Consider the following 144179-nt stretch of genomic DNA (forward strand, 5'->3'; position numbering starts at 1 on the left):
CTTATTTTTATTTATTTATTAGCAAACCAAATCTTGGAAAAACACCCAAATCACCCTTTATCTCTGTAGTTTTGTTTATTAATCAACTCCCCTGTGCACCCTGGAAGCCTGTGCCACATCCGGCGCATGTGGCAGCTCCAGGACCCGTGGCTGTGTACCCAGGGATGATAACTCAACAGCAAACCTCTGCACCCTGCATTTCCTAGAACCGTGGGATGCAGTCTCCATGTATTGGGATTCCTTTTCTCAATTCCTCTTCAGTTTCTAGTAAGTCATTAGGTCACCTTCTCTCTGTACTTCTGGGAGCCCTGCACAGATCACAGGCTGTGTCCCCACAGGCATCTCCTCTCCCCACCTGCAGTCAGCCTCAGACCTGCAGACGGGGTGCCTTTGCCACCTTTCTGGATAGTTTTCATTGACATCAGAAAATTGGAGAAACTAGAACAATACTGACATCTATAGAATGTGAAATATAATTTGGAATGTAAACTTGAAAATTAACCTTGGAAATAAAATCATTCACCACGTTGTAACGTGTTCAGAGGAGAAATGTGTGGAACCTGTACTCTGGCTGAGCCCAGCTTAGGGTCCTGCAGGGGGTGACCTTGGGTTTTTGTTTCTTTTCTTTCCTTCTTTCTTTCTTTTTTCTCTCTTTCTTTTCTTATTTCTTTGTCTCTTTCTTTCTTTTCCTTTCTTTCAGTCTTTCTCTGTCTCTCCCTCTCCCTCTCTCCGTTTTTCTGTTTCCCCCCCGCCCCCCACTGTCTAACAGACCAAAATGTGGCTTCATCTCAGGCCCAGCCTGTTTTTTCTTATTCCATCGCATTGTCCTCCAGGTTTTCCCCAGAGGTTGAGGGAGGTGGGGGAGTCAGTGGTCGTGTGTGAACCACGCTCGTTCTTAACTGCAGTTCTGCGGACAGAACCCACCCCAACCGTTCCCCAGACCCTGCAATTTTCTTTCCAGGTTCCTCACTCGTTCCCTTTTCCTCTCACACAGCTCATGCCAACCCCTCCTGACTTTCCTGTGATTCCCACAGCTTCACCATTTTCCCAGGTCCTCAAACCCAAATGCTCCAAAACCATGTTGGCCCTGCTGTCTTCCGGCCTTTCTCAAATATGCTCACAGCACATGTGGCCTGAAGTGGATCTGCTATCACACTGCACGTCTCCTACATCTGTGAGGCCTGATGGGCTTCATGCATGGTTTTGATGTGTTCTGCTTTGCCAAGAATAGTCAAGGAAAAAAAAAAAAGGAGGGAAAGAAGGAAGGAAGGAAGGAAGGAAGGAAGGAAGGAAGGAAGGAAGGAAGGAAGGAAGGAAGGAAGGAGGGAGGGAGGGAGGGAGGGAAGGAAGAAAGAATACAGTCTGGCAGTTCCTTACAAAACTAAACAGACAATCCAGCAATTACATGTTTTGGCATTTACCAAAATGAACTGAACATTTATGTCCACACGAAACCCGCATACAAGCGTTTATAGTAGCTTTACCTGTAATTGCCCAAACCTGGAATTAACCAAGATAACCTTCAGGAGGCGACTGGATAAAAATTGTGGATAAATAACTTCAGTGAGTAGATAAATAAACTATGATTCATCCAGACAAGAGAACATACTTCAGTGTCAAAAAAAACAAAAACAAAAACAAAAACAAAAACAAAAACTGAGCAATGGAAAGACACGGAGGAACCTTAAATGCATGTTTCTGGGTAAGAGCTGCCAATCTGAATAGGCCGCCTCTGCATGACTCCAACTCTATGACATTCTGGAAATGGTCAAACTATGGAGACGGGAAAAAGATCAGTGGTTAGGAGGGGTTGGGAGGAGGGAGGGAGCAGGTGGAGCAGGGAGGACTTTTAGGGCAGTGGTGCTCCTCCGTGTGATGTTATGATGGTGGATATGCAGCATCGCACGTTTGTCCAAACCCACGGGAAGTACACCACCAAGACGGAGGCCTGATGAAAGCGACGGGTTACGCAGGGGGACGATGAGTGTCCGTGTACGTTTGCTGATTTTAGCAAATGCAGGGCAATAAGTCAAGAAGTGAATTACAGGAGAAATTGGGGCTGGGTGGAGTATTGGAACTCCATTCAATTTTCTGTAAACCTAAAACTGATTTAAAAAAGTTGTCTATCCATTTAAAATGTAATACTATAGAAACAGCATGAAGTTTTTTGAGTATAGACAATGGTTGCCCTCATAGCGTCATTTACTGGTCAGCATTTTATTTTTCATGTTATCTCTTTATTTATTTTGGGGGAGAAACGTTGTAAATCCCAGAAGGCCCTGTGGTGCCCGGAGAAGAGCTGCTGAGCGGCGGTTCCCCACGTGCTGCAGTCACTTTTCAGAGACAAGTCTTGGTCTTTGTGCTGAAGGGAGGAAATGCTGGCGATGGGAGGCGGAGCCCACCCGCTCCTCAGCCAGGCCGGCAGGGACAGGCAGGCAGCGGTGGAAGTCGCTGAGCAGGAAGCGGCCCGGGATGTAAGGCAGAAGCCGCAGGGACACCGGCTGGGCCTCCATTGAGAGCTGGGGAATGAGGAGCCGGTCTCCCTGGCCCCTGAGACCCCGGCCGAGTCGGGGCTCCTATCTAAGGACAGAGCTGCTGTGCACCCGCTCCCTGAAGTGCTCCTACTCCCTGCTGTGCACCCACTCCCTGAAGTGCTCCTGCTCCCAGCTGTGCACCTGCTCCCTGAAGTGCTCCCGCTCCCTGCTGTGCACCTGGAGCTGCCGAGGCTGGGCCCGGGATGGTGCAGGTCAGCCTTGGGTGTAGAGTGCAGCCTCGCCCCCGTTTCCCGTGGACGTTTCCAGCCGCCAGAGTCTTCTGAGCCCACAGATAAGGTCAGGCGAAGGAGGGCATGCCCCTTCAGCTTACGACTTCTACTCTTTACTTGAAAGTAATTCCTGAGGCCAGCAGCGCATCAAGGGCCAGTGTGGGGCTCTTCATCCTTTCTCCTCGTGTGTCTGAGCCTCCCAGTGTCCAGCAGCCAGAGGCTGTGAACTCCTACAACCTGCAGCATTTTGTGAGGCTCATCCTGATTACAGCACACCCCCCACAGGGCAGCCTCTCAGTCCCTCCATTCTCATCCTGTTACTTCACTGGATAGGTCTTCTTTAAAAAGCATTCGTGGGCTGGGCACGGGGGCTTATGCTTGTAATCCCAGCACTTTGGGAGGCCAAGACGGTGGATCACCTGAGGTCAAGAATTCAAGACCAGCCTGGCACACATGGTGGAACCCAGACTCTACTAAAAATGCTAAAAAATTAGTTGGGTGTGACGGCAGGTGCCTGTAATCCCAGTTCCTTGGGAGGCTGAGGCAGTAGAATCGCTAAAACCCAGGAGGTGGAGGTTGTAGTGAACCGAGATCGCGCCACTGCACTGCAGCCAGGGCAACAGAGTAAGATTCTGTCTCATAGAAAAAAAAAAAAAAAAAAAAAAAGAAGCATTCCTGAAACTAGAACCACTTAAACATGGAATGCACTTCTTAACTCACATCATCATTTCTGTGGGTGGAGGTGCAGCATGGGTGTTTTCTAATGTAACGGAAAAATGAAATCAGCGATGTCTCCAGGCACCTACATGTGTGCGGGTGTGTGCACACGTGAGAGTACACTGCTGCATGTATCGTGTGGGCATGTGCATGTGTGAGCATACGTGCCCACCTGAGAGTGCACATGTAAACCTGCCCTGTGCACGTTGTGGTGTGACATGTGAGCATGTCTCTGTGTGTTCACATGTGTGCACATGTGTCTGTGTGTGTTCACATGTGTGCACGTGTCTGTGTGTGTTCACATGTGTGCACATGTGTCTCTGTGTGTTCACATGTGCGCACATGTGTCTGTGTGTTCACATGTGCGCACGTGTCTGTGTGTGTTCACATGTGCGCACATGTGTCTGTGTGTGTTCACATGTGCGCACGTGTCTGTGTGTGTTCACATGTGTGCACATGTGTCTGTGTGTTCACATGTGTGCACATGTGTCTGTGTGTGTTCACATGTGTGCACATGTGTCTGTGTGTGTTCACATGTGTATGTGTCTAGGTTTGTTTCTGGACAGTAAAAACTGACTTTACAACTGGTTGGGATGTGGTTAACCTCGTTGAAATGAACACAGGAAACCGAAGCACTGTGCTTCCCGGCTCATTCCCTTTAGCTCCGGGCGACATTCCTCAATCAAAAATATTAGACTTCTCTTTCTGAATAAGTGACAGAAATTTTCCCCGAGCAGCCAAACAGGGGCCTCTGGCACGGTGCTGTGGTGCCCTCTGGAGGGTTAGTGGGGAAAGACGCCTTCCTCAGACAACGCGGAATGAACTGGAGCCAAAGGAGTTGAGCTGCCCCAGACCCTGATGTTCCCCTGTCATAGCTCAGGAAACCGACCTGCGCAGGATCCACGACTCTGGCCCCACGTCGGGCCGGGCTTCTCTTTCACGCGGCAGCTACGTGTCACATTTCCTTTTCTCCTTTCCGGTCCCGGAGTGAGCAGCAAGGACGCATTCTGTATGCTCCACGCCATTCTGGGGATCAGGTCAGCAGCACCGCGTCGCCAGCCCCACCAAAGCTGTTAACAGACGTGCAGTTTAGGGAATCTAACGCATATCTTTTGTTCCTTACAGTGATCTTATAAATAACAATGTCGAGTATGCCTATATACCTTTCCTGAAGGGAAACTGAAATTCAAGGCCATCATCACCACGTCCAGTTAGAACCGAAGCTCTTAAAAAATCGATCATGTTCCGTGGTCATCACAAGAAGTGTCTTCACGCAGAATCTATCGTCAGACACGTCAGTGCCTCTCAAGAGTTCTCGTGAACAAATTTTTTACAATGACCATGTATTAATGTGCAGAATTCCACACCAGCTTGCAGCTCTTACCCTGGAAGACCCACTAATTGCACACATATTTCAATGTTCTGTCGACATAAAGGTGAAGCCCTGTAGGAGGGGGGTTGTAAACCTGCAGGACGATGGTGAAGACTCGGGAGGGAAATACATGAGAAAGTGCTGGGTGCCTTTGAAGCAGCCAGGAAACCCGCATCCACCTAGGCCGCACCTGCACTCCTAGGCTCCGCGCTGCTTCAGGCCGCGCCTGCGCTCCTACTCTCCACTGCTTCCGGCCGCGCCGGCACTCCCAGTCTCCACTGCTTCCGGCCGCGCCGGCACTCCTAGTCTTCACTGCTTCCGGCCGCGCCTGCTCTCCTAGTCTCCACTGCTTCCGGCCGCGCCGGCACTCCTAGTCTCCACTGCTTCCGGCCGCGCCGGCACTCCTAGGCTCCGCGCTGCTTGCGGTCTCTGGTTCTGCTCAGGACCGTGATTCCAGGGCGAAGCCTCTGACTCACCCACGAGCCCCGTGTGCGGCCTAGGGTTGGTGGCAGATGCAAACCCATCCCAGCCCAACCCGAGGTCATCAGTTACAAAGGACAGTGGCAGGGGAGACAAGGCCCCACAAATGTCCACTCAGTACTTTTCAGGACTTACATGCTTCTAATATGTGCCAGGTATGCTTTGAGACATTCTTGGATGGACTTTCTTGTGTTGTCAATACATAAGCTGTCTGAAATTTATTATTTGATTTGTCACATCAGTAACTTACAGAGAAGAATTTAAAGAGCAAAAAAGCCAACACGAGTAACTTTATTTATAAAGGTGTCACATTTCTTAGCAAGTAAATCCATTCCTAGGAAAACCATGGCTTCTGGCTTCAAATTCACAGTTTCTAAGGTCCCCCTTTTTTTACCTGGATGCTTCAGCAAAAGGATATTCAGTTTGGAGGCTAGAGAAGAGGCAGTGATGCTGTCTGGGTATTTCACAGGCATTTGTGTAATAAATGAAATGAACTTGGAAAGCATTTAAACACCAGCCACTCATCAGTGTGAGCTAAGTAACAGGTAAAATCATAAGGATAGTGCAGCGTGTTTGTCGTTGTAACTCGTTTAAACTGACTTCACTGTTGCGGGGTCTTCATGGTTCTTCTCTGAAAGTCACTTGTCAGCTTGGGAAGAGGTAGAACCTCAGCTCTTCATAGTTCCTGATGATACATAAAGCAAAAAACTTTTCGACTTTCTAAAACCTTTTCAACACAAGCTAAAGCCAAACTACAGACTAGCAAAAAAAAAAAAAAAAAAAAAAGAAGTATATGAACAGATTATTTACTAAAAAATCATTTGAAAAGTGTTAAACCTCACAGGTAACCACAGAAGTGCAAGTTAAAACAGATAAAACTTTCACCTATTACTCAGAAAAGTTTCTTTTTTATGTTGTTACTTAGTGCAGACAAGGATTTCAGGAAATATATACAACCAGTATTGGCATATGCTTTCTGAAACTTGATTTAGCAACATTTACCAACTGTCACATAAAAGTCATAGATGTTGATTAGACTTCACTTGTAAGAATTTATTCCAAGTCAATAGTGGAAATGTGGGCATGTGAGGCTGGAGATTTCTGTGTTGCTGACGTCAGGAAAACAATCAGAAAAATGCTGCATCTCTAGTATCAGTAACTGGTTAAGTAAATTTAGCCTATACCCCTACAATTTGTTTACTATGCAGGCACTGAAAATAATGTTATATAGTGAAATAGCGTCATGATAAAAGGGACTACATTACTTTATAGAAGATAGATTTACAGAAAAAAAGGGGCAATGAATTGACATTTAACAATTTTCTCCTGTTACAAAGACATCCAATGTTATATATGTTATATAAGATATAACCAAACATGGGTGAGGCAGAGGAATGAGCAGCACATGGAGGGCCGGGCTGTGAGTGAGCCGGGCTTAGGGATCCATAAACCCAGAGATGCAGACGCCCATCTCAGTCAGATGGAGCATCACCCCCACATACAACAGAACTCATGGAGGCAGATGCCCCACTCGCTCAGATGGATTATTAACCCCACCCACAACAAAACCCAGATATGCAGATGCCCAGCTCAGTCAGATGAAGCATTAACCCCACGTACAACAGAACCCAGAGATGCAGAAGCTCAGCTCACTCAGACGGAGCATCAACCCTACACACAACAGGACCCACGGAGGCTGACATCCAGCTCACTCAGATGGAGCAGGAGCTGTTGAAGGCTGTTTTGGCCCAGGACTGGAACAAAAGGCGGTGGCCCTGAGGCTTACAGAGCAGACCCTATGGCCACATGCTTGGCCTTAGGCCTCAGCTTGGCTGCCTGAAGGCTGCAGGGAGGTCCTTCTCTGTCATCGAGTTCCTTTCAGGGCCTGTGCCAGGGTCTGTGCCAGTCAGTGCCCACCCTGGCATAGGTGTTGTGCAATTTCTAATGACAACATGATTCGGAGACTATAAGAGCTGCAGCTTCCCCCAAAGTGAGGAAAAATCTAACTGTACAGGCTGCTGTGAAACTGGAACATCAGAGGAAGAGGAGCTAGAAAGCTGACCGGGCCGATGAGGATGCTTGCTATCAATTGTTCCAGCCCCACTCGAAACAAGCTGCCACCAAGGTGTGGCACCCACAGCCTGCCTGGGTCTTGCCGCCCCATCCTGCTGTCCCCATACAGTGACCAGGGCTTGGAGACATCTTTGCACCGTCCCGGGACTGGGCAGCGCCACCCCCTGGGTCCTCTTCTCTGCCCTGGCTCGCTCCCTTCCTGCCTCCGAGAACCCTGCATGTGGAGTCCAGCCCCGTCCTCCCCAGGTCACGACTTGCTGGTGTGGACGACCTCTCAGGCTCACCTGCCTCCTACCAAGCACACGATCCCCTCCCTGCGAGCCCTCCCTTCCCTGATCCCTCAAAGGGAAACAAACAGCAATCTTCTTCCCTCCGCAGACGAGGGCTCAGGGAAGCTCCATGCCTTGTCTCCTCACCAAGGGCGAGATCGTGGACACAGAGCCCTGACCACCCCCTCCACCTCCCTCTGGCCCAGCCTGTTGGTCCCTCCTACCTTCCGTGTCCATTCTCCACATGGCAGCCGGAGCCACGAGCTGAAAGCACACGCGTTCCTGGCCTGTCTCCTGGGCGGACCCTGGACGATGCCCATGCTGCTCAGGAGCTGGAGCCTCTGCAGGGCTGGGGCCTGTGCGGTACCCTGCCACCATCTCTCTGCACTCATGTCCTGCTGGGCTTGCCGGGTGTCCTTCTGTCCTGAACAGGCCACAGGGTCCCAGCTGAGGGCCTGTCCAGTGGCTGTTTCCCTGCCTGGCAGACCCCGATCCCTGCAGGGTTCCCTCTTCCTCTCATTTGCCTCAAATGCAAGTGCCCGTCAGCTGTGAAAGGGTCCCCGCTGCTGTGCCATGATCTTCCAGCAAGCACTGCCCTGGCACCACTCAGATAACTTAGATGCTCAGTAACTTCCTGTCCCTATGTGGCTCCTTGTTGGGACGAGAACCCAGGGCTCCACGCCTACACACCCACAAATGCGGCACACAGGTCCAGGAGGCTTCCCCCTTGGACCCAGGTCCTGCGTGTGGTCCCACGGCTGCTGGGAGGATTGTGTGCAGCCGTGGGGGCCACTGGAGAGGATGCCAGGCAACCTGTGCCTGGTCTCTCCTGGGCTCCATTCCCTGTGCCGATCTTAATCTGTAGCTTTTCACAGGGGTAACCATAGCCCTGACTGTGAGAGCTGCTGAGTCTGGGAGTCCCTCCAGGACACAGGGTGGTCCTGGGGACCCCTGACTTTCTTCACATTCTTGAAATCAGAATGCATTTTATAATAACCATTCTTTCAGTATGAGAGCGTGTAGATAAAACCTATGATGCAGATAACTTCTTTACTCTTTAGATGAGAATGTCTATTAGCATGGCTAGTCACTGGTTCTCATGGCTTCAGCAGAGGGGAAGGCTGCACTGAAAACGTGTTCTGGTTAACGTGGTCAAAGAAGAAGGGTGCTCCACCGAAGTCCAGACAAGGAAGCCTGAAGTTCTTTTCCAGAGAAAAGATGCTTGGACCTGACCGGTCCATCTCTGATGGCAATTCTCGTCTGTCTTTAAGCATCCCACTCAGCACCACTGTAGCTCCTTACCCTGCATTCCACCCCCGGCCCCCACCCCCCCTTTTAACATTTATTATTTTGTAAAGGGAGAGAACATGTTAACATTTCCTTGTACTTTATTTCTCACAGAAGCTAGCCATTCAGGCTGCATATTGCTTTCTGATTTGATATGCAGTATCTGTGCAAGGGGACTTTCTTCTACTGACAATGACACAATTGCATGTTTGTTGAAACTCAGCACCAGATGCTGCAGCAAAGGGACCTGCCAGACAAAGGTGGAGCTAAGTTCCAGGTGCTCCTGTTTCCAGTTACAGTAAGAAGCAAAATAAATACCATTTTTTTTGGGGGGGGGAAGAAAGCATACTACATATTATTAAAGATATATTTTATTGCATAGCTATCGATAAACGTAAGGTGTCACAGGTTTGGAATGTGAAAAATATATTTTTATCACAAACCTCCTTTCCTGTACTTTATCAGTAAAAACATTTGTTCTACTTAAACAGATGAAGCCCTCCAGTGAGTCAGCCACGTTTATGGAGCCTGAACTCAGTGTGCTCTGTGCAACCCCCAGGGCTTTCAAGTGGGATTACACCTGTGCTTTCATAAATTACTCAACTGCTGATCATTTTGGCTTCTACGACTTTCCCTAACATGAGGACAACATATCAAGACAATTGTTAACAATGCACTTTAAGGCACTGAATAGAAACTTACTACACAGTTAAAAATAAAATGAAGGTTGTTTTTATAAAAACAAAATATAACTGTTCCAAAACACAGACACACACACACACACATACTGAGTGAAAACCAAAGAACACAGGTCATGGTTTCACACTGACATGTCATCAGCGTCAAATTCATGCAAAGCGAGCAATATTGTTATACTACTTTATTGCAGGCAAACTGAGATCCAATCACATGGCCCCGTATGAAGTCCAAATAACATACAGATGGTGTATTAGTCTGTTTTCACACTGCTATAAAGATACTACCTGAGACCTGGTAATTTATAAAGAAGAGGTTTAACTGACTCAGTTCCACATGGCTGGGGAGGCCTCAGGAAACTTACAGTCATGGCAGAGGGAGAAGCAAGCACCTTCTTCACAAGGCGGCAGGAGAGACAGTGACAGCAGGGGAACCTGCCATGTTTAAAACCATCAGATCTTGTGAGAACTCCCTCTCTATCATGAGAACAGCATGGGGGAAACCACTCCCATGATCCAATCACCTCCCATCAGGTCCCTCCCTTGACACATGGGGATTACAATTTGAGATGAGATTTGGATGGGCACACAAGAGCCAAACAGAGGGTGAAAATGTTATACTAAAAATGCATAGTCTCTAGAAACTCCCTGGTTTCTTTTCTGTCAGCAAAGTCAAATATCTACACAGTGGCCCTGGACAATGCCGGCGGGGAGGACACATCACCTTAATCATCTTTCTGTCCCACCTCTCAGCCACAAAGGCCTGAGAGGGGCACGAACTTGGCTGGTCACCTCCACACCTCAACATTCTCTTCCCAGGCTTGTCTACTCAAAGATAACTGTGCCAATTACATTTTGAATCAGTAACTTTCAGAAATGCACAATTAGGTATGCTATCAGATACAATGCACAGTGAGTATTCCCTTATTGAACACCTATTTTTAAATATCTAGGTCTCCAACCACCTTTCATTCTTAAACCACAGGTCCAGATTTGTTAGGAACCAAGAACCACTGGGCAGGAGCTATTTCACAAAGTGCATATTGCAGAGTGACAGTATGCCTGTCCTAACAGAACTGGGAGCATTGTGTTCTCAAGCACCTAAATCAACAGAACATCAGGACATTACAGAAGACACGCTTCTCCATGGAGTGCTGACTTCAGGGCTTCCCTTCTGTCTTCAGTAAAGCAGCCCATAACTTTGTTAGAGAGGGCCTAGCCCTCTTGAGAATTGGTTCATCAAACTGAGATACAACGTATTTTCCAAGGGCTTCCTTCCAAGGTCTCTCCGCCCCACCGCTGCTGACATTTCATGTCAAGTCATTGTCTGTGGTGCAGCTGACCCAGGCACACAGGATTTTCTGCATCACCCCTGGGATCCACAGGAGAAGCCAGCACCACCACCCCCTCCAATGACAACCAACTGTCTCCAAATTTTGCCCCATTTCCTGGAAGGTGAAAACACCCTCACTGCGAACCATGGCATGTGCTAGAAAACACAGCACGAGGAGGTGGGCACGGCGCCCATGCACAGGACTGCAAGCCGCGGTACACGCTAGAAAACACAGCACGAGAAGGCGGGCACGGCGCCCATGCACAGGACTGCGAGCCGCGGCACACACTAGAAAACACAGCACGAGGAGGCGGGCACGGCGCCCATGCACAGGGTAGCACTGTTTATTTTTGAATTTCGTATTTTATATTTATAATTAGTACTAGTTACACATATGACATGGACTTCTTCAAATCAAACTCCCAGTTATGAAGCTCTGCAGACCATTCCCACAGCCTGACTACAAAGATCAGGCGCCTGAAGACGCATGTCCTGATGGATACATTCAGTGCTGGCTGAAAAGCCGACTTCAGTGTGTGCCTACCACTGTGGATATTTAAATAAAACAACAGTTTTTCAAACCACGGAGTCAGCTGGAAGGATGCCCACCCATGTGCACTGTAGCACTGGGAGCAGCCAGGGTGGATGGGAAGGACGCAAACTCCAAGCAGCTGCTGCCCCTCAGTCTTCTTTCCTTCTCCTTTTCTTCTCCTTTCTTCTCTCTTGTACATTCTTCAGGTCAGTCATCACATTCAGAGTCTTCCATACCCACATAATCTAAACACAAGTGTTTGAAACAGTTTACATTTGAAAAACAGACACAGGAAGAACGACAACTGCATGTGTCATCTACATACCACAATGATCATGGCATTCACCAGCAGCGGGGCTGAAAACACTATAGAAATGAACATCCCCCTGGAGTCGAAATACTGGTATTTTGAAAATAATCTGTTTAAAAAACAAAAACAAAAAATTACTAGGCAATACAGCCAAAAAGTTCTAGTGACACTGTTTATTTAACTAAGACTCTGGAGAGAGCTGATGTGGACTGAGATGGGGGCAACCCCCTCACTGGACCCACCCTTGGGAGCAGCCGTCATCTCCACTGCACTGTCCCCAATGCTCATTATGAAGAAAACACACTGGGTCACAGGACAGGGAGACACCACCCAGCAGCACGGGGAAGACCCCGAGGCCTCCCACAGCAGGGAGACACCACCCCGTAGCCCCTCTGGGTCAGCGGCACATCTGACCTCAGCTGGAAGACACTGATGACTTGAAATCCTTAAAACCTACAGAGTAAACGTCGACAATCCCCGTAATGAGAAAGAGACAGCAGCTGCATCTGCTCCACTGCTGCACTGGGAAGGAGTGGTGCCGGACCCTTCCATCCCTTTGGTTCTCACAGCAGTCCTCTTCTGTCAGTGCCAGTGCCTCTTTAGCAGAAGAGACTGAGGAAGGTGGAAGATCTCCACCTGCACAAGGCACAGCGCCAGGGAGGGCAGAGGATCTGCACATGGGTGTTGATGATTCTCGCAGCAGCCAGCACGGAAATGCCGTGAACAAAGCTAGTAATGGTGGGCAGTGGGTCAGCGCCTCGTGACCACAGGGTTCCCGCCTTGCTGGTGCTTATGCTCTAGCCCATGGGAGGCCCCAAAGTAAGAGGCAGCCAGTCTGAGCATGTGGCGAGTGCTGCTCTAGAGAAACGTGAAGCCTGTCGGGGGTGAGGGGGCCTCATGGACTCATAGGCACAGCCATGAGCGGCTGGGACAGAGCTGGCAGGAGGCCGCAGGGCATCACTGCAGGACTCTGTGTTTACTCTAGGTGACCTGAGGACACTCTGGAATGTTCTGAGGGGCAGTGCTTGGCTCTGAGGCCCACACTTCCCCAAGACACCCAAGAGGCTGGGCAGTAGGGGGATGGCGTAGGGACTGCTGCATGTCAGCAGCAGGTCAGCGAGGGTGGGGTGAAGGGCATGGGCCACACTGGGCTCGTGGTGACCTTAAAGGTGGAGGGATGGAGCTTCCTGAAAAATGCCCTATTACGTCTCTGGTCTAAGAAGCTGGAGGGAGAAGCCGCCCCTGTAAACAGAGGGGAGCACAGCAGTTGTCCTGAAGTGTGAATTTTGAGATGTTTGTTAGACGTCCTGGTGCCCAGTCCAACAGGTGGGACAGGCAGGAAACCCAGCACTTTTGAAACCAGGAGATCGCAGAGAAGCACTAAGACAGGAGGCTGCAGCCAGAGGGAAGGGAGGGGCCAGGAAGGTGCTGCAGGCTGCAGCTGGGTGTGGGAGGGCTTCAGAGAGGACGAGGACACTGTGCTGGCCTCTGGACAAGGTCAGGGTAACCAGGGACTGAGCACCACTCCTGGGACTGAACCACGTGGAGGCTCTGCGTCCAGGAGGAGAGGCGGGGTCCCCAGGGAGCCGCTTATGGCTAAGGAGGGGCAGGGGGGAGGGAGGAGAGAGACAGCGCGTGTGGCTGCAGGAATACGGTCCTGGAGGGAAAGGCTGGGCAGGCAGGAGCAGGGCAGGAGGAGGCCCAGTCAGGGGAGGGTTCGGAAACCCGGGCAGGGTCTAAGCAAAGGATTGCAGGGAGTGCTCAGCAACCCTTCGGTGAGGGCCCAGGATCAGCGTTCAGGGCTTATGGGCCACGAGGCCACAGTCTCAGCTACTTCCTGCTCAGAGTCTGGCCGTTTTACTTTTTTTCTGTTTTATATTTTAAAATGTAAAAACCATTTTTAGCTCACAGGTCACTCAAAAACAGTCAGTGAGGCCAGGTGGGTCTCATCTGACAGAGGCTGTGTGGTTCACCCTGGGCAGGTGCTGGGTTCTGAGTCCCCCTGGGAGGAAACCAGGGGTAGAGGAGGAGGCAGAGGATGCCAGCGGTGCCCCCGACATCAGGACGCGGGGCTGGGGGTGAGGCAGGCAGGTGCCTCAGACCACCCAGAAGCCCCCTACTCAGGTCCAGACTCGCCATGGAGCAGCCACCCTGCAGTCCAAGGGGGAGGGCACGGCTGAGGCCAGCACGGACCACGTTCTCTAAAACGCTGCAGTTTCTATTCTGCAGCTCAAATTCCCACAGTCATTTCTCTGGCTCTGCCATCAGCGGCCTCAGCCAGCACTGTCCAACAGTGCCGTACTCAGAGAGGGCCGCTCTGGCGCTGGGAAAGCATTTACAGAGTCGCCCTGGAGCCCACAACTCTGGACGCATGGGCACGGGTGTGCGCGGCTGCCGTGTTAGGATTCACTGTCTCCTCCGAGAGACCCACCGGCTGTGGGGGCGTTCCCAGGGACACCCCTGCATGGACCGGGTCACAGGCCCAGGGATGGGCTCACCTCCAGTTCATTGCAGCCGCCTCATTGATGTATTCAGCACAGTAGACTAAGATTACTGAAAAAAGGTGCAAGTCATGTTAGAATTTGGATGACCCGTTGTTACTCGTTATAAAGTTATACATTATTTACAGGAGAACACTGAATAGAAATGTCACTTTAATTTTAAACATAAGGTCACGTAAACATCCTAACACTGTCAACTTGTGGGACTCACCCATTTAGCATAAAGAAAACCAAGGCCAACAGTGCTCCAGTTCTCCAGTGCTCTATGGTCTCAGTCAGAGCCCGAGCTCAGGTCAGTACCTGCAGAGCCACTGCAGGAGCTGCCCGAGGCCCCAGGCTTCACCCAGGCATGGCTGGGCCTCACACATTTCCCCAGGGACAGCAGCCACAGATCAGCCTCACAGCACACAGCAGCAGGAGCTGACAGCCATGAGACCCAGAGCTGACAACCAAGGGCTTTTCATGCTCACACCTCCCGGACTGCCCTCGGGACACTGCGACTGAGATGACCACAGGAGGGGAGCAAACAGCTTTGGGGTGGTGGAGGCAAAGGCACAGGAGGGAGGGCAGGGGCCGGCGGGGGCGAGGCGAGGCGAGGCCTCTGTGCTCCCAGGAGCACAGACTTTAGGGACTGGCCCTGGGTCTCCAGCTAACTCATGGGTAATGCCGGGACTCAAACCCATGAGAGAGTGACCCATGCTACCATAAAATTAAATAAAATATAATTCAGCAGATTAAGAAAAATGTGATGCTTTAACTTCTAAGGTAAATCAAAATGTAAAAATCCTTTCATTCTTCTTGATTCACATCAGAAAGCAGATTAAACTAGGGGTTAGGGTGAGCAGTCCCTCCACGTCCTCCCTTCAGGAATGGACTCAATAAAGCAGAGGAAAAGGAGGCACAGGGAAAGAACCAGAGGGGAGTGGGGGGAGGAAGGGAAGGGGTGGGGGAGGAGGAGGAGGAAGGTCAGAGAGGGGCAGGAGGAGCAGGACAGCCAGACAGACGGGTAGGCTAACACAGGAGGTGGCGGGCACGGGTGTGGGGAGGAGGGTGTGGAGGGCTGAGGTTACAGGGGGAGGGTGGGGAGGGCGGTAGGCACAGGAGGAGGGCGGGCAGAGAGGGTGCCGCCAGGTGCTCCTCTCCAGCTTTTCCTGAAATGCACCCTGGAGCAGAGTCTGAATCTTGAATCTTGATGGTGCTAGTTATAAGCTGTGTAGCTGAGGGAGTCAGAACCTCTGTGTGCTTCATTTATAAAAATGGGCAAATAAAATCCAACTCTTAGGTTGGTTTGAGAAATGAATCACAGGAAATGTAACGGCAGGCAGCACAGTGTCTAGTATTACCCCGGTGTGAAAGCAGTCATCCTTCCCCTTATCCTAGAAAATATCACACCCTTGTGCAGTTCTCTAGCTGACAAAGCTGTTCAGATCCAGGAGCTCAGCTGGAGAAGCTGTCACCTTTCTTTGAGGTGCCTGCCTCAGGGCCTCTGCGTGGGGCATTCGCTCCCGCCCTCTGCCAGCATCTCAGTGCCTGGCTTCTGCCTATGCACCTTTTGCCCCTGGGTTCGCAGGGGACTGTGTGATTTAAATCAGGCAGCTCCTCCTGTTTCACCGTGTTTTTGGCTTTTCCATTACAACACTTGTCACTGTTGATAACAACACAGGTCTGTGATGAAGCACTGGTGCTGGTGTCCCCCAGGAATCTGTGGGAGGCAAAGGAGCCCTGTCCGCCTGGTCCACTCCAGCACTCCTCAGGGCACCCTCGATACAGAGCTTGCTCTGAGCACCTCACTTGTACAGGCCCCCGCTGCGATGCAAATACTCATCACTTCTCCAGTCTTTCTAAGATCATCTCTTCTTCGGATTTCCTGTTTGCACACAGCCAGCTAACTAAAGTTATCTAAAATTAGTTATTTTTAGCTACCAAGAACATCTTCCGTGTCTCCCCAATGTCCAGAGTCAAGAGGAGCCTGAGCCAGACCTCCAGGCCCTCCTCCCCTCTTCTACCCACAAGTGTTTGTAATGCTCAGCACCAGAAGTGCTTAGGTTCCGCAGAGCTGGCAGTTTCTCTGCCTCTGACCCACACCTTCCATCCATCTCAGTATCTGCACGTCAGGCTGCTGCCCTCCCAGGCCGTCACCTGCTCCCTCTCTTTTCTTATTAACATTTTACTCACTCTTCACACCCCGTGCCATGATTTCAGCTTTTCTGAATAATCTTTCTCAGTCATCCTGTGCAACTCCCTAACTTCTCTAAGTTCTGTAGCCCTTATCCTTGAAACCAAGTTGAGCAATGCCTTATTTTATGCACAGAACTTCTCTTTCCTGGTTTGCAATCTTCCTCCCATTCAAAGCAGTGCATAAGCAGAGCTGCCACCAAGGACACATCTTGTGTAAACAACAGCACTTCCGGAAACCCAGCTCTCCTGTGTGCAGCTGGTGCTCAGCACTTCCCTGGTAGGTAACAGGAACTCAACAGATTCCTTTCAACTCTAACATCCAAAAAGTACTTTCCTTCATAGCTTCCAAGAGAAAAATGGGAGTGCCCTAGGAGCAGGCGCCTGACAGAGGGTTGGGAGGTCTTATAAAAATATGTACATATTTTGAAGACACAGACCATACACAGTTTCATTTCACACAGTGATCTGAGTTGTGGAGTTTGTGTTGTTTTACTCACCTAGACACAGAAAGTGCCCAATCTGTAGTCTGTAGCTCCGGGAGGACAAGCAGGTGAGGAGCAGGCAGAGCGCATGGAAGGCAGCCAGCCCCATGAGCCAGGGCTCAGTCCAGTCCGTCTGCTGTAGGAACACACCAGCAGACACTCACTGACCTGCCCCACAGGGCCGGGCTCACAGCCCACCCACAGCCTTCTCCCAGGGCAGGGGGCAGGGGCCTCTCACTCCTGAGTCTTCCTGGGGCTACTCAGCAAGGTATCCGGAGAGCACTGCCAGGCCTCAGAGAAACATGGGGACAGGAAAGGGAGAAGGAACCAGGAGGATGCAAACAGGATTCTCCCCTCAGTGCAACTATAATTCATGGAATTCAAAGTTCAAGCACACAGAACTGAAGGCATCTCTGACGTGCCCCTTTTGTTGGTGGAACAGAATCATGTTTTTAAGCTGGGTATAATTAAAGGAACTACCATCCTTTATAACAATACTTGGTGATAATAATTGGTGACGACAAGGACATTAAGTGGATTGCTCAAAGAGATGAACTTGGCTCAACCCCAAAGGTAAAACACGAATCATCATTTCAGGCTCCTTAGTCAGCACTGAAGGCCTCCGGGAATCTGAGTCATCGCCACGGGCACAACTTGATTTTCTCCAAACTCTCTGCAATACACTGAACCCTCCAGACAGTACTGCACTCCGCCGCCTCCTGGACTCCCCGGGACCCTGCCGTACCTGGGGACAGTGTCTGGCTCAGGGACCTGAAGTAGCCAAGCTCAGATCCACTGCTGCCCAGTCCCCAACTGATGCTCAGACGCCAATCCCAGCAGTCCTCAACCCTTGCCATCCCCTCCTTGAGCACCTTCCTGCATGAGACAAGCCCTGCCCTCCAAGCTGCAGCCCCGCACAGCCCTCCAGGACTCCTGTAAGTGTCACTGCTCTCTGCTGGGGGCCGCAGCAGCCTCTCCAGAGCCGCGCCATGAGATAAGGACACAAGTGCATCTGCTCGCATCAATTCACCAACCAGACGACCAGAGGCAGGGAGGTGAGGGGAGCACGGCTTTCTGCCCAGACCCCATCGAGTGCCCATGCCACCCCTGGGCGGCCACTCGGGGCGCGGGCTCCCCTGGGACCTGCCAGACCAACCGGGCAAAGCGCAGGCCCCGCCCACACAGGGGCAGGGTTCCTCCGTGCCACGCCCACACGCTCAGGCTCCACCACGCACGCCCAGTCACATTGCCAGGATCCGCCCACATGGCCCAAGCCCCGCCCGCAAGACGCTGACTCACGGGCATGCACCTCCCACACGAACAAAGCCCTGCCCCTCGCGACCCGCCCACAAAACTCAGCCACGCCCTCACGGTGCGGGACGCGCGCCCAGCCCAAGCCCCGCCCGCACGGCCCAGGACCCCGCTCACTGCGCACGCTCCGCCCCAAGGCCCCGCCCCGCCCCGCCCCGCCCAGCGGCCCAGGACCCCGCCTAGCACTCGCGCCCCAACGCCCGGCCCCGGCCCCTTCCCACAGGTCCCAGGACCCCGCCCAGGGCGCGCTACACCGCCCCGCCCCGAGCCACTCCCACAGGTCCCAGGACCCCGCCCAGCGCGCGCGCTCCGCCGCCAGGCCCCGCCCACGGTCGGCGCCTTCTTGGCCACAGGCTAGGTTCTCCGTGGGGCAGACCCAACGCCTCTCCGCCGTCCTCCCCCGAACTGGTGGTTACGCAGGCCGCGAGTTACCATGAGCACGGCTGGGATGCTGACGGGGAAAGAGGTGACGGAGAACGGGGACGGCATGGTGCCGAGAAGGCCGCCCTCACAGCAACCGCCGAACCCGGCCTGGCCGCAATCCACGGAGGAGGGCGCCAAATCTTCTCTCGTGAGATCTGCGCTTCTCACGAAACCTGCGCTTCCTTCTCGCGGTAATTTCGTGGCGTTTGCTAGCTCCAGATATCGCGATAGTTCCAGGTGTTCGTTGTAGTATGGACAAATTACTGTCGTGCGGTGGCAGTTGTGCTCGCTCCGCCGGGAGGCCCAGGGCGTCTTTAGTGCTTTAACAGAGGAGCAGGCGGAGGCGGGTGGGGCTTGGAAGGCTTGTTTCAAAGGATCGGGGCGCTGTGCCGTCACGCCAGCCTCTGTCCCACCTGGGACTCCCTAGAAGGGTCAGTGAGGACGGTGTCCGCCCCAAGACCCCGCAGGAGCTGGGGACATTGCCCACTCCTTGGACCCTGCAGGACCTGGGAAGGTGTCTGCTCTTGGGATGCTCAGGGCAGTGCACTCTTGGTCTGGATCAGCTTAGGGTTATCTCTCTTCGCTTTGGAGATTTACCAGGTGTTTTTAGCTCCATTTCCTTGTTTAACGACAGATATAAAAATATAAAGTTAAGTTTCTTACAGCGAATTTCTTTTTTCCCTTTATTTTAACATTTATAACCCAACTTTGAGATTTTCAAATTAAACATTTTATTATTTTAACATCATGAATTATTAAGTGTATATGCTTTCATTGCATATGTTAGCTCTTGAACTAGTTTAATGTTTGTAAAAATAGTTCTAGTGGTGAACTTTTTTTTTTAATAGCTTTAACCCCTCCCAGATCTTTCTTAAAATCTTTCCACAGTGTAGTCATTTCTGCTCATGCTACTTAACATGCATTCTCTCATTTCAGCGTAGAAGAAGGTCATGGTTTCTTATGGGAAAACATTTCTTTCATTGATATTTTTCGGCATTCTTCCTATATTCAACTCCAGGAACATCCGTTAGGTGGATAGTGCATCTTCCTCTCTTTTGTGTTTCTCAACCTTCCTCTCAAAACATCACGTCTGTTGTTGCTGAGTTTCGGAAATCTCGGCCTTGGCCTTCCTTTTTTTTTTTTTTTTTTTTTGGTGTCTCGCTCTGTTGCCCAGGCTGGAGTGCAATGGTGCGATCTGGGCTCACTGCAACCTCCGCCTCCCGGGTTCAAGCGATTCTCCTGCCTCAGCCTCCCGAGTAGCTGGGATTACAGGCGTTCGCCACCTCGCCTGGCTAATTTTGTTTTTTTTTTTTTTGTACTTTTAGTAGAGACGGGGTTTCACCATGTTGGCCAGGCTAGTTTTGAACTCCTGACCTCAAGTAATTCACCCGCCTCAGCCACCCAAAGTGCTGGGATTACAGGCATGAGCCACGGCGCCCAGCCGGTGTGATAGTTTTCACCTGTGTCCATTTTCACTCCCCTGTGCTTGTTCAGCTATTTTCAACAGGACCTTTCAGTTACAGGGAGTAGATCTGTCCTCTTCAGTTCAGCCTGTTACTGTGTATCTCCCTGATGATATTTCGTTACTATGTGAAGCATCACTCTATTAATTTCCATGGGTTAGTTTCATCGTCAGTCCTGTCTGGTGCCTGCCTTTCTTTTGTGGGGTCTGTTTTCTTGTAATTTCGGGTCAGACTCTTCTAGCTGTTAATATTAACCACAGCCTATCTATGGTCACTGGGATTTTTTCTCCTCATCTTCCCCTCAGCCTCCCCTCCCAGATCTTTCACATGTGCGCCCTGGCACCCACGCTTCCAAAATTGTTAAAACTCTGCCCCTCAGCAGCTTCACTCTGTCCTAGGACATTCATCTTCCACATTTCTCCTGCCCCGCTGTTCTGAACAACGGTAGGCTGCCGGACATTTAGACGTGAAGCTCGTGAAATGTCGCCAATCTGAGATGTGCTTTAATTTCAAACATACACCATCTTTCAAAGACTTTGTACCAAAATGTAAAATATATTATCAACAATTGTATTATTTTGCTTACATGTTGAAATTAATATTTTGGACATACTGGACCAAATAAAATATATCAATAAAATTAATCTTTTTCTCTTTACTATTTTAATGTGGCCACTAGAACATGGCCTACTCTCTGTGTTGGTATGTGAATGCTGACCTGGACTCTATTCCATTTACCTGGAATTTTATGCTTTCAGAAAGGACTGAATAAATCCGTGACCAGAATAAAGAAGACTCAGTTTTATTTATTTCGTTGCCTTGCCTTGCCTTTTCCCTTCCCCTTCCTTCGCTTTCCTTTCCCTTTCCTTTCCTTTTTTTTTTTCTTTTTTCTTTTTTTTGCGTTTTGCTCTTGTTGCCTAGGCTGGAGTGCAATAGCAGGGTCTCGGCTCACTGCAACCTCTGCCTCCCGGATTCAAGCGATTCTCCCTGCCTCAGCCTCTCAAGTAGCTGGGATCACAGGCATGTGCCACCACACCGGGCTAATTTTGTATTTTTAGTCGACACGGGGTTTCACCATGTTGGCCAGGCTGGTCTCGAACTCCTGACCTCAGGTGATCTGCCTGTCTTAGCCTCCCAAAGTGCTGGGATTACAGGTGTGAGCCACCACGCCTGGCCCAATTTTGTTTATTTCTAAAATAGCTTCACAAGTTGATTCACTTATATTTAATCCACATACAATTGATTTTCAAGAGCTTTATTAATGGGTAAAATACATTTGTGAGCTGTAATGTATTCTACAAATTAAAGCCAGTACTTGATAGCTCTCTTGCTCTCTGTGTTGCTCAGGTCCCAGCAGGCAGCCGATTGTTTAGATGGAGAGACCACAGGGGAGAGCTGCCCATTGCTGTGGGGGCAATGAGGAGTTGTGGAGGAAAGGAGAGGCACCAAGACCAGGTCTGTGTCCTGTGACCCAGAGGCAGCCTTGGGAGGGGTGTCTGTCTAGGAAGAGCCCCCTCCTCAGGGAACTCTGAGGGGCACAGATATCCCACAGGCACCCTCAGAGCAGCTCCCTCGAGACCCCAGTGTCTGTATCTCCACCACCTCCCGTCAGCAACTCTTCCATCTTCATGCCGGCTCCTGAGCAGCCCTTCAGGGTCAGGGTCACAGGATCTCTGCCTGGGGACCCTTCCTGCATTCAGTGCAGAAGCAGGTGGTGCCCTCGACGTTCTGCTTCACATTGTGATGCTCATTCCGCGACCTTCAGGGTCAAGCTGACATGCGCCGTCAGCTGCCCAGGGTCTGTGTGGCCTCTACCCATCTGCACACCAGGTGTGGCACCTGCACCTGTCCTGCGAACCAGCTGCGTGACCTGCATGCGTCCACTGGTGCAGTTGGGAGGAAGGCCAGCGCCCAGGTGGGCACACAACACAGGCCCCGTCCCTAGCGTTGATAGTCGGTCAGGAAGTGTCCAGGCCATCACCTGGGCCCTTGAGCCCTCAGTCACTACCCAGAGTGAGTCAGGACCTGCTTCCCCAGGAAGAGGAGCCCGGAGCACCGGAGGCTTCGCCGGCTCTACCTGGGACTGCACACAACACCATGCAGAGACCCTGCAGGCCAGGGCCGCCATTGTCCTCCACAGTGAGGCTGTGGAATCAGGGCCCCCGTCCCAGGTGCCCAGGGCCATGAGGACCTGTATCTGTGCAGATGTCCCCCTGGAATCGGGGCCAGGTGGGCACCGCCACGAGTTCACCATGGCTTGTGTTTTCCACGTTGTGGAAGTCAAGTGTTGCATGGTCTGTGTTTTGGTGATGGTAGTCGGGGTCCTAGCTCCAGGGTCACTAATTTGGTCCTTCTACTGCAATAGCAAGTGCTTGGGGATTAGTGGTCCAGGACCAGGGGACACTGCAAGTGACCGGGAATGTCTGCTCTGGTATTGGGAGGAGCCACAGCCAGGCCGACATGGGCAGGATCCCCTGGACCTGGCCTCCATAACCCCATGCCAGTGGGGTGCCAGGTGCAGACCCCTGGGCTGGTGACAGCTCAGACAGTGCCAGGAAGCCCAGGAGGGTTGGACCCTGGGGGACGGCAGGGTGCATCTCAGGAAAGGTTTAAACACTGTAGCACACCCAAATAATTATGTGAGCCCAGAGGGTTCATTCCTGAAGACATCATGGTCAATAACATAGATCCCTGAGATCCCTGAGAGCCGGACTCTGGGCGAATCAGGCCATAGAAGTGCCCTGATCTCCACCACTGTGTTCTCCATTTATCCCCATTGAACTTGCCAAGCTCAGCAACAGCCTGCAGGACACTGACCTCACGGGTTGGGTCCAGGACCCCAGGGGGCTTCTATGCGGGTTCCTGGTTCCTGGTTCCTCCCTTTGTGCCTCTGGGTCCAGGACCCCCGGCGGCTTCTGTGGGGGTTCCTGGTTCCTCCCTCTGTGCCTCTGGGCTGCACCAGTTTGACCTTAACGTGTAATCTGGTTGCTCTGTCAGTTTATACAATGCGGTTTACAATAAAGCATTTGACAGTAATGCTTAATTTATCATTTCCAAAGCTCTTATTCCTTTCTGAACATTCTCAGGTGGTATCATTTCCTCTCAGACTAAAGTTAGCATCCCATGCAGTTCAGTTCTGTGGGGGATGAATCGGCTTCATATGAAAAATGGTCTTGTTTTGTCTTCATTTAAAAAGATAGTTGTGCTGTGAATTGTCGTTGAATACTGTTTTTCTTTCTTTTCTTTCAGCACGTGAGAGATATTCCACAGCCTTCTGTCTGCCATAGTTTGTTGTAGAAAAGCAGTGATGTTTCTAATCCTCATTTTCCCACGGATATTGTGTCATTTTTCTGTTTTCAGAATATTGTCTTTATCTTGGTTTCAGCAGTTTTACTACGATGTGCCTAGAATTAGTTTTCTTTGTATTCATGTTGCTTGTGTTGGATAAATTTCTTGATTGTGTGAATTTATATTGTTAAATTTTAGCATGATTTCTTCATTTTTTTTCTCTCATTCTTTTTTTTCCTTTATTAGATGAAGACTGAACATTAGACTTCCCACGATTGCAGAACTGACCTTCGCTGCAGCTGTAAAATCGCGGCAAGGCTGGATTCATCCCGGCAGTGGGTGCAGGCCCTAATTCCCGTCACTGAGCAGGGATAAGGCAGGAAGCTCTACCTCTGATTACAGTAAGGGAATTGTTCTGATTCTGAGTGTGTCTGTTCGCTAGAGTGGGCCGCACTTCCCTGGTTCTGCAATTGTGGATCATTTAGCATGACTTGTTGGGCATTGCAAATGTCATGTCGTGGAGAGTCTAGGCTCTGTTATTTTTTCCATTTGTGTGTGTGTGTGTGTGTGTGTGTGTGTGTGTGTGTGTGATGGGGCCATTAAGTTGGTTTGACGAACTGCAAACTATGCCTGTTGAACCGCAGCTGAATTCTCAGTTTGGTTCTTTTATCCTTGTGTTTCGTGGAGTTTGCGTCACACATTCAAGGTTCAGATGTCAACTGAGTTCTGGGCAGAAGTTATACACAGAATTTGGGGTTCTCTGTCTCTGATTCTCCCCTTCCTTCTCAAGTTTTAGCAGGCATGTTCCCAGTTTCTTCACGAGGGAAAGACCAAGGGTTTTCTGTTAGTGTTTTGGCAACTCTGCATTGCATGGCGTCAGACTCACCCCTAAGCTAAAAACCATAAAAACCCTCTTTCCCTTTGTTTCTTCCACACATCACACTCCCCTTCCATAATCCATGCTTTTCATCCCCATTCACTGCCTTTAGGGAGTTAATTTTATATTTGTTCTTTGTCTATAGATTTCCCTTGCAGGAGAGTGACATTAGACGGGCTGACTTGACCACCATGGGAAACAGATACCCAGAGATGGACACATTCCCTAAATGCTTCTATGCTGCCCTGTGGGAGAGGTTATTCTACTCACATGAGGAAACTGAGGCTCAGAAGTAGCATCCTTTGCCTGAAAGGACTAATAGCTCATGAGCGCTGGAAGCGTGGTTTGGTGTCTGACTTGGCCAATTCCAAAGCTGGTATGATTTTCACCAGCACTCAGATGCATTCTTCCCTGAAGTGACCCTCCCTACCCAAAAAAAAGCTATCCCTCCCTTTTCCTCTTAGAAAATTCTTTTGTATATTAGGAAATTATTAGGAAATAATCATTTCTCTCCAAAAGTAACACACTGAGGAGGCAATATCTGAGGGTTTTGCCCAAATATGGCCTTTCAACCTCTGAATTAATGCCTCCAGAAATTCCAGGATGTTTGTTCATAGCATTTTTATTCTAACCCTCCTTAATCAGTGAAACGGTTTGTCTGTGTCCCTACCCAAATCTCGAATTGTAGCTCCCATAATCCCCATGTGTCATGGGAGGGACCCCATAGGTGGTAATTTAATCAAGGGGCCAGTTACCCTCATGCTGTTCTCCTGATAGTGAGTTCTCATGAGATCTGATGGTTTTATAAGGGGCTTTTCCCACTTTTGCTGGGCACTTCTCCTTGCTGCTGCCATGTAAAGAAGGACGTGTTTGCTTCCCCTTCTGCCATGATTGTAAGTTTCCTGTGGCCTCCCCGTTCCTGAGGAACTGTGAGTCAATTAAAGCTCTTTTCTTTATAAATAACCACGTCTTGAGCAGTTCTTTATAGCAGCATGAGAATGGACTAATACAATGGGTTAGAAACATCAAGGACTCCAAAGCAACTTTTCTGATCCCTGAAAATGGCAAGGTTTGCAACTTCCTGCCCGTGTCTGTTCTATGCCTGGCCGTCTGGCTGTGCCCAGCCTATACAGGCTGGACTCATCTTTCCTCCTGTTTCTATGGCAGCCCTCTCAGAGAGCCAGCAGGGGCACATCTCTGCTCTCCTATGACCTTGAGGCCTCTGGCTACCTTCAAGGCAGCCACTTTTATTTTCTCTGACAATTCAGGGCAGGTAGGGAAGACTTGTGGGTGTCCCAGGCTCTGGGCAATGATTACTGGGGTTTACCATCCTACTTGTTTGTAATGCACTATAGCTCACTCAAGCATAATTTTAAATGCAGTAGTTAAATGGCAGTGACATTTCCAGTTCCACTTAAAGCAATTATAGCTCATTCTGACTGAATTAATAGGCCCAGGCTACCCTGCTGGCTGTGGTTTACCCTGTGTTCACTTAGGGGTACCTGCTGTTCTCTTGGCATCACAGAGAGACACAAGTCCCCAGGATGGATGGTACAAGTATGAAATGCCTGTTTGAGATGAGAAGCCAAAATCAGCAGGGGATTATTCCTGAGCCTTTAATATGCAGATCGGCCTTTGGAGTTCATTGATTGTTAGGGCAGTTTCTCTGACATAAAAATTAGTGTTCAGAAATTTGCACACACACAGAGAATGAAGCTGGCAGGATTTAACCTGCCCAGTGTACATTTCTCTTCGGTTCAAATTCACATCTTGACATATGTTGATGAGTTTAGGCTGATGTGTCTTGTAATGATGTTGGAATTCAGGGAAGTTTATGCTAATCTTCATGTGAAGTGGTCCTTCCGTAGGAATTGCTGTGGTTCTCCGACTGACATTCTACACTACTGTGTGACTTCCTGGGCCACTATCATGAGACACTACAGCCTGGGCAGCTTAAACAGCAGAAACTGACTTCTTTACAGTTCTGGAGGCCAGCAGTCTAATATTAAGACATTGACAGGTTGGTTCTTTCAGAGGCCTTTCTCCTCGGCTTGCAGACATGTCTCCTCCCCATGTCCTCACAGGGTCAGCCCCCTGTGTGTGTCTGTGTTCTGATCTTGTAAGGACACCAGTCACGTAGGATCAAGGCCAACCTTTATATACTCATTTAACTCACGTTCCTTATAAAGGCCTCATCTCCAATCACTGTAGCCTTCTGAGATGCAGGGTTTGGACCCTGACATATAAATTTGGGGACACAAGTTGGCCCACAACACCACCAAGGGTACCACTGAGCACAGACAGAACTTGGTTCTCTTTCCATTTTCTTCTCTCAAATTTTATAAGCGTGTGGAATATCAAGAAGAAAATGGACCTTAGATCAGGGAAGATTTTATGTGAATATGAGTTCTCTCACTTGGAATGACCTTAGAATACTAGTTTTGATTATCAAAGCCTCAGCTTGCCTGTGTGAGAATGAGGACAATAATACTTTTCTAATGGGTGGTTTTAAGGATTTGGGATGAAATGCCTTAAATGCCCAGCTCTGTGCCAGACACATGGCACATGCTTAATAAGGACCAACCATTAGGACTGGAATGTTGCCTCCTCTAAGGATAAAGGTGTTTATCCTGCTGTTCTCAGGGGGTCCTCTTTTTATCTCTTCTTTTTAGTGCATGAGACCAACACTGTTTATTTACAAATATTTTCTGCACATGTTGATATAATGATGATGGAAAACACAGTATTGCTTCCTTTATTTTTTGGGTGGTGATATGGTTTGACTTTGTGTGTTCTCACCCAAATCTCATGTCAAATTGTAATCCCCACATGTCAGGGAAGAAACCTGGTAGGAGGTGATGGGATCATGGGGGAGGATTTCCTCCATGCTGGTCTCGTGAGCTCTCATGAGTTCTGATGGTTTAAAAGTGTGACACTTCCCACCTTACTCTCTCTCTCTCTTACTGCCATGTAAGTAAGACATACCATGCTTCCCCTTCACCTTCCACCATGATTGTAAGTTTCCTGAGGTCTCCCTAGCCATGGAGAACGATGAATCAATTAAACCTATTTTCTTTATAAATTACCCAGTCTCAGGTAGTTTTTTTATATAAAAGGGTGAAAACAAACTAATACAGAAAATTGGTACCAGAAGTGGGGTACTGTTATACAGATACCCGAAAATGTTGAAGCAGCTTTGGAACTGGGTTACAGGGAGAGGTTGCAACAGTTTGGAGGGCTCAGGAAAAGGCAGGTAGATGTGGGAAAGTTTGGAACTTCCTAGAGACTTGTTGAATGGTTTTGACCAAAATGCTCATAGTGATATGGACAATGAAGTCCAGGCTGAGGTGATCTCAGATGGAGATGAGGAACTTACACAGAACTGGAATAAAGGTCACTCTTGCTATGCTTTAGCAAAGAGACTGGTGACATTTTGCCTCTGCCCTAGAGATTTGTGGAACTTTGAATTTGAGGGAGATGATTTAGGGTATCTGGCAGAAGAGATTTCTAAGGAGCAAAGTGTTCAACATGTGACTTGGATGTTTCTAATGCATATAGTCATATGCATCACAAAGAGATCATCTAAAATTGGAGCTTATGTTTAAAAGGGAAGCAGAGCATTTGAAAAATTTGCAGCCTGACACTATGTGGCAGGAAAAGAAAAACCCATTTTCTGGGGTGAATTTCAAGCTGCCATGTTCAGAAATTTGCATATGTAATGAGAAACCAAAAGTTAACGGTCAAAACATTGGGGAAAATGTCTCCAGGACCTGTTGGAGACCTTTACAGCGGTCCCTCCCATCACAAGCCCAGAGACCTGGCAGGAAAAAGTGTTTTTGTGGGCGCAGCCCAGGGCACAGATGTTCTCTGCAGCCTCAGGACAGGGTGCCCTGCATCCCAGCCACTCCAGCTGTAGCCATGACTAAAAGGAGCCAAGGTACAACTTGCGACATGGCTTCAGAGGGTGCAAGCCCAAGCCTTGGCATCTTCCACATGGTGTAGGACCTGCTGGTTTGCAGAAAGCAAAAATTGAGGTTTAGGAACCTACTCCTAGATTTGAGAGGATGAATGGAAACACCTGGATGTCCAGGCAGAAGGTTTTCTGCAGGGGTGGGGCCCTCATGGAGAAGCTCTGCTAGGTCAGTGCAGAAGGGAAATGTGGGTTTGGAGCCCCCACAAAGAGTCCCTGCCTAGTGGAGCTGTGAAAAGAGGGCCACCATCCTCCAGACCCCAGAATGGTAGATCCACTGACAGCTTGCACTGTGTACCTGTAAACACTGGAGGCACTCAATACCAGCCCATGAGAGAAGCTGTGGGGGCTGAACCCTGCAAAGCCATGAGGTGGAGCTACTCAAGGCCTTGGAAGCCAACCTCTTGCATCAGCATGCCCTCAATGTGAGACATGGAATCAAAGGAGACTATTTTGGAGCTTTAAGATTTAATGACTGCCCTGCTGGATTACGGACTTGCATGGGGGCCTGTAGCCCCTTCATTCTGGCCAATTTATCCCATTTGGAATGGAAGCATTTACTCAATGCGTGTACCCCCATTGTATCTTGAAAGTAACTAACTTGTTTTTGATTTTATAGGTTCATAGTCAGAAGGGAATTGCCTGGTCTCAGATGAGACTTTGGACTTGGAATTTTGAGTTCATGCTGGAATTAGTTAAGACTTTGGGGGACTGTTGGGAAGGCATGGTTGATTTTGCAATGTGAGAAGGACATGCGATTTGGGAGGGTGCAGGGTTGGAATGATATAGTTTGGCTCTGTGTCCCCACCCAAATTTCATGTCGAATTGTAATCTTCATGTGTCAGGAGATGGACCTGGTGGGAAGTAATTGGATCATGGGGGTGGATTTCCCCCATGCTGTTCTCATAATAGTGAGAGAATTCTCACGAGATCCAATGGTTTAAGAGTGTGGCACTTCCCCTGCCACTCCTGCCATCATGTAAGACATGCCTTGCTTCCCTTCACTTTTTGCCATGATTGTGTTTTCTGAGATCTCCCCAGCCATGTGTAACTTTGGGTCAGTTAAACCTCTTTATAAATTACCTAGTCTCTGGTAGTGGTAGTTCTTTATGGCAGTGTGAAAACAGACTAATATAGATGTCATTATTTCCAAATAGTCACTTGGCAAAATCATGGCAGCTGATGAAATGCCCATGTTAGAGGCCAGAAGAAGTCATAGTCCAGTGTCATTTTTGTTTGTTATACAGATGAAGGGATTAAATAAATCCTTCCTGTTAATACTCCCGTCTCTCCAAAATACCAAAAAGTGTTTAGGAACAGAGTTCAATAAGTCACTTACAGAAAAGAATAATAATAATGATATATCACTGTAATGAACATTAGAAATATATACCATACAAATAATTACTCACTGGCCAATATTTAAATAAAGGTGCTGTTCCTGTTCTTTGATATGGGTTGATGACTAGAAGTAGGAATAGTCTTTGCTACTTAAACTTCACCTAAAATGTTTCTCAGAGATTCCTAATTCAAAGTGAACATAACTTTAAAGATACTTGAAAAATTATCTTAGTGTAGGCTATTTCTAAGTTACATATTTATTTATTTATTTATTTTGGCTTTTCCTTTAATCAAAATGTACTCCAATATTTACAAATCTTTCCAGAGTATTCAATTTAGTCCTTGCTCAGGAATTATGAATATTAGTATTTAATTCAGTTAAATGATATAATGACAAGCAAAACTATATAAATTGGCTTGGGAAGAAATACAGCATACTTTCCATAAATAGGTGAATCCCTGGCTAGGAATACACACATGCTGGCCTTGGGATTATCTAACTTTGTAGGACACAGCAAATCAAAATAGAGGTCTTGGGAGGGATCCACTAATTCAGTGAGTTAGATAAAGAATGATTTATGGCAGTGCCCACATTCAGGAGAAATATTCCTATAAAAAACCAGCAAATATGGAAAACTGAGCACATGAAGCAAAACTATTTAAATATTTTCAGAAATTTGGAAAACCTCAATTGCATTTTGAGACACAGGATGTCATGATCTGTTTTGTGCTGATATACTAGAATACCTGAGACTGGGTAGGTTATAATAAGCAGAAATATAATAAGCAGAAATATATAAATATATAAGTTATGAAAAGGCATCCATTTACCTGTAATGTTAGAAGGAAAACAGGAGACAGCGGATGCAATGAACGCATGCTCTAGTGCGTGGGAGGGGAACGTGCTCAGCCTCTGTTGCCTCTGTGCCTGGCATAGGTTGTGTGGCCACAGCTGGAACCCACATGCAGCTCCGCACTGCCCCTGGGCCCCCATCAGCCCCGCAGCTCTCGGACTCTCCATCCTCAGTGGCTGCTCCATTGGGAGTCCCTCCTGCCTGGGGCTTGTGTGGGCCTCTCCTGGCTTTTATCCTGGACATGGCAAGTTAGGACCACTTCCACGGGGCCTCTGGGCACGGGAGACAATCCTGTCTTTCCTCGGGGCAGCAGTAACTCCTGGGCCTCCTATTAGCCCCTTTGTTCTGTGGGCCCTGAAGTACTGAAGAACTGCACAGTGGCTGGGGACTGTCTCAATCTCTAGCCCCCGGAACCATTTCTGTGCGTGGTGGAAGCGTTTCTCTCTGGTGTTGTCTTGCTGAGGGTAATTTATATTGGCTGTGGAAATAGAGACAGACCAGGGGCTCAGTGGCGTCATGCCTTTTCTGGCTCAGGACACATCCAGTCTGGGTCTGCCAAGCCTCCCGAGGTTTCCATGGCTGTCTCTATAGGAGGAAGAGGGCTGGGAGATGGTGCAGAAAGTGGAAAGGTCCTGGCCTAGCACTGGCTATACCACTTCTGCCCACGTTCCATGGTTCAGAACCTCCCCACACAGCCCCTGTGCCATGGCCCTCCTGACACCACAGCCTTTGGGGCCTGCAGCACTGGCTGGCGGGAAAATGCCACCCAGAGTCACAGGTGGGCAATATTGCCCTCTCAATTACCGAGGCTGGTAGTGTGAGCCAAGTGCAGCCTGCCAGGCCAAGCGGGCGAGAAGAGCTCAGCAGGCCAGAGCAAAACTCAGGCAAAGGCCCCACCAGCCACAGAGTGGATTTCCAGCCAGAAAAACGACACCCCCCCAAATCCCATAACAGTATCCAAGAAGATTCAGCAGGGCAGCTACACACTGTGCACCCCAGGCAGCAGCTCCTCCAACCTCCCACACTCACCCCAGGCGGCGGCTCCTCCAACCTCCCACACTCACCCCAGGCGGCGGCTCCTCCAGCCTCCCACACTCACCCCAGGCGGCTCCTCCAGCCTCCCACACTCACCCCAGGCGGCAGCTCCTCCAACCTCCCACACTTACGAGGAGCCCAGCAAGCTCTTCCTTAGGCTGAAGCCATCCTGACTCAAATCTGCAAAAGAATCGGGTATCTTGAGGGTGTTAAATCAAGTTTAGCCTAAAGCTGCCTCCTTAAGAGATTTTAAGTTCAGCCTAAAGGTTTTTCTGCACATCATGAACATAACAAGGAGAGGTGTACGTAGACCGTAGCCTACACTTGTGCCAGCCACTGAGTTTCGACCAATCAAATGTAGTCAACTGTTCAAACTGTGTTCAAATAAGACAGATAAGGCAAATGCTGAGCTGTAACCAATCCAGCTGTTTCTGTCCCTCCCTTCCATTTTCTGTAGGTCACTTTCCCTTTAATGTCCATAAATCTTCCACCGAATGGTTGTGCTGGAACGTCTGAACCTACTCTGGCACAGAAGGCAGTCTGGTTCACAATTCATTCATTGCTCAAAGTCTTCTAAATTTAATTTGGCTGATGTTTTTCTTTTATCAAGGATTACCCCACAGCAAGAGCCCCTACAGAAGCCCCCACATCATGCTTGCCGTCTGCCTTCCATCTTTCTCAACAAAGAACGAGACCAGATTTGGAATAGTGGAACACAATTTTTTAAAAGTTGGCAACTCCTGGAAGCCACTGTAGTGACTCAGAATCAACATTCTCAGGTAAGAAGCTCCGAGACTTAAGAGCGTGCTCTGCCCCCGTGATTTTTTGTGGAGGACTCCATCCCAGCACATCTGCATATATCCCATAATAATAGCTGACTTGTCCTGCATCTCACTTTTATCATGAGAAAAATCATAGTTACAGAGTAACGTATTTTCAACCACATCAGGAGATGACCTCCTCAGTAAATAGAAAGGGATTATAAATAAGAAATGGGAATTTGTATGTGAAATTGTATGCATGAAGATCACTGACTTTATGACAAAGGAAAGTCTGGAATTAGGTATTTACGGGGTTCTTTCTTTTCTTCATTATGAAATTATGCTTCTTTGTTGAAGTTTGTTTTCAAGGACTTGGTCCTGGCTGTAGAAAACACATCAAAAATACACAAAACTTGATACCTTTTTTTCCGTCCAAATGCCTTCTTGGTCTTTTAATTAGACCTAACAAAATTGTAATGATTTCATTAGTGAAAAGAAAGAAATAAACCAGAAAGGCTGGGTTTCATTGCTCCTAGAGAAGGTAATCATTCCATGTGTGTTTTGTTCTGAGCTTTTAAATGTACCATCTTATCAGAAGATTGCTAAAATGACAAGTATTTTAAAAATAAACCAAATAAAACCATTTCGTAAAATGTAACAGACCATAAATATACTCCACATTGCGTCTAATAGTTTGCTGTTTTAAAGCATGTGTGTTAAGTAATCACTGGTTTACTCCACTCTCTTCCATTGGCTGACAGAATATGCTGACTTTGTTTTTCTGTGCAAGATGTTTAACGTAGTGTGTGCTAATACCGACCTCCACTAGAGAGCCTAAACAAATAGACGTAAGGAAGTTAAAACTTCTCTTTCTCTTGATTTTGAAGTTCTGTTTCCCATATAACTTATAGAAGTTTATTTTTATTTCCTTCACCTCTACAACTTTACAGTAAACTCAATTTCATCATTTTAAGAGTTCAGCCCCTCCTAATAATATCTCCTCCATACAACCATGCACAGCATTTATTCAAAAGGCTGCATAAAGCTGTTTTGTGAAAACTTTAGCTGACAAATGTACTGAAATCACCATCTTCCATTTCCTGCTGGAGGGCTATGCTTTTCTCTTGCAGTTTGCTGAGAGAGCCTTCTCTCTGTAGCCTCCTCCACTTACTTTAAGGGAAGGTCCAAGCTTCTATTATGTCTTACTCCATAGGGGTATTCAAATTGTTTATTCAATAGTAGTATTTTAAATTTTATTTTGCTTATGTGTTTGGCTTTCACTAAAGAATATAAATGAAACAGACATTTATATATCTATTTTAAATTCACTCTGGCATAGAAAAGAAAGTGAATTTAGAATTTTGGCAGGTCCTTAATGCCAGCTTTTCCCTCTTGCCAGGCTCACATTTCTAATGTAGTTGCCTTTTTTACCCCTTAGAAATCTATCACAAAAACACCCATGCTGTTTTTATAAAGGCTTATTTTTTTTGGCTTTATTTTCTACCATAATCAGAAGAAACACGGAGACTCTAGCTGTTTAAAAACCTGGGTCCTCGTTAGGGTTAGGGTTAGGGTTAGGGTTAGGGTTGGCCTAGGAAGGAGGGGAGAGAAAGCTGCCAGGAACAGGCTGCAAGATTCCTCCAAAGACCTTGATGTCCTGGTTAGGAAACCATGTGTTCCTATGACTTCCCATATAAACAGGATAAATGTTTGTTATCCATATGGCTGGGGCTTGTGTTCCAGGAGTGAGATTCAAGTTGCTTAGCATTTCCTAGAAAAGTGTTAGTCTGTTAGAAACAGGCATGAGAAGCCTGGTAATTATGTATTGATTACCAGCACTGCTGATCACATTGGAGGAAAGAAAACACTGTCTTCATCTTAAGTGGAATTTCCAGAGCAACCATGAGGAGTTCCTTATTGGAGCCATAAGAGTTTCAGAGACGATACATTTATTCCCAGGAAATGTATCAGACATGCATCTTCCAGCTTCTGTACATTATAAACTATGCAGAAAATATCCAGTTGACTCAAATCCATGAAATGATCATTTTTTATTTTATTACACTGTGACAGCTGTACATATTTCTCTTGTTTGCTTAAAGTTAATTTGATCCAGAAATTATTGATCAACATAAAGTTTATTTAGAAGATAATTTTATATGTTGATGTTCCTTAATTAATAAATGTTTTCAAAACTCAACAAAGGTATTGGCACCTTACATTTTGCATACAAACGTATAGTATGTTTTATAAGTGAAAATAAAAATAGAATATTATACCAGAAATAAAGAAACTTTTAAATTATTAATTTAACTATTGATACACCCCTACAAACTGGACTTTTAAACTTTAATGTACTGTCTAGATTTAAGTTGGTAAAGTCTTACATGTTAAAAAATAATTGTGCTTATCAAACACTGATTATGAAACTACTTTCTCCTAAACCTTTTCTTAAATTTGGGAACGTAATTTAATGTTGGTTTATCACATCTGTTGTTTCAAAAATCACATTAGTTTTAGAAAAAAAGGATAATATGAACCAGAGGGAATAAAACTGTAAAGAAAAAATAAAGAGAGAGGGGAGAGAGCCATAAACTGTTGTTCAAATCACTAGTGTGTGCCACTGAATTTACCCAATTCTCACATGCCTCCAAGGCATTGCCCTCATGACTGTCCTGCTGGCTCACGGGGAAGATCTCTCTCCTTCTCCACGCAACATTTGCCATTTTTGGGAAGTCAATGTCGCCAGGAATCTAAGGCTATTTTTCTTTCTCAGACCCTTAACATTTTTCCCCAAGGCCAAAAATATTTTCTACTTTAAATGTCTTAAAATACTCTTCCTGTCTTTCCCCATAAAGACCAAATCCCTGAGGGCTGATGTGGCCAGGGATGTAGTGAACGCTGGCCCTGGAGGGAAGAGGGGACGAGTCTGAGGAACAGAAACTGACTTTAAATCTCAAGGGGCTGAAGCTGGAGCTCCAAATGTGACCCCTAGAAGCATAGGTGAGTGAGAAGAAGGGTTCCCTCAAAGAGAGGCTGAGACACAGCTGGGTGACCTCGGTCCTTGGTGAGCAGGCGTCATCTGCCTCTAGCTGGGCCACCAGCCAGTGTCAGATGGCTCCACTTTGGGGAAAGATGGTATCATCTGGAGCCCCCATTATCTCTGCTATCATTTACACAAGCGTGTGACATTCACTCAGATGTCACCAAGCACACACAGAGACTGCACTGACTCCGCACAATCAGGACATTTAATATCAGTAAAAATCAAACATCAGGAGATCAGAAATCAAACAAAGCTATCAGACTTGACTTAACAACAATTGATAAATATGCTCAATAAATTATTTGACAAGATGGGAGATGTGTTCCCTATCTTGACATAATGATCATATGTTTGTGTCATCATAATCATTGACTAATAATGTCCAAAGCCTATTCGGGATGCCTTAGTTGCTAACCTGATGTTATTTTTCTGTTCCAGGACCCCATCCGGGATGCCACTGTGTATGCAGTTGTCACATCTCCCTAGACCCCTATCCACTGGCAGTTTCTCAGATTTTCCTTGTTTTCAATGATTGGGATAGTTTTGAAGAGTAATGGTCAGGTATGCTGTAGAATTTCTCTCAGTTGGGGTTTTTCTGATGATCCGATCGGGATTATGGAATTTGGGGAAGAAGACCATAGAAGTAAAGTGCTATTTTTATTACACTCTGTCAAGGCACCTTTGGTCAATGACTCATCACTGTAGCACCCGCCTCACCTGGCGGTCGTGGCCTCTGCCAGGTTTCTCCACAGGAAAGTTACTCCCTTGTCCCACTTTCCAGACTCACTGGAGCAAATTCACTATGCATAGCCTTCACTTATGCAGTGGGAGTTACACTCTCCTCCTTTAAGAGCATGGAGCCTGCCACCTTATTTGGAATTCCTCTGCAAGGGAGATTTGTCTGTTAAATATTTACATATTTACCCATTCGTTCATGTCACTATAAACTCATAGATATTTATTTTATAAATTGGATTATGAACCAATGCTTCTTTTTGTTGTCATTATTGTTTAATCATTCCAGTTTCAGTTGCAGGCCAGATCTTTCCTTTGGCTCCTGTGGCCCTGACATGCCCCAGCAGTGTGGCTGTTCATTTTTATTTTTTCAGCAGTTATTAATTTTCTAGCACTACAAAGTGCCCCCAGCTTACCTTGTCTATTTCCTGTTCTACTCCTAGAATCCACAATTTCTCTGGTGAGCCCTGGTTCCTTTTTACTGGAGATTAGCAATTGAAGCAAAGATCTGGGTATTTCATATTATCTTTGAAATTGGGATGTCATTGCCCTAGTGAGTGACAGAGCAGGAATCTACACATGTACATACATATTTTTATAAATATTTCTTTATGGAATCTATGTTGAGGTCCACATGGGTGCACACTGGTTTCTCCACTCCTAATCCATGTCCAGATAATCATTCTGGCCTTTCTTTTCTTCTTCCTAAGGTGGAAGCTTAGATTATTAATTTTATATCTTTCCTTTTTTATGATGTGCACTTAATGCCATAAATTTCTCTGTTAAGTACTGCTTTCACTACATCCCTCAAATTTTGATAAGTTGTATTTTCAATTTTATCTAGCTCAAAATATTTTAAAATTTCTCTTGAAAGTTCTTTGACTCATGTGTATTTAAGTGTGTACTGTTTAATCTCTAAATATTTGGGTTTTTTCTTTCCATCTATTATTCTGCTACTGATTTGCAGTCAATTACAGTGTGATCTGGGAACATACTTCATATGCTATGTATTCTCTGACATTTTTAAGGTGTGTTTTACAGTCCAGCATGTCGCCATCTTGGTTAATGTTCCGTGAGTGGGACAATGTGTATTCTACTATTGCTGCATGGAGTATTTTATAAACAGCAATTAGAGCAAGCTGATGGTTCTGTTCAGGTTCTGTTCAACTATGTCCTTATTGATTTTCTGCCTGCCGTATCTCTTGATTACTGAAGGGGAGGTGTTGAATTTTCCAGCTGTAGTAGTAGATTCATCTCTCTATCTTTTCAGTCCTGTTGAGTGTTGATTCATACAACTTGATGCTCTGTTGTTAGGTATGTCCACGTTTACTATTGCTATGCTTTACTGAAGAAGTGAACCACATATCATGTAATGCCCCGATCTCTGAACACTTTTTCTTGTTCTGAAGTCACCTTTGTCCTAAGCTAATTTCTCTAGTCCAGTATTATTCTGATTAGTATTAGTATGGATTATCTTTCTCCATCCCCTGTGTATATGTTACATATACCTTTTGAAATTTTTCTACAGTTCTCGAATTCCTATTGTTGTAAAATTTTCAGCCATTTTTATTGTGAAGTTCCTATTGACATATTTTTAAGTCACTGACTCTTGGCAGAATCCATTCCACTGATGAGTTCATCAACAACATTCATTATTTCCTATTAGAGTGTTTCGATTTGTAGCCTTTCTTTTTCATTCTTTCTTAGCATTTTTATCTCTTTGATTACATTGTCCAACTAATTTTGAGTATTGCCTTCTTTTACTATGACAGCCTTTAACATATTATTCATAGTTACTTTAAATACTTAATACTTCTAAAATCTATGCAATATCTGAGTTCATTTTCATGTTTGTCTCTTTAGACTATGTTTTCTTACTTTCTAGCTTATCACATAGTATTTTATTTTGTCAAAAGCCAGATAGAATTATCAGATAATAGAAACTGAGGCAAAAATGTCTTTACTGTGAGATTCTATGTTAATCTGGCTAGGATTTGGATTGTGTTTATTTGTTTTCTAACTATATATGCCAGATGCTTCATATTTCTCTTGTGCTTTTGTTTTTGTCCCATATTGTCTTGGGGCTTCCCTAGAGACTTCTTCTTAAGTAAAGTATAAGATATGCACGTCTTTCTATTGTATTCCTCAATTGTCAATATGAGGAATATAAAGTGGTCACCAGCAAACAAAATAGAAACTACCATAAGAGGAAACGATGAATGAGTTTATGTCAATATATTTAAATTTGAATAAAACAATTTCCTAGACAGACATCACACATCAAAATTATACAAGAATAAATAGAAAATTTGAATAGATACCTAGCTCTTAAAGACACAGAAGCTGTTATTAAAACCTTACTGTAGTGTAGACTCATGTGTCAGATGGCTTCATTGATAAATTCTTCCAAACTTTTACTAAACAAATAACCAAGACTGTCATTGATGGGCACTTGGGTTGGTTCCAAATCTTTGCTATTGTGAATAGTGCTGCGATAAACATATGTGTGCATGTGTCTTTACAGTAGAATGACTTATAAACCTTTGAGTATATACTCAGTAATGGGATTGCTGGCTCAAATGGTATTTCTGGATAAAGAAAAAGTGGCACATATACACCATGGAATACGATGCAACCATAAAAAAGGATGAGTTCATGTCCTTTGTAGAGACATGGATGAAGCTGGAAACCATCATTCTCAGCAAACTGAGAATTCTCAGCAAAACCAAGACTATATCAATTCTTCATGGTAAAATGAAAAATATAGAATTCATTGTAATGGGTTTTATGATACCAGTATTACCTTGATTGACAAATCTGACAATATGGATTACTGGACAATTTATATCTTAAATGTGGATTCAAATATGACAAACAAATATAAGTAAAATGGGTTCCTTGATATATAAAATAGATAAATATAAAAACTGAGTTTATATTAATGTATTTTTATATATTAAGAAAATAAAATAAAAATTTGGTAAATGACAAAAACATTTTTGATAAAATTCAATATTTATTAATTATTTTTAAATACCTTATAAAAATTTGCTATAAAAATTACCTTCTTTCTCTGAAAAATGGTATCACTGGAGCCCAAAACAAATCTTTTTTTTTTTTTTTTTTTGAGACATAGTCTCGCTCTGTCGCCCAGGCTGGAGTGCAGTGGCCAGATCTCAGCTCACTGCAAGCTCTGCCTCCCGGGTTCATGCCATTCTCCTGCCTCAGCCTCCCGAGTAGCTGGGACTACAGGCGCCCACCACCTCGCCTGGCTAGTTTTTTGTATTTTTTAGTAGAGACGGGGTTTCACCGTGTTAGCCAGGATGGTCTCGATCTCCTGACCTCGTGATCCACCCGTCTCGGCCTCCCAAAGTGCTGGGATTACAGGCTTGAGCCACCACGCCCGGCCGTGCCCAAAACAAATCTTAGATCCAATATTAATATATTAAAAACTTCTATCTTCAGAACATAAGAAAAAGATATTATTAACAATTTTAGTCAACATTTTATAGGAGTTTCTTGTCAGTGAAATAAGGCATGTAAATACATGGTAAAATGTTTTAAGTAAAGAAATACATGTATCTTCATTTACAGATAACACATGGTTATAAAAGTAATTTTCTATAAATTATCAAATTTAATAATTTAGGTGAGTTAGGCTTGCTGAATACAATGTCACTACACAAAAATTATTTTATTTTCTAGCATTTAATATAAAAATTTTTAATCATGCTATTTACCATAGTATCAAAAGTTATCAAGTATCTAGAAAACAATCTGTCTAAATATATGTAACACCTCTATACCAAAATTATAAAACGATCATTGAGAGAAGTGGGTGACGACCTAAATGAAAGAACATACCCCATTTTCTCAAATTGGAGGAAGCAATATTGTGAGAGTAAAAATTCTCATTATATTCCAGTTGGCTATTTTTATTTGTGTGTTGATGACAGACATGCTAATATAAGATTTATGTAGAAACAGAAAGAAACAAGAATAGCAAAAAATTTTGAGGAAGAGCAAAGATAAGAACATACATTGCCCAATATCAAGATTTATTGGAAAAGTAAGTGCGTATGACAGTGTGGCACTAGTGAAAGGGATTAAAAACAGATCGATGAAGAGTCAGGAGAAAAGAAAGCACACAGGGAAACTTCATCTAAAACAAAGCTGGCTATTTCACAATATTTATTCTATCCATCCATGAGAATGGGATGTATTTCAATTTGTGTCATTTATGATTTCTTTCAGCAGTGTTTTGTAGTTTTCCTTGTAGAGGTTTTTGACCATACTGCCAAAAGCAATCTACAGATTCAATGCAGTCCCCATCAAAATACCAACATCATTCTTCACAGAATTAGAAAAAACAATTTTAAAATTCATTTGGTACCAAAAAGAGCTCACATAGCCAAAGCAAGACTAAGCAAAAACAACAAATCTGGAGGCATCACACTACCTGATTTCAAACTATACTATAAGGCCATAGTCACCAAAACAACATGGTACTGGTATAAACATAGGCACACAGACCAATCGAACAGAATAAAGCACCCAGAAATAAACCCACATACTTACAGCCAACTGATCTTTGACAAAGAAAACAAAAACATAAAGTGGGGAAATACAATGACCTGAAACTAAATACAAGACCTGAAACTATAAAAATTCTAGAAGATAACATTGGAAAACCCCTTCTAGACATTGGCTTAGGCAAGGATTTAATGACCAAGAACCCAAAAGTAAATGCAATAAAAACAAAGATAAATAGTTGAGATTTAACTAAAGAGCTCTTGCACAGCAAAAGGAACAGTCAGCAGAGTCAACAGACAGCCCACAGAGTGGAATCTTCACAATCTATACATCTGACAAAGGACTAATATCCAGAATCTACAATGAACTCAAAGAAATCAGTAAGAGAAAAACAAACAATTCCATCAAAAAGTGGGCCATTGGCTGGGCACAGTAGCTCATGCCTATAATCCTAGCACTTTGGGAGGCCAAGGCAGGTGGATCATTTGAGTTCAGGAGTTTGAGACCAGCCTGGCCAACATGGTGAAACCCCGTCTCTACTAAAAATACAAAAAAATTAGCCAGGTGCGGTGGTGTGTGCCTGTAGTCCCAGGTATTCGGGAGGCTGAGACAGGAGAATCACTTGAACCCGGGAGGTAGAAGTTGCAGTGAGCTGAGATCGCACCACTGCACTCCAGCAGCCTGGGCGACAGAGCAAGACTGTCTCAAAAGAAAAAAAGGGGGCTATTAGAGAAATCCAAATCAAAACCACAATGAGATACCACCTTACATCAGTTAGAATGGTGATCATTACAATCATTAAAAAGATAGGAATCAACAGATGCTGGCAAGAATGTGGAGAAATAGGAATGCTTTTACACTGTTGGTGGGACTGTGAATTAGTTCAACCATTGTGGAAGACAGTGTGGCAATTCCTCAAGGATCTAGAACCAGAAATACCACTTGACCCAGCAATCTCGTTACTGAGTATATACCCAAAGGATTATAAATCATTCTAATATAAAGACACATGCACACATATGTTTACTGCAGCACTATCCACAATAGCAAAGACTTGGAACCAACCCAAATGTCCATCAATGATAGACTGGATAAAGAAAATGTGATACATATACACCATGGAATACTATGCAGCCATAAAAAAGGATGAGTTTATGTCCTTTGCAGGGACATAGACGAATCTGGAAGCCATTACCATCAGCAAACTAACACAGGAACAGAAAAGCAAACACTGCATGTTCTTACTCATAAGTGTGAGTTGAACAGTGAGAACACATGGACACAGGGAGGGGAACATCACACACCAGGGTCTGTCATTGGGTGGGAGGCAAGGGGAGGGAGAGCATTAGGACAAATACCTAATGTATACAGGGCTTAAAACCTAGATGACAGGTTGATAGGTGCAGCAAACCACCATGGCACATGTATACCTATCTAACAAATATGCACATTCTGCACATGTATCCCAGAACTTAACGTAAAATAAAAAATAAATACATAAATGAGTCATTTCTGAAATTTTGAACAATACAAAAGTGGACTGAGGAAATGAATAGACAATTCTCAAAGGAAGATGTACAAATGGCCAACAAACATATGAAAAAATGCTCAACATCACTAATGATCAGGGAAATGCAAATTAAAACTACAATGCGATACCACCTTACTCCTGCAAGAATGGACATAATCAAAAAATTAAAACACAGTAGATATTGGCATGGATGTGGTGATTAGGAAACACCTCTACACTGCTGATGGGAGTGTAAAATAGTACAGCCACTATGGTAAACAGTGTGGAGATTCCTTAAATAACTAAAAGTAGAACTACCATTTGATCCAGCGATCCCATTACTGGGTGTCTACCCAGACGAAAAGAAGTCATTATATCAAAAATATACTTGCATACACATTTTATAGCAGCACAATTTGCAATTGGAAAATCTTGGAACCAACCCAAATGGCCATCAATCAATGAGTGGATAAAGGAACTGCAGTATATATATATGATGGAATACTATTCAGCCATAAAATGGAAAGAATTAATGGGATCTGCAGCAACCTGGATGAGATAAAAGACTATTATTGTAAGTGAAGTAACTCAGGAATGGAAAACTAAACATCATATGTTTTCACTGATATGTGGGAACTAAGCTATGAGGTCTCAAAGGCATAAGAATGATACAATGAACTTTGGAGACCTGGGGGGAAAGAATGGGAAGGGGATGAGGGATAAAAGACTACAAATAGAGTGCAGTGCATACTGCTCAGGTTATGGGCGCACCAAAATCTCACAAACCACCACTAAAAAACTTACATAACCAAATACCATGTGTACCCCAACAACCTATGGAAAAATAAAATAAAATAAATAAATAAAACAAAGCTGGCACTGTGCAGCGAAAAAGGAAAGGCTTTTGGGTGAGTGGTGCTGGATCAAATGGAAGTACACAGTGAAATAAATAAAATATAGATGGATTGTAGATCTAAATGTGAGATGTAAAACTATCGCACTACCAGAAGATAATGAAATATACTCTCCTATGTTATTAGAATAGGAGGGAAAGATCTTAAATGGATTAAAAAGCTTTGGCTATAAAGAAAAAGGAATTTGTATTGATCAAAGACCCCACTAAGTTTGTTTAAAAAGTCACCAATGAAAAGAAAACATTTGCAATACCCATGACTATCAAGGGAATCATTACAGTAATAATAACAATAATATTTATAAATTAAGAAAGAAAAGTGTCAATAAAAGGGCAAAAAGCATGAACAGGCAACTCACCAAAGGATGTCTCCAAATAACCAATGAATAAATGAAAAGTTGTTCAATCCCATTGACCGTTAGGAGAAGGACAATTGAAACAATATGAAACAAAATTACATTCCACCAGAAATGCTCTATTAATATTGTTGACCACACGAAGTGCAGGTGAGGGTGTGAGCAGCTTGCACTATCAAAGCCTGCTGCTGAGAGCGTCAGCTGGGTCACTTCTCTGTGAAACTCTGCCATTCTCTCTTGAATCCCAACATACACATATCACCTAGAGTTTCTACTACTAGGTGGATACCCAACCAATAGTCATACACACAGAGAAAGCTTTTGGTATGAGGTGGCATTAAAGTGAAATTGCAGTAATTATTCCCTGTGGTTTGAGGTTGAGAGAATAAACACTTACAGAAAAGAGCTGTATTTCCCTGAAACCAAGCAAGGATTCCACCTGACTTGATATAGAGTGAGAACCAACCCAAGAGAGTGCAGTGACTGCAGAGAGCATGCAGGAGGCCCATCTGAAGATCTGCGGGTGACAATGGGAGGAGGTGAGCAGTGAAATGTAAATCTGTTTGGGGAATTTCCTGGCTTCCTTGCTTCTGCCTTTATCACTTCACTCCTGAATCTTCTCTAAGGTCTTGAGGCCTCTACGGTCATCATGCAGTTATGATACTCAGCTGACTCCACCGTGCAGGGGCACTCAGCCTTCCGATGAAGCCGCCTCCTTCTCTACTCCCGGTTTTGTGGTATTTACTTCCCAGGCCTTCTTCCGCCTTCCAGGCCCTCTGTTTGCTTACCCAGCACACAGGGCTTACTTGGTCAGAACTGGAACTTCTCAGCACTCCCTCTAGTACCTTTTTCCTCCTGGGACTTTCTTCTCTGATAACCTCATCCAGGCCCTTCTCTTCAATTACCACCTTGGTGCACAAATTTGTATCTTCAACCAGACCTCTGCTGTGCAGCCCAGAGGTGGTGTATGCACCCAGTGGTCTCACAGCCACTCAGCTCTTGGTCCCCACCCTCAACCCACAGACTTGGGTGAGTCTCCATGAGCCCCTCTCAATGCCAGGGCCACTGTCCACCACACTGTGCAAACCTTAGCACTTCACAGCATGCAGTTACTGTATTTATAACTTGTTCATTTGGGTTTTTTTTGTTTGTTTGTTTAATTCTGTCTTTACTGGACTGTAAATGCTGTTATTGTTGGACTTATTCTGACTTGGCCAATATTGTATCCCTGGGACGTAGCAGGCATTCAGCACAGTTGCTGAATAACTAAATAAATAAGTAGATAATAAATCATGAGTTAATTGATTTTTCCCATCATGACAATGGCAGAATGTATTTCCCCTTGTTCAGAAAGTTGGGCTCTGCAGGCTTCATCCCACGGATGTAATCTTCTCCCCTCCCTCTCCTGGGGTCACTGTGGTGACTTCTGCTTGCTCTGCTCCGCCGAAATGCACCCCTGAAAGTCACTCCCATTGCTGTGGAAGCCTCCTGTCCAGCTCTGGTCTCCTGATCACTTGGCCATGTCTAGAATGTACAGCTCCTATTTACTGATTTCTAATTCACTACCAGGATAATTTTCGTCTTGTTCTTCCATCGTCACTGTCAACAATTAAAATCAGTTATTTTTCCATGCAGAAAATATAAATTTTCTTACATTTTACCATTATTTTTACATTAGCTCTTTCATGCTACTACATTTTTACTTTTTCAAAACATATTTAGAAGAAAATTTGAGGAGATAGGTACTTTCTGAACTCAATCGTACCCATAGGTTTTCTTTTCTCGACAGAGTGAAGGATCATTTAATTTCTCTGGCTCTTTCAATGGGCTAGCTGAGAAATTTATAAACTGATAGTGGAATTTCTTAAAGACATTCTAGATAACAAGGGAAACATCATGTTTAATGTGGCAGGAATTCAGCCCCTGAAACATTGTTTAACAAATCACCAGCTGAATCTTATCATAGAAAAACAAATTTATTTTTCAGACAGTTTTGAGAGGTATCTAAAATTCAGTATGTGTGCTGAACCTTCGAATGCTTTTGAATGAAGGAGTTTGCCTGCTGAAAAGCTAAATACCATCAGACTTAAAAGCGTGTTTCTCCTGACATCAGGATGTCGGCTGATACTAGCCAGAATGAAATGTGTTCTTTTCCTCCATTTTCAGTCTATCGGCAAGACTTGAGAAAACCGCAGTGACCTTTCTGCCTTCAGCTACCTCCCTTTGTCCTGTCTCTTTGCAATCACATATTTTTTTCCAATATGTGATTCCAATAATTACATCTTCAGTGTTGCTGAAGCAATTTGACAAATAGTAATTACAATGTTCATTTCATAAGGATAGTTTGGCATCATGATTTCTAATGATAAATACAACATAAAGTTTCTAAAATGCTGATGAAAACATAAAATCTAAGGCTATTTCATGCCAGATAACTAGAGCATTAATCATCCAGTTAAAGATATGTGTATGCATAGATGCATATGCTTAAGGTGCGCGTCCCTTCAACAGGCCCAAATATTTACGTGCCTGTATTACAAGCTGTTCATTCATGGATCACAGAATGCTCAGTTCTTGAAAACTAGTGGTGGAAAGGACATCAGTTAAATTCATTCTGACCTGGCTTTGAATCTCATTTTTGCAGCTTATGGGTTTCTGTTATCTTGTAGGAACAATGAGAGTCCTCCGGGGAAGATCTTCCTCCTCTGGATCCCCTACGCAGAGCCCGTGTGACCCTGAGTGGATGGGTGCACACTGTGAGCCCTGAGTGGGTGCACACACGCATCTCACATGCAAACGAGTCCATGAAGGAAAAGCCTGGACTGAGCTCCGAGTCCTGTCTGGGAGCTGATCCTGGCTTCCGGGGCAGGCAGGAATCTCCAAGTCTCCTCCTGGGTGATGGGGAGAGGCCAGTCAGCGTCTGCTAACTGCAAATCACGGGTGGGAACGACCACAGTTTCAGATCCCAGAACGGGGTTTTCTTAGCACAAGCAGCGCCTAGCACAGTGCCGAAAGCCAAGTCGAGGTGATGAGCCTCGGGCGGGGGTTTGAGGGGAGACGGTGCAGGGAACCCACAGTACCAGACGGGGCCGTGTCCCCTGAGCAAAGCCTGGAATGGAGACAGCAGCTCTGGCCTGGCGCAGCCGTGGCTAAGCCCCGCTGGAGAGATACGGGGCTGTGTGTCGCGGCTCTGGACGGAAATCCCTCTTTCCTCCCTTCCTGGCTCGGTCTTTCTTCCAGACGGCGCTGGGCCTGCTGCTGTGTCGTCTCACATGAGTGGCAGTGTCTGTTCTGAGGCGTCTTCATGTTCCTCCTTCCTGTCAGCCCTGAGTATTCTTTTACCATCAGCAGATTCCATGCTGCATTTTTATACACACTGTCGTGTAAACTACACACATTGCCCATTTTAACAATTTTGAAGTGCACTGTTCAGTGACAATACGCACATTCACGCTGTGGTGCCGCGGACACCTCTTCCATCTCCAGAACGTCCACCTTCTCCCCCGGAAACGCCGCACCCGTTAAACGACAGCGCCCCCTGCCGCCCCGCAGCCCGGAAGCCCTCGCTTTACCTTCAGTCTCTGGAAACTTCACTGCTGTAGATTCCTCGCAGACGTGAAATCCTGCAGCGTTTGTCTTTTTGTGACTTGGCATAATGTTTTCCATGTTTTTGGGTTGAAGCCATGTGGAAGCAGGTGCCAGCATTTCCCTGCTTTTTAAGGCTGGATAACATTTCACCATCTGTGTGCCCCACACCGTGTTTACTCGTTCATCCAGCGATGGCTTCTGGGTTGATTCCAGGTTTCCACTATTCTGCGTGGTGCTGCCAGGAGCAGTGGTGCACGGATCCCTCCCATCTGAATCCCAGTCTTCGGTTTTCATTTCTATTTGTTAGAATATACCCAGAAGTGGAATCGCTGGTCATATGGTAATTCTGTTTAGTTTTTTGAGGTAATTCTGTTTAGTTTTTAGTCTCTTCTGCTATTTTGGAGGAGTCTTCACACAGTTCTCCCCAGTGGCCACACTATATTATATTCCTCTCCATACAGTACTCCATAGTGACCACACTATATTATATTCCTCTCCATACAGTTATCACAGTGACCACACTATATTATATTCCTCTCCGTATATTTCCCTACAGTGACAGTGCTATATTATATTCCTCTCCATACAGTTCTCCATAGTGAACACATTATGTTATATTCCTCTCCATACACTTCTCCACAGTGACCAACTATATTATATTCCTCTCCATACAGTTCTCCATAGTGAACACACTATATTATATTCCTCTCCATACAGTTCCCCACAGTGACCAACTATATTATATTCCTCTTCGCACAGTTCCCTTAGTGACTGCACTGTATTATGTTTCTACCATGAATGCTTAATTGTCCTGATTCCTCCACAACCCAACAAATGCTTGTTATTTTATGTTTTGTCTGTACGTTTTTAAACATTAGCTGTCTTACTGGGTATGAAAATTTGTGTGTGTGTGTGGGTGTGTGTGTGTGAAGTATATTTATATCATATTTTCATTGCTTTTTTTCCTACCCTAATAGATTGAAGCTCAAATTCAAGAATCATCTCCATGTGTCCCTGCCATAGACCAAATGTGTCCCCTAAATCCACAGTTGGAAACCCAATGGTCAAAGTGATGGTATTGGGAGGTGTGGGACATTTGGGAGATGATTAGGTTTTGCAGGTGGAGCCTCATGAATCATCATGATAAGATTAGTGCCCTTATGAAAGGGACCCAGAGAGTACCCCGTCTCTTCTGCTATGTGAGGACACAGGAAAAAGGCACTGTCCGGAAACCAGAAAGCGGCCCGCACCCGACAGCAGATGCACCACCGTCTCGATCTCGAACCTCCGGCCTCCAGAACTGGGAGAATAGGCCACCTCGTTTATGGAATTTTCTTAGAGAAGCTCAAATTCACTAAGACAGTGTTCTCACACATTGCTTATGCATTAGCCCAAGGACTGGCACTTAATGTACATTTTGCTGAATGACCTGACATAAAATGGAAGGCAAATTTATCCTGTGATGACTTAGGTGTACTGAGAATATAAAGACCTGTAATTCTGATGAAAGTAGTCAAAGTAATATATCTTTTACACGTGATGATGTAAGCATTTATGACAAAAAATTTCAAGAACATGAGAATAGACAGAAGCATAGTAAACTCCTATGTGTCTAACTCCAGCTTTAGCAACTATCAGCTTGTGTCCGGGGTGGTTGTATCTACATTTTCACAGCCCCAAAAGGATATTTTTGGGCCAAGGAAGACAGACCTCCTTCCGTGGTCAGCTGAGTGTTTTTATAATATTGTATTTTGTCAAATGTTTTTTCTACATCAAGATTATTATTTTCTTCTTTTTTTAATGTAATGTGTTACATTCATCGATTTTCTGAGGCTGAACCTCACTTGCATTTCTGGCATCTATCACACTTGTGCAGGGTGTATAATCCCTTTAACATGTTGTTGAACTTGGATTGCTGCCTTTGTTGTTGTAGAGTTTACGAGTATTTATATTAAGAGACACTGGTTGGCAGTTTTCTTTTTCTGTTGTGTCTTGTCTTGCTTTGGTGTTAGTGTAATGATGGCTTCACAAGATGGGTTAGGAAGTGTTCTCTCCTTGGGTGTATTTTGGAAGGAGAGTACTTTGTTTTGAGGATTGGTATTCTTTCAATGATTTCTAGAACTAGCCAATAAAGCCATCTGGTCCTGGCCTTTTGCTTATTGAGGAATTTTTGAAGACTGAATCAATTTGTTTACTCTTTATAGGTCTGTTCAGATTTTTATTTCTTCTTGAGTGGGGCTTGGTAATTTCTGTCCCCAGGACTCTTTCCATTTCCCAAGGTCACCTAATTTGTTGGCATACAACTGTTTCCAGTATTCTCTTATGATCCTTTCAACATCTGTAAGGGTGGTAGTAATGTACCCACTTTTATTTCTGAATTTGGCTATTTACACCGTCTCTCCTGTTTTAGTCAATGAGTTAAGGGTTTGACAGTTTTGTTTATTCAAAAAAATGTAGTGTTTGGTTTTGTTGATTCTATTTTTTTTTCTCTCATCTACTATGATGATCACCATTGTAACCTTCAGCATCTCCACACCTCTGGTAACTTTGGGTTTGGTTTGCTCTTCTTTTGCTAGTAAGGTTAGGCTACCAACTGAGATCTTTTATTTTTTTTTTACTTTAGGCCTTTTTACCTATAAATCTCCCTTTGAAGGTTGCTTTCTTTTCAGATCATAAGTTTTAGTAAACCTTGATTTTGTTTGCATTTATCTCAAAGTACTTTCTAATTTCCCTTGCAATTTTTTTTCTTTTACAAATTAGTTGCTGAGGAGTGTGTTGCTTAATTTTTATATGTTTGTAAATTTCTTCATTCTATTGGTGACCAGAGAAAAGGCTCTGTATGAATTCAGTCTTTTCACATTTGTCGAGGCTTGTCTCACAGACTAACATCTGTTCTATGCTGGAGAATGTTCCGTGTGCACTTGAGATGAATGTCGGTTCTGCTGCTGGTGGGTGGAGTTTTCTGCGGGCGGCGTCTAGGTCATTACCACTCCTCTGAATATTGTTCTTGTCATTACTGAAGTGAACATTGACATTTTTATGAGCTCTCCTTTCCATTCTGTCAATGTTTTCTTCATATAGTGTGGGGTTTTCTGTTTGATGTATATTTGCTTTTAATTTTTCTATCTTCTAGATCAATAAGCCCTTTTATCAATTATTCTTCATCTCTTGTGACCCTTTTTGACTTAAAGTCTGTTTTTCAGGTCCTAGTGTTGCCCCCCAGCTCTTTCCCGGTATCTTCTGCAGGACGGCTTCTCTGCCATCCCCCTCACCCTACCTATTCCTTTGGCTCTAAAGAAAATCTTGTGATTATTAGGTCATTTTAAAAATTTTGCCAAGTTTGTACCTTAGCCAGTGAGTTTGATGCTTCTATGTTTAAAGTAATTGACGACAAGAAGGATCTTCTGCCATTTTTCTATTTGTTTTCATGTCTTCTTTGTTGTTCATGATTCCCCTTATACAGCCTTATTTTTGTATTTGATTGACATACTCTACTCCTTTGATCCTTGACTAATTTCCCGTCTGTATACACTTTTTAGTTATTTTCTTTATGTTTACCTTTGACATTAGAATTAACATTCTAATCTTACAGCAATCTATTTTGAATTGATCCAGCATAGCTTCAGAAGCAGATAGACTCTGCTCCTACACAGCTCTACACCCTGATGTTACTGTCACAAAGGATGCCCTTGTGTGGTGTATCCCCTCCCCGGTTTTAGTAATAGCTGGACAGACAAGATCATGGCGGAAAGAGGTACATGTGTAAATGGTGCTGGCTCCAGATAATTCTTGCTTTATATTCTAAAACCTAATTCCAGAGAAACATTTTTACAAAGCATTGCATGGCTTTGGGTTTCGACGGAGCCACGTCTAGTTCATCTCCACACTCTGGGTACCTGTATCACCAGGGGTCCAGAATGTACAGCTGCTTCTCTAGTCTCTAAAACTCTCACCTATGCTTTTCAAGTTATGTAGGAAAGAAAAGAGGGAGTTACAAACAAAAATACAATGATGCTGGCCTTTTTTTTTTTTTTTTTTTGAGACCTGAGTCTTACTCTCTCGCCCAGGCTGGAGTGCAGTGGTGCGATCTCGGCTCACTGCAACCTCCACCCTCCGAGTTTAAGCGATTCTCCTGCCTCAGCCTCCCAGGTAGCTGGGATTCCAGGCGCCTGCCACCAATCCCAGCTATTTTTTTGTATTTTTAGTAGAGACGGGGTTTCACCATCTTGGCCAGGCTGGTCTTGAACTCCTGACCTCGAGATCCACCGGCCTCGGCCTCCCAAAGTGCTGGGATTACAGGCGTGAGCCACTGTGCCCGGCCAATGCTGGCTTTTATATTTACCAATATGATTACTTTACCAATGTTATCTTTTTTGTATGGCTTTGAGCTACTCATTTATTTTTTAGCAATTTGGAAGAAACTTGCAACACACAGGATGAAATAGATTGTGTTACTGACACAAAATCTCCAAAATGTTAGTGTCTTTAAAAATAAATTTGCTCTGTCTCTTACCACATGTGCGCTGTGGGTCAGGAGGAGGCTCTGTGCATTTCCCTCCTCAGGGCAGCGGGCTGTGGAATGCAATACCATTGGATGAAACGCTCTGTGGATTTGCACTGTGCAACATGGCAGCCTCGAGCCACACATGGCTCTGAGCGTTTGACCTGTGACAAATACAAGCGAGAAACAGAATGTTTAATTCTATTTCATTTTAATTAATTTAAAGTTAAATAGCCACATGTGGCTGGTTTCTCCCATACTGGACTGCAAAGGTCTAGAACGTGTCTGGTGTCTTGATGAGACAAAGAACTCCACTCTTGCTGGTTTCTTCCCAGCCATGACAGAGTTCACTTTTCACTAAGGCAAGTCACACGCCCTTGTACAACCTCAAGGGGGCAGAAGAGTGCAGTTTTAACAGGTGCCCAGAAGAAGGAGAACCAGAAGCATTGCCGGACATCAATGATTCTGCAAAGCTGAGAAAAAACCCCAGATTGCTTAGGGGAAACCAGCTAGGTAGTGGTTTAATGATTGGAGGAGCACGGTGCAGGCAGTAAATGAACACAGTACCAGGGGAATTTGTAGAGAAGAAATGAGACCCAGGGTGCGAAATTGTTCCAGGCCAAAGACAGGTCATTGGTCTCTTTTAACACTTCATCCCCAGGGCCTGCCTGCATGCTCAGGGGACCCTGGTTGCACGGTTGTGCAGGCAGCCCGAGCTGCCCAAGCCTCACTCTGTCACAGAGGCAGGCCCGTCAGGTGTGTTCCATCTCCTACACGGCCTTGTCCCTGTTGAGTGGCTAAGAGAATTACCTGAGACTGGGTAATTTATAAGAAAAAATATTTATTTAGCTCACTGTTCTGTAGGTTGAGAAGTTCAAGGGCCTGGTCTTTGCTCCCTGCGAGGGCTTCTGAGCTGGGTAACCTGGTGGAGAAGGTCAGAGAAGTGAACAGATGCGGAGAGGTCCAAGCAGAAGAAGAAGCTGCACCTTATAACAACAGCTCCACTGGGAGCCAGTCCAGTCCAGTCTCTGAGAGTGAAACCACACTCACTACCTCACAAAGAGGGATTCAGTCCCAGGACATGAACACCTCCCACCAGGACGTAAACACCTCCCACCAGGCCCCACCTCCAAACACCAACACACCGAGGATCACATTTCACATGGAACTTGGTGGAGATGGCAAACGACATCCAAACCACAGTCAGCTTCCTCACCTCCTGCAATGCATCCTTGGCTAAGTTTACTCAGTATACCTGAGATGCTCATGTCCACTCACCAGATCTTCCATCTCAGGCACCCTCATCTTCCAGACGCAGCTGCTGTGGTCCTCATGTCCACCCACCAGATGTGCCTCCATCCCATACACCCTCACCTTTCAGATACAGCTGGAAGCATATGAAGCATAATAAATAAATTCAGCGTAACCTTGTCTCTTATTACATCAAACGCCTGAGTTGGTGGTGTGAGTTGCCTGATTCTGGCTTTGAATCCCAGCACCACTGCTTTTTTACTTGACCCCGTGTGAGTTCCTTAAGCTTCTGTGTGGCTTCAGGCAAAGCTTCTGGCCTTCGTGGGTCTTGGTTGGCACATTTGTGAGCCGAGTAAAATATATTATAAACTATTAATCCATAGGGAACAGTGGTCATGGTGATTTTATTTTAGCTTTTATTTCAAAACACGATTAAGAAATACATAATTTTCCTTTAATCATTTGTTTGTATCTTTTCAACTTATTTAGATTTATTCTCTATTAATTAGTTTTTGTTACTATTGTAATAATCAATAAGTAGAAAAATAACCTAGCCCTCACTGATTACTCGTGGGATTCAGGAACCCGATGATTTCCCTGAGAATCACCTTGCTGTGGGGACTGAGCGGAGTTTCCCTGTTACTGAGCCCGGCCACTAGATGGTGGAGGACCACTTCACTTTAGCTTTCTTGTCTTTCAGTACTAAAAAGGCTTGCAAGGATTATGCACCTTTTCTCTCACCCCTCGTTCCTTCAACGGTGAATTTCTATAACATTTGTTAACTGTCCTTTTAATAATTCTTGACCCTTTCTGTGCTTTCATTTAACCTCAAGTCTAGATTATTCAAATTGACTCATTTGGTAAAAATACATTGGGTGTCTGTCATGTAGCAACAGCTTAATGGGATCCCCCGTGAAGTGGTCAAGTGCTGAAGCTGTGAAAGCTGGGGCCGGCAGATCGTGTGGGGACTGCCGCTGTGATCACTTTTAGGGCAGCATCAGCAGAAGCCTGTGCGTCTGCAGGCAGATCTACGCTCTTTCAAATGTGGTGACACCAAGGTACAGTGCGGGGGACACGTGGCAGGGTTGGGGTGTGGAGGGAGCTTGTTCATCCTTCTTGGAAACCATGACACGGTGAAGGGGATTTAGGCCTCCTCGTTCCACACCCCTCCTTGCTAGAGGCCAAGGCAGCCCTTTGATCAAGGTCACATGGTTCCTTAGAGGCAGCTCAGAAGCAGTTTCAGGAGGAGCTCTCTGCATCTTTTTAGAGACAAATCTCCGTGGGAGGCTCTCTGAAGGGCCATGGTGTGCGGGGCCAGCGAGGCCGACTTCGTGACTAGACCCCTACAGAACAGCCACAGTCACAGGGATGGGACAGCTACACAGAGGTCAGCGAGCCCCGGGGATGAGGGGAGGAGGACGGGAGGCCTTGGGGGTGGAAGGGGTTCCCACAGAACATTGTTCTAGGTGGGGCCTGAAATAACTCCTTCTACAGACGAAGAGGTGACAGGTGTGGGATAGAGGGTGGAAGGGGCAGACCATCCCAAGAAGACACACGCCAGGACGCTGAAGCGGCTGCTGAGGTGGGTGCGTTGGGTGGCAGAGGGGCAGCAGGCGCTGGTCATCGAGATGAGGCTGGGGATTAAATAATGGCTCTCTCACAAAGGCCTTCTACGCAATCCTTGCAAGTGTGATTTCTTTTTTTCAAAATGCAATGGAAAAACTTATTTGCAATCCTAAATCTTGGTCTATTCTATGGTTTTGAAGTTTGGAGACTTACCAGAATACTGATTCATTACCAGCAGTAGACTCAGGGATATATCGTGGGAATGCTTGTGCCTTTATGTAAGTTACCTTTATTTCTTCAGGAAAATGAAGTGAATATGAACATCATTAAATTTTTGCCAAAGGTCTTTTGCCGAAAAAAGCTTTTCTCCTTGAAAAGAGTTATAGATGTTTGCTTGAAAAGCATGTGTACATTGATTGGTCATCTATAGATTAGATTGGATTTTTCAGCCTCATTTATTATATTGGTTATGTCACAAGGTCATACTACCTTGAATATTATTTTGCCATAACAATACGAAGGGGCAAGACAAGGAAGAGGAGGAGGAGGAGGAGGAGGAAGAGAAAGAAGAGGCCTCAACATCAACCCCCCAGGTGTCAGCTGGTGAACGTCATCCGCATGGTTGGACATTAAATATGAGCCCATTAGGAAAAGTGGGGGACATAACTCCATTATTAATACCATTGTGGGTGGGCCAAGTAAGTGACCCACATGTGATACTGGAAACTGGAAAGTGGAAGATGAAAAGAGCTTGTGCTGGGGAGAGAGGAACAGTGTCTCCATAATCAGAATGCTTCAGGGGCTGTCATGCTGGAACATAAATTAGCACACGATGTTGATAGAAGACATTTTGAATGCATTAGAAAAGCTTCAGCATGGTTCCCACCATGTACCCAGCAAGTTAACAACCAGGCACTCTACCAAAAGAATAAACATGCCAACTAAGCAACATAACGAGCCCGTTTTTACAAAAACTAAGAAAAAAATTAGGCAGGCATGGTGGCGTGCACCTCTCGTCCCAGCTTCTCAGGAGGCTGAGGCGAGAGGATCGCTTGAACCCAGGAGGTCGAGGCTGCAGTGAGTTGTGATCACACCACTGCACTCCAGCCTAGCTGACAGAGTGAGATCTTGCCTCAAAAAAAAAAAAAAAAAAAAAAAAAAGAAAAGAAAAGAAAAAAGCATGCACGGTGAGATTTTGTAACAGAGGTGACAATTGATCAAGTGTTTATTTAGAGAAAAATATTGGAATGAAATATTAGAAATAACCTAAATATTCAAGAACAGGCAATTATCAAAAGTGTTATGGCATATGCATAAAATGGAATACTTTGAAATCATTATGTATTATGATGAGAGAAATATGAAAACTTGATGAAACATAGTTCTCGTGCCCTAATTGTATATGTCACCATTCTATGGCAATACATTAAGGATGTCTTATTTTTTATTTTTAGTTTTCTATATATTGAAGTATGATCTACATAAAGCAATGACCACAAATCTCAAACATGAAGCTCAGTGGGCTTTCCCCATATATACAACTGTATGCACACTACCCGGGTATAGGCATTGAACACATATACCACAAAGGCTGATCCCTGCTCCCTCCTGGCCAGCAGCCTTGGGAGCAAACATCACCACAACCTGTTCTGAAGATTCATTTCATTTCTATTTTGAATTTCATATGAATATATATCTTTATTATCATATGTATTATCTTGCTTCTGGCTTCTGTCAAGGAACATTATAGCTGTGAGATTCATATTTTTGCAGTGTAATCAGTTTATTATATTTTCTGTTGCAGCATAGTATTCCACTGTGCAACATATTTATCCATTTAACTACAGCTGAACATTTAGATTCTTTCTAGTTTTTTAGCTCTTATCAATAAAATTGCTATAAACATTTTTGTGTCTGTATTTTGGTGGGCATAGCAGTCATTTATACTGGGAGTAGTGGAATTACTAACTCACAACTGTGTGTGTGTGTGTGTGTGTGTGTACGTGTTTCTCTGTTGTAGATATCACCAAACACTTTTCCAAAGTGGTTGCACCACTTTCTATGCCCATGGATGGTGCAAAGCTGCTTATATATTTATGAGCTACATGGACATCTCTTTTGTAACACGCATGCACACAGACATCGCCTTGCTTTCTTGCTCTCGTATATCTTTTCATAAATAAAAGTAAGCTTTTAATCAAGTTCGACTTATTCATTCCTTCATTTATTGTCACCATTTTTGGAGGATGCAATTATTTGTATTTTTGAAATTTCGATATATCAAACTTATGGAAATGTTGTAAGAATAATTTTTAAAACTGTCGACAATGTGTTACCCAGACACACCAACTGGTACATTTTGCCCCATCACATTATCTGTCTATCTATCATCTATCTATCTATCTAATCATCTATTTATCTATCTATCATCTATTGATCATCTGTCTATCATCTATCTGTCTATCGTCTATCTATCTATCATCTACCTATCTAATCATCTATCTTACCATCTATCTATCATCTATCTAATGATCTATCTACCTAATCATCTATCTATCTTTTTCTGATCCATTTGAGACTAAGTTGTGGACATAGTGGTTCTTTAATTTTTAAATACTTCATTGTGTATTTCCTGACAGCCTAAGCACAGCTATCACTATTGGGAAATATAATTGTAATGCAAAACTATGATCTAATCCACTATCTATATACTAAATTAAGTACTATATTATCTAGTACACAATTTATTAATACACAACAATATCCTTGACAGCTTCTCTTTTCAGAGTCCTGGAACAAGACCTGGGGCAGGGTCACCTGCTGCACGTGTGGTCGCACCTGCCGTCCGCCGTGTGGTCGCACCTGCCATCCTCTCTCACGCGGAGCAGCTCCTCGGGAGGTCTTTATCTCTCTTACCTTGACACACTCCGAGTTCAGCCCAGTGATTTCTTCCAGTCCCCTCAGTCTGGGTTTGTCTGATGCTTCCTCGACGTCCCATCCAGGTGTAGTCTGTGCAGCAGCAGCACTGCCGAAGCCCCAGTGGCCTCTCCAGGCTTCCTGTTAATACCCCGTGCAGACGAGGCCATCCTGCCTCCATGCTGAGGCTGACTTTGATCATGTGGTCAAGGGGCTGTTGGCCAGTTTTCTCTACCAAAGTTAGAACATTTCCTTTTGTAACTAATAAGTAAGTAACTCGTGGGAAGATACTTTTTGTCCTGTTTCTCTTCATTCACGATTTTCTAAACTCACCACCCATTCCTTCTATATTTATTTGCTGTCATTCTGCTGTGAGTGAAAACTTTTCATTTATTTAATCAGTCACTCATTAACACCATTTATTTATTTGTTTCAGTCATATCAGTATAGACTTATAGAGTCTTTTTTGTTTTTCCTTTTTGCATTGACAGATCTGGCTGGGTGCCCAGGCTGGCCTCAAACTCCTGGCTCAGGGGATCCTCTGGCCTCTGCGGTGCTACCACACCAGTCTAAACTCATGGATTTTTATCATGTTAATTATCACAATACTTTACTACGGTCACTCAGTTTGGCTGTAAAACGCTCCCGGCTCTGGCTGGTGGGAGCCTCTCTGAGCTGCTTAAGGGTCTCTGAACATGCACCAGCGTTCTCTGAAGACTTCCTCGCTCTCTGAGGCATTGAGGCTCCCCAGCCTTGGTCTTGGACTCAGCTCTTTCTCCAGGGACGCTGGTTCTCGTCAGTGGAGAATGAGATTTGGAAACCAAGCTCTGGACCCTGGGTGAGCTCGTTGCTCCTGGGCCCTCTCAGTGGGCAGAACCAGATGATACGTGTTTAGGAGGCTGAAACTTCTCCTATGTAATGTAGTCCATGCATGTCCATGCCCTCCCCGGCAATCATAGACAGACCACTCTCCTCAAGATACTTCCCACGTGTTAAGCAAGATGGCTTCAGAATTGCTAACTCACTCCCCTGCACAAAGCAGGTGACTGGTGTTCAGCCCTTGTTCAGTTGTGGAGAAAGAATTTACACGCAGTGAGATGCTCAGTGCTTCTGTGCGTGACCCAGTGACTTTGGCAATGTGGCCACCGAGGAACCCGCATTCCCATCAAGACACAGAGGGTTTCTCTCACCTGAGAAAGTCCCACTCGGGACACTTGTTCCTAATGAACAAGCATTTGTAGTTCTAGTGGCCACCGATCTGACAGCCAGAGCTTACTGACGTCGAGCTCCCCACGTCCTGTTCGGTGCATCCCTGGGGGCAGGTGTCAGATGAGGCCACTGCCCACCTGCCCCAGAGGTCACTGAGCGTCTCCGCCTTTCGGTTTTTCCTCCCCAGTTCCCATTTGCCTGGTCTCTTTCTGGAGCTCCACTTTGTGAAAATTCACAGATGCTGCTGCTCTACAAGAGAATACGGAGGCTGAGAAGCCGCCACGGGAGCGTCCGGTGTCCACACATCAAAGACTTGCTTGGTTCACCACGCGGGAAGAAGGGTCTTCTCCCCAAACCTGTGTCCTGCGTCTCCGTCCTCGTCTCTCTGTTTTAGATGGTTAATCTTGAAATGTTTAATTTTAAATCATGTATACATTTACATAACTGAAAGCACTGATTCATTCTACAATTCTTAGTTTTGAAAAGGCCAGAGCCTTTGTAACATTCATCAATTTCTTTTTCTCACAGAAAATTATTTTCACCATTTGCCACTTCTTTTTCTTTTTTAATTGAAATTGAATTCATAGAAGACAAAATTATCCACTTTACAGTGTCCATTGCGGTGGCATCTGGTACATTCACAGTGTCCTACAGCCACCGTCTCTCTCGAGGTTCACGGTTTTTCATCACCCCAGCACACCCTGGACCCGTGACTCCATTCGCCTCCTCCAGACTCGGCACTAATCTGCTTTCCATCTCGCAGATATGCAAAGCATCAAATGGTATGTGTCTGATCTCTTTCATTTGCCATGTTTCTGATGTTCATTTACTCTGTGGCAGGTATACTATTTAAATCTTTTTATAACTGAACAATATTCCTTTGTACACATGTATCTTAATTATTCATTCATGCATCCACTAACAAATGTGTGGATTCTTTTACCGTTTGGATATTATAAATAACGTGGCTATAAACTGGGTACATTTTTCTGTGCAGATATATTTTCATTTCTCTCAGATATCTAACAGAAATGCCTAGAAGTGGGACTGCTGTGTCACCGGGAATTCTGTGTTCAACTTTTCGAAGAACCACCTCGCAATTTACCAGTCTCTGAGTCACTTTTCATTCTAACCAGTGAGATATGAGGGCTCCTATTTCTCATCAACACTTTTATTATTATTTTATTTATTATTATTGTTATTTTTGAGATGGAGTCTCCCTCTGTCACCCAGGCTGGAGTGCAATGGTGTGATCTTGGCTCGCCGCAAGCTCCACCTCCCAGGTTCAGGCCATTCTCCTGACTCAGCCTCCCATGTAGCTAGGACTACAGGCACCCGCCACCTCACCCAGCTAATTTTTTTGTATTTTTAGTAGAGCCGGGGTTTTAGCATGTTAGCCAGGATGGTCTTGATCTCCTGACCTCGTGATCCGCCCGCCTCAGCCTCCCAAAGTGCTGGGATTACAGGCGTGAGTCACTGCACCCAGCCTTATTTATTAGTTTTTTAAGATGGAGTCTCACTCTGTCATCCAGGCTGGAGTGCAGTGGTGCGATCTCAGTGCACTGTGCCCAGCTAATTTTTTTTTCCTGTATTTTTAGTAGAGACAGAGTTTTGCCATGTTGGCCAGGCCAGTGTTGTATCTGACCTCAAGTGATCTGCCTGCCTTGGCCTCCCAAAATGCTGGGATTACAGGTATGAACCACTGCAGCTGGGCCGTAAGCCACTGTGGCTGGCGTCACTTTTATTATTATAATTGTAATTACTGTTATTGCCACCCTGGTGTTTGTAAAAAGGTGTCTCATTGTGGTTTTGATTGGCATTTCCTTAATAACCATAACATTGAACATATTTTCATGTTCCTGTTGGCTGTTTGTATATCTTCTTCAGAGAAAAGTCTGTTCAAGTCCTTGGCCCATTTGTTAATTGGGTTGTTTGCCTTTTTATTTTTCAGTTGCAGGAGTGTTTTTAGATATTTTGAACACTAGACCCTCTTCAAATACACAGTCTGCAAGCATTTTCTCCCATTCTGTGGGTTGTCTTTTCACTTTACTAATGGTGTCCTTTGATGCAAAAACCAAAAAGGTTTTAGTTTTGATAAATTTGTATTTGATTGATTTTTTTGCCTGTGCTTTGGGCATCATGTCTAAGACAGTAAGATATTATCCAATATCTCTGTTTTTTTTCCTAAGCCTTTTATGTTTTTACCTCTTATTTCATGTCTTTGATCCATTTTGAGTTGTTCTGGTAGAAGGTATAAGATACGGTCTGCTGTCATTCCTCTGCGTGTGGATGTCTGGGTGTTCCAGCAGTATCTGTTGAAGAGACTGTTCACTGCCAGGGCCGTGCTGGTCTTGTGGAGTGTCTCAGGAGGTGTTCTCGTCTCCTCTTGGTGTTAACTCTCTTCTGAGTGTTTGGTGGAATTCACCAGTGAAGTCAGCTGGTCTGAGACTTTTATTTTGTAGGAGGTTTTTATTGTTGATTCGGTCACTTTATTTGTTATAAGGCTCTTCAGATGTGTTTCTTATTGAGTCAGTTTTTGTAATTTATGTGCTTCTATGAATTGCCCATTCTACCAATATTATCTAATTTTTTTGCATGTAATTCTTTACAGTTTTCTCCCGTAATCTTTCTTATTTGTGAAAAGTCAGCAGAAATACCCCCACTTTTGTTTTCTAAGTTGTAGCTGTTCTTTTATTTGCCATAATCCTGCTAAACATTGCCAATTTCGTTGATCTTTCCAAATAATAAACTTATGTTTTCATCGATTCTATTATTTTTGTTCTGTTATTATTTCATATATGCTCTAAAATAATTAGGTACTGCTGAAGAACAGATCCCAGTGAAGGGATATATTCTACAGGCAGGTGCAAATGGGAACTGATTTTGTATTTATGTGCCACCATCTACCAAAGAGCATATAATCAGGATCCTACTATTTCTCACACTGTTCTTTTGGGCATATTCACAGGAGTAGACAAGATTGCTTTGTGTGCACTGACAGCTTCCTAAGTCAAGGAAGAGATCTTCCTAAATTGAGCAGTCGGCAGCACAGGGAAGGGACTCTGCATTATCAGAATGAAGGATGTCAGTGAGGAACCAGGGAGTGCAGTGCTGTTTCTTCGAACCCAGTGGGGAAACATCATGCCTCACCCTAAGCCTTGCGCCGGAATTACGCACGTCTGAGCGCTTTGTTTGCCCTTGTTTATAACTTGCTTTCCTTCCAGTGAACCACTTGCTTTCTATTTGCCTTCCTCCCTTCTGAGGGCCTCCTGGTGCGGAGGCTGAGTGCTGGGCTGGGAAGAGATGGTGCGTCAGTGCTGCACTGACCAGCCGCTCACTCCAGAGCAGATGGTCACTATGTCGCATTAGGCAAGGTGCTTTATTTTACCCCAAATGGCCTCATTTTTATCATAAACTTGACTGTGAGTAGCTTTCCAGGGTGCTGTGAGAATTAAACCAGAAGCACTCGGCACCTCCAGGTCCTCAGGGCTTTCACCCATGTTCCTTGTTACTTGTAAATGAGCCTTTCATGTAGCCAGCATTTACACAGATGCCACTTCAAGGCATCGGTCTCCATACTGATGATACAAAGATAAAGACGTTGTACATTTTCTGACCATGAGGACATTTCCCCAGAGATTCTACAGGCTTTTTTGGAAACTTGAGTCTTCATTTCTTCAGGACAAATGCTCCCAGATGCACTAGCTGGGATGTGTCATTACTGCGTGCTTTCCAGCGTGGTTCCGCAACTTCGCATCCCCCGACCTGCTCTGAGTTCTCCAGTGTGTCTGCATCCTCGCCAGCGTTCTATGTTGTCACTATCTTATGTTTTTAATTTTAGCCACTCTGATAGGTGTGTGGCCACAGCTTGTTGCGCGTTTGATCTGTTCTCCTAAAGGCTGAGGATTGGGGCATCTTTCCACGCCCTCCTTGGCATCTGTGTAACCTTCTCAGTGAAATGTCTGTTGATGCTTTTTTCCCAGTTTCTGATTGAATTTTTCTAAACTGCTGAGTTGTGAGAATTCTTTCTATGTTAAGGTTCTGCTCCTTTTTTGTTCTTTGCAAATATATTTTCTCCCAGTCTGTATCCTGTCTTTTAATTCTCCTCATATGGGGTTTTGCAAAATGTTTAATTTTGAGGAGATCCAGCTCATCAATTTCTTGTCTTAGGAATCCTGCTTCTGGTGTCAAGTCTAAGGACGCTGCCAGGACCCAAATCCCAGAGATTCTCTCCTGTGTTTTTTTTTAAAGGCTGTATGGCTTTCAGGTTTAAATTTAAGTCTTGACCCATTTAGAGTCGATATATTAGGTGTGGGGTTTAGGTTGGTCTTCTTTCTCTCCTTTTTCTTTTCTTTTCTTTTTTTTTTTTTTTTTTGGCCTATAGATGTCCAATAGGCCTATGTGTCTATCCTGCCACAATACTGCACAATTTTTATTTCTGGAGCAATATAATAAGTTTTGAAATTGGATAGAATGATTCTGGTTTGTTTTATACATTTCCTTTTAGCTTAGTGAATGAGGCCTGACTCTTGCTTTCATTTGATGAATATCTGTTAGCCTGTTCCGGGCCAGGACCTCTGTTTACAAAAGTAAACACTGTATTCTCATTGAGTATGCAGGCTGTCAGAAGAGATAGATCAAAACAGAAACTAACGATGAAGATAAAGTTGTTTAAAATTGGAATAAATCTTATGCAGAAGAAGAGAGCTGGAGTGGGTGAGAACGTGGGTCCTTTTGGATAGGGCAGTCAGGTCTCTGCAAAGCCACATGTTTAACTGAGAAAAGCTGAGAAGCCACAGACACGCCAAAACACAGGTGAAGAATGAGCTGGAAGCATGGACAAGCTCAGAGCATGTGGGTGCTGGAGGAGGCAGTGAGGCCAGGGAGGGGCTGAGATAGGGAAGTGGAGGCAGGAGTCAGGCTTGACCACAAACCAGCCACAGATAACAGGAAAATGGAGCTTTCTCTGGAGATTGCGTGGATGAATCATGAATTGGTCCGTGCTTGAAAATCATTGCTGTTGCTTTGGGTTACAGGGGCTAATTGTGGAAATAGGGAGGACAGAGAGAGAGTGTGGCAGTCCAGGGAGGAGATGGGTCTCCCGAGCTTGGATTGGGGCAGCGGACCAGTAAGGATGTATTTGAGAAGCATCTGGGAAGAAGAGTTGGGAAAGTTTGCTGCTGGAGTGGATGAGAATGCTTTAAAACAAAGTTAAAGGGAGCTATGGAGACTTTTAGATTACAGCCGATGGACATGCTGGTCACTGGTGCTTTAAAACAAAGTTAAAGGGAGCTATGGGCACTTTTAGATTACAGCAGATGGACCAGCGGATCACTGGGATGTGAGCTCTGGCCTGGGGCACAGGCGTGGTGGAGGGTGTGGCTAGGTCTGAATTTATTCAGGTTGAAACGTCTGTGAGCCCTGAAACGCCAGAGGCTCGATTCACAGTCACTTGCGTGATTGGTGTTAAAGTTGTTTCATCCGCACGGGTTCTACTTAAGTCCATGTTTTGCTTTGTTTTTAAATTCTGTAAAATCCCGAAAAAAGTATAATAAACAGCAATGAATGCTTAAATAAGAGGATCCTTTGAGATCTCTCTGCTTGTCTCTTAAAGCCCTTCTTTAGTAGTTTGTGAGCTTTCTTCTATTGCATTTTGCGCAGGGCTCCGCCCATAGGGAGGAGACACGTGGCTCAATCTAGAGTTCAGAACGGTTCACAGAGGAAGGAAGGGCGTTTGCACCTCGGGTGGGATTTTGCTGGCTTGGAAGGTGCAACATATCAGGGGCCGGGTGTTCAGGCCTCACCCGGGTGTGGTTCCGCCTCTGATGAGAACCGGCTTGGGGCGTGGGTGTCAGGGAGGCCCAGGACTTTGAATGGATCCCTCAAGAATAACTATTTCATGCTGACGAACCATTTAGAGGCAGATCTCAGGTCGTGTGAGTTTGTAGGTATGATTGTGGCTGATGCAGGATGGTTGGGAGTTGACGGAGAAGGAGACGCTTCCTTGTGGGTGGCAGCTCCCGGGGTTACTCTCCTGCCTTTCATCATGTTGAGCTGAGGTTTGCAGTATTTTTGTTTGTTTGTTTTACTTATTTATTTGTCCAGTGAGTCTTTTCTGAGGAGCTTTCAGATTTCATGGGTTCAGTTCACCTTCTGTCTGTTCCCTGTTATGTTGACCAAGAGCTGCCCATGATCCTGTAAAGAAATTGTGAATATTGGCTTTTGAGTAAATGAGTAGGAACAGAAAAGTTGTCGTAACCTCCCCGTCCTCACCTCGAGATAGAAATTGTTGAAGGCACTGAGAAGTTTCGGTTACAGTTTCAAATAGCTGGGGAAATTTGTCTCTGTAAATAATGAAGAAACAATTTCCAGATCTAGTTTAGGATGGCATCATAACAGGGATATAATGTTAGAGTAACAAGGCTAATCTCATTGTCTCAAGGAATGAAAACCATTCTTTCGTGTACATCTGTAACCATAAAGTGAAAGTCGTAACAAAAATATAACCATTGACGTGCTCCAAGAGCCTCAACAGGACAGGTGCCAGCCTTGGTGTCAACAGGATTCTCTGGAGAATTTTAACACCATAATTTCTATGTTTATATGATCGCTTCCAGTAATTACTTGTATGTTTTCCAAAGACGCTCAGCTGCCATCTAAGTTTAAAATTGTATGTGCTTTATTATAAGCTCTGATTTTTTAGGTTATGCTAAGAATAAGAACATGGGCATTGGGACGGCACATCCACATGGATTTAAGGATTGATTTGCCGCTTTATTAATCATAGACCTTTGAGCAGTGATGTTTCTTCCGCATGCCTCAGTTTTCTGTCCAGTAAGTGGGGAGACACCGTGCCCATCTCCTGAGGGTGCTGGGGTGAAAAGCGAGACCCCACAAGCAGCACAGTGATCGCCGGCGATGGCTAGCTCTTGTTCTTAGGAACAAAATGCTCTATGCGAGTTAAGGAACACTCACCGTTTTATTTGTATCTCACAATGATCTCATGGTAGAAACACTTTTGTCTTTAGGGCCAGAGAAGGCAGGGTCCAGCTGCTCTCAGTCCTGCGGGGTCAACTCAAAGTGTGAGCTCAGACCACCTGGGTCCAATTCCAGGGCTCACTCCGGGAGCCCACACACCCCTGCTGGACAGTCTGGCCCCCAGCCCCTCCCCAGGTGTATATATCTATGTGTGCAGGGGTGTAGTGTGTGTATGTGTGTGCACGTGCGTACAGGTGTGTGGGAGTGCTTGTTATATACCTGTGTGTACTGTGTGCATGTCTGCACATGTGTGTGCATGTGTGCAGGGGTGTAGTGTACATGTTTATGTATATGCATGTGTGTACATGTGTGTGCATTGTGTATATGCCCGTGTGTGCATGTGTGCAGGGGTGTAGTGCATATGTGTATATGTGTACCTGTGTGGGGGAATGCTTGTGCATGTCTGTACCTGTGTGTGCATGTGTGTATATACCTGTGTGTACATGTGTATATACCTATGTGTGCCTGTGTGTATATACATGTCTGTGCAGGGGTATAGTGCATGTGTGTATCTGTGTACATGTGTGCGGGAGTGCTTGTGTAAGTCTATACGTGTGTGCATGTGTGTATATACCTACCTGTGTGTGTGTGTATATACCTGTGTGTGCATGTGCGTATATACCTGTGTGTGTGTGTATATACCTCTGTGTGTGTGTATATACCTGTGTGGGTGTGTTTGTACATACCTGTGTGTGCGTATATATACTTGTGTGTGCATGTGTGTATATACCTGTGTGTACATGTGTGTATATACCTGTGTGTGTGTGTGCAAGGGAGTTGTACATGTGTGTATGTCTGTATATGTGTGTGCATGTGTGTGTTTTTTACGACCATCTGTAAGGCTTGTGGGCCAAGCCTGGGTGAAAGCCTGAGAGGGAATGGGGTTTCCTCTCTTTGGGAATACGTATTCAGGATGGGAGAGTCTGGCAAAGTTTCCTGAGGGTTCGTGTATATTTATTGCACATAGGAATGTACTCAGGCAGAGTGTCAAAGGGAGATGTCAGATAACTCAGAACCTTCATTCCTCATAAAGAACCCAAACCCTCCTTCAACTATATCCATTGCCTTTTTATTTTACATTTGTAGGGATTCATGAACTTAACAACAAAAAAAAGACAATAAAAGATGATTAAACATTTGAGGGCATTTTGAATTTGTGTGCTACGGCATAGCTAAAAGGTAGTTTTAAGAGCATCCAGAGAAAGAGAAAATGCTCCAGATTTATTTGGATGGAAAATAGAACACACTTTATTTGATTTGTAAATGTAGTTTTCTGTCCGTAAAGATAGCTGGCACCAGAATGAGTTCTAGAAAGTGACTGTGAGGGGATCTGGTCAGAGGGTGAAGTGATCCCTAAAGGAGAGGGAAACAGCAATGGCAAATGTGAGCTTTCTTTCTCTGTAAGAAAAGGATGTGATTGGATTGTTACATTTGCATGTGAATATGCCGGGACGTAAATACCTTCTTATAATGACAATAGAAGGGTCCGAGGCTTGTTAAATTGAAGTTCGTTTCTGTGGACAGTCAGGGACCTTCTGAGGAGACATCTTCAGATCCCTTCCAAGCCTATGATTCCATAATGTGAAAATAATGGCTGTCCACGGGAAAACCATGGATTTAGTGACAGGTAATTGACTGTCTCTGTTGTCTCGCGAAGGGGTGGTTTTCTCTTTCCTGGAGAAAGGAAGCGAGGGCGGGCCTTTGCATTGACTCAGGTCCACTGAGGTGTGCAGGGGGCTCTTCACCGTCCACAGCGGGAGAACCACTGAGGATGTAAAAGCCTGCTCCTCACAAACATCACGCCCCACTTCACAAGTTTATACTTAAAATATCCGTTAACTGAACTCTGTGGGGCGCTTGGACAGATAAACAGAAGAATTTGACCCACATTTTCAGGCAGGAAAACAAGAGGCTTAATTTTCTTTTTTCTATGTCTGTTCAGTTTTAAAGAGAAATTATTTTTTCCTCAATCTGCTATAAAACCTAACTTGAAGGCATTAAAAAAATTTTATCTGTTATTGGATTTGGTATGCAATTCTGCTTACTCTGTAAGAACATAAAGAAATCTAAAGAACCTAAAGAGAAAAGGACCACCTTCGCAAAAGGCAGCACAGACATAAAATTGCCTGTCATTAAAGGCTCGGATTTTCCATCAACAGCCATTATTTTCACATTATAGAATCATAGGCTTGGAGGGTGTTTAAAAGCAGTTTCCTCAGAAAGTTCCTGACTTTCCCTAGAAATGAACTTCTTCAACTTTGCCATTTATATTTGCCTAAAAATTTCTACAGCCATTCAATTTGCAAAATATATGGATCTATCAACTGTAAAATAGTTCTTAAGTGTATTCTGTTTGGGTACTTGAATCTGTTGGTTTTATGTCTCAGTACAAATCCATCATTCCAATATTAGTCTTCAGCTTTAATTGTTCAACTGTAGAATTCTGATCGTTGATTTCTCTGAGGAAGCTTTAAATGTGAATAGTCCATCTTTATAAAATATTTCTTCCAAATAATAGAATTTATGCAACTAGCATCTCCCCATCAAGTTTTAGACACGTACGAATGACGCACACTTACAAGTTAATAGCACGGCCATTGGCAGGAAATATGGAGCCACCGTCAGGCCTTGGCATAACTGGATGGTGGCGCCCGGAGAAGTTGCAGGGATGTGGCTGAGCCCAGCTCCCGGCCACAGAGGTGGGCGTTCCTGAGCCCAGGGAGCCCCCAGACAGTGCAAGATGTTAGGGTGGTCGAGGGGCTGAAGCCACTCCTGTTGCCAGCTGTAGCTCCAGGTCAGGCCCCACCCCCCACCGAGATGGGATAGGCTGGGGCCCTTCCTGACGGATGGAACATACATTTCAGGACCCCAAAATCACTCAGCAAAGGTAAGTCAAGCTGGAAAATGCGTCAGGCCAACCTGCCTCCCATTTTATTTCTAAATACAATAGCTACAAAGATCTTAAAAAACCCTACATACCTCTCACAGTTGGCCCACTAGGAAAAATCCCTTGTGGAATCTCCCCCTCCCCGCGTGGAGTTGTCCGGACCGAATCAATGTTCCTCTTACACGTATGTTTTGATGTCTCACGTCTCCCTAACATGTGTGAAACCGTGCTGTGCCCAGCCACCCTGGGCACACGTCCTCAGGACCTTAGGGGGCTGTGTCACAGGCCTGTCCTTGACCTTGGCAAAGTAATCTTTCTAAATTCGTTGACACCTGTCTTCGATATTTTGGGTTCACAATAGGAATTTGGGGAACGGCTCCCTGGTCCTTGAGAAAAGCAGTCCTGGGCCCAGTGCGGAGGCCGGGAGGATTCACTTCCCAAAGAGGCAGAAAGTGTTTATAGCCCGGGGTGCTCTGGGGTTGATGTCCTGAGAATAGGAGGTCTGGGGGGCCCAGGTCTGGTGACCCTGTTGGGGTTCAGTGGAGTTCGGGAGCCCTGGCCACCCCGGCCTGGGCCCAGGGAGCTTGTCCTGCGATGTTGAGAGTATGTCGGCTATGGTGTCTTTCACACAGGCTGTGGTCAGGGGATTTCTGAGCACTCTGGGGTTTGGCTGTGGACTGGAATCATGGCACAGGAGGAATCACGGCACAGGAGGAATCACGGCACGGGAGGGATCATGGCACGGGAGGAATCACGGCACGGGAGGAATCACGGCACAGGAGGCACAGGAGCTGCTCTCCAGGGACTCTCTCTCTGCTGCCCTTGGTCAGGGAGGGGCTCGCGGGGGCATGGAGGGAGGGCGCCAGGTGGGGCCGCAGCCAGCTGGGCATCCAGGACCTTCTGGTCCGCCTCATGCCCTGAGGCCGGTGGCAGGTTCCTCAGAGGCTCCCAGAGCTCCCACGTGAGTGAACCTTGGGAGCAAAGCTCAGAGGCTCAGCCACACCCTCACCCACTTCTTGTACGCCCTCAGAACCCACATTCCTCTACGAAAACCCCGTGACTGTTGTGATGCTGGCAGTGGCTTTGTTTACCCAGAAAACCCAGAGTGATGCAGACAGTAGACAGAGATAGTGAAATCAGTACTTAGATTTATATTATTTATGATTTATTGCTCCAATCCCTAAAATAACCCTCAAAGACAGTGGGGCAGGCAGATCATTGTCACCTACCGAGCAGAAAGATGATAGATTTGTGTGGCTGCAAATCACAGTTTGTGGTAGTTTCTCTCAGCAGCCATAGAAAACAAATGCAGATGGATTGTCTGCTGGTTTTAAATTTTCACTGTAGTGTGGCCAAGCTTTGAATGTCTGTCCACGACAAAGCTCTCATGGAAACTTAATCCCCAGCAAGGCAGCATTGAGGGAAGACTTTAAGAAGTGATTCCATCCTGGGGGCTCATGAACAGATTTCTCCATCCATGTAAGGGAGGAGACCACCCCTCATACTGTCTTATGCCCAATGTCTGCCTCCAAAGAAAGAAGCAGCAAAAACTAAAAGGCAGAAATGAAATCCATAGGCAGACAGCCCGGCTCCGCACCCTGGGCCTGGTTAAAGATTGACCCCTGACCTAACCGGTTATGTTAGCTATAGATTCCAGACGTTGTATGGAAAAGCACTGTGACAATCTCCGTCCTGTCCTGTTCCGTTCTAGTTACTGGTGCATGCAGCCCCCAGTCCCGTACCCTCTGCCTGCTCAATCGATCACAACCCTCTCACGCAGACCCCCTTAGTGTTGTGAGCCCTTCAAAAGGACACGAACTGCTCACTCTGGGAGTGACCGCCACATGCTGGGCAGCTTAATCAACAGAAATTCCTTCTGTCACAGTTCTGGAGCCTAAACACCCAATATCAAGGTATCTACATGTTTGGCTTCTCCTGACATCTTTCTCCTTGGCTTGTAGATGGCCACATTCTCACTGTGCCCTCACACGGTCTTTCCTCTGTTGATGGGGACTGCTTCTTCTTACAAGGACACCAGTCTACAAGGACACCAGTCCTGTTGGATTAGGGCCTCACACTTCTGACCTCATTGAACTTTAGTAACCTCTTTAAAGGGCCTGTCTCCAAATACAGTCACCATAGGGGTTGGGGCGTCGATCTATGAATTTTGGAGGACACATGTCATCCCATAACACTAAGAAAAACAGACAGAAGTTTCCAATTATGAAAATGAAGGGTTAAAGAAGAGATATCACTCTCAACCTTATAGAAATAGAAGGGAAATAAGTGAATACTAAAAATGATCAAATGCCAAGCTGGGTAATTTAGATTAAATAGACACATTTCTAGAAAAGCAAAAAAGTACTGAAACAAACTCACAAATAAATAGAAATCTGAATAGACTTACTGAAACCGATGAGATTGAATCAAAACTTTAAAAACTCCTTACAAAGAAAAACAAAGTGCCACATGACCTCACTGATAAATTCTAGCAAACATTTAAGGAGTTATTACCAATAGTTTATAAAATTTTCCAAAAAAGAAAATGAAAAACCACTTCCCAGTTCACTGTATGAGGGCAGTATTATTCTTTTCTTTTTTTTTTTTTTTTGAGACGGAGTCTCGCTCTGTTGCCCAGGCTGGAGTGCAGTGGTGTGATCTCAGCTCACTGGAAGCTCCACCTCCCAGGTTCATGCCATTCTCCTGCCTCAGCCTCCCGAGTAGCTGGGACTACGGGTGCCAACCACCACACCAGGCTAATTTTTTGTATTTTTAGTAGAGATGGGGTTTCACCGTGTTAGCCAGGATGGTCTCGATCTCCTGACCTCGTGATCCACCCACCTCGGCCTCCCAAAGTGCTGGGATTACAGGCATGAGCCACTGCACCCGGCCGAGGGCAGTATTATTCTAATATTAAAACTGGATAATGTTATCAGAAGCAAACAAAGCTACAGACAAACATCTCTAAGAAATATAGGTGTATAAATCTTCAAAAATATACTATCAAACAAAATATAGAAACATGTAAAAAGGATTAAGCACCATGACCAGGTGGTATTTATGTCAAGTATGTGAGTTGATTGAATATCAGAAAGTCAATCATGTCATTGATACAGTCTGGCTCCGTGTCTCCACACAAATCTCATCTTGAATTGCAATCCCCACGTGTTGGGGGAGGGATCTTGTGGGAGGTGATTAGATTATGGGAATGGTTCCCCCATGCTGTTCTCATGATAGTGAGTGAGTTCTCATGAGATCTGATGGTTTTATAAAGGGCTTTTCCCCACTTTAAACTGCACTTCTCTCTCCTGCCGCCATGTGAAGAAGGTCATGTTTGCTTCCCCTTCAGCCATGACTGTAAGTCTCCTGAGGCCTCCCAAGCCTGCAGAACTGTGAGTCAATTAAACCTCTTTCCTTTATAAATTACCCAGTTTGGGGTATTTATTCGTTGCATCATGGGAACAGACTAATATAGTGATGTACCATATTAACAGCATAAAAGACAAAACCCATATGATTGCTGCAATAAATGCAGAGAAATAATTAGACACCATTCAAGACCCTTTCACGATTAGAAAGAAAACTCAGCAAACAAGAACTTCAGTAAACTAGGACTAGTTAGATGATTCTGTATTCAGTTATTTGCATTGAAAATTTTATATATGCATAAGAGAGAGTGAGAGAGCATGGTGGGAAAGGATCACTCTACTCTTTTGGACCCCCATTATGCTAATGAGAACTGTTTTCCACAGAGCAATCTAACGTGGACATCGCTGGCCAGCAGAGCAATTACTGATCATATCAATTTTCTTCTTATTGCTTCCTTTCATTAGTTTCCTTGTTAATCAGAAAGAATGTGGGCAAAAAGGGCTTATTTAAAATGACTGGAAGGAGAATGAGAATCAGCAGTGGGGATACTTGGTATTCCATTACCATTACAACCATCAGCTTTCTGAAGCAAGATAATTAAGAGGTAGAAGAAATTTCAACACTGAACACAGATATCACATAAAAAGTTAATAACTTTTCTACACACACATTGTTTGCAGGGGAAAGTGCCTAATCATGGGCAAATTAAATGCAGATTAAATTACTAAGAGTGTCTGACACATTGTGTAGATAGTGATTATGCAAGGGACTCTAGGGAGATACATATTCTTGGAAGGAAACTCAGTAACATCACGGACTAATTTATATTCTGAGCTATTAACTAATACCATGCCCAGTAAAATACTTCTATTAGTCTTAAAGTGAACATAGTTGGCACCAGGGCACATCAGAGTTTCTCCAGAATTAAGGATGGTTAAACAAAAGTGACACAAAGAAATGTGATAATGCATCAGTAGAGATGTGAGCAGGCACCTTGGGTAAGTATCTCCTTCATGACCATTTCCATACCTTCACCCCTCCTCTGAATCCAGGGCCTGCACAATTCAACATCGGGATGTCAACAAATGGTGCTTGGTTCTCTGCATCTCTGAATTCAGTCATCCCTCCTTCCTTTCTGCAATTCAGCTAATAATTCCTGAGCACAAGCCCTGGAAAAGGCATTTGCATGAGAAATGGGAGCACTGTGTCCAGTGAAAACTGCCAGTGTCAGAGCCTGAGTCCCCAGATCATTCTGCCAATGGTTTTATTTTTTCTCTTTTATAAACGACAGTCTCACTGCATCGCCCAGGCTGGAGTGCAGTGGTGCGATGATGGCTTACTGCAGCCTTGACCTCCCCAGGCTCAAACAATCTTCCCGCCTCAGCTTCCCAAATAGCTGGGACCACAGGTTCATTCCACCATGTCTGGCTTGAATTTTGTAATAATAATATATTAAATACATAAAAAAACTTTAATATGTATGAGCCAGGGTCTTAGAGAAAATACTTGGTGACCATGTTGATGTGAACTGATGTAAAATGCTGGGTTGTGCATTAGCTACCAAACAAACAAAACACGCAAACAAAACAGAAACAAAACTCTTCAACATCTTCTCTCAGGGAATTTTTATCCCATTGAAGCTGTGACTCAGGGCCTCAGCTTCAAAGGTTTCAGAGCCTGGGTTTCTTTTTTTTAACTGGAGTAAAGAAATTAGGTGCAAATAAGATGCATTTTCCATCTCAGTCAATGCAACATCACCCTTCTGGTAGCTCAGGTATAAAACCTTCCAGTCTTTCTCTTACCTTGCTTTTCTCTTTACATCCAGTTCATCACTATGTGCTCTTGGCTTGACTTTGACTTTGAATCCTTTTTTTTTTTTTTTTTTGAGATTTGTGCCCTCGTTTGTTGCCTTAGGCTATGCAGTGGCATGATCTCTCTCGGCTCACTGCAACCTCCACCTTCCAGGTTCAAGCGAGTCTCCTGCCTCAGCCCCCCGCGTAGCTGGGACTACAGGTGTGTGACACCATGCCTGGCTAATTTTTGTATTTATGGTAGAGACATACGGTTTCACCATATTGGCCAGGCTGGTCTCAAACTCTTGACCTTGTGATCTGCCAGCCTCGGCCTCCCAATATGTTGGGATTGCAGGCATGAGGCACGGTGCCTGGCCAACTTCAAATATTTTAAAAATAGGATTGGTAAACTTTTTCTAGAAAGGACCAGATATTAAATATTTTCAGTTTTGCTGGCCGTATAATCTCTGTCAAGACTACTGAACTCTGACACTGTAGTGGCAATGCAGAAGAAATAAATAAAAGTCATCCAAATTGGAAAAGAGAAACGCAAATCCTCTCTTGTTTGCTGGCAACATGATCATATACCTAGAAAACCCTGAAGACTTCTCTACAAGACTCACAGACCTCATTAGTGACCTCAGTAAAGCTCAGTATACAAAATCAACATACAAAGCATCAGTCACTTTTCTATACACCAATAACATTCAAGCTGAGAACCAAGTCAATAACCCAATCCTATTTACAATAACCACAAAAAGATAAAATACCTAGGAATACATCTAACCAAGAAGGTTAAAGATTTCTACAAGGAGAACTACAAAACACTGATGACAGAAATTATAGACAATACAATAAATGGAAAAACATTCCATGCTCATGAATTGGAAGAATCAATATTGTCAAAATGACTGTATTCCCAAATCAATCCACAGATTCAATACAATTCCCATCAAATAACCAGTGTCATTTTCACAGAATTAGAAAAGCACATCCTAAAGTTCCTATAAAACCAATTAAAAACCCAGTTAACTGAGTAATTCTAAGCAAAAATAACAAATCCAGAGGCATCAAATCAGCCAACTTCAAATTATACTACAAGGCTATAGTAACTAAAATAGCACCGTACTGGAATAAAAATAGACCTGTAGATGAATGGAACAGAACAGACAACCAAGAAATAAAGCCATATATCAACAATTAACTGCTCTTTAATAAAGCCGACAAAAATAGACAATGGGGAAACACACCATATTGAATAAGTAGTGTTGGGAAAATTGGCTAACTATATGTAGAATAATGAAACTGAACCCTTAACTCTCAGCATTTACAAAAACTAACCCAAGATGCATTAAAGACTTAAATGTAGGTCTTTAAAATTCCAGAAGAAAACCTAGTAAAAACTCTTCTGGACATTGGCCTTGGTAAAGAATTTATGACAAAGATTCCAAAAGTAAGTGGAATAAAATAACAAATAGACAAATGGGACTTAATTAAATTAAAAAGCTCCTGCACAGCAAAAGAGATCACCAACATAATAAATACACAATCTGCAAAATGTGAGAGAATATTTACAAATTATGCCTCTGATAAAGGACTAATATCCAGAGTCTATAAGGAATTCAAACAACTGAACAACAAGAAAACAAACAATGTATTAATAACTGAGCAAAAAACATGAACAGACATTTCTCAAAAGAAGAAATATAAGAAGCCAACAAACACATGAACAAATTTTCAACATCACTAATCATCAAAGAAATGCAAATCAAAATTACAATGAGATATAATCTTAAACCAGTCAGAATGGTTTTTACTAAAAAGTCAAAAACATCAACAACAGATGTTGGCATGGGTGCAGAGAAAATGGAATACTCATACACTGTTGATAAGAATGCAAATTAGTTCATCCTCTATGGAAAACAGTATGGAGATATCTCAAAGAACTAAAAATGGAACTACCATTCAACCCAGCAATCCCACTACTGGGCATCTAGCCAAAGAAAAAGAAATCATTTTGTAAAAAAGACACTTGCCCTTGTATGCTTATTGTAACACTATTTACAAAAGCAAAGTCAGGAAACCAACCCAACTATCTACGAGTGGTTTATTGGATACAGAAAATGTGGAACATACACATCATGGAATATTACACGGGCATAAAAAGAGTGAAATAATGTCCTTTGTAGTAACATGGATGGAACTGGAGGCGATTATCCTAAGTGAACTAAATAGAAACAGAAAATCAAATAATCCCTGTTCTCACATATAAGTGGGAGTTAAACGAAGGGTACACATGGGCATAAAGATGGAGAGACTAGACTCTGGGGACTCCAAAAGGTGAGAAGGAAGGAAGGGGAATAAGGGTTGAAAAATTACCCACTGGATGCAGTGTCCAATATTTGAGTGATGGTTCTACTAGAAGCTTAACCCCATCCATTATGCATGTAATAATACCCATGTCACCCCACGTAACATGTAAGCACATGTACCCCTTGAATGTAAAAAGAAAAAATAAAATATTACTTAAAATTTTAAAAATGAAATAAAGTAAACCCTTTACCCCAACTTTCAAATTCCTGGTGTCTGACCAGCTAACACTCTAGAGATTCTATTGCTAAACTTTAAAGGGAGAATGGATCCTGTGTGTCAATTAGCTCAGCAAAGGCTCTCTTTGCAACTTTCTAAGATTTAAGTTTGGTTAGCTGTGTTATATTCTTTGCTTTATTGGCAATTAGTTGAGATTTCTTTGACACATTAAGACTTAGGAGATTGAAATCATTGATCCTTACTCTTTGTCTTTTTATTTCACTTTATTCTAATGTGCTTTATTTAAACTCTAAAAGTATCTGCAGTATCTCTATGTTCTATATGAATGTGCACTGACTCCAGCCTCAGTATTTTGCTTCCTCATCCTTTAGAATTCAAAATTAACCATATAGCATAGTATAATTACATTTTTATAATTTAAACACTGGTTATTATTTCTGGAATAATTTCTCATGGTTTTTAATAAATGCCATGAACATAATATGACATATTTTACACATAGCCCAATGCACTTGAGTTCCTTCCCTATGTTTATGCTGATTATTAATTTTTCTTATATTTTTTTCCTTCACAGATTTGGCTGAATCTTCAAGAAGATGTAAATGATGATGGAAGTAGCAGTGTTCTTGTGTGTATCCATATTTAACTGGAAATAGTCTTAACGGTATTGTTGAAGTATTATTTACTGTGGCTTCTCTATACATGGTCGTCTTGCAGAGGGTTACAGGCACAGGTGACAGGACCCTGTGGTGTAGATGTGGAACTGGCTTGCTGGACATGCCCAGGTTTACAGACACACAAACACTTTAGAGCACAAGCCAAGGTGTTCTCATGATCCCGTATTGCAGGGAGGCAGAGAAACTGTGCCAAGCTCCTACTTGAGAGGACCATGTCCCATGGTGCTTCCATGTCTTCGAGGGTGGGAGGAGCTTACCCTGGAATGGTGGACACTTGCAGCTGGGAAGTGGCTTTGGGAGAAAGGGGGACCTGCAGCTGTGACCCTACGGGAGTGAAGTTATCTTTGCTCATACACCGCGGGGCCAGTGCTCTCTGCTGCCAAAAAATAATGGAAATGGACCTCTGGGGCCTTCCAGATTTCTCTCTCCTCCGCAGTCTTTTTATATTTCTATTAATAATTTACTCTGAGTTTATTTTATGAATAGCTACTTAATTTTTAAAAATGTCTTTCTAACATCTATCAATACTGACATATAATTTTTCTATTAAGTATATTGAGGTGATTTAGTAAAAGAATGTTTTTTTTAAATTGAATTGTCCTTCCATTTCTAAAATAAACCCTCTTGGTAATGCATCATTTTACATAGTGCTGGATTCTAATTGCTAATGATTTATTAGAAATGTATATTCATATTCCTGTATATGCTCCTTACAGTTTGTGGGTTTAAATTATGATGATTCAATAAAATGAGATGTGGACATATTTTATATATCCTATAAGAGTTTAAATAACACTGGAATTATTTGTTCTTTAAATTGAGTTAAAATTTAGCTGTGAGCCCCAAAAAGTTCAACTGCTTTATCAAACCCATATTATCAAGTTTTCCATTTTTCTTGGTCAATTTTAGTAATATGCATTTTGATAAAAATCTATGAAAATTTAAACATGCTACAATATGGTTGCATGTAATATTCTGTTTTCATTATTTTAATGTTAACTCTGTATCCACACTAATCCATTATTAGTTTTTGTCTTTTTTAAAATGTAGACACTTGTAATATACTTTTATCTTTGGAGATTAAATACTTAATAACATTTATTAGTATTGGTCCTTTTTAACATTAAATTCTGCTGTTGATTTATAAACTTTTATTTTGAAAATTGGAGTATTTCTTTGGATTAGAGGACTTTTCTTTGCTGCTTATTTGGTTATTAGTTATTCTCTGTCTGCTTCAGTCTTTACTTCGGAAACTGTATTTTGAGTATTTGGACTCTTCTTCCCTTTATCAACTCTAACAGTGCCTCTGCCTAATTTACCCCTTTGGCCATTCCGTGAGTTGATCTCTTGTATCTTAATATGGTTTTTTCAGGACCAAAGCCCCTGCAATCATAGGACATTCAATTGTACTGTAATGCTTTTCAAATCTAAGAATTATGTCCTCACATTACTGCCTTTTCCTAAAACCTGATTTATTTTCATTTCCCCAAGAGTACAACAAACATTTTAAATAATGTCTTTAATATCATAGAATAAAGATTTTTACAGAGATAAATGTGTAAACCAAATATAAATTTCTAAGGTTCCTCAGTCATCTGAATGGACCCCTTCTCTCAGCCAAAGGCATTCCAAAGTTAACATAAAAGACTAGTTCTGGCTGTGATGGGAAAGGGGGTCACACATGACTCATTACACCCTCTGGCATTAACATCAGAACAGATCTTAAGTCTGATAAGAAACATTTACAACCTATTCTCCCTGAAACCTGCTACCTGAAGTCTCCATCTGCATGAAAAAATTGTGATTTCCATAACCCTTATAATTGCAACCCAGATGTTCCTTTCTATTGATGCCAGGTCTTTAGATAATAACTCTTTGAACCAATTACTAATCAGGAAATTTTAAAATCTACCTATAACCGGAAGCTCCCACTTTGCGTAGTCCTGCCTTTGCAGATCAAACTAATGTATGTCTTACAGGTATTGTTTAATGTCTTCAATCTCCCTAAAATGCGTAAAACCAAGCTGCACCCCAACCACCCGGGGCACATGTCGTTAGGACCTCCTGAGGCTGTGTCGCGGCATAGCCTTAAACTCGGTATATACTTTCTAAATTGATCGAGACCTTTTGGCTTTACAGATGCTAATCTTTGGAGTCATTAAATTATTTTATATCCCGTCATCTATTGATGTCAATTCAGAGGCAGGTGTACTTCACCTAGTGCTAGAAATTGAGAAATATTCTATTAGATTATGTAAGCCAATACTCACAGTCTGTAGTGAGCTTAGCCAGTATGTTAGCAGATACACTTACCCTGTAGTCCCGACACCACGGGTGGGATAACAGCTCAACAGGCCAGTCTTTTTTTATTTTTTCATTTATGATTGACACATATGTTATCCTAAATAGCAGACAGAGAGGGAGGTTCTCTAAAAGAAAATGAAGTATTTTGGGAATGGGCATTACAATGGTAACGCAGGTGCCGTAGCAAACTCTGCATGTTTGGAGGGTAAAGGAAGACAATGACTTTTAAAGGAAAACTGAGGAGAACTATATAATTGTTTTGAGATAATGATCCTTGGCTACAAAGATCAGTAACAATGACATTGCCAGCCACATTGGACAGAAGTTGCTCTGCCAACATCTTTGTCCTTGCAGAAGTATTTTTCATGTAAGGTTTTTATGGGCTTTGTGTGAGGCTGTAGTTTCTGCAGAGTCTTTTGTGATAGTTCTTGTTATCAGGCATTCATGCATGAGAACCCTTTCTCCATGGCCTTCCTAGACTTTTTTTTTTTTTTTTTTTTTTAACTCAAGTGATGCCATTTTAATTCTGACAACTTTTGCATGGAACGATTGTACATATCTTTGGAGTGCTACCTGATATTTCCATATATGCAAACATTGTGTAGTGATCAGATAAGAGTAATTAAATAGTATATCCATCATCTTAAATATTCATTATTTCCTTTTGATAGGAATATTCAGAAACCTCTCTTCTAGCTATTTTGAAATACAATATTCATTATTGTTAACTCTAGCTACCCTACCCTGCAACAGAACAGCAGAATGCATTCCTCTTGTCTCACGGCAGCTCTGCACCTGTGGCTCAGTCTCTCCCCAACCCCCTACTTGCCCTCAGTCTCTGGTAACCACTGTTCTAATGTCTACCTCTATAAAAGCAAACTGTTAGATACCAAGTCTGAGCAAGATCACGTGGTGTTTGTCTTTCTGTGCCTGATTTATTTCACTTAACACAATGTCCTGCAGGTTCATCTATGTTGTTGCACATAACAGGATCTCTTTCTCTTTTAGGGCTGAATAATATTCCTCTGTGTGTGTGTGTGTGTGTGTGTGTGTGTGTGTGTGTATACACCACATTTTCTGTATCTGTTCATCTGTTGATAGACGCTGAGGTTGATTTTGTATGTTGGCTATTGGGAACTGTGCTGCAGTAAACAGAAGTGTAGCTCTCTCTTTGACATACTGATTTTATTTCCTTTGGATAAATATCCAGCAGTAGGACTGGTGGATCATATGGTAGTTCTCTTTTTCCCCATTTTCACTCAGCATAGTACTGGAAGTCCTAGACAAGGCAATCAGGCAAGACAAAGAAATAAAAGGCATCCAAATTGGAAAGGAGGAAGTCAAATTGTCCCCGTTTGCAGACAACATGATCTTACTTATAGAAAGCCCTAAGGACTCCACCAAAAGTCTGTTTAAACTAATAAACAAATGTAGTAAAGTTGGGGGATACAAAGTTAACACACAGAAACTAGTAGCATGCCTATATGCCACTAGAAAACTATCTGAATAAATAAGTAAACAAAGCAATTCCATTTACAATAGCTACAAAAATAAAATATCTAGGAATAAATTTAACCAACAAATATCTTTGAAATAAAAACTATAAAACACTAATGAAAGGTATTGAAGAAGACACAAGAAAATATAGCCCATGTTCACAGACTGGAAGAATTAATATTGTTAAATGTCCATACTACTCAAAGAGATCTACAGATTCAATAAAATCTATATTAAAGTCTCATGACATTCTTGACTGAAATAGAGAAATAATCATGAAATTCACATGGAACCACAAAAAATCCTAAATGTCAAAAGCAATCTTGAGCAAAAAGAACACAGTGCAGGCCTCATACTACCTGACTTCAAAACATACTACCAAGCTGTAATGAGCAAAACAGCATGGTGCTGGCATAAACACAGATACATAGATCAATGAAACAGAATAGAAATCCCAGAAATTAATTCACACAATCACAGACAAAGTAGTTTGACAAAGGTCCCAAGACCACTCAATGGGGAAAGGCAGCCTCTTTGTGCCATTCTCTGTGGAGCTCCACCTTCACACCTGACTCTTACTTTCCATGCCATTTTTCACTAAATGTTTCCAATGATTAGATAAGGGGGTACAGGGCTTTTATCCGTGATGTGGAATTTTTCCCTATTATAGTTGTTGTTCTTGTTGTTGCTGTTTTCATTTCACTGGAAAATTGGGCAAATAGCCACTGTCCTGGCTCTGGATGCCTGGTAATGCCAAGGGCCTCCTGTGTAACCATTGCAGTCATTCCCCACAGGGAGCAGAACCCTACAACACAGGCCACACAGTTTCAGATCTTTCAAAGACCTTTTGAAATGATGCAAGCAGTCATTATATGTCATTATATGTCTTTTGAAATGGGGCAATCAGCCATTCTATGTCTGTTTTACTGAAAATAAAACTGAGGTCACAATCTGAATTTACAGATTCTTTCTCATTCGAAATCATTTTGTCACTAAATTTATTTTCAAAATTTTGGGTGAGAATGGCCTGACTCGTGGTTCTCTGGCCTCATGACTGTGGACATTTTACAACACTCCTCCTATCTCCCCAGGGCCTCAGTGAGAGCCGGGGAAGGTGGGCCCAGCCCCCACCATCTTCCTCCAGGCACATCTGCGGGCACCAGTCTGGAAGTCGGGAGGGACTTGAAGTGCTAAGTCTAAAAAGGGGAGTTTTTAACTATCTTGCTGTCTATTTTGAAATTAAAGTATAAAATGCAAAGAAAAGAACAACTGTTAATCTTTTACGCGTCCGAGTCAATGATGAAATAGATTGAAAGTGAGTGAGGTTACCGTCACCATGGTGAGACTTCGACTTTAATGGAAGAGCCGAGTTGCCGGAAGGCACGGGCCATCTTTAAGAGGAGTCACAATCTGACGAATCTTTTTCTGTGTGAATTTCAGCGTTTCCTAGACAGGAACTTACAGGCCGTCGCAGCGCAGCGACGTCAGCAGTAACAGCAGGGACGGTAGCCGGTGAGGCCTCGGGCTCCCCAGGGCGCGCTCCGCACCGCGGGCTCCGGCTTGCACGTGTAACCTCGTAGGCTCGGACAGCCGGACACCGGGGTGTGTACCCGGCAGAGCGCACGGTGAGCGCGCAGAAATATGCATCCTTCACCGTGCGGCTGACCAGCGTCCTTCTGGTATCAGCCCCCTCGCCCGCCAGTGACACAGGGACCCCCGGGCGCAGGTTCCACGCAGGGCCTCCTTCCCCGCCTCTGGCGGGAGCCCCCGCTCCACCTGGCCGAGGGAACCTCCTTTGCTTGGTGGGCGTGGGTGCTTGGAACCCTCCCCGCTTTTGCACAGGAATTAGGCAGAAGTCTTCTCCCAGGTAACAAGCCTCGGACTTCAGTTCCACGTAAACCCGGGAGCCGTGGCCAGCCTAGCTTTGTCCGACCCTGGCTTCAGCAGCAGAGGAAGCAAATGAGGTAAGTATCCTTTGTGAACTAGGTACGTGTTCCTATTAGACTGAGCAAAAGATGCCATTTGCTGAACACCGTTGGAACAATAAACAGCTGAGAGCGTGTAAAGTGAGAGGTAGTGAGAGGTGAACGTGGAGCTCTCTGGCCGGCCCTCTCATGGGAGAAGGAACGGGGAGGGGAGAACAGGGGCCCTGGGTGGGGAAGGGGCCCAGGCCCAGCCAGACTGTCTGTCTCCCCCCACGCCCCCCCGATCCTCCAGCCCACTCCTGAGTCCCCTGTGCACCCTACTCTTGAACAGCACGCAGGATTCACACACGGCATCTGGGCGGTCCTTGCCTTTGCTGTCCCTCAGGCCCTCTTCTTATCCTGGGGACCCAGATCAAGTCCAGGCAGCCCGATCGCCCCAGGCAGTCGCCGTCTGGATGAGAAGGTGCAGCTGCCAAGCTTCTGAAGCTGTCAAGAAACATCTTAAAGAAGGACCAACTTCTTCAACAGGCACAGACAAGACCTTTGGATTTAGAGAGTGTTTGCCCCAAATGGTTGTCTCAGACCTCCCGGGAGTCCTCTGACTCCTTTCAGAGGAGACCTCTGTGGCCCCTGATGAGTCGGGGGCTGCCACACTTCCTCATGCAGGCCACCAGCCTGGGGCTCCTTCATCCTTAGTCACACTCCTCACATGTGCTCTTCGGTGCTTATTATTTTTATTGCACACGTTGGTGCAAATTGTGATCTTATCTTAATAAAATATATACAATCCGGCTGGGCGCGGTGGCTCAAGCCTGTAATCCCAGCACTTTGGGAGGCCGAGACGGGCGAACCACGAGGTCAGGAGATCGAGACCATCCTGGCTAACACGGTGAAACCCCGTCTCTACTAAAAAAAAGAAAAAAAAAAAAAAAAAAACAAGCCAGGCGAGGTGGCGGGCGCCTGTAGTCCCAGCTACTCGGGAGGCTGAGGCGGGAGAATGGCGCAAACCCGGGAGGCGGAGCTTGCAGTGAGCTGAGATCCGGCCACTGCACTCCAGCCTGGGCGACAGAGCGAGACTCCGTCTCAAAAAAAAAATATATATATATATATATATACACACAATCCAAGTTGGGAAAGGGAACTGCCATGTAGACCATAAAGGGAATTAATTATGCCAGGGAATTAAGGTACAGACCATTTTCTTCTGAATATTAAAAGAACGTATTTTCAAAACTTCAGTCAGTCCTTTCTTCCGTGGTAGCTGAAAGTCAATAGTGTCGTTAAGTTAGCTGCACTTTCGTATTTATTGAGAAACCGACCAAAAGGGCCAGCATCTGTCGGGTTGCCCTGCTGGGTCGTTCTCCAGCCGGGCCTCCTGAGCTAACATTTGGCATCTGCAGGGGGCATCTGGGCAGGTGTCCTAGACAGAGGCTGGTAGGGAACTGGCCGGAAGCCAGCCCTGCCGCGTGTTTGCCTCTAGAGTTGCCTGTCACACACAGGGATGTGCTTCGGAGACCTTTTAGCAGGACAGGCCTGGGCTTCGTCCTGACAAGTTTATCACTGGTTTTTAAGCCTGAGCCAACAGAGGTGTTCATTATGGGGTTCAGTACATTGTTTCTGAAGGGTGGTAATTCTAAATTAGATAAAAGAAAACTGTTTTTCTAATGCATCGATTATTTTTAAAAATAAAGCAAAAGTATTTCACACGGCAAATGATTCCTAATCAATGATTATGAGTGATCTTACATCTTTAGCTTTGTCGTTTGGAACTTTTGTCTTTGGTGGCTGGCCCCATTCCAGATGTGAGGGTGATATTTGTGCAGAGAGAAAGAGGATGTGTCTGGTATCTGACAGTTCTCACAGAGTTAACTGTAAATTAAATGAGGATGTCTACCTGCAGAGGGGTGGGGCTTTTTTTTGAGACAGGGTCTAAATCTGTCACTCAGGCTGGAGTGCAGTGATAAAATCACAGCTCACTGCAGCCTCCAACTCCTAGGCTCAAGTTTGCCTCAGCCTCCCGAGTAGCTTAGAGTACAGGCTGGCACCACCATGCTTGGCTAATTTTTAAATTTTATTTTGTAGAGATGGGATCTCACTTTGCTGCCCAGGATGGTCTTGAACTCCTAGGCTCAAGCAATCTTCCCTCTTCGGCCTCCCAAAGTGCTAGGATTACAGGTGTAAGCCACCATGCCTGGCCTGTACTTGAACCATTAAGTAAAATTGTTTTTGTCAGACTCTGAATAATACACACCCTCATTTTCCCATTGGAAAAATCTCTCTCAAAACATGCCATTTAGGTGAGATATTCAATCAGAGCCCCCCTCTATCCTGGGGCACGCAAGCAAAGTAAACCAATCAATCCCTCCCCTTGAATTTAAATTCTTGCCGAATGGGGCAAGTTGGGATTAACCGAGAATGGAGCCAACCGTGAGCCCGTCACGAACCTCTTGTCATCTCGATCGACCTTGTTATCTTAATCACGTGAGTTTACCTGGAAATATCCTGAAGTCAGCTGGCTAAACTGTTCTTAATTCTGTTAAGTATTAAATATGTTTCCAGCAAAGCCAGGCTTTCTCTAATTATCCAGCCAGTGATCAAAGTGGTGTAATAATAGAGGAAACTTTATTTTACAGAAGAGTGCATAGCAGCACTATTGCTTACCTTGCACTGAGGCAGGAAGGACGCTTCAAGCATGAAAAGAAGCGTGAAGTTTCTCATCTTAGTGTTGAAAAGGGTCTTATGTAGTTGAAGGTTTTGTCTTCCTACAGCCAGCATTGATTTAGGATTCACATTCAACTTACCTTCCAGTGCCTGCAGAATGTGGCGTTAGGATTTTTCCTTTTGCTTCTTTGTAGGTGAACTATTTCTTCCAAGTGGAATGCACGATCTTAGGCCATGACTTTGTTTCTGTGCTCTCCGTTCTATTTGAAATGCCCGGAAGAGTGCATGGGAGACACTCAGTGGATATAACTGAACAAATGTGAGAAAAAAAATGTTCTCTACTGTCTTTTCTATTTGCATTTGAAAAGCAATTACAACATTCTTCATCATTCTTGATGTAGTGACCCAAATTCTGCCCTTCATGCCCCCAACATTGTACTGAGAGCAACAAGAAATAACCAGATGAGTAAAGACCGTGTCAGAAGTTGGGGTCAGGGGATGAGGAACCTGCCAGAGCTTTCCAGATTTATAATCTCTTGGTTCCCATGAGCTAAGAGATGCAATTTCCTCTCAGATTTTCTATATAGCTCTTAATTTTTTCAAGTAGGTCAGAATTTTACCCTAGCAGAGAGTGGGGGAGAACTCGCGATGTGTTCTCTACTCATGAAAATAAAACTGTGAGTTTCAGTACAAACACCTCTATTATACTGACGTGTAGGAGCCATCTCTTTTCCAATGACATAATTTTAATGCCATGCAAAAAGCACATTTTAAGATGACGTAACTGGAATGAAAAAACAACAAAAACATGAAATAATAAAACCATAAAATATAGCAGAACAAGATCACGGGAAAGAAGCAAAAATACATGGTCCTATTGAGCTCCAGATTCATGTCGGAGCTCAGAGAAGCCCAGCAGAAGCGGTTCCTGGGAACGGAGAGTCAAGTGTGGCACATGTGAGAGCAGCTGTCACTGCCATGTGGCTCCCGAGACCAGGCTGGGCTAAGCCTTTACAGGCTCTCTGGAGCCTTCTGCTCAGGCAGCCCCCTCTGGAGGGAAGCCTGGAGAGGAGGAGGAGGACGTGACTTGCTAAGTCCAGGAGGACAACCACAGTCCCCGCTGGCCAGTCCCTGCCCCTGCCATCACCAGTGTTCCCAACGGGTCTGAGAGCCATCAGTGGAAGGGTGGGCTCTGGAGCTCACACCATCCTGGGTGTTGGAGCAATGGCAGAATTGTGGGGATGAAAGAGGCAATGTGAGAAGGACAGTGATGCCTCCTCTCAAATTAAGCCTCGAGATCATATTCGTGAAGAACTCTAAGCTAAGGACACAAAATCAATGGGTTTATGCTGGAGTCATTCTAGATGCAATTAAAATAGCAGAATAATAGATACTCAAAAAGGCAAATAAATAACATCCACATAATTGAACAAGAAATTATGAGACAATTGCTATGAATAAACCAAGAACAAGTATATGTGTAAAAAATTAGAAATTTTAAAAATAAAAATTGTAGCCATTGGATAAAGCAATAAAACAAATGATAAATTAGATGAAGCCCTAAATTAGATATATTTCCATGGATCTATTCCATATTCCAGTGTGGCAGCCAAAAACCAGATGTGGTTATTCAAATTTGCATTAATTATAAATAAATTAAAAGTTTATTTTCTCTGTTGCACTAGGCAGATTTCAAATGCACAATAACTCTGTGGCTTGTAACTGGGGTGCTGCATAGTGTGTGATAGAAGACTTCACTCATTGCAGACAGGCTACTGAATGGTGCTGTTCTGGATGATTCCCAAGTGAATGAACAAAACACACACACACACACACAATTTTCATCCTATAGTAGCTATTTTAGAGAACAGAGAATGTGTAAGGTTGCTTAATTCATTTTATTTTATTCTCTGTGTAGGAAACTGACAAGGCCCATGTAAAGAAAAAGAAATAGTAGGCTTATATATTTTTTTGAAGCACAAAGAACCTAAAGAAAATGATGCAAATATAATTTAGCAGCATAATTACATATTATAGGAATTCATGCTTTCAACCAACTTTAGAAAAACTAAGAATGACATTTCTTATATAAATGAATTAAAGAGGAAACTATATATCCATCTTTATAGTTGTAGAAAAATACAATTTTTTAAAATAATTTTTGTATAAGCTTTACCACCTAACGCCAACAATAAACACGTAGAAAATATAACTATACATGATATAATTAAATATATGGTGTGTGGATATGTATGTAGCTTTAACATTTATATGTTATCTAAGCTATATATAAATATATACTCAAACATTCAAGAAATATAGATTAACATATCTATTAGATATAGATATCAAAAATCTCAAGATGTTACAGAAAAATCTATAAACATCATGAAAAGATATAAAACTCTGATTAAATACCAATATATGTTAATAGATGAGAATCCTTAAAGTACACAAATTTTAAATGGCCCAATATTCCGCATTTTGATATCTGCTTTACAGAGAAACACACCCTCAGATAAATTCTTGATGCATGCATAGAATGTACATAATACCATTCATTGTAATAACACAAAGTGGAGATTTTGTTCAAAAGATACAAACTTTAGTTAGACAGGAGGAAAATGTTCAGGAGAGGCACTGGGCAACACGAAACCTGCAGTTAATAGCAATGTATTGAATACTTGAACATTGCTAAGAGTAGATTTTAAATGTTTTCACCACAACAAATGATAAGTATGTGAGGTAATCGATAAGTTAATTAACTAGATTAAATCATTCCACAATATATACATTTATTAAAACATCATGTTGCATATCATAAATATATACATTTTTATTTGTCAATTAATAAATTTAAATGACAAATGCAAAACAAAACCAAAACAAATGGAGACTTTTGCACTTGGAAAGAAGTGACGTCAGTAAGATGGCTAGCCAGACCCAGAGCTGGCCAGCCCGCCGTGTGCATGCATGTGCCCCTGACCTGAGACAGCCTGGTGAGCCCAGCCGCAGCACAGCCTAATCACCACTGAAAGAGACTCTTAGGCTAGGCCAGTAAGACACTCACAAACATCACTAGCATGGATTATAGGTGAAGAAATTACACAGAGGCTACACAGCAGCATCTACCTAAAACTAAGTACCAACTTACACCACAACACCCATCTTACTTCCACCAAACTTACACCACAACACCCATCTATATGAGAAGGTCTTTCCTTAGAGGTAACTGTTTCACTGATTGCATAGACATCAAATAGGAACACATCAAACATGAAAAAGTGAGGGGCACAAACATTTTCCAATAACAGACCCTAATCATAAGAAAATATAGGTGTACAAAGTGCCAGAAAAATAATTCAAAGTAATAATCTTAAGAAAATTCAGGGAGGTATAAAAGAATACAGATAGACAGTTCAATACTATCAGGAAAACAATGTATAATCTGAATGAAAAATTCAACAGAGACGGCTCTCATAAAAGAAAAACAAACCGAAATCTTAGAGCTGAAGTACTCAATCAATGAAATTTTAAAAATGCAATGGAGAGGCCGGGCGTGGTGGCTCACGCCTGTAATCCCAGCACTTTGGGAGGCTGAGGCGGGCAGATCACAAGGTCAGGGTATCAAGACTATCCTGGCTAACACGGTGAAACCCCGTCTCTACTAAAAATACAAAAAACTAGCCGGGCGAGGTGGCGGCGCCTGTAGTCCCAGCTACTCGGGAGGCTGAGGCAGGAGAATGGCGGGAACCCGGGAGGCGGAGCTTGCAGTGAGCTGAGATCCGGCCACTGCACTGCAGCCTGGGCGACAGAGTGAGACTCCGTCTCAAAAAAAAAAAAAAAAATAATAATAATAATAATAAGTATCAATTTTGAATTTGAATAGACTAGTCATCTTGAAAACTGCCAATTTCTTGGCTGACGTCTTGTCAGATCTGATGAGTTTATCATTGTTTTTAATCTGCAAATATAGGTGCCAAATACTCGGAAAAGCAGAACCTGGGAGAATTTGCTCTTTTATTATGTTTTGTTGTGCTCATGAGCTTCACTGCATCTTCCTCACCGACAGCTTCCTTACAAACTCTTTTAAAGACACGTTTATATTGTAGGGCTCAGTTTATTTAAATCAGGTTTGCACTTTCTGTACATCCACTTGATTGGCAGTCACACTTGGATGAGTGGGAGCCCAGACGCAAGGGCCTGGGTGTGGGGACGACGGCATCTTCCATATGTGATGGGGACACGTGGGTGGTGGGCATGGGAGTGACGGCGTCTTCCGTGTGTGATGGGGGACTCGTAGGTGGACGGTGTGGGACATGCCCCATATCCCCTGTATGTGATGGGGTCATATAGGTGGGGGGTGTGGGGGTCCCGGCGTCTTCCATATGTGATGGGGACACATGGGTGGTGGGCATGGGAGTGACGGCGTCTTCCGTATGTGATGGGAACATGTAGGTGATGGGTGTGGGGGTGACGGCATCTTCTGTGTGTGATGGGGGACAAGTAAGTGGTGGGTGTCGGGGTGCCTAGCATCTTCCCGTGATACAGGACATGTAGGTAGTGGGTGTGGGCATGTGGGCATATTCCCATGTGATGCGGGACATGCCCCGCAGCCTCCGTATGTGATGGGGTCATGTAGGTGGTGAGTGTGGGGGTGACGGTATCTTCCATATGTGATGGGGGTCAGGTAGGTGGTGAGTATGGGGGTCCTGGCATCTTCCCATTTAACGTGGGGCATGTAGGTGGGTGTCGGGGGATCCAGCATCTTCCCATGTGATGTGGGACATGTAGACAGGAAGAGGATGATGCAGCTGATCCGTGTTCATGGATGACACGTTTCTTTAAAGCCATTATGCATCAACGTCCTAATTGTAGCTCCCACCCCAAAGGGCCATCTGTCCCTCCATCAACATTCTAACTGTAGCTCCCATCCCATAGGGTCATCTGTCCCTCCACCAACGTTCTAACTGTAGCTCCCACCCCAAAGAGTCACCTGTCCCTCCAGCCCCAGGAATACAGGTCTGCATTTTGGAGACTTTCCCTTTAGAAAATCGTCACCATAGCAACACCTAGTCACTGTCAAAATTTCAATCCTTTTATAAAAACCAGAAAGGCTAATTTTAAATCAGCTTTGATTTCATTATGGTTTGGACATTTTATTACCGTATTTCCATCTTACGTTTTAATTACCACACCCTAAGGAATGACTGGACTCATAGTTACTTTATAATTATACAACTACTTGATTTAATCCTCTTCAAATTGGCTAATTTTGATTTAGATTTCTTTACTCAACCAGTATCAAGCAAGACAAATAGTCAGGCCCAGGCAAATAAGGAGCAAATACAGGACTCCATTTGGAGATAATTCAGCACCTGCCATAGAGCAACTGCTAACGCTGGGATGTTCACCCATACAGCCTTTCACTCCTTCCCACCACCATCGCTACCACTTAGAACTGCGGTCGGGCTGTTTCCTGAAAAGCGTGTCGTGATAAAGTGATGGAAACTAGTACTGAGCAAAACCGCGGTGCTGAAAGGATGGTCCTAGGCTCACAGTTCCAAAGAAATTCTGAAAGGAGTGGGACCATCACAAATTATAACAAGTTTAAAGTGCAGTAGCTGAGATGGTTTTATGTTGATGTTGTTCTGCGAGAAGAGACACGCGAAAGAGTCAAGAGGTAAAACAAACTGCAAATAAACGTTAATTAGATGATGAGGCTGGCATTTCAAGTAAGTTGGAAAATAACAGATTAGTCCACGAAACAACCCTGGGACACTTGGCAGCTGTTTCTGTCAGTTAAATGTGTGTGTGAGTGTGTGTGTGTGAGTGTGTGTGAGGGTATGTATGTGAGTGTGTGTGTGCAGCTAGATCTCCACCTGACTGCTCAGGACCAAACAATTCCAGAAAATTCAAAAACTGAAAAAAAAATGGAAAATACTTAATCACTGGTGTGTGTATTTTAAATCTATGTGTGGGGAAGTTTTATTTTTATGCGACATGCAATCCTTTGTTACTGTAAAGTAAAATGTTTATACATTGGACTGCAAAAAGTTAAATGTCAATTAGCTTGATTTAATCATTCCATAATGTATATATTTCAAACAATGTCTTGTACAAGATAAATATATACAACTGTATCTGTCCATTAAACATAACCAAAATAATAACAATAAAATAAAAGCGATGGGATGCCAGTTGACACCAATCAGGAAGGCCAAGCTAAAAAGCTGGTCAGCAGTGCTGGGAGGAGATGTGGACTTGCGTGGGCTCAGGCCACACTGGTGGGCGTAACGGTGCAGCCACTTTGCATAACTGTTCCTCAAAATGCTTATCCTGTGTCCAGCGATTCTTCAACTAGCTTATAACCCAGGAGGAGCCAGAACATCTATTCACACAAAACTGGCATATTATTGACAATAGCCAAAAAGTGGAAATCACACACAAGTCCAGTGTCTGGTGAAAGGACAGACAGGCATGGCAGAGCCACACGGGACAGTAAACAGGAATGGACTCTGGCCCACGCTGCAGTGTGAATGAAGCCTGAAGCTGCTGTGCCATATGGGAGATGTCAGTCATAAAAGCCACATGTCGCGTGGTTCCGTTCCTGGGAAATGTCTGCAACAGACAAATCCGTAGGGACAGAAGGTGAATTAGTTGTTGCCTGGGACTGGGGCAGAGACAGGTGGAAATGGAAAATGACGGCTAATGAGTTAAGGATTTCTTTTTTGAGTGATGAGAATCTTCTAAAATTAGATTGTGGTGGTAATCGCACAACTCTGAATACACTAAAACAACACTGATCAAGGGAATTTTATGTCGGTGAATTATATCCCATTACAGCTGTTTTAAAACAGCTTATAGGTTAAAGAAATAATCATGACTTAAAATATAAAATATTAAGTTGATGCAAAAGTAATTAAGGTTTTTGCCATTTGGCAAAACACGTGTCGCCAATCTAATACTTGAAAATATGATGATGAAATGGACATCTATGGACACATTGGAAAATTTGTTGGATGCAGGCAACATGATTTTAAAGAATATGGTTTTAAATAGTATATTTTACAAGTGTCCAGTAGCACCTGTACACTGATGGAAACAATATATCCTACATTAAGTAACATGGTGGCCACTTGCCCCATGCAGTTTTGAGTGGCTGACGTCTGGCTGGCATGACTGAGGAACTAAACTAAAAGCATTTGTAATTTTAATTTTAATGTAAATAACACATGTAGCACATTATTTGATTAAATGCTTGGAAATGATTGGACTAGGCCTTCAACTCCCTCATATTTAAAATCAGCATGAAAGACAATAAAAACATGAATAACAAAGACAAAAACAGAAATTTGTGAAATGGAAAATACGTAATCTTTGAGTGATTACCATCATCCACAACTCAGCTCCTGCAAAGAGTAACCGCCTGGGCACAGGATTGTAATAAAGGGAGGGTGAGGAGGGAGAGGGAGACAGACGTGAGAAGCAGAACCAGGAGGTGAATCGGCCGCCCAGACACTAGCTGATGTCACTTTGGCAGTGCAACAACCAACCTGGGTCTCCTGAGTGTGGGCGAGGATGGAAATGCTGGCTCTGAGCCTAGACGAGGCGTGTGGCTCACAGGAAGGCGTGGGCTCGGATCAGGTCTCGCTGCACAGGCCGAGCACAGTGAGTCCAAGTCACTGGAAGAAACAGGCTGACTCATGGAGGACCCGTCCACAAAGAGATGAGGAACTGCTTTCCTCCTGACATCATACTGGACACGTGCCGCAGATGGATTGGTGTGAAAATGACCTTTTTTAATTTTCAAAAGAAAATGACCCCAGGTTTCCAGCCCACACACTGCTGCCTCTCCTTTCGTTAGGATTCCTTTCATGTAATCGCTTCTGAAACAGAGAAGCTGAGACACATCCCGTGACCTTTCTCTTATGTACAGACCATAATCACATGCTCTTTGCTCCCTGGGTTTCAAAACAGCCTTTGGGAGAATCAGTAAACTCTGGGCAGGCCTGACGGGTAGTGGACAGCCATGAAGATTCTGTGTCTTTTATCAGCTTCCCTGGCTACCTGCAGGAGAGACCCCATTCTCCTCCCAGACTCTGCAAACACGTCACCCTAAGACCTTCTCCTTCTCTTTCCTGCCAGGCCACGAGAGGCATCCAGAGCCTACCTGGCGTTCGGCAAGCCTGGCTGTGGCACAGCCTTCGGTACTCGACAACAGCGTCAAGACTTGCATTCTTAGGTGAATAAACTCACTCTGTACAAAGCCCCCATCCCCGGATGCATTACGGCCACTGAACATGGCCTTGGTGACGATCACCAGGTGAGTGCAAAGCGGCATGCTAAGCGTGTGGGCATCTTTCATGGCCACGTTCCCACGCTGTGTTTTGTGAGATGGATTCCAGGAAGACGACTTGGTTCCTCTCGGGCCCAAGTGTAACGATCACTAACCCTCTTCGACGCCAGCACTGTGTTTTCCCTTTGACGGCTGCTTCTCCCTAGAATCCATGGGGCATCTGCAGCACTCTGGGGAAGACAGGTTGAGTTAGGGCAGCTGGGAGCTGAGGTCAAGTCACTCCAACCAGCACTGAGTACTGTGACTCTGGGTGAGTTACGTTGAATTTCTACCTGTATTACGTTGTTTATACATTTGTTCATCTTAATCTAAAAATGAAATCTCTTCCCGGCAACTCTCTTCCAGTTTTATCTCCAATGGATAAAAAGCTTCAAAGTCACTGCTTCCATGCTCACCACAGAAACACTGAGAGGCTGGAAGCTGAGGACTGTGTTTTAGATCATCACAGAATTGAGGTCACAGGACCCCCATCACTAGAGAGAGAAACAGTCAGAGTGGCTGGGATGAGAAGTCACAGCTGGACCCCTGGACAGGAGACACAGCGGCTAATTGGCACGTTGCTGGGGCTTGTTGAGGACGAGCTTGAGAGTTGAAAACTCTGGGCGGGGGACACGCTTCCTTGGGTTTTCCTTCCAGGAGCCCCTTCGTGCTCTCAAGTGAAGACTGTTAAAAATCTCGTTCTGCTTCCATCGGTGGGAGGGAAGGTAAAGATGCGATAACACACTCCAGGCCTCTCTGTGACAAACACCCGTCCTCAAGGTGAACTGACTTTTGGGACCATTCCCTGACCTGAGGGGTAACTAAGTGACCAGCCTCGTGCCCCGCTGGCATGGGGGAGTGGGGCAGAGAGGAAAGGGTGTGTATGCGTCCAGGGTCACAGCCAGGGCCCCAGGCACACATACAGCCCAGGATTAGCACTCACTCCGTTTTGTGAAAAATTTATAAAGTGTATGAAGATTTCTGTTTAAGCTGTTGTTTTTAGGAATTATTTGGGGCTTGAGATTTACTTCTAAACTAATTATGTAAAATACATAGGTCAAGCCCTGTGCATTGTGCAGACTTGTAGTATATTAACAATCGTAAGAACTCTATTCATTGTATGTTTTAGGGTAGGGTTATGCCATATAATAACTTTTATCTTATGAAATCCATCTGGCTGTCAAGTAGCAACACTTGTATTATAACCTTCTAACAGCACAGATGAAAACAAAGCTCATAGAAAATACGCATCTCACATGCTGGAAACATGTTTCCCTCCTCTTCTCTTCTTTCATGTCCCAGATTAATTAGTAATTCTTTGAGGAATGTAGGTGTTGAGATTTCTTTCCAAATAAAAGAGTTTGTTCTGGAGAATATTAAGAGCAATAGTGAAAGAAGGTGTCAGCTCTCATGGAACCAGCAATTACTTACAAAGATATCTGCAGACCCCAAACTGGCCATTTTATGAAAGTGTGAGGAGCGTTCCTTCCAAATCCCAGAGGTGAAGCTGCCAGGCTGACAGCAAAAGGGCAGAGCAATTTATTCTGGTCGAGTTCTCCCAGAGAAAAAGTTAGCGGATGAAACTTTCAACTCTGAAACAGTGGCATTTCTAAAAAAACAACAAAAATAACATGTACAAGAAACCACCATTTATACAAATGACAAATCTAGAACATTATCTCTCCCCATATAATTAACGAAAAATGATTAGAAGAAAGCTGCACAAAAGCGCAATCTAAAACCTGTTTCCCCATCCTAAGTAAGAAGTAAAACTGTGCAGCGGCAATTGTAAAACATAGTTGAATTGATAGAAACTCTTTAAATATTGAGCAAAAGATCATTTCCCACAGGATTAATTAGTAATCTGAAAGGCATAGAAAGTTGAAAAACTTTCAAATTGTGTATGTATGTATGTATGTATGTATGTATTATCTATATCTATCTATCTATCTATCTATCTATCTATCTATCTATCTATCTATCTATCTATTTTCCTCAAACTTATACTCTCAGGCCATTCTTTTGCCTATAATAACCAATTCTTGGATAATAAACAGGAAAACAACTTAAAATGGCAAAAAATCTAATATGAAGAAAGAACATTTACAGGATAACAGCTTTGGAATGAGGTGTCCCTTAGGATGTCAGCTTCCCAACCACCCCCTTACACACACACAGATACACATGCACTCACATGCATGTACACATGAATACAGGCACACACATACACACAGACACACATGCACTCACATGCATATACACATGAATACAGGCACACACATATACAGAGGCACTCACATGCACTCACATGCATGTACACATGAATACACATCATATGTAGGCACACATGCAGGCACACACATACACACTTGCACACATATGCACACCATGGTGAGGTATCAAGAAGAACATACACAATAGTGAAGGGACCTTTCTTAACAATAATAAGAAGATAATGTGGTAATAGTTTAAACAGTTAATACTATGGCCTCTCAAAATAATCAAAATAACTGTGATGGCCAATTCTAAAAAATGCCGCTGGGCGTGGTGGCTCAAGCCTGTAATCTTAGCACTTTGGGAGGCCGAGGTGGGTGGATCATGAGGTCAGAAGTTTGAGACCAGCCTGGCCAACATAGTGAAACCCTGTCTCTACTAAAAATACAAAAGCTTAGCCGGGCGTGGTGGTGGGCGCATGTAATTGCAGCTACTCGGGAGGCTGAGGCAGGATAATCGTGTGAACCTGGGAGGCGGAGGTTGCAGTGAGCCAAGATCGCACCATTGCACTCCAGCCTGGGCAACAGTGCAAGACACCATCTCAAAAAAACAAATAAATAAAAATAAAAATAAAAAATGCCTCCTCGTCAATGCTGGCACCCATGTGCTGCCATCAGGCTCTGGATGAGCACAAATCAGTTCCTTACACTTTTTTACATGCACTCAAAAGCTCTGTAAAATATAGATTTGGTCAGCATCTTTCATCTGGCTATATATATTGGCATATCTATTGGTGGATATATTGTTGTTATATATACTCGACACACACATGCACATTATATACGATGGTGTGTGTTTGCATATGTATACTTATAAGGCTTATAGATAGATGCATGTATATACTTATATACACTATTATGTAAAATGTCCATGTCTACACACATGCATGTAATAGATATGCCTATAAATTTGCATACATGTAGACATATGTGTCACATATGCACATGTTCGTGTGGTGTGGGTACTAGTCCCAAATACCTGAAAATCATGTGTGCAAATGAAGATGTGACCAGGACAGTCTCCATCTATTCAGCCAGTGTGTATTGATCATTTACTGACGAGTTCTGGTTTATACACGGCATATATTTCTATCTGAAAAGGTTTCACAGGAAGTTTTGATTTGACCACATAAGGCAAAGCTATGAAAATCTCATGTCTTTAAGCTGCACTGTAATTTCCACCCTGCAAAACATCTTTCGTTATTCCTTGTGACAAACTAATGGAATACTCTAGTGCATAGCTCTGAAGTTTGACTGACATTATTAGAAGCTGATTTGCAAGCCTCTGACTAAAATTGCAGTCCAAAGAGAGACATTATCTTCTTGGAGATTTTGTAATAAGCATCTTTCCGGCTGGGTACCGTGGCTCACGCCTGTAATCCCAGCACTTTGGGAGGCCGAAATAGTGGATCACCTAAGGTCAGGAATTTGAGACCAGCCTGACCAATATGGTGAAACCCTGTCTCTACATAAAATATGAAAACTAGCTGGGCATGGTGGCGTGCACCTGCAATCCCAGCTACTCGGGAGGCTGAGGCAGGAGAATCGCTTGAACCCGGGAGGCAGAGGTCGCAGTGAGCCAAGATCACGCCACTGCACTCCAGCTTGGGTGACTGAGCAAGATTCTGTATCAAAAATAAAAAGAAAAAGAAAAGAAAAGAAAAAATAAGCATCAGCATTCTTCCAGAAAGGAGTTGGACAACTGGAGACACGACTGTGTTGGAGTAAGAACTGCAGGTGTGTCAATGCAGAGGCACTGCCCCGAATATGAGCTGAAGGCACCGCAGAGGGTGGGGGCTGTTCTCCGACTCCGTTTTCCTCCCTAATTCCTCCTGTTTAACGGATCTGCTATTCAATGGAAACCATGTTAAAGATTCTGATCACAGAGCATGTCATGATTTGAAGTGAAGATCTCATCTCTTCCAGTCCTTTTAGGAATTTCCCAAGGAGAAAACCTCGGGAGAGAGGAGAGTTCTCTCCAGGCCACACCTGACTGCTGTCAAGCAATTTCTGGTTACAGTGAAGCAGCAGCCACCGAGTTTTCTTCGCCCCATCAGCAGACATTTCACAACAGCAACACCAAAACGGTGCCCGGTGGAGTCAGCTCCACCCTCACACGTGCTGACAGCTGCATTCATTTTGACAAGCAATTCACAATGTTTTTCAAGATGTAAAGTTCTATTTTTTGAGTGAGGTTTGCATTATGAGTTGATGGGATGTTTAAAAAGTTCTAACTTGTTCCTGTGAGATTTTCATCGCCTTTCTGTTAACTCGTGGTTGGTTTGGGGCCAACTGCCTGGATGTGTGATCCCTATAGTCACACAGCATCTGTGCTCAGAGGGACACACACTAGTTTTAATTATTGCAGTTGCTGTAATGCTATTATGACTGTAAAATCTGTAATAGTTTTGAAGAAGAGGCTCTTTATTTTGCGCAGGGCCTCTTCCCTGTATAACTGGCTGTGAGTGGGCTGCACGCCCTGGCACCCTTGCAACTGGACAAGATTCACACTTGCCTCTCTGTCTTGGCTTCTGGCCAGAGGCCCTGGCAAAAGAGTGTGCTCTCCCTACGTCAAGGGGTCACCTGGAGCTCTCCAGGGGCACATCTAGGCTCCGTGGGACCTGAAGCTGGGACAATTCTAGGGTTTTCTTTAGGAAAAACACTGCAGTGTTAAGAATGCTTAGGTACAGAAAGGAATACTTCGAATGAGAAGAGAAATCGCACACATCTCATGGTTTGTGGTATGATAAATGTTACCACTGGAATCATCAATCCCACTCCTGGGTCTGTATCCCAGAAGGGAAGCGAACCAAGTACAGAAAAGTCTGTGCCCGCACGTGTACAGTAGTGCCATCAATAATGGATGAAAACCTAGAACTGCACCGTGTCCCTAACCCGAGACTAGGTGTGACACGGCCCCTGCAGGCCAAGGAACTCGAGTTGCAGCAAAGAGGAACCAACATAGATGTCCACTCCGATGTCCAGGCAGCGTGAGATTCTCAACGGGCAAGGTTCAGGGTCTGATTCCTGGGGTGCTCTGTGCGATGGCCTCAGACGCCCTCCCTGCAGGCTGTGTCCAGGGCCCGCTGGCCTCTCCTCTGTCCCCTGTACAGAACTCAGGTTCTCACCGTGGCCTGCACAGAGGACACGGTACCTCAAATGTCAGACCGGGTGCTGTAAGCACCATTCCATACAGAGGCCAATGGCGACAGGGCCGCGTGGAGCTGAGTGCTCCATGTCTGAAGGAAATTCCCACCACGATGGGAGTGCCAGGAGAACATGCATCCCTCAAACCCTGAGCCCCATCCTCCCCGTAGTAAACTGAGCATCTTTAAATGGGGGGACATATCTTTGCAAAATTGCACACCTTTGCTCTGAACAAAGTAAGGAAATTCCGGACTAGACACCATCCTAAAAAACAGAACTTGAAACGCATTTGCTAAAATCTTTAACAACTAAAATGTCCATGTGATGAGATCCCATGTGTCCTCTTCTAACGTTCTCTAGATGATTCGTTATGGAGCACATTTTTGAAATATATGAATAAAGATGAACTTTACTTGGAATGAGGTCAGGATGCATGCTGTGAATATCTGCTCTCCACAAAGAAAAACATTCGCTTTGGGTGTGGGGACAGAGGGGGCCGGCTGTGAAATTCCAGCAAAGGGGTGTGGACGCCCAGAGTGGGTGGGGCTGCTGTGCCGCCCCTGAGGCCCCGGGATTGAGTGGCCTTAGTGTGTGTTAGGTCCAGGGCCCCAGCTCCTGCCTGCCCCTGGGCATTCTCTGAGAGAACCAATATCCCAGAGAGACTGAGACGTTCTCAGAGCCAGCCAGTCTGCCCCGCGGGACGACACCATTTTCCAGGCGCTGGTGCAAGTGTCTCCGTCCCGGGAAATGCACAGGGCTCCCTCTGAGGAGCTTTCTGATCACAACACGGCGAGCACCAGAGAATTCAGTCTCCCCGGCGCTCCTGCGGGCCTTCTAGGATACCACAATTACACACAACAAACAGAAACCCCTCACTTCTCAAGTACGTTCTGTTTCATCTTTTAAAGCAGTTTTACCCGCATTGAATAAAATATCTCAGTTGCCAATTCCGTGTTATAACACCCACCGTTGTCAGCTGGATGACGAAGGCTGTAACCACCTTCCCACGGTCTTGGGAAAGTGCAGAGTCATCTCCAGGCTCTGATGAGTCGCCGGAATCTGCAGTCCCAGTGCAGCTCTTTGTCCCGGCTCTGAAGTCTGGATTCTGCTGAATTCCTCTTCTCAAATCACAGCCTAGTGCAGCTTGTCACTTCCGTGGCATAAATCAATCTCAGGTAGCACCGACCCTGTGCTTCTAACACCACATTTTCACCTAGAAGGGAAAGGGGTGACTCTCAGAAGCCACCTCTTCCCGGAACCTGGGGACAGGGTCCGGTGACTGACAGCTAAGGCCCTGCCCTGCAGAAACACCTCCCCGGCTTCCTCTTCCAGCACAGGCCGTCCTGGGCCAGGGCCGAGGGGGCCCAGGTGGTGCCAGGCATATCTGGGCTTCTGGAAACACAGGAGGCCAGCACCCATAGAGACATGCCGAGGATAACGGGCCGGCTTCTCGGATTGGAAGTGGGGTTCACACACAGGGAATGGGGGAAGGCCAGAAGGAAGGCTTGGGATTGAAACTGGAGTTAGAATGAACTCCCGTTTATATAAATAACATAGGTGGTATATAAAATGCATGTGTTTCTCTGTGTGTGTCTGTGTATGTGCAGGTGTTCATAGACACTCTCTCCTGGCTTCTCTCCTCCTCCGCCTCCTCGTCCTTCCTCCTCCTCCTCCTCTTCTTCTTCCTCTTCTTCCTCTTCCTCCTCTTCTTCTTCTTCTTCTTCCATAAGCCCTGGGCTTATGGCTGCGTCGCTCCCTCCTCTGCCTCTGTCTCCGTGTGGACTTCTCCTCTCTGTGTGTCTCGGAGTCAGACCACCCTGATGTTGTGACACCTGTCATTGGATTTAGAGCACACTCGGATAATCCAGGACACAGTCATCTCAAAATCCTCCACTGAATTCTACCTGCAAAGGGCCTTTTTCTAGAGAAGTTCATGCTCCCAGCTTCTGGAGGCTGCGCAGAACAACGGGACCGAGGCTGAGATGTCTTCAGTGTGTCTGGGCTGGAGGTGGAGGTCAGATGAGAAACTGGGTATTGGCAGAGTCCTGGGGAAGAGTCCTCCCACAAATGCCATCAGGTTCAGAGGAGAAACAGCGACTTCAACTGGGGGCCCCTGGCAGGCCCCAACCCAGACTGGGTTTACCAGCTTCCCCGTGGCCTGGGCATCCTACGGATGCATGCAGAGGGCACCACACACTCCTGCCATGGCCTCCCCAACTGCAGGTGCTCCTGGCTCTGGCTCTGAGGAGACCTGCATAAGAAAGACCAGTTCTCTCTGACACTCTTGAGGGCAGGAAAAACAAGGTGAGGCAGAGAGGACCCAGAGTCACGGAGACAGAAGAGACGGGTCAGCTACGTGCCGTGTGTGAGCCTAGGATGGATCCTGGAGTATCACAGAGAAAGTGCCACTGCTGGGACAGTTGGGAGAACGTGCCTGGGTCTGTGGCTTTGGCTCAGAAACAAAACCTGCCGAGGTCAGACAACCGGGGACTTGTGTGGTCACAATCTGAACACAATTGTCGCGGACCTACAGTTTGTATTTATTCTTCTTCAACCTTAAATATCGAGAAGAGAACCTTAGAAATAGAAACATATAAATTTACCCAGTTCGCCGTCTCCTCGTGCTGTTTCCTAACATTCCGAAAGTCTCAGTCGATCACCTGAAATTCTATCCATCTGCAAAGGTCCGTTGCAAATAACATTTTTCATGGGAAGAGTTGCTATTTATGTGGGGGTTCTTAATTTAAACTCGATACACGTTTCTGCCTTTGAACTGGCATCAGAGTCCATGGCTGCCTTGTTATCACATCACGCTCTTGTGCCTCATGTCCCGTTGATCCGAGAAGACACCCTGTCTTCTTCCCACTCCTGGCCATGCTGCTGCCCTGGCTATTCCTAACTCTGGCTGGATTCCTAAGGCATTTTCTGCAGACTTCACACAAGCTGCTCGCTCTCTCTGGCATACCCTTCTCCCAGGCGTCTCCATGGCGGAATGTGCCACCACTTCCAAAACCACTCAAACACCACCTTCCCATGAGTCCTGCTAGGACAGACCTGTTTGAAATAGCAACTGACCCGTCCACGGATGCTCCCTGGCTCCCTTGCCCCACCCTGTCTTTTCCGTGAGATTCACGGTCTTCTCCCTTTGCCGTGTTTCCTAAGCCACTGTTTATGGTCTGCTTTGCTCACTGTCCAGTCCCGGCACAAACAGCGGAGTGCGGCATGCAGAAATCGGACAGGGTCAGCTCAGGGCTGAACTTGCTGAAAGAACACACTTGTCTTCATCACCTGCGTCTTCCGTTGGAGAGTCTCCATCCTGACCAGTGTTACATAAGCACGTGGTATTGAAACTAGACCCTCCAGAGTGACGGCCAGTGCACACATGCAACACATGTGCACACACACTCACTAATGCATAGGCACAGCCACAGAAACTCATGCACACTCACACTTGTGCACATGTACACTTGTGCATATATACACCTGCACACACACAAAGACACATGCATGCACACTCATACAAATACACACACACAATGCATTCTCATACAAAAATGCACACAATGCACACTCCTCCAAATACATATGCACAATGCACACTCGTACAAATGCATGCACACACAGAATAAAAACTCAAATACATACACACAATGCACACTCATAAAAATACATGCACACAATGTACACTCATGCGAATACACAAACACAATGCACACTCATACAAATACATGTACACACACAATGCACACTCATAGAAATACATACACACAGAATGCACATCATACAAATACATGCATGAACACAAACAAGGCACACTCATACAAATACACACAATGCACACTCATACAAATACACACACAATGCATACTCATACAAATACATACACACAATGCACACTTATACAAATGCATACACACACAATGCACACTGACACAATATATACATGCACACACACAATGCACACTGATACAAATACAGACATGCACATACACTATGCACACTTATACAAATACATACACACAGAATGCACAAATACAGGCACACACTATGCAAACTCATACAAATACATACATTCACACACAATACACATTCATACAAATACATACACAATACAGTTATATAAATACATACATGCACACACAATGCACACTCAAATACACACACAATGCATACACATACAAATATATACAATGCACAGTCATAAAAATACATTCACAATGTACACTCACACAAATACATACATGCACACACAATGCATACTCATAAAAATATATACACACAATATACACATATATACATGCACACACAATGCTCACTCATACAAATACACAATGCACACACATACAAATACACACAATTCACACTCATACAAATACATACACACAATACACACTCAAACACATACACAGTGAAATAAACCATGAGATGGGAGACGTCACCACAGGCTGCATGTGGATGAAAAGGTAACAAGAGGATACCGGGGTTACTCTACGACAGTGAACGTGGAAGGTTAGATGAAATGGGTAAACTCACTGAAAACACAACTGATAGAAACTGTAACAATAAGAAATCAAAAATCGTAGAGTACAATATCTACCAAATAATGTGCGGTAACACACACACACACGAAGTTTCCTAGACCAAATCATGTAGGGGTAAAAAATTCGAAATTTAAAGGAGAAATGATGCTAATCCCACACAAACTCCTCTAGGGGATGAGAGTTAGCCTGTGAATACAGCATTGCTGCTAGAGTCTCGACCACTGTATTTTCACACAGCAACAAACAACAGAAACAGATTAGATGTGACTTGCCTCAGGTGACTAAGAACAAACCCAGATGAAAACGATGGCAGCCTTCTTCCTGAAGACTTGAGAGCCCGCTGACTGCACAGGGATGTGTCTTGTTTACGAATGGACGGTGCCACATTGCCAAGGCACGTGTCTCCTACAATGATTCGTGGATTCACTGCCGTTCCCTTAGAGACTGCGCCTTTTCCTCGGGGCCTGCGTGGGGCGGAACTTCCTGAACTCAGGCCGACTCCTTCAGTGATCGGAAGACCGCAGCGCCGCACCCTAAGTGGATGTCGTGTTTCGTTCTCTGTCTTTGTAGTGTAGTACTCTAGCTTTGGTATTAGGCAGTTCTTATTTCTGTATTTTCAGATCATTTTGTTCATTTTGGTAATTTTAAAAAATCTTTACTACTAAAGTAAAAATGTATTTTACAATTTAAAAAATCCGATATTAATTTAAAATATATTTTAAAAATCATTTCAACCAGTTAAGCAATGTTGACTTATCGAATAATGTAACTGAAATAATTGCATGCCAATCTGTATGTCAGGGTCCCCAGGACAACCCCAGGGTGATGCCCTGGAGAGCCCATGTTTATTATGAAATGCATTCTCGTTTCAAGGATGTGAAGAGAGTGAGGGTCCCCACCCCAGGACTCAGCAGCTGTCACAGTCAGGGCTGTGGTTATCACAGTGAAAAGCTACAGATTAAGATCAGCACAGGGGAGGGTGCAGGGCACAAAGTTCAGGAGAGGCCAGGCACAGGTTTCCTGTGTCCTCTCCAGTGGGCCGGCAGGACTGCGCCTGATCCTGCCAGCAGCCCTGGGACCACGTGCCTGCCGCTCACTCAACAGGGAGGCCACACAGGCCCCAGTGCCCAAGGATTTGGCCAGAGTTTTGCTGGGGTGGGTCCTAGGTGTGTGGAGCTCACACATCACTGACCTGAGACTCCGCCCTCGGTCCCCAGATTTCCCCAGTTCTCCATCTGGATTGATCCATCTAGCCCCACGTACCCTGCATATTTCCAGTGTTATACTCCCTGCTGGGAGCCTCTGTCCCTTTTCTGTTCTCTCCAGACATCCATGAATAATTAGTATTTTCTGCTGCACAATGAGATGGGGTAAGAGATCAAACACATACCCTTCTTGTAAGTATAGATCCACCAGACAGAAAAAGAAAGAAAGAAAGAATTTCAATATTGGATATCAGGAAGTGAAGAAGAGAGGTGCCTGAGGGAAGTGAAGATACAAGTGAATAACAAATTTCCCAGGTTTGTACCATGGGGGTTGGGGGCTGGGGGGAGATTCTAGGTCAGGAACAGGAAGGGAGCTGGTGCTGCAGAGACCAGATGCCCAGAGTGACAGGACCTGGAGCCCAGGCAGGAGGTCTGCACAGGACACAGCCTAGGGGCTGCTGGGGGTCCCAGAGAAGGCTGCACAGAGGAGAGAGTGGGGTCTCCTGGGGGTCCCAGAGAGGGAACTGTGCGGAGGAGAGAGTGGGGGCTGCTGAGGGCCTCCTGAGGCTAAATGTGGGGTTTAACCATCATGTATGTGCCTGGTTTGGGAACGTGTCCTCCAGATTTACTAAGAGGGACGGTATTTGCAGGTCACGTGTTGAAAACAGTCTCTAATGTCACCACCCGGGTGGGGGGAAAGCCTTTGTGATTCACAGGAACTTTACTCAAGTCGTGAAAGCAGCATTGCTTCAAAACGGGGGCAGAAGAAGTTACTCCGCTCCCTCTTTATAGAACATGTAATTCAGCATCAGGAACACAAAGTGTGTCCAAGTATCTGTGTCTCAGTAAAAAGCTGAAATATATAAGAACTAAAACATAATTCAAGACACAACCAAAGTGAAATTTACAATTTGGCGTCTAATAAAAAGTTTTCAGCAATGCTTCAAAGAAACAGAAAAACACAACGTAAAATGACAGTGACATCAGTGAACAGCAACAGGTGCAGAAACGCCACATGCGGCAGAAGGACAAGATCAGGACAATAAAAGCAGCTGTGAAAACTGTAATGTTTGTTCAGGAAGTTGGGAAAAGCATGGATGTATTAGGAAGGGGCATAGACTATATTTTTCGAAACCCAAATCAAACTTGTAGACATGAAAACTGAAATGTCTGAGGCTGAAAATCTCCTGTATGTGTTGAATACAAGATTAGATACTGCAGAAGAAAAGCTTAGTAAATTTAAAGATGTGGCAAACTAAACCAGTCCAAAGAAAACATAGAGAGAAAAATACTGAAAAAAACGAAAAATGACAGACAGAGAACAGGGCCCTGGTGAGCTCTGAGAGAAGCACAGGCTCCTGCTAGGTCTGAGATGAGTCCCCCAGGGAGGAAGTGCAGGGGCAGGGATGAAAACATGCAAAAAGTAAGCAGCAAAGATTTCCAAATAGGATTAAAAAGAAAACCCACAAATGCATATGGGTTAATTAAACCCAAGCTCAAGGAAAAAAAGGTATACACAGTTAGATCATAATAAATAAAATTGCCTGAGTCCAGTTATAAAGAGAAAATCATAACAGCAGTCAGTTGGAGGGGGCACATTGCACCCCCAGAAACAAGAACTATAGGGTCCCTGGGCATTATGGGAGCCAAGTACGGCGCAGCAGCATCTTTGAAATACCCTCAGGAAAAAACAAAACCTGCCAACCTGCACATCTGCTCAAAAAAAATGTCTTTCCAGATTGAAGGGAAATTAATATCTCTCAAAGACAAGCTGAGATCTTGGTCACCAGCTGATCTCTGCTCAGTACATCGTAAAGGAAGGCAGAATGCTGGGGGCATCCCCACCACAGAGCTTCACAGACCTGCGCGAGCCAGGTTCATCTGTGAGGTGAGACCACACCCTGGCCTCCGCTGCCTGCCTGTGCCTGGCATAGTGTGGGGTCCGCCTGCCCACTGGGCACACACGTGCTTTTGGAAGATTCCTTTGAGCAAATGTAGTCATTGGAGCTGGGAGGGTTTTTGTGATGCGAGACATTCAGAGCGTGGAAACTTACTTTTCAAATGAGGTCTATGGACACTTGAGAAACTAAGCATATTTTCTTTGGGGACCACATATTCGCTTTGATATTTTCTTGATACCTTTATTTCAATAATAATCTGAAAAGTTATAAAAGTGATTCTTACTGGATTTTAACCGGCTCTGCCTTCTGTGAGGTTTCTCCATTCCTTCCTTAATGAACTCAGTCTGAGCCTTTGTGAGTAACAGGTTTGTCATTCACCCTCCAGAGAAACTGGCCCGGTCCACGGGACCAGGACGTGGTGCCCTGGGAGGGGATTTTTCCTGTGCCCACTCTGCCATGCTTGGAGACACTGCTGGGATCTCCCTGGCCTCTCAGAGCGGGAGCCTGCAGGCTGTGTCTGCCTTCATCTCTGCTGAGAGCGGCTGGGAGCTCCCACGGCTGTTTATTAGACAGAACACGAGGCCCCTGAAGCAGGTCTGTGCATCGCTGGATTCAGTGAAAGTCTTGCCCTCACTGGTTCAAAGCCCCTATTTGGTGGATTTTTAGTGCTGTCTGCTGTGAAACTGTCTGATCAATTTGCCAAGCTGGTGGTCCCCATGGCGCCCGACACAGTGGCCAGGGCTGTTCCGGGAGAGAGTTTACCTGCAATTGTGTCTGGAGAGCGCCTCCTCTTCCTCAGTTCCTCTCCCTGGCCAGGGCGCGGTGTGAGGGTCAGGGAGGAGATCCTCAGCCCCACCCTGGGGTCAAGAGGGCAGCACAGGAGGCTAGGGGGTGCCAGCCTCTGTCAGCTCGAGACGTGGCCTGCTCACCCTCCATGTCCAGGAACCCTCACCGGACTCAGAACAGGCTTGGAACGTGCTCAGGCTCAGAATGTGCTTGTGAACCCAGACTCAGAATGTGCTCGGAACGTGCTCAGGCTCAGGACGTGCAGGGATGGTAAAGCTGTGACCCCGTTCACCTTCCATTCAGCACTGTCCTAGGCACCCGAGTGTGACTGGCTCTCCCTCTTAGTACATGGCTTTGTGTGTCTCCCTGCAGAAAATCATCCCAATTCTGGCTGTTTTCCAGAGGAATCTGGGATCTGGTGCCACACTACCTATGCTTTGAAGCCGCCGTGTATCAGTGAGCAGATGAGCTCTGCCTCCTGTGAGCCCTCAGACCCCAGAAGGAAGACTGAGGCACTGAGACACTGAGCCCACCCAGAATAGTGCCCCTAAAAGTCCCCCTTAGGCTTCTGGTCGCCCCCCAGGCAGGAGAGCCTGGCTACACAGACCCAGGAAATTCAGTGTTTTCAACTTATGTTTCCATCCCTGTGAATTTTCCGGTCTTATGTGAAGTGACAGGAATCTAATAGGGAAAATATTCTTTCAATGAGGTCAGAACACTGAAGGGGAGAGTGGGGTGTTTTTTGAACTTGCTGCTTGCTATTTTTAGATATCATATCCACAAACATTAAATGCATTCCCTGCTTAACATAATTCTGATGCAGTACTTGTGGGTTCGTGGGGTTTGAGATGTGTGTTTACAGAAAGTGACAGATCATTAATCCAAGATTCTCTGCAGGCATGACCTGGTCGCAGGCCCCACAGCGATTTCTCAGGGGTCTGGCTTCTCATCAGGATGTCTGCATGCACAGCTGACCTCCCCAAATAACCTCCACGGTCATCACTGACCTATGCCAACCTGAGTCAACACTGCGATCTGTAATCTAGCTGGAAATGACAAGTTTTTCATGCCAAAATCTAAAAATAAACCCTTCAATTTTGCTTCTTTCACAGTCATGTTTGTTTAACGTTAAACCTCTAAACTCGTATTTTGTATACATTTCCCTCCACAAGTGGCAAGAATGTGTGGGCTGGCTCTGCCGTCCACAGTATGCTTTCGACTACAGTGGCAGAGAATCTCGCATGAGCTCTAATCATGAAAACATTTTGTTTTACTAATGTAAATCTCAACAAGATGTTAAAATTAATAGTCTCAAATTTTTTCTATTCTATATTGACCATCTACCTGGATATACCTTTTAAAGAAAATATCTGTAGTATTTAGGTCTGTATCAGGAACTGGAAAAGGATTGTGGTTAAATGAAAAATTAATTTCTAACAAAAACAATTGAGGAAACTAGCACTTATTTTATGTTGACTTTGTGTTACACATTTTCATAGACATTATCCTATTTAATACTTAAAACTTTTAAAGGTATAAAAGATATATTAATATTAATACACTATTATCCATTCAACAGAAATTGAGTAGCATATGATATACAATATAATGATTGACTAAGTTTAAGCAAGATTCGAATGCATGCCTTTTTCTGGTTCTAAATACTAAGTTTTAAAAAACATATAAAAATGAATGCTTTTTCAGAACATAAAACAACTAAATTAAGAAAAGCAGACTTTCTAGGTGCCACAAATGAATCAGAGACAGAAGGAACAAAACTCTGTCCTGATGGGTCCTAAACGCTGAGTGGGAGGCGTGAGACAGAGACAGACACTGTCTGTGTCGTCTGTGCAGGCGCCAGAAGAACGTGCTCTGCACAGACCTACAGCCGGGAGAGGAAATGCAGAGGCCTGGGCAGTTCAGGGCTGAGACTGTGAAGAGGTGTCAGGGATGGTCCCATGGAGAGGGTGACAAGTGACCTGGGGATGTCTTGAAGGAGATGAGGAAATCGGGCACTCACCTGCCTGGAAGAAGAGTGTTTCAGGCAGAGGCAAGGCATGTGCAAAGGCTTGGAGCTGGTGTGGGATGAGGAACAGAGACCCCCCAGACGGGCCCAGAGACAGAGGGCAGGCGGGGAGTGTGGGGGCAGGACTGCCGGGCTGCAGACCCTGTGGAGTGTTCTGCCTCCATCCTGAGAAGACGAGGAACCACTGTAGGGCTAGAACTAAGTGGGGGCTTATGTTCTGACTTATGCTTCCAAAGGACTAATCTGGGGGAAAAACATGGCACAGGGGCAAGGAAGAAAGAGAAAGTCCACGTAGGAGGCTCCTGCAGTATCTCAGACGCAGCCCAGGCACAGCCTAGACGGAGCGACCCAGCTGGGACATGAGTGCTGGATGTGCAGACGTGGAGAAGGGCAAGCATCCATATATAGAATGAGGTTAGGACCTCGACTCACTGAGAGACTTGAGGTGGAGGCATGAGAGAGGTGTCACCGTGGTGCCGGCACTTCCGACTGAGTGACAGGAAAGGGGGATTCACGAGCTTATTAGTCAGGATGCAGCCGCAAGGCTATGGTAATACACGAGTCACTAAATCCCAGTTGCTTAAAATAAGGAAACTGTAACCACAACTCACATAAAGCAAAGCGTGAAAGATTCTAGCCAAGTGTCTCACCTGACTGTGGCTCAGGTATCTGGAATCATTTCACAAAACAGATCCCGGACAGCTGTGGAGAGTCCTCAGTGAGGCCGAGGACGGGGATGCGGAGCACAGTGGGTTGTGTGTGTGTAAAACTCCTCAGTGTGGAAGGAAGCTCCTCCGTGTGTGTGTGAAGCTCCTCATTGTGGACAGGAAAGCTCCTCAGTGTGAGGGGAAGCTTCTCAGTGTGTGTGGGAAGCACCTCAGTGTGTGTGTGAAGCTCTTCAGTGTCAGGGGGAAGCTCCTCAGTGTTTCTCTGAAACTTCTCAGTGTGGAGGGGGAAGCTCCTTAGTGTGGTGGGGAAGCTCCTCGGTGTGGGCAGGAAGCTTCTCAGTGTGTGTGGGATGCTTCTCAATGTGCATGTGTGAATCACCTCATTGTGTGTGTGAAGCACCTCAGTGTATGTGAAGCTCCTCAGTGTGTGAGTAAAGCTCCTCGTGTATGTGAAGCCCCTCAGTGTGGGGGTGAAGCTCCTCAGTGTTGGGTGTGAAGCTCCTCAGTGTGTGTGTGTGAAGTTCCCCAGTGTTTGTGGGAAGATCCTCAGTGTGGGGGAAAAGCTCCTCATTGTGGGGGTGAAGCTCCTCCGTGTGTATGATGCTCCTCAGTGTGGGGGGGAAGCTTCTCAGTGTGGGGGGAAGCTCCTCAGTGTTGTTGGAAAGCTCTTCAGTGTGGGAGTGAAGCTCCTCAGTGTGAGGGGGAAGCCCCTCAGTTTTGGAGGAAAGCTTCTCAGTGTGTGTATGTCACTCCTCAGTGTGGGTGGGAAGCTCCCCGGTGTTGGTAGGAAGCTCCTCCGTGCGTGTGTGAAGCCCTGTAGTGTGTGGGGAGGAAGCTCCTCAGTGTGTGGGTGTAATTCCTTAGTTGGGGGTGAAGCTCCTCAGTGTGTTTGTGAAGCTCCTCAGTGAGGCTGAGGAGGGAGACCAGGAGTACTGTGATCGGGCAGGATGGGTCATGTGTCGGCCTGAAGCTTGTACCTACGTTTATAGGCCAGACATCAACTCATGGTCCCATCCAGATAAAATGGAGGTGAGAATACAGAGTTTAGCTTTGTTCCAAAGAGAGAGAGAGGATCTGGATCTTGCTGGAATCTCTCAGTCTCTAAGATGGGAAAACTGAGATGGGAATATTGTAAATGAGAATTTTAAGAGCAGAGTCTCCTTGAGGAAGGACTCTCCCGTGCTGCTAAAGATTTGTATTGTTAGTCTGCCTCTCAGCCTTCCCCAAATGGGCATATAACCTTTAACAGGGCTTTGGGAAAAAGAAATAATTAGCCATCTCAGGAATTCCCGCACACTGGTCCTGAACTGGCACGAACTGAGGGAATTCTGGAAAGCCACTGTGCCCACCAGGCAGAGCAGGGGCCTGCTGAGGTCAGGCGGTGGAGTGTAGCTTGGGTCTGCCTCACCCTGGGTCCCTGAGCCCAGCTCATGTGTGTCTTTCCCCACAGGCCATGAATAGCTGATGGTAGGAGACATACTCAGCCACTGGCCGTGTGCACCCAGTGTTTCTGCATCAAAGGTATTTTGATTGGGATATGTAGTAGCTATTCAAGTAGAAATACAGATAAGAAAATTGTCTATTTGAGTATAAGCTTCAGGGGTTAGTCAATTGTAACAAACTTAAGACTCACAAACCAAACGATCCTGGGGTGCCTTGAGTTTGTGGGGCAAGGTTCCCTGGAGGAGGTGGCTCTGGAGAGGGAGTGAGAATCTGAATTGATTTTTTGAATGTTTGGCTGAATGCCAAGCTGAACATGCCAAAGGTAAGACTTTGTATAACCCAATGGTACAGGAGCTAAAAAGAAATTCTTTGGGTAGATAATGAGGGTAAAGGAGTCCTTGGCAAGGCTTCCCTTTTAATAAAAAGCAACCTCCAAATCATTTCTTTTCTAACAAAGAACAGCCTGTAAAATCGAGCTGCAGACATTGATAAAGCAGCTGGAAGCTGTATGGGGGAATGTTAGCAGCTGTGCCAATAGAAAAGGGCTACCTGGAAGCCAGGTAAGTTCAACATGAAGGCTCCCTCTTCCCTTTTCTTTGTCATCACATGTACAGGTAAAAAGCAGGCAACATGGCACCTCCCAGGGAGAGAACCTGTCTGCATAATAAAAGATCAGGGTCAGGTGGCCTGCTTCTTTGCATGCCGTGCAAATGGCACACCTGGTCCGACCAATCTTTTGTGCCCCATGTAAATCAGGCCCTGCCTCCTCAAGCTTGTCTATAAAACATCCTGCATTTCACCTGGAACTGGAAACCCATTTTCCCCAGGACCCCTCTCCCTGCAGCAGAGAGAGCTTTTCTCCTTCTTTGTATATTAAACTTCCTCTCTTAACCTCACTCTGGTGTGTCCACATCCTAGTTTTCTGTGGCCGTGGGACAAGGAGCCTCAGATATTACCCCAGACAATGGTGCCACTTCACTAGCAGAGACCCTCCTGGGAAATGGAAAGTGAACATAGATTTCTGGGGTCTCAAAGTGCCAGGAGATCTTTATATTTCAACCAGGCAGAGAGGAAGTTAATATAAGGCTTTTTAAAATGAGGACACAGAGAGAATAAAGAGAGAAAAATAAACAATCACAGGTGCTGTGACTGTAATACCAAGTACCAAAAATAAAGAACAGTAGAACTGAAGGAGAATAGACTTTGAAAATTAATGGTCAAAATTCCCCAAATTTGGTGAAAAACATTAAAATGCAAGTTGACAAATTGAAAAGTAAGTCCAACAATCCCTTAGCAGTATAAGCACAAATAAAATGACTCTACAACGCATCAGATAAATGTATGGATACATTTCTGAAAACTAAATACTAAAAAAAAGCTATAGAGCCAAGAAAAGATAAGACTAACTGCTGACTTCTCATGAGAAACAATGCAAGAAGATGACAATGGAATGAGATCTTTCAAGTGCTGCAAGAAAAAAAAAAAGTACTGCCAATCCAGAATTCTCCATAGAGTAATAATATCTCTCAAAATTAAATGTAAAATAAAGATATTTTATAAAGCAAATATCTGACAGAATTTATTAACAGCAGTTCTTTCAATAAAGATAAACATGACAGTTATTCAGGATAAACAGAAATTATATGGAACAGAAAGTGGGTCAAGCAGGTCCCTGAGTCCATCTCCTGCTTGTTTTTCTCCTGCAGTTCACGAAGATGCAGTTGGAAGAGAAATACTCAGCACCTGGCAGAACCCCCACTTTGTGATGGAAAATAATGTGGAGTTTCCTAAAAATATAGAAGTGGGGCTTCCATATGACCCAGCAATTCACCTCGGGGGGCACATCCAAGAGAATTGAAAGCAGCGACTCCGAGATATTTGTGCAACGTGTGCACAGCTGTGTGATTCACAGCAGCCAACAGCAGAAACCACCAAGTGTCTAGGAATTGGTGAGTGGATAAAAATGTGCTGTGTCTGAAAGGGGATCATATCTAGCCTCACAAAGGAAGGGAGTTCTGACTGCACATGAATGAACCTGGAGGGCATCTACTAAGTGAAACAAGCCAGTCACAACAGGATGAATGCTGTGTGGTTCCACTTATAGGAAATCTCTAGAACAGGCAATCACAGCGACAAAAAGCAGAAGTAGAGGTTACTGGGGAGCAGGGGGTGGGCAGTTACTGTTTAAAGGGTACAAAGTTTCAGTTTTGCCAGAAAAAACTACATTCTAGAGATCTGTTTTACAACAATATGAATATATTTAACACTACTGAACTGCACACTTAAAACAGCTGAGATTGTAACTGTGAATCATTTTTTACCACAATAGGAAAGAGGAGATGTGAATGCACCACTAAGATGAACACTGGACCGGCATCTGGAAACAGGCATGTGCCTCTTCGGTCCGGCTGTTACTGTGCAGGCTTGGGCAACCTGTTGGGAGTGTGGCTGGGTGGTCCGGTTGCCGTGGTTACCTGCAAGTTTACCGCAGCCTCAATAACCCTCCAGAGTGGGCTGAGGTTCGGTGGGGGAGCGCTGCGTGGTGCTCGGCACATGCCTGCTTCTCTGCCGTCCAGTCCAGCCTTGCTTGGACCACGGTGCCTGGGGTCAGTGCCTTGCTCCTCCTCCCCATGGGAACAAGCACTGCTATTGCCTGAGGTTCCTGGTGGGTGAGTGACCAGCTTCCCCGAGTGGTCACAGACCTAGAAGCAGAGCAGTGTGGGATCCTGGGCCCTGGAGAGTGTCCCTTCTTTCCTGGGACCCGCACAGTGCTCATCCCTCTCCAGGGGCCGAGGCCCTTTCCCTCCACTGGTGGCACTGCCATGGTCTAAAGCTGTTCTTGGGCAACCATTTTCTGCTCCACTGAAAACTTCGACTTTCCCCAGAGGGAACAGCACTGGGGCTGGTTTCCCAGCCTCTCTGCCAGGTTTGCTCCTAAGGGCTGGCTCTGTCCCGCCACCCTGACTCTGGCCTTTGTGTGGGAGGTCTGTGCAAAAGGCCCACCGAGACTGCAAACCCTTCTAAAGTCAGGGCCCCCAGGATTCTCCAAGAATCAGATGAGGCCTTCAAAATTCATGGACTGTTTAACTGATTTCTTATACTCACTTGTATGGTGGACACCCTGTTGGGTTGCCAGACAAATACAAGGCTCGAATTGAATATCTGATAAATAATGAAGAATTTTTGGTATAAGCATATCCTGTGCAATGTCTGGGACTTCCTGTATGAAAAGGGAATTCACTGTTTATCAGAAACTCAAGTTGAACTGGGTGCCCTGTATTCTCATCTGCCTGAACTGGCACCCCTGGCCCTTGTTCCCGATTCCATTTTGAGATGTTTGCAATCACTAAGTGTAAACATTTGAGAACACAAAGTTGTCAGCACTTCTGAAACCCAAGCATGTACACACACACTGCTTTAGTTGAAACCAAACTCTTAGGTAGTAGATTAGGGACTTGGGTAGATAGTTCCTAAATCACTTGTTAAAATATTCTCGCAATCCTACATAAATATGACTTATTCATGATATATTATTTGTACGTGTTATTAGCAATTGGATTATGTACTTTTGTGGCAACCACAGTTGAGATGAATCCATGGTTTTCTTCTTAGAATGCTCAGTGCTACATTTTGGTGGTAGGAATCTGTGAATACGTTAACAGGCATTAGGAAGATTCTCATCCATGCTTGATGAGAGTACAAAAGTACTAGTATAGCAGTTAGTTTTCCTTATAGAGTTTAGCCAAAATTCCCATAGTTATCTCTTGGTATTTTTTTTTTTTTTTTATTTAAACTCTCTGTAGTTGATTATTCAATTTTTCTCTTACAAACTAAGATTTATTTGATTATATTTCCTTTACTAGTTCATGTTAAATGAAACTTAAATGTATCTTTTTAAGGACATAGGTAACATCTTCTTAGAAATACTTAATTTTGTGTTGTAATGACATTTTCTCTCTCATACTTAGGGCTGCACATATATTTTTTCTCCATATTTTCCTTAAGAAAATGCCTTATTTTGGAAGACAGCTTGAAAAATTAGCTTGTGTTTCTTTGCTTTTTCCCCCCCAATTGTGGTATTTATATGGTTTGGTTTTTTTTCCTTTTTTTTCCTTCTTTTTGAGACAGGATTTTGCTCTGTCACCCAGGCTCGAGAGCAGTGGTGCGATCACAGCTCACTGTAGCCTTGACCTCCTGGGCGCAAGCAATCCTCTCAGTTCAGCCTCCAGAGTAGCTGGGACTACAGGTGAGCGCCACCATGCTGGACCACTTTTCTTGTAGACATGGGTTCTTACTATATTGCCCAGGCTGGTCTAAAACCTCTGGGCTCAAGTGATCTTCTTGGGCAGGCCTCCCAAAGTTCTGCGATTGCAAACATGGCCACTGTGTTTGGCCCATTTTAAGCTTTATATACGTTGTTTCCATATGTCTCAACCCTGGCTAGATAATCTAATCATCCATATAGCTTGTAAATGTAATGATGCTTGCAGACCATTACTCTTCCCAATTTTCTGGCTTGGACTAGATCTTTGGTGTCTCTTAATTTATTAATGAGTTACTGATAGCCCTCATTTCATGACACACTGAAAGCTTTACCCACAGAAGACACTTTCACTGATTTTAATGTATCGTTATTTTAATCACCTCTTTACCTTCCATTCCTCACATTTTCCCGACATCCATAGAGGCATGCAGTTTAAAGAATTTAAATGATATGCTATTAATACATGCACAGTTATCCCTTGGCATCCACAAAGGATTTGTTCCAGGGCCCTGCAAAGACCAAAATTTGAGGATGCTCAAGTCCCTTATACAAAATGTCATATTATTTGCATATAACCTCTGCACATTCTCCTGTATACTTTAAATCATACTTAGATTACTAATAATACCTAATGCAATTTAAATTTGATGTAAATAGTTGTTACACTGTTTTCTATTTCTATTAATATTTATTGTTGTGTTGTTTCATTTCAAATATTGTCAATATGCAGTTAGATGAAACAGCAGATGCAGAACCCATGGATACAGAGGGCTAGCTGTATATCTTTAAAATATAGAGTATCATTTGTGTAGGTGTGCATGTGTTTTAATTTATAGATAGAAAATGTGTGGTAGAGCTTATTCAATATCTTGCAGTCTTTGTGAATTATTTGTGTTACTCTGTGTGACTCTAAGCTCTCGCCTCTGACTCAAATCACAGCTGATTTTATGAGTGCTCTGCCTTCATCCCACCCTCTGCAAATGATCAGCACCCACTTTACTGTCTCACATGACGCGCTGTTGAAGAGTGCCTTCTTTGTTATTGGTCTCTTCAGGTTTTCTATTTCTTCTTGGATCAATCTTGGTAGGTTGTGTGTGTCCAGGTATTTATCCATTTGCTCTAGATTTTAGAATTTGTGAGTGCATAGTTATTCAGAGTAGTCGCTGATGATCCTTTGTATTTCTGTGTTATTCATTGTAATATCTCCTCTTTCATTTCTGATTTTATTTATTCAGATCTTCTCTTCTTTTCTTAGTCTCACTAATGGTTTCTCAATTTTATTTATCTTTTCAAAACCCAATATTTTATTTAGTTAATATTTTGCATTTTTAGTTTCAATTTTGTTTATTTCTCTTCTGATCTTTATTTTTTTTCCTTCTATTAATTTTGTGTTTGGTTTGTTTGTACTATTCTAGCTCCTTGAGAGGCAGTGTTAGGTGTTCATTTGAAATCTTTCTAGTTTTTTGATGCAGGCATTTATTACTATAAACTTGCCTCTTAATACTGCTTTTCTGGGCCCTATGATTTTTAGTACGTGTGTTTTTATTTAATTTATTTCATGGATTTTATAATTTCATTCTTAATTTCTCCCTTCATCCATTGGTCATTCAAGAACATGATGCTTAATTTCTATGTATTTGTTTTAACACAATATTAGTAAACCAAATCCAACAACACATCAAAAGATAATGCACCATGATTAGTGGATTTACCTCAAGAATGCAAGGATGGTTCGACATATACAAACTGATGGTTCAACATATGCAAATCAATAAGTGTCATATATCACATCAATAGAATGAAGGACAAAAACCATATGATCTCCATATAGATAGAAAAAACACTTGATAAAACTCAGCATCCCTTCATGATAAACTCTCTTAATAAATGATGTATAGGCCAGGCATGGTGGCTCATGCCTATAATCCCAGCACTTTGGGAGGCCAAGGTGGGCAGATCACTGTAGGTCAGGAGTTTGAGACTCAACTGGCCAACGCGGAAAAACCCCATCTCTACAAAAAATACAAAATTAGCCAGGCATGCTGGCACACACATGTAGTCCTAGCTACTCGGGAGGCTGAGGTATGAGAATTACTTGAACCCAGGAGGCAGAGGTTTCAGTGAGCCAAGATCACACTACTGCACTCTAGCCTGGGTGACAGAACGAGACCCTTTCTAAAAATAAATAAATAAATGATATATACCTCAAAAGTACCCTAACATTATAAAAGCCAAATATGACAAACCCACATATAACATCATAGTAAACAAGGAAAAGCTGAAAGCTCTTTCTCTAAGGACTGGAAGAAAACAAAGATTCCCTCTCTCATCACTCTTATTAAACATAGTACTGGAAGTCCTAGCCAGAGCAATTAGGCAAGAAAAATAAATAAAGGCTATCAAAATTGGAAAGGAGGAAGTCAAATTGTCCCTGTTTGCAGATGACATGACTTATATATAGAAAGACTCTACAAAAAAACTCTTAGGGCTGGGCACAGTGGCTCATGCCTTTAATCCCAGCACTTTGGTAGGCTGAGGTGGGGGGATCACTTGAGGTCAGGAGTTCATGACCAGCCTGGTCAACATGGTAAAACCCTGTCTCTATTAAAAATACAAAAATTAGCTGTGCCTGTAATCCCAGCTGCTCGGGAGGCTGAGACAGGAGAATCACTTGAACCCAGGAGGTTGCAGTGAGCTGAGATTGTACCATTGCACTCCAGCCTAGATGACAGAACAAGACTCCATCTCAAATAATAATAATAATAATGATAAAAATCTTGGAACTGATAAATCCAGTAAAGTTGCAGAACACAAAATCAATATACAAAAATCAGTAACATTTCTATAAACGAACAATGAACTAGCTGAGAGATAAGTAACACTAGCAATCACATTTCTAACAGCTACAAAAAAAAATGTAGAAATGAACTTAACCAAGGACGTTAAATACCTCTATAAGAAAAATTGCAAAACACTGATAAAAAAGTCAAAGAGGACACACACAAATGAAACATTTTCTGCTCATGAACTGGAGAAATATTGTTAAAATGACCAAAGTAATTTACAAATTCAATGCAATCAGTATCAAAATACCAATGACATTTTTCACAGAAATAGAAAAAAAAAACCCTAAAATTTTCATGGAACTACAAAAACCTCTGAATTACCAAAAGAAAAAAAAAAACTGGAGGCATCAAACTACCAAACTTCAAAATATATTAAAAAGTTGTAGTAACCAAAACACCATAGTTGTGGTACAAAAACATATGCAGTGATCAGTGGAACAGAGTAGAGAACTGAGAAGTTAATCCACGCATCTAGAGCCAACTCACTTTTGAGAAAGTTGCCAAGAGCACTCATCAGGGAAAGGACAGTCTCTTCAATAATTGGTGCTGGGAAAACGGGATATCCTTATGCAGAAAAACTGATTCTGGACTCCTACCTCTCACCTTATATAAAAATCAACTTAAAATAGATCAAAGACCTAAATGTAAGAGTTGAGACTATAAAACTACAAGAAGAAAGATTAGTCCAATGCTTTAGGACACTGATCTGAAAAAAATTTTATGAATAAGACCTCAAAAGTACAGACAACAATAGCAAATATAAGCAAATATATCATACTAAGATGTTTCTCCATAGCAAAGAAACAGTCAACAGAGTAAAAAGGCAACTGACACAATGGGAGAAAATAACTGAAAACTGCTCATCCCACAGGGGATTAGCATTTGGAATATACAGGGAGCTCAAACAGCAACACCACCAAACAATCAGACTAAACAACGGGAAAATTATCTGAACAGACAATTCTCAAAAGAAGACATCCATATCACCAACAAATATATTTTTTAATGCTCAACATCATTAATTTTCAGAGAAATGCAAATCAAAACCACAATGAGATATCACCCCAGTTGGGATGACTATAATCTAAAAGACAAAAAATAATAACAAATGCTGGTAAGTATGCAGAGAAAAGAGAATTCTAGTACTGTTGATGGGAATATAAACTAGTATAGCCTGTATGGAAAACAGCATGGAGCTTCCTCAAAGAACTCCCAGTAGAATTAGCATATAATCCTCAATCTCACTACTGGGCTTTCATCCAAAAGAAAGGAAATAACTATATTGGGGAGATATCTGTACCCCCATATTTACTACAGTGCTATTCACAATAGTCAAGATATGGACTCAACTGCTGTCCAACAACAGATGGATGAATAAAAGAGTATACTATATATACATAATGGAGTACTATTTAGCCATAAAAAGAGTGAAACCCTGTCATTTGTGGAAACATAGATGGAACTGCAAGACATTATGTTAAGTGAAATAAACCAGGAACAGAAAGTTAAGCACCACATGTTCTCACTCATACACGGAAGCTAAAAATGTTGATTTCATAAAGAAGAAAGCAGAACAGAGGATACTAGAGGCTGGGAAAGACAGGGGGAATAGAAGGATAGGGAGAGGTGTGTTAAAGGATACAACATTACAGATTAGATAGAATAAGTTCTAGTGTTCCACAGCTCTAGATGATGACTGTAGTTAACAATAATAGAGTGTTTCTAATAGTCAGATGGAAGATTTTAAATGTTTGCAACACTGAAAATTGAGAAATGTTTGGGATGACGGATATGCTAATTACTCTGATTTGATTACTATACATTATATGTATCAAACAGCACTAAATATGTACAAAGGTGGAAGTGAGCATCTTGGCTTTTATCGTGATTATTAAGTTTCAATATCCCAGTTACTTGTGTCATTTTCATAAGAGTTAAATGATCTTAAAGTTCTCCGCCTTAGTGTACTTGACAGCTTTTTTCTAGTGTATATTTTTAAAGTAAATATGACTAAATCTTAAATATAATTCACTGTCAAATAAATCCAGAAAAGTGCAAATATGGTAAAATTGCATATTCTAATATTTGTGCTGATTAGTTGAAAACATTAATTTATTTCAAACATAAATGTATAAAATGATTAATTTAGATAATGACTATTAAATTATTTTAAAGTCTCTTTATTGAAAGCTAACGTCATATTAATGAGTGTGGTCACCTTGAGAACAGTGCTGGGCTCAGAGTCAGGCATGAGTCACACAACACAAGTTAATGCACACAATTCACAGGAACCTGGTCCACCCTTGAGCTCCACCACGTGTGCCTTCTTTATGGGGCAGGGAACTCAGAGGGGTAATTTGAATGGTCACGAGACATCATGCTATAGAGTATCTCTGTTCGAAAGGTGAGATTCTCATCTGTTTGTCTTCATGACATATGAGCTCTATCCCCCAAAGTAGTATTGCTTTAAATTGGAAAACTAAACAAGCATTCTCTGAGCAAGAACACCAGTTTTACTGACTTGCAAAATCCTACCAATTTTAGAAAGTTGCCCATGACCATAGGTAATGTCAAAGAACTGAACTTCCCCAATCTGATTATAACTCTGTGCAGTAATCCACAAGCCATGCATATAGTTTATCTGCTTTAATGCATACTTATTGTATTTATTTTCAATCATTTAATTTAAAATGAACACTTCATTAACAATATTTTTACATGTGTAATATTTTTTAGAATAAGTAAGAGGTGGGTCCTGTGACAATAAATTTGGGAATAAGTGCTTTCTGCAAGCAAACATCAAGTTGTTTGTTTGCTTGTTTGTTTTCATGCACACAGGATGCAGGGACATTTTCACCTGTGATATTCCTCAAGAGGAAAAGAATTATGGAGATGATTTGAAAATCCCTTTCCAAGTTGTATTCTTGCAGTGTCTGATGTGTTTATTCACAGCACAATGCAGTGGGGTATGCATTTCAGTAAAGACTGCATCATATGCATTTTCCATCATGCTTTACAAACTGGATAGCTCTACATTTTAATGATTGAATATCCATTTGATGGGTGTACCAGTAACATTTCAATGGAATTTTTCATCTGCAAGGTTTTTTACATTCTTATGAATTATTTCCTTTCATTAAAATTTTATATATATGACTACTGACTCAAAGATCATTAACAATTTTTCTTGACTTTTATGCATAATGTCAATTCAAAATTTTATGCTTGGTGGGAACACAGAGGCAGAGAAGACCCGCACACTAAAAGAGCTATTAGCCAGCTAAGAAGAAAATCAGTCCTCATAATCAGCAATTGTGGGTGCTTGTGAATTTATTCCTCACATTTTCTAAAATTTATCACCGGAATTACTTCTTATTCCTCAAGGCTGTGACTTCAAAAACCTGCCAGTTCTTAGAATACGTCATTTCTTTTAGTCTTAGGCTTTTGAGAATGTATCCTCTTTTCTCTACCTGGAATGCCTTTCTTTTTTGGCAGACTACTTCATATTTCAGAAATTAGCATCATATTTCACATCACGAAGTGTAATGTTACAGTGTTTCATGATGTTATCAGTTCCTCTGCAACACTGTCCCTCGGTGTCTAACTGCCTCCTCTCTCTCTCCCCAGGCCTGCTCATGGCAGCTCCATGGCCACACATGCTCCCCTGAGTAATGAACGCCCGGGTGGAGTCTGTGTTCACCATCAGTGCCTGAGGACAAGGGCCAAGTTGTCTGCGCCCGACTGTGTCCGCACCTGGAGCCTGCGGGGTCTGAGGCCCTGGGCCAGGGAGTCCTCGCTGGGCCTGTGTGACTGTGACCAGCATCCTCAGGCCTCCAGCACAGCCCAGGACTAGGAGCCCCGCCACTCCCCCACCTCTGGGGGAGCTGATCTCCACACCCTGCCAAGGCTTCGGAAGCACAGGGGCTTTCAGAATCTGCCCATTTAAACCCATTCCGCAAAACACCCCTCCCTTGTCCATTTAGTAAGGCCAAACTGCAGTAACGGAAAACTGGACCCTTGTACCTGCCTCCTGCTTCAGTTTTAGAATTTTCTGCAGGAACAGTAGAGCCCCAGAGTGATATCCACGAGCCACTCAACCCGGACGCCTGTGCTTCTCTCCTGCGGCGTGCTGGCAACCTCCTACTCACGTTCAAGCTTATCTTTTCGAAATACTATCAATATCTTTCTTCCAAGCCATGGCACAATCCGTGCCCAATAAATTAAACCATTCATTTACTAAGTTCCCTCTATCGTAATTTTTAAGTTTTAGTAAATTTTTAATTTGAAGTAAAGTTTTAATTTTATACTAGATTAGTTGTTTACATACCTGTTTATCTCAGAAAGGAATTTCATTTAATTTATATTTTAGCCCTAGTGTTTGGTATCCCCAATGTTTTAGTAATCGCAATGTTACTAAAAGAATGATGATGTGGTTAATCTGGACAGGAAAAATTAAAATTTGTATTCAATGTAAAAACAAATTGAGTCGATCAGACATATATTTCACGACAAGCCTTCATTTTAAAACTTAATTTATGTATGTGTGTTTGTGGGCGTCACTGTGACCTTCCCTAGTCCTCAAATACTCTCGCTGGCAGACACTGTTTTGCAATAGAAAGGTCTATTATATGCTTCCTTTGAAATAACTGTTTTTTCCACTAATATGATGTTTTAGAGAAAAAAGTCTGTTTGATGAGTTTTGGGTATTTCAGGCAGCTGTCTCAATGGGACTTCTCACACCTCTCTCCCTCTAACTGGTGGGCTATGTCCTTCTTTCCAAGGCAAGAACAAGATGGAAAAGGAGGAAACTATCAAGAATGACCCCATGTAGTGAAATTATTCCAACACTAATTTATGGGAAACTTCTGAGCCTCAGTTTTAAAATATTTATAATAATGTGAAATATTTCCAGGATACAGCATGTGCCAAGCTGTGTCATTTGTCTAAAAGAAACATTCCAATTCATCTGGTGAGTGTTTTCACCTTTAGAATATGTATCTCTTGTTAAACGCAGCTTGTTTTAAAGCTAAGTCTCAAAGAAAGACTGTGCTAAAGAAGGAGGAGGAGCAGGTGGGAGGAGAGGGGAGGGGAGAACGGGGCAGGAAGAAGAAGGATTGTTAGATCTGCGCCACACGTGACTTGAGTCAATCACAGTTAAATACACTGTAATAGCATGCTACAGATTTAAATATGAAAAGCCACCGGGGGTATATACTTAACAAACAAAACATGAATCAAGGCCTTAGGTCTTCTCACAGCAACCACACTCTGCCAGAGTGATGAAGCTGGCTGCGGTGTTCACCTGGCAGCAGCAAAGGAGGCCTGGTCTGCCACGTGGTTCTCCTCCCAGCCTCCGCTAAAGAAGTAATTCAGACGGCAAAAGCACAGGTTGTTGTTCTTACTTAAAAACCGCGTGGTTAGAGGGTGGGGCTGGGCATCCTCTGCCTCGGGTCGTCTCTGCCATCTCGGCCAGTTCTCAGGGGTTCCTGCTTCCCTGGGCCTCTCTGGTCCTTGCTGGCTCCCAGGGATGTGTGTGGGTCTCCAGGGAAGTGCAGCGTGGACGCCGGCCCTCGGGGAATGAAGGGCACCTTCAGCTGCTGCCCATTAACCGCATGGCCAGGCGGATCATCTCATTCCAGCTTGATTCTTAGGAAAGCTGGGTGTCTTCATCAACTTCTCAGCACCTGCATCTTGGACCTTCAGCCTCCAGAACTGTGAGAAAATCAACAGGAATTAATCAGCCCTGTCTGTGGTATTTTGTCGTGCCAGCCCGAGCTAATCGAGATGCTGAGAAAGGGAAAGTCCTCCGTAGTCAGGTCAGGAAAGCTGGTTGCAGAAATCACATGAATGGTGAGTAAATTAGTTCAGGTAAAGACGCAGGTCAGTAAGCTCCACAGAGAAACAGAGCTTCCAGAAGTCCTGGAGACACACAGAAGCTTCCAGAAGTCCTGACTATTTCATGAACACAAAACTGGATGTTTTGTGAGCCAGACAAGGACATGGGGACCGTTTGAGCCAGGAGAGTGAAAATTCAGAAAAGCATGAAGGGCACCCATATGGCCCCGCCCTGCCCAGGAACACGGTCCTCTGGCTCAGCTCCCTTTACCACAGGACGGAAGAGCCAGGAGGAGGGTGTGTGCCAGCCAAACCTGTTTCTTTCAGCTGAAAAATAAAACGCTCCTGTCCCAGAAACTGACACACCATGTCCACTTGCAGCTGATCCCGCAGCCTGGGGGCCAGATCCCCGGGCTCACGGAGGCTGGGATGCATTTTCTCTCTGGGTGTTCATCTGTGCCAAGCAGAGCTGGGGTCTGTGGGCGAGCGAGGATGCCGTGTGCATGCTGGATGGCAGTGGGCTCCATCTTCCTCAGGCCCCTGCCAAAATGAGCCATGACAGGAAAAGTTAGATGCATGCGAAGCACGTGGTAACTAGACGTTGGGCAACGTGGTTGACATACTGGGGCAGTGTCCAAGCAAACGTCTGAGAGTGTTTGTTCTGTGCCACAGACAACAGAAGAGCTCACAGGGGAGGAACTGAGAGCTTCGAGTCCTGCAGCTCTTTGTGGTGCACCCGATGAAGGCCTGGCACTGAGGCTCTGCCTGCCCGAGTCCCCCTGCCTCCTACCTGTGGCATCAGGGTTGGGGGCCACAGACGAGGAATCCATGGAGCCCTGCCAAGGCACCGTGGCAGCTGTGGCTCACACCACCACAGGAGCCTCAGCCACCGGGAGACAGCGGGGTGTAAGGGGGACTCAGGAGGTATCTGTGCTGCTTCGCTTGTGACAATGACACTCATCGTTTTCCCTTTTCTTCATCTGCCTTTACATCTGCAATATTTCCTCTGTGATATTTGAATTGGGAGAAACAATTTCTTGAGTAGGAGATGTTCTTTAAATTTCATGTCTAAAAATGACAGATGACGGCACAATATTAACTTTATCACAACGTGCATTCCATGGTGTGTTTTTCCCCTAACGCTGATACTGCTAGAAAAACATTTCTGTCTTGATTTGAATATACACTTTTCTCCTGAAGGATTAACAGCTTGAACATTTTGAGGAATGATTTTCAGACTGACTATTGATGAAGTTACTGAACCCACAGCTGTGCATGTGTCTCCGTGTGTGTTTTCCAAAAGCACGTTTCCTGGGAGCAGAAACACTACAAACTGTCTCTTTTGTCAGCATCAGTACCCAAAATAGCTCATCAGGATCTGAATCAGGAAGAGTTTTATAAGTTTTTGTTACTAATGGGCAGTTCTTTGCAGAAGAAGAGCCTGCCACGTGGAAATTTTCTATTGCACTGGGATTTGGCTCAGGCCTCAAAACAAACAAAGCCGCGTGACTCGTGCACACACATTATCAAGAAAGAACACGGACATACCTTGGGGAATTGGCCCAGCGACCCCAGCTTAGTCACTTTCCCTCCCCCTCTCCCCTGGGCCATATGAGAAGGTGAACCTGTCTCAGGAGAAGGAAGGAGAGAGGACTTGGCTCCGTCCCCTCTGTCTTTTCTTTCACTCACTAACACTAGGGACGTAACTCCAGGGAGAAACTAGCATCCTTGGCTGCAAGCTGGTACGTGTGGCTCCCCTAGAACAATGGTACGGGAGTATACATGGCACTGGACTCCCATCTGGGACACAGGAAATGCACCAGCACTTTAGGGAGAGCCCTTGTGCAGTGCCCTGTGAGTGGGTTTCCATGGCTCCCCTTCTGGGCTCTGTAAATGCCCAAACCCAGCACCTGGACTTAGCCTCATACGCTGGACCGAGCTTCAGCTCAGCCTTGGCCTACTGGGTTCTCTTTCATTTTTCTGCTTCAGAGTCAGTCATGCATGTTGAATATTGCACACAACTGTGCCCTGGATGTTCTATGTGGGTGCATACGACCACAGGCAGGTAAATGGTGCAGGTAACATGGCTATTGGGCAACAGGTTTGCATACAGACATTTTAAAGGATTCTACAGCATATGGGCATTTGAGATTGGATTTGTAACATTTTCCTCAAAATAATTATTTTTTAATCGCCTATCTCAGAAGCAAGGTCTCCAGATTCAGGGAGCTGCATTAGCCATGAGCCGAACAAGCCGGTCTGGGAGTTCCCTGGTTCCCACCATTGCTGGCTGGGCCAGTCCTCAGGCTCTGGGTTCGGTTCCTGTCCACCTTCGCTCTGGTCCTTTCCTTCCTCTCTGTCTCTGCTGCATCCTTGGCTCTGTTCATGTCATCTGTTGAGCAGATGATGACCATTGTCTCTAAATTGCTTCCTGTCTTCACTCTCAAATGCCTCTAATTTAGCAAAGTCTCACTAACAAGCAGAGCATCCAAGATGCCTCATGTCTTATTTTCCTTCATTATGCAACTCAGGACTCAGTACCACCTTGTCTACCACATAAGCATCTTCTGCACCCACTTCTTCATGTGTGAGCTTCTTAGGAGTCTTTTGTTTTGAGCACACAGCCCAGCACAGTTTGTGGGGGAGGAGTGATTGCACAATGAAGGGTTTAGTGAGATATCAGAATGTAGAAGAGATAGGGAGATCCACTCCAGCTTGGACATCTTATCCCTGCTTTGAAGTTCCCTGAATTTGAGTTTGAAGAACACCCAATCCCAGTTTCTCCCAGGAATTCCTAGCAAACTCTCAGTTGTCCTGGAGAACCCTGTTCCAGCAGCCTCAGAGGCCCCTCAGTGTTTGTTTTCTCTGGGACCAGAATGGGTGGTTTTCCCACATTTGTACTACACTTAACTGATCCTGGCATGTGGATCTTCTTCCTCTTCTAGCCCAGCCTTGCCACATGCATCTCTGGGGAGGACTGGGGAGCAGCAGCAGATGATTATGTAAGCAAAAGTGCAGACAGAGAAGTAAACTTACCATTCTGGGGTCTAGAGGATGGTGACCCTCTTTTCACAGCTTCACTAAACAGTGCTCCATTGGGGACACTACGTGGGGGCTATGACCCCAACTTTCCCTTCTACACTGCCCTAGCAGAGGTTCTCCATGAGGGCTCTGCCCCTGCAGCAAACTTCTGCCTGGACATCCAGGCATTTCCACACATTCTCTAAAATCTAGGCAGAGGTTACCTCAGTTGTTGATTTTTGTGCACCTGCAGGCTCAACACCATGTGAAAGCTGCCAATAATTGGGTCTTGCACCCTCTGAAACTACAGTTGAGCTGTACCTTGACCCCATTTAGCCACAGCTAGAGCAGCTGGGATGCAGGGCACCAAGGTCTCTGCTTATGAAACTATTTTTTCCTCCTCAGTCTGTGGGCCTATAATGGGAGGGGCTGATGTGAAGGTCTCTGACATGCCCTTGGAGACATTTTTCCTATTGTTTTGGTGATTAACATTTAGCTCCTCATCATTGCTTATGGAAATTTCTGCAGCTGGCTTTTTTTCCTAAAACGTGGGTTTTTCTTTTCTATCACATCATCAGGCTGCAAATATTCCAAACTTGTATGCTCTGCTTCCTCTTGAACGCTTTGCTGCTTAGAAATTTCTTCCACCAGATGCCCTAAATCACCTCCCTCAAGTTCAAAGTTACACAGATCTCAAAAGCTTCCAGTCTCTTTGCTAAAGAATAACAAGAGTCATGTTTGCTCCAGTTTCCAACAAGTTCCTCATCTCCATCTGAGACCACCTCAGCCTGGACTTCATTGTCTATATCATTATCAGCACTTTGGTCAAAGTCATTCAGCAAGTCTCTAGGAAGTTCCAAACTTTCCCACTTTTTTCTGTGTTCTTCTGAGCCCCCCCCCAAACTGTTCCAGCCTCTGTTACACAGTCCCAAGGTCACTTCCACATTTTCAGGTATCCTTATAGCAGCACCCTATTCTCTGTGGTCCCAATTTACTGTATCAGTCTGTTCTCACAGACTATGAAGAAATACCAGAGACTGGGAAATTTATAAAGGAAAAAGGTTTAATTGACTCACAGTTCCACATGGCTGGGGAAGCCTCAGGAAACTTACAATCATGATGTAAAGGGAAGAAAACATGTTCTTCTTTACATGGTGGTGGGAGAGAGAAATGCAGAGTGGAGGGGGAAAATCCCTCTATAAATTCATCAGATCTTATGAGAACTCACTCACTATCATGAGAACAGGATGGAGGAACACTCTTATGATCTAATCACCTCCCACAAGGTCCCTCCCCCAATACATGGAGATTACAATTGGATTACAATTCAAGATGAGACTTTGGGTGGGGACAGAGCCAAACTATGTCAACTACATTGTATATTACTGGCCTCACTGTGCTAATACTTTGTTTAGTATTTTTTGTATTTGTGGTTATGAATGATATTGTCTGTAATATGCATTCCTTGTAAAATTTTACTGTTAATGTTTTACTTGGCTCATGATAATGGGAAGTTTTTTCTCTTTCTCTGTTCTCCAGAAAAATCTAACCTTGGTTTTATTAAGTAAATATTTTATAGAAATGTTTGATGTATCCATAATGCGCTTCAATTTTTTGTTGTTGTTTCAATTAAAAGGTTTTCAATGTCAAATGCAATTTAGGTGATAAGATTATCCATATCTTTATACATATTGTCCTTCAGTCCTTTTTTGCATATATAAATCTATCAGTTACCTGTCACTGAGTAACAAACCCCTCCAAAACTTAGTGGCTACAAAACAGGTATTTTATTTCTTTACAACTCCGTGAGTTATCAGTATGGGCTTGGCTCAGTCAGGGCTCTTCTGTGAGGCTGCTTGTGTTCACTGGGTGGCAGTCACCAGGCAGCTGGCCTCGGCTGTGTGGTCTAGGATAGCTTCATTCCCCATGCTGAGCTGTCAGTGTGGCTGTGCAATGTCTGGTCTAGGGAGAGTGAGCTGGGAGAGCTTGCCTCAGCCCAGGTGGCCCTGCAGGTGCCATAAAGTAGACTGGCTTCTCCCTATGGACAGCTTCCCTGGCAGCAGGAACAGAAGCCACTCCTTCTGGGAAGGCACCTGACATGGGGCTAAATCTGCAGTCAGAGCAGGGGGCTGGGTGCAAGGTGTGCGCAGACAGCCCTGAGCAGGATGGCAGAGCTGCAGCCCATGGTACTGCGATTCTAGGATATGAACTTCTACCTACAGTACTGTAGTTACCTCACCTTTTAGTTTAATACTTGCAAGGAATTTTCTATAGGTCGCCCTTCCAGCTCTCTCTCCTGTTTCACTTTCTCTGTCTCATCAGTATGGCCAAAGGTTTATCAATTTCATTAGCCTTTTCAAAACACCAACTTTTGGCTTTATTGAATATATCTTTTGCATATTTGTTTTTCAGTGATTAATTCCAACTATTATCTACATTATTTCCTTCTCTCTATTGTCTTCATGTTTAATTATGATTAATGTTTATATCACTGATTTTCCAGCCTTTTATTTTCTAAATTAAAAATTTAATTCTGTTAATGTTCTCCTAGCAGTGTTTTAGCCATATTCCTCAAATCCATTGTCTTTTATTATAATGAATTCTAATTAGTTTCACATTATTTCCTAAATTATCTTCAAACCACTAGTTTGAAGCGTAGAAAGATATTCTATTAACCTTTTTCTATCAACTTGCAATTAGTTTGTCTTCTGGTCAGGAAACATATTTATATGAGTTTAATTCTTTTGAAAATGGTTGAGAATTGCTTTATGGTCCCTAACATGGTAAATTTTGGTATAGATTCTGTATGCACATGGATATATAATGCCTCCATGTACATAGAAAATATTTACATATAGATGTACATACATACACATACACACACAGAGATCTATATATACAATTGGCTTTGTGTTGCTCAACTCAACTATGTCATCTAAATTATTGTGATTTAGTTCGGCCAATTACTGAAAGATTTATGTTAATGTTTTCCACTGTGCCTATGTCTTTGTTTATTTGTTCATATGTTACTCTCTCTATATTTGTCGTTTGTTTTTATACTATGTTAATAGGTCTATAAAACATTTGAGACTGCCTGGTTGATTAAAACTTTATCAATATAAAGTATTCCTTTGAAAGATTATCTTTTGTTAATATAGTTACATCAGTGTTTCTTAGCTTAGTGATTTTATCATGTGTATGTTTTCGTTTTTCACTTTTAACCTTTGTGCATTATCATACTTTAAGAGTGACTTATAAACATAATGTGGTTATTTAAACCCATTCTGTCAATAGTTTTCTTTAGGTGAGACCACTTAGTTCATTTACTTTTAATGTAATCATTTATACCATATTTGCTTTCAAATGTTTTGCCTTATTATATTTTAATTTATTTCACCTAAGCTATATTTATTTATTGTCTTATGTTTGCCTTCTTTTATATTGATTATTTTCCATTTTTCTACCATATTCTTTACTATTCTTTCTGTAGTTATTTTATTAAATCCGTTATCCATATGTGATTTACAAAGTTATAAAATAAATCAGTAATTTTGTATTTTCCTAAGCAGTACAAAGAATTTTGTACACTTTAACTCAAGTTACCATTTCTTGACTTTCATGCTATTTTTGTCATGCATTTTATTTCTACAGATTTTTGGTATTGGAACAGAATTCTCCACCGCCTCTAGCATTTCTTCATGTTTTGCAAGCAGAAATACTGAGTTCCTTTTTTTCTCGACTATTTTTTCAAAGAGTTTGTATAGAGAACAGCCTCAGATTACGAGATAGTGTCTGCCTCTGGAGAAGGAGACATGGTTGCTTACAGCTGGGGAGGTTAGAGACAGTGGTTCTTCTAAAAGCAAAGATCAGGAGCCCTTGCTCTCCACAAGGAAAGATTTATGTTCCCTCAACTCGAGGTGACTTTCCTACATCACAGTCCACACTGAATGTGCAGGGGCCCATGTTAACATTGATGATCTCTTTTATAAACAAACCTACAGATTTTGTAACATTTTAGGTGAATGGATAGGGAAGGTGTTAGCAGCAGCATAACTGTTCTGGGATTTCATTGAATATCTGTAGGTAGTTTTTAAGGAATCATCTCCTTTGGAAGTGGAGCCCAACAAGACCACTAAAACGGCACGGTCCTGACAATTCTGACATAAGTGAAGAAAAGGTGAAACAGTTTATTCAAGCACCGTACCCTGCAGCTGTCCCCTCCTCCACATACACACACACACACCCACGCGTGCGTGCGCGCAGAAGCTACCTAAGTTTTCTAAATGTACTTCACATTTAACTTCTACCAGAAACTCTACTAGATGCTAAAGATATGAGAAGCATTAAGATGTGGTGCCTACCTGTAAAATCTTCTATTCTAAATGTTACAAGGATACATGAAATATCTCTGTATATTCATGGTACAGTAGGGCAGACACACGGATTTCTCACCATTATATTGGGTGCAAAATGTCAAGCATCAGAAAAAGACTCAAGGTGAAATAGTGCTTATGAAATCGTAGGTGAGATTCCTCCTACACAGTGTGCCAAGGTCTGGGATATCAACGCCCGTCCTTAAAGAGAATCACCTCCCATGCCAGATGGCTGGAAAGCAAAAGAGAAGATGTGGAGACAAAACTGGAGGAGGAGAGAGGGCTTTATTTGTAGGGACATGAGAAAGAAAGTGAGTGGGATCCCCTCGAAGGCAAAATGAAGTTTGAGTATTCATTTATCAAGGAGCACAGATGTGAACTGCTCAGTGAGAACATTTGTGTCTCTGCAAAATCTAAATGTTGAAATCCTAACCCCAAGGTATTAAGAGGTGGGACATTTGGGAGGTGAGCAGGTCGTTGGATGGGCCCTCATAGGTAAGATTTGTGCTCCTATGGGAGGGACTGCCCAGACCCCGTCTCCTTCTGTCTCCTTCTCTCGTGAGGACACACAGAAGGCATCGTCTATGAAGCAGACCATCCCCAGACACCAAATCTGTGGGAGCCTTGCTGTTGCATTTCCAGCCTCCAAGACTGTGAGAAATAAATTTCCATTGTTTATAAGTCACCCAGACTGTGGTATTTTGCTCCAGAAGCCGGAATGGACTAAGATATCAGCCTTGGGCAGAGCAGGTCATGGGAGGTGGTATTGGAGCAATGGAGATGATCTGAACAAGCAGCAATGCTGCAGCTATGCCCTAGTCTTGCCTTGTCAGAGGAGAGAGAAAGAGGAGATACTTGAGAGATTAAGAGCACTTTGGGATCTGTTCAAATGCTGCGCTTTTGCAGCTATTTGAAAAAAGTTAAGTTGAGGTAAATAAAACTCGGTAAATCCCCACCAGTGACATTTTCCAAGTTTATGAAAAAAACTTTCTTTATCATGCTAGCGCTGAAAACTGCACATTCCCACATTGCCATAGCCTGGACTCCCAGAGAGAGCCCAGGCACAGGGGGAAGTGGATGCCATGCTGCTGGAATTAGGTCTCTTCCCAGAACAACGAGGCTGGAGACCCCGGAAGAGGCAAGAAAGGAGGCAAGTGGAGAAGCTGGATGCCATTGGAATTAGGACTCTTCCCAGAACGACGAGGCTGGAGAGTGAGGAAGAGGCAAGAAAAGAGGGAACTCGTGGCTGCTAGGGAGAAGGTCGGCCGACGGAGTCACTACCGTGTTAAAGAAAGCAAGCATCTCCAGGCATTGGAAGAGCCAGGAGCCTGGAATTGTTCCTCAGCGGTGTCAGCCTCCGACGTCCACCTGATTCCCTCAAGCACATGGGGACGCTGGATGCATCCTCTGGCTTTTCCACTCATTCATCTCAGCTGGTTGGATGCAGCTTCTTGATCCCCTCTTTAGTGGGATTCTCACAAGAGTTTGGGCTTTTGTGACATTTGTTTTGGAAAAAAAAAAAAGGACGCATGAATGAAAACAGAACAGAGGGTGGTTGATGTTTTCAGAGAACACCCAGGCCCTCAGGCATCTCGTTTGCTTCTGCTGTTTTTGTTGCTGAAATCGGGACAGGAAGGAGGGACGTGCTCAGGGAGGAATTTAGGGAGTGGTCCCTGAGAGCTCAATGCAAATGCTCACCAAGAACACCCTTCTGAGGACCAAGGGTAGGATTCCCGGCTCTTCGTGGAACGTGGCCCACCAGCCGCCTGCATTCCAGGATCTTGGCTCACACAGGGCTGTGGAGCGTTCTCCATGATGCCACGGTTTCGTTTCAGCAGCTCCTCACTGTCGTCCAACGTAGCGCTCTGTTGTCTTCGTGGGTTCTCTCTACCATGGTTTTCTCTTTCTCTAATATGTGACCTTGTTTTAATATCAACTTCTCTCTGCTTCTTTGTTCTTAGTGCTGTTATTTTTCCAACGTCTTAATTAGGCACTTTCCTAATACAGGTGGAGCTACTTTTATGAGATAGAGGCAGTATCTGAATTTTTGTCTATATCCTGCAGGAAATGGAATATGTTTTTGTTGTCTAGTGACCCTCTGTGATCCCAACAAAACCTCTGACCTTAAAGTCTAGTTTGTGTGGTGGTAATAGATTTATTCCAGCTTTCTTCAGACTTGTAGCTGTGTGATTTACCTTTTCTCAGCCCTATGTCCAAACTTTCTGACAAGCTGTGTCTCTGGTACACAGAATTTAGTAGGGAGGCAGAGGTCACAGTGAGCTGAGATCTCGCCACTGCACCTCCAGCTTGGCGACAGAGCTAGACTCTGTCTCAAAAAGAAAAAAAAAAAAAGGGTCTTGTTGGGAAATTCATTCATTCAATCCCTTATTCTCAGGCCCCATGAAGTGTAGATCTCTGTGCGTCACTCCAGTTCATCGACCTCTGGTTCTGCATTTCTTCATGAGTGAGACTTGAAGGATGCTCCCCTTCCCCTTTTATCTCAGTGCCTTCCTCATGTCAACCTTTGACATGTGCTAATTGGGGCAAAAATCTGACATTTTTGTCCAAAATTATCTTTTTGTCACTGAAAAGTTTAATTTGCCAAGTATGAGTCTAGTATGCTAAACTGAAAATATTTTCTCTAAGCACTTTTGAGGGATAATTCCATGTCTTATGTTTTTATATTGTCATGCTTGAGAAGTCAGCTCTCAAATTCATTGTTATTTTACTTTGGGAAATCTAATTTTTGTTTCTGGATATTTTAAAAATCTTTGTTTGCCTTTGGGATGCTGCAAATTCACTGTAATATGTCTAGATAAACTCCTTTTCTACTTTCCTATGTATGAGACTTAATGTCTTTCAGCCTATCTGCAAACTCCCTAGCCCTTACCTTCATAAATATTCTCAAGGCCCAGTTATTTCATTTCTCCCCACTAGAGCCCTATTTGGTTCACATGTGATCTGTTTCTGCCTTTCTCAGTGACTCTTTCTTTCCAAATGTGCAGCGTTTTTCTCACAGCGCTGCCTCCTGGGTCACATCTTTCCTTCTCTCTCAGGTCAGCAGTACACGCCGGGTTGTCTACAATTTGATGCCAAACCTTCCATTTTTAATCTCTACATCAGGAGTTAGTATGCTATGACCTGAAAGCCAAACCTGGCTCATCACCTGTTTTTCTAAATAAAATGTATGAATCATAGCCACCTCCTTTGTTCACATATTGTCTGCACCTGCTCTCAAGCTCCAAAGACAGGGTTGTGTAGTTGCCACAGGGCGTCTGGCCCTTCACTGTGGGGTAGGAGGCAAAGCTTGATTCCAGAGGCGGAACTCAAACACTGGACCAAATTGAGGACTAATTAAAACAGGCCCCAGGGAAATCCCAGAAGCCACGCCCACCAGGGTGCCATGTCAGTTTACTATCGCCATGGCAACACCCAGAGGTTCCTGCCCCTTACCATGGCAATGACCCAACAACCCGGAAGTTACCACCCTCATCCTAAACATTTCTCCATGAACTGCCCCTTAATTTTCATGTAATTAAAAGCAGGTATAAATGCACATGCATCAGTGCCTCTGAGCTGCTACTCTGGGGGCACTGCTGTGGGGTGGCCCTGTGCTGCCAGGACCTGTCCCTCTGCCACTGTTGTGCACGGCGCCTTCAACAAAAGCTGTTCTCTTAACACCATCAGCTCACACCTGATTTCTGTCCTGGGTGAAGTCAACAACCCTCCCCAGCTAAGCCCCACGTGTGGGGTTCACCTGCCCTGCATCAACTGTACAACAAGAAGCTTTTCAACTGCGACTTCTATTGTAATCTTAATTCTTGGTGTTCTATTTTGTTCTTATTCAGTTCTACTTGGTCACTTTAAAAAATATCCTGCTAGTCATTTTCAGTCTTTTATTTCCTTCAACAATTTAGACGTGTTTGTTCTACATTCTGCATCTATTCATCCAGTTTTCTCAAGTCTTTGTAGACCAGTTCTGCTTCTCTCTTGTTCCTGCTAAATCTTGCATGTGCATTTTTTTCTGTTTGGTATTTTAAGAATTTGATGGCAAGCTCATATTCCTTAAAACATAACTTTGGGAATCATTGAAGGAAGGTCTATTTTGCTTTACTATTGGCCTGTTGCAAGGGAAAAACCAATTTGTACCCCGCTGGATTAAAGTATTCCCCTCAGAAGGGCACATCGGATGTGTGGTGCAGACCCTGTGCCTGTGTGCAGGAGGTCTGTGGTTTCACCTTCTGTGAGGAGCTGTTTCTCTCTGCCGAGTGCCAAGGTTGAAGGCGAGCAACACGCCCTGTTCTCTCCCTGAACGTGCAGCTCTGCCCACGGTTTACTCTTACACAGCAGGCGTAGCTCCTCCAGCCTCAGTGTGTTCGTCTCTACCCCTCCATCTTGGGCTGGCTCTGGGCTGGGTTTTCTCCCTATCGTGCCGTTATGTCTGTAGGAAGGAGGCCGCAGCTCAAGTCAGGCACACACCTCAGCTGGCAGCCCCTTCCCCTCTTCTCCGACCTTCCCTTTGGCTTTGTCGTGTCACCCACCTTCCACCCCAGAGACTCTTTGCCCTCTGCTCAGGTCATTCAGAGATTTAATGTCACCTTTATTTTTAGCAGAACAATCAACAGGGCAGCTTTTGCATATAATGCTGTAAACAGACATTCAAATTCATGTACTTTTAGTTAAAACATATATTACAGGCTGCTTTTAGCTAAGCCTGTTAAAAATGTTAAAATGGAAGGGGTTTGTGGCTATTAACATGCAATTTTTTTATGTAAATGACTTCTGTGGCTCAGACGTGTTTAAGTGATTCGGGTAAAATCACAAATTGATTAGTGTTCTACAGTGTTTAAGCTGAATATGCAATGTAGGAATCCAGGACCCGTGCCTTTCTCCACTTGCACCAACATCAAAGTGAGAGGATTCATAGAAAAGCCTGAAGGCAGCCACATAATACATGTGAATGGTTACAAAGCACCAGGAAAACAGCAACCGTAATGAGTAATAAAGTTTATTTCTACATATTTCTTTAAGTAATAACAATCATCCCACTGACCAAAAATAGGCTCTTTAAAGGAAAATAATGGCTGTAATTTAAACTGAATCTATAAACCTCTATCTTTCTCATAGGACTATTTTATCTGAATCTCAATATGTAATTTTGCATTTTTCACCCAAAGAAAACCTCCCAGGGCTATCACAAAAATGTTATTCCACATATGCTAATAGCAATTATTGTACTGTGCATATGATACGGCATATTTTAGGGATAATTGAATACCAGAAAAATTACTTTGGGGTGTAAAAATTGTAAAGAGCATATGGTGATATTCAGACAATTTAAACTCTGAGACAGAAATAGCTTTAATAAGGAGGAGCAGAAAAAGTCCCCAATTATACCCAATGAAATGGCCGTCAGACGGTCTGTCTCCTGCACAGAACACCTGTAAGCCGGTGAGGCCGGTCTCTGAGTGAGATGTCCCAAGGGGTACGATGTCTTTGAGGATGACACTTCAGTTTAGTTCCAGCTGTCAGCATAAACGTGAGCGTTTCTTAATCAAATGCACTTCTCTCTATGTAACACTGGCACATTTACAGACCTGGCGTATTTGTTGTGTAACGAAACAGCTAGGTCCTTAATTAATTAAGCTGCAACAGCACAAGAAGCCAGTTAGACGCAGTAAGTGTGTCATCAGCGTGCTGTAAGTGAGTAATTGGAGACGGAGGCGTCTGTCCTCTGCTTCCTACAGGAGCTGAGCTTTGTTGACAGAGGAAATCGCCAACCCTTGAGCTTCGCCTTTTATTTCTCTGTTGAAAGCACACAAGTTTCTATTCACCCACAGTGTGAGGCCACTGTTATTGTGACCTGGACACTTAAGCCGAGGGGCATGTGCTAAGCGGGTCAGTGTTCCTGCAGGAGGAGCGCGGGGGGGACCTGCAGGTGGCCTGGCTCCCCTCCCACGCACAGGTTGCAGGGAGAGTGGGCCTCTGGGAGCTGGGCCGGGCTGAGAGCTGTCTTCCCTGACAAAGCTGTGCTGCCCGGCACCACCTCAGGTCAGTGGCTTCTCAGAGCAGCCAGAAGAAGGTCTCATGGTTTCTGGATACAGTGGGGACCCTCTAAGGGTGGTGTCTGTCCTGGAGCTCTGCATGGGGCTGCCAGAGACATGTCAGGGCCGCAGAGTGGTCAGACGCCCCTTCTCACGGCATCACCCCCAGGACACCGTCACATTTGAGGCCTGGCACTCACCCCAGCAGCGGGTGCAGAGCTAGTTTGTGGCTGCCAAGACCCTCTGCAGGGAGCTGGGGTGGCAGGAGTGGGAGGAGAGGATCTGTGCCCCACACACCTGTCAGGCACGAACCAGCTGAGCACACCCTGGGCACTTCCAGAAGTCTTGCAGAGGGAGTCCAGGGGCAGACATGAGGCTGGACAAGGACGAGGGCATCGACCTGGGTCACCCTCATTTCTCAGGTGTCTCCTGGGAGCCTGGAAGGAGCTCCAGTCCGCACAGGGCAAGGATGGTGCCTGAGCGGCCGAGGCAGACGGTCAAGTGAAGGACCCACGAATTAGGTGAGGCCCAAAGACCCACCCGAGGCCCTTGCTGGTGCCACAACAGACCTGGTAGCGGAAACAACATCGATTCCTCACAGTCCTGGAGGCTGGAAGCCCACGGCCAAGGCTCTGCCAATTCCAGGTCTGGGAAGCCCTTTTCCTGGCTTGCACTTTCTGGTCTGCCTTCTCCCCATGTCCTCCCACAGTGAAGAGAGAGGGAAGGAAAGCAAGTCTGTTCCTATCTTCCTACGAGGACTCAGCCCGTTACCAGGGCGCCACCCTCAGGACCTAAGCAACCCCCAAAAGCCCCCTATTGCGTTACCACGCCCCTGAGGCTCAGGGTTCCAGCACAGGCCTCAGCGGGGCCCACACAGCCCCCAGCAGGGCTCGGAGCAGCTGAGAAGGCGGGTCGTGCGTCAGGGCCGTGGGGATGCAGGGTGTGGGGTCCCAGCATCATCCAGGAGCTCGGGAGTGGCAGCGGCTCCCTGGGCAGACCCAGGCTCCCACCCGTGGCTGGGGACGGCAATGAGCACCTGGCGCTGAGGGCCCTGAAGCAACGAGACCTCGGGGCAGAGCCTGGCCACAGGAGCCAGGCGTTGGTCATTATTATCGTAACAGGACCTGGGTGACAGCCCAGAGAGACACCCCTAGAAAGCAATGGGGATGCTTGAGAGACCAGGTGTCTGCAGGCTGGAATCGACGGGCAGCCCACAAAGAACACACGTAACATTCTGGTGGATGGAAGGCAGCGGGCGCTGGGCACGGTGAGGTGGGCAGTCGTCCCAGGAACATGTCAGCCTCTTCGGGCGGCTTCAGACCCAGAGTTCTTTCAGTGAAGAGATATTCTTGAGCCTGCAGCGGGAAGGTCCCGTAACTATTCCCCACTCCTTCCCCGAAAGTGTCCATGACAACTCGCACGAGTGAGTGGGTCACACCAGGAAAGGAGGACGTCCCGACCTCTTGAGACACGAGGCCCAGCAGACCCTGATACCGGAGACCTGGCCTCGCCCCAAGCAGCCTCGAGGCAGCCGTGTTCAGGGTCAGGAGCCAGCACTGAGGGCTCAGGTGGAGCACAGGCTGTCGGCAGAGCGAGTCGCCGCCCTTCCCCAGGCCCCAGAGGGGCAGGCGGATTGACTACTCGGATTGTTATCAGCAAATATAAATTTAAAATGTCTCAAAAAAGATAAGAGATTTCTCTCCCCTTTTTTTCTAGAGCACTTGCTTCAGAAAAGTTGTAATGGAAAGTTCTTTCTCTACCTCTTTGAAATGCTGTAACTCCATTTTAAAGAAGCTACATAGGCCCCTTGCCAGCTTTAGAACCCAGGGTCATCTTTCCCCAGGACTGGGTGCCCCATCGGAAGCGCGATCCTGCAGGGGCATGTGGATGGTGCCGTCTCCCAGGCTCCGTGGGGGGCAGGAGGCTAACTTCTGAGAGTGCCTCACTCCAAGCCGCAGAGCCCCTTCCTGTCATAAAGATAAGAGAGTTTATTTTTCCTTGGAATGAAGCCCGTTAGCAAATGCAGATGGGTGCCATCACCCGGGAATCCAGGAGGAGCTGAGGTGGCGAATGGCGCTGCTGTCCTTCAGCTCTCCAGGGGCCACCACTGTCTTGGGAGCCAGGTGGAAAGGCTGCGTCTGCCTGATGGGGTCCGGGACTCCTTCCATCTTCGCAGCCTTTTAGTGGATTGCCTGGGGCAAGCCTCACATCCTCCGTTAACGCTGATTCAGTCATAAAATAGTTTTCTTCCTCCACCACCTTTGTGGGGAGGTTTTCTGGGTTGAAAGATTTCGATGGCAGTTCTATTTTCCCAACAGCAGGTGCAGACACTCCTGTGTTGGGGAACCCAGCTCTCAGGGCAGCATCAACAGAGGCCCTGACTGGGAGGATTTAGCAGGGCCTCAGGCCAGGGGTCTGCAGTGTCAGATTCAGCAAAGGAGCTCCTTTCCATCTGAATCAGAAAGGAGCGGCAGGAACCCTCTGCACCCAAGGGGAAGGAAAGATTCACAGCCTGACCTGGGGCTCAGTCAGCACCTGGCTCTGCCCAGCGGAGCCCACAGCACCCGGCTCGGCCCAGTGAAGCTCACAGCAGCCCGGCTCTGCCCAGCGGAGCTCACACGAGCAGAGGCTCTGGAGCGAGCAGAGCCCTGGGCGTGGGGATGAGGTGCTCACCCCTTGATGAATGGCCCTGGCCTGTGGCTGAGCCCTCAAAGGGGCCTTCCTGCCCATCAGAAACAGGAAGTCATGAGGAGCCTTGGGCCCAGATGGACCCCTTCTGAAGTGGAAATGCTGCCTCAAGCATAGAGCCCAGGGCCAGGCCCAGAGTGGGCAGGACCCAGAGGCAGGAGACCCTGTCACCCACGGCGTCCAGAGCGGGCAGGAGACCCTGTCACCCACGGCGTCCAGAGCGGGCAGGGGCCAGCCACCCCGGCGTCCCGGGCAGAACCCCTGCCACCCCGGCGTCCTGGCGGGCAGGAGACCCTGTCACCCACGGCGTCCACAGCGGGCAGGAGACCCTGTCACCCACGGCGTCCTGGCGGGCGGGAGGCCCTGTGCTACGTGCCGTGACAGGAGACCCAGCCCCCTACCCACAGCGTCTACGGGCAGGAGACCCTGTCACCCACGGTGTCTGCCCATTCAGGCTGCTGCCACTGCCCATGGAGAACAGGGTACGTTGAGGTGGAGACACCAGTGGCTCCAGAACCCGCCTGGCGTCCACCCTGTGAAGGGTCCTGTGATTCCAGACCTGCAGCGGCCGCCCCACTTCCGGATGGGTGCAGCAGAGTCCACCTTTTAGGGACTCAAAAGGCCCCACTGTTCAGCTGCTGAATGGGGCTTTCTCTGGCCAGGTGCAGTAATCTCCTGGGACCCAGGGCTCCCCAGCACGCAGCATTTTGGAAAAGAGCTGGGAGAGAAGAAAGGCTGCATGTTCCGACAGGGGTCTTGACATTTGTTTTCTCTGCCTTTAGTTAAAGTAATTTTGATCATTTCTAATCTTATGGGAAGATCTTTAGATTGTTCATGGTAAGTGCAGTGTGGGGAAATGTGTGCTCACTCCAAATCTCCCTCAGAGGTAGATTTTGTTTTGATGAAAATTCTAGGTTATTAAGACTAAATTTTGCCTTTCTTAACAAAAATTTTTTTTTCGTCTCCCCTTGAGGAAGTCATTTGAGATTTTTGAATCTTGTCTACATTGGAAATTGTGGATTATGAAAAGTCATAATTCAACATTTTTGAATTCTTATTAATCTAATAAATATTACTTTAATGCCTATTATTTGCAGACATTCATTTATCTGGTAAGGACATAAAGGTGAAGCCAGGGATGGCATTAAACTTCAAAGAGAGCAGTGACCAGCACCTGAGAGACACCAATAATACAGTACATTTAGTGGGACAGTTCCAACGACAGAGCCCTGTGGGAACTACAGTGGCTGAGAAAGCATTGCAGCAGATGACAGAAAACCGAAAATAAATACAGTGGAAGCAACATGAAAGGATGATTTCTCTCACCTATGATGAGTGACACAACAATTGGTAGGAACACAGGCTTCTTCTGCATTGTGAAATCACAACCTTCACTGTGCTATCCACCTGCCCTCCACCTGCCCCTCCACCTGCCCCTCCATCTGCCCTTCCACCTGCCCCTCCACCTGCCCCTTCCACCTGCCCCTCCATCTGCCCTTCCACCTGCCCCTCCACCTGCCCCCTCCACCTGCCCCTTCCACCTGCCCCTCCATCTGCCCTTCCACCTGCCCTCCACCTGCCCCTCCACTCTATTGAAATCTGATTGAGCCGATTTCTGAGCGCGATTTCGGAAGCGATTTTGTTGATTTTATCGCCGGATTGCCGGATTGATGCCGATGAGGCCCGCTGATGCCGATTGATTTCGACACGCTGACGGAGTTTTTCGATTTGTTTTTTTCGACGAAATGCTGATGGTTTGACGAGTTTGCCGATGGTTTCGATTTTTCGATTTATCGCTGATTTCGATGTCCGACGCCGCTGAAGCGTTGATGTTGATTTCGACGCCGATCGCTGATTTTTCGATTATTTGTTGATTGTTTTTCGATTTCGATGACGACGCTGATTGCCGATTTATTTTTCGACGATCTGCTGGATTGCCGATTGATCGAACGCTGGGATTTCGATTGAAATTTTTCGATCGAAATTCGCTGATTGGTTTTCGATTTTTTCATTAACGCTGATTGAAATTTTTTGATGAAAACGCTGATTTTGTTTTTCGATTAGCGCGATTTTATGCCGATTGAGTTTGATTTCGATGAAAAGATGCCGATTGAGCCAGATTGATTTTCGACGATGCCGGATTGCCGATGATGATCGCCGATTGATTGATGCCGATTGAGTCGATTGATGCCGATTGCCGATTTATTGATTGATTTCGATTTCGACGCCGATTTCGATGCGCCGATGCGTTGATTTCGGTTTCGATTGATGCGTGATTTTGATGACGCGATTCCCTCCACCCCCAGAGGTGTCTGCCCTGCCTTCAGTCATCCTTCCTCATCTTCACCATCCCAGCAGGAAGAAAGAGGAAGATAATTATCCACCAACTTGGCTTAAGAACATTTTTCCTCACCACTTCTAGACAAATTAATGTTGTAGAAATTAGGATACAGAAGTACCTACTGTGGGGCAGTGGAAGTGTAGACTTTGTTCACTTAAGCACAATGCTGAGCCTCAATGCCAGGCCTATATCTGAGAAGAAGGAGATGGATCTAGGGAGCAAGCTCCATTGTGGGCCCCGGAGCGCACAGCACTCCCTCCCACCTGTACTCAAGGTAAAGCTGTGCAGCCTCCCTCCGGGGTGGGGACGAAGGACTCATCACAGTGAGCGGGGAAATATGAGGTAATGAAGAGCAGCTGGGGAAATCATTCAGCTGTCGAGGCTTCCGGAATGAGGGTCAGTGGCAGGAGACCTGCAGGCTGCTCTGGGCCTCCGGCGTGGGCCTGTGGCGTGAACGCTGCACCTGCTGCCAAAGTGATTTGGTCACCTCAATGTGGTTCTCTGCGGTGCCAATTTTCAAATCGTTCTGAGGCTCACCACTGAGTATTAAACGGTGTAATTACTTGGCCTGCCGCTGTGGCCTTCAGTGGTATTATGAAAATATCTGGAAACATCATCCGTGAGTGTGCATAGACCTTCTCTGTCCCCAGATCTCACTCTCACCTAATGTGAGGGCTCTTCACATTATATGAACACTTTATCTCTTGCTATTTTGCCCTTTCCAGATTTATTATATTTTTTATTAGAAGAGCAGGAACTCTGTATTTGTTATTTATTAAAAGGAGATAAGCAGCCAGAAAATTTGCTTTACATGAAAAAAATCAGCCTATTTGATCAAATTTTAGTGTTTCTCTTTTTTTACTACCAATGATTTTGAAATGTTGAATCACCCAAAAAGAATGACTTTTCTTTAAATATTTATTATTTAGAGTTAACACCCAGATAATGATGGATGACAGACTATCAAGATAGAAATAAGTACCTTAGTTTCCCTTTAAAAACACCTTTATTTCAACATTATTCTTAAAGAGAAATTAAGGAAGCTTGCTTCCAGCAGACAGAATCTACGACGATGACTGAAGAAAACTTTTTCAGATAGAAAGGAAATAACAGAGAAACTTCGAACATTAAGAATAAAAAATTTAATCCAAAGGGCAAATATTCAAGTGAACATAATAGACTGTTCTACTTTTCAATATTTAACATTTTTCTTGACAGTTAAATGCAAAAAAAAATTTAGACTGACTGAGAATGCTTTCTGAATGTGCTGTGCTAATTTTTTTTTTTTTTTTTTTTTT

At 44.4% G+C, this 144179-nt stretch overlaps 2 protein-coding genes and 3 long non-coding RNA genes across 14 annotated transcripts; 2 read left to right on the forward strand and 3 right to left on the reverse strand.

Annotated features, from left to right (window-relative positions):
• Nucleotides 1-5592: 5592 nt before the first annotated feature.
• TMEM18 (transmembrane protein 18) lies at nucleotides 5593-18906 on the reverse strand. Of its 3 annotated transcripts, none has more exons than XR_004178149.1 (6): nucleotides 18028-18263; nucleotides 17009-17129; nucleotides 14331-14385; nucleotides 11848-11941; nucleotides 7900-11767; nucleotides 5593-6018 (listed from the first exon to the last, which is right to left on the reverse strand). XR_004178149.1 is itself a non-coding variant. In XM_031654897.1 (5 exons), the coding sequence occupies exons 1-5, from the start codon at nucleotides 18791-18793 to the stop codon at nucleotides 11672-11674; spliced, it is 423 nt and encodes a 140-aa protein (XP_031510757.1). In that variant the 5' UTR covers nucleotides 18794-18906; the 3' UTR covers nucleotides 9046-11671. The 3 variants fall into 3 exon arrangements, 1 of the variants encoding a protein (XP_031510757.1); XR_004178148.1 differs by lacking the exon at nucleotides 18028-18263 and adding an exon at nucleotides 17866-18021; XM_031654897.1 differs by lacking the exons at nucleotides 5593-6018; nucleotides 18028-18263 and adding an exon at nucleotides 18737-18906 and having other exon boundaries at nucleotides 9046-11767.
• LOC103876662 lies at nucleotides 18804-52924 on the forward strand. 8 transcript variants are annotated; one of them, XR_004178145.1, is made up of 6 exons: nucleotides 18804-18918; nucleotides 23725-23879; nucleotides 32166-32334; nucleotides 35801-35923; nucleotides 46079-47337; nucleotides 52363-52924. XR_004178145.1 is itself a non-coding variant. In XM_031654896.1 (2 exons), the coding sequence occupies exon 2, from the start codon at nucleotides 21819-21821 to the stop codon at nucleotides 22725-22727; it is 909 nt and encodes a 302-aa protein (XP_031510756.1). In that variant the 5' UTR covers nucleotides 18811-18918; nucleotides 21538-21818; the 3' UTR covers nucleotides 22728-23707. The 8 variants fall into 8 exon arrangements, 1 of the variants encoding a protein (XP_031510756.1); XR_004178144.1 differs by lacking the exon at nucleotides 52363-52924 and adding an exon at nucleotides 47975-49164; XR_004178143.1 differs by lacking the exons at nucleotides 46079-47337; nucleotides 52363-52924 and adding an exon at nucleotides 35175-35319 and having other exon boundaries at nucleotides 35801-36345.
• Nucleotides 30385-52363, reverse strand: LOC116270227. The gene is made up of 3 exons (XR_004178150.1): nucleotides 51511-52363; nucleotides 31674-31735; nucleotides 30385-31606 (listed from the first exon to the last, which is right to left on the reverse strand). It is a non-coding gene; the product is annotated as an uncharacterized LOC116270227 (long non-coding RNA).
• A 9857-nt stretch (nucleotides 52925-62781) lies between the features above and the next one.
• LOC110741002 lies at nucleotides 62782-82004 on the reverse strand. The gene is made up of 2 exons (XR_002516472.2): nucleotides 81885-82004; nucleotides 62782-64635 (listed from the first exon to the last, which is right to left on the reverse strand). It is a non-coding gene; the product is annotated as an uncharacterized LOC110741002 (long non-coding RNA).
• A 46-nt stretch (nucleotides 82005-82050) lies between these two features.
• LOC108581533 lies at nucleotides 82051-94912 on the forward strand. Its single transcript, XR_002516471.2, has 3 exons — nucleotides 82051-82519; nucleotides 93290-93750; nucleotides 93846-94912. It is a non-coding gene; the product is annotated as an uncharacterized LOC108581533 (long non-coding RNA).
• The last annotated feature ends 49267 nt before the right edge of the window (nucleotides 94913-144179 follow it).

The sequence above is a fragment of the Papio anubis genome, chromosome 14, assembly GCF_008728515.1.
Source record: "Papio anubis isolate 15944 chromosome 14, Panubis1.0, whole genome shotgun sequence".
Classification (NCBI taxonomy): Eukaryota; Metazoa; Chordata; class Mammalia; order Primates; family Cercopithecidae; genus Papio; species Papio anubis.

Bases quoted from the DNA above. Each gene is read 5' to 3' on its own strand.
- TMEM18 (XM_031654897.1), bottom strand. From the start codon at position 18,793: ATGCCGTCCCCGTTCTCCGTCACCTCTTTCCCCGTCAGCATCCCAGCC. The intron at 14,386-17,008 runs GTGAGTAAAACA...ACCTTTTTTCAG, and splicing joins TGGGCACTTTCTGTGTCTAG to TAATCTTAGTCTACTGTGCT. The intron at 11,768-11,847 runs GTATGTAGATGA...ACTTGTGTTTAG, and splicing joins TGAATGCCATGATCATTGTG to ATTATGTGGGTATGGAAGAC.
- LOC103876662 (XM_031654896.1), top strand. From the start codon at position 21,819: ATGCCGGCTCCTGAGCAGCCCTTCAGGGTCAGGGTCACAGGATCTCTG.